Source organism: Passer montanus, unplaced genomic scaffold (assembly GCF_014805655.1).
Source record: "Passer montanus isolate IOZ18808 unplaced genomic scaffold, ASM1480565v1 scaffold60, whole genome shotgun sequence".
Taxonomy (NCBI): domain Eukaryota; kingdom Metazoa; phylum Chordata; class Aves; order Passeriformes; family Passeridae; genus Passer; species Passer montanus.
The window spans coordinates 1193122-1335073 of NW_024371038.1; the positions used below are offsets into that span (position 1 = coordinate 1193122).

Below are 141952 nucleotides of genomic sequence, written 5' to 3' on the forward strand. Positions count from 1 at the left end.
AACAAGTGACTCCTCAAAATAAAGGTCAAACAACATTCCTCAAAGTAAGGGTCTTCACTGGGAGTGTGCAGGCTGCACCCAGCTGCAAGGGCAGGGTCTCCTCAAAACCACCAGCACTGCAGACTGGGATTGCAGAATCCTGTCCCCATCCCACCCCATCCATCCCTTTGGGCAGCAGATGCTGCATCCCTGGTCATCCCAGCCATGCTGCTGCCACTGGGATATCTGCTCTTCTGCTTCAGCACCTAAACCTGCTGGCAAGGGCTTTGTCTCTAGTGACTTCTCTATGAAACTGAAACCTCTCCTTTTCTAGGTCACTTCTTCAGTACCTCAAGAACAATTTCAGCTCCCAGTCTTTGCTCCCATGCACTCACAGCCCTTTTACACTAGTGTTACTCAGAAGGATAGAACCTGAATGAAAAAGAGAGAGGAAAAAAAGCGCCCCCAAACTAAGAAAATGGTGAGGGAGACAAACAGTTTTGCTGGGCCCATTTCCCTCGAGCTCCCAGCTCCCTCCACAGTGGCAGGGGGCGAGAGGAGCAGAGGCTGCCCGAGGGCTCTCCAAGGCCCTCCTGAGGGGACACCTACACCCACCTGGCCTGCAGTCCCACAGGTGCTCTGGCTGCCCTGGGGGATGCTCACCCCGGGTCTCCTGCCAGGGATGCTCACCCAGGGTCCAGCACACCTGGGTGCTGAGGCTGTTAGAAAACAATTCCCCCAAAACTCTGCTCCAGCCCTGGCATGCTGGGAAGAGCAGAACCCTATGGGCTGCCCCATCTGGAGCTGGAAGTTTGTGCCAGCACTGCCCACAGGGGCCACATAAAGCCCTGGGTTCGGCTGAGTTCAGCCTGAGGTGACCTGAAAAGTCTGTGCTTTCCATCACTGCTCTGTGTGAGCTCCAGGCAAGCAGCAAAGCCACCAGCTCATGGCTTTGCTGCTGCTGCCAGCTCCCCATCATTCTGCAGTGCAGGTTACCATGGCAGCATCTAAACTGCATAGAATGGTATATTTAGACCTTTCAAACATAGTTCTTTTGGGGCTAAGGACTTTACCTTTATGAACTATAAAACTGATATCCAAACAAGAAAATTCAGGTATGTGCATTTATTGAAGGTGCAAAAGCTGCTGGGGAGAGCAAAACAACACAATTTTTACAGAATGTCCTCAAGTGTTTTCAAAATCCCATTCATCCAGTGTGCATACTCAGCCTGCAAACACAGCAAGCAGAAAACACCTTCCAGATCTGCTGGAATCCTTTGGGCTCCACTGCTCAGGGCAGATAAGCAATTGCAACACAGCTCACTGCCCAGCTCATCCCTGGCCATGGCCACACAGACCTGTGGTGGGGCAGGAGCAGAGCCCACCTGGGGGTGGTTGCAGTGGTGACTCTTGCTGGGCACAGAGGTTGGGACATCTCCCCCAAAGTGCAGAGGTCTGGCTCAGCTTCAGAGCCTTTGGCAGGTGCTGTGCTTGATGTGCCTGGTGTGCTTGGTGTGCCCCACCTGTCCTGCTCAAAGACACCAATTCACAGTAGCTTCTGCATGGGGTGCACCAGAAATTTAACGTGCTCTTGGCTCCCTCAGAGCAGCCTTGCCCAGGGACACGAGGCTCAGGTTCATTCCCTGAGCCTCTGCTCCCTGCAGCAGCACTGGCCCATCACAGAGCTCTGGCCAATTGCCACAGCTGCATGGCTGCTGCAGAGGGTGCAGCATCACACCCAGGTGAGCAGCTCCGCTGCAGGATCCCAGCACCAGGGGAAGCTGCAGGAGTAGTACCACAGCTGCCCAACCCAATTCCCAGTGTAACCCTGGTGCACAGATCTCAAGAAGTCTGTGAAATGGGGGATAAAACCTATGCAGAACTCCTCTTTCCACCACCAGTGAAATAAGGAAGCCTTCACCATTTTTTCCATGCATATATTTATTATGAAATCAGATATTTATGGACAATCATAACAGTTTCTACAATAATGAAGTTTAATACTTTAAATTACTTGGAAAGATTCCACATACAAGATCCTTGAATACTTAATTTAGTATCTATTATTCCTTAAGACAAGGTTTTTTACACCATACAATAAAAACATGAAAGTTTTATGTTTTCTCCTATGCTGCAAAGGTACAGCTTCATGAGCTGCAGTTTATATCCTCACAAGAACATGCTATGTGTGCATCAACAGTGTCCTGCATATCCTCTGACTTCTGGTCAAACTTTGTCTGCTTTTCTGTCAGGCTGGTGGCTGAATCTGATGGGGAACAAGAAATGAAAATTAAAGAGCTTACTTCACAAGTAGTTCTGCAAGCTACAACATTTACCATGCACTAGTTATTAATTACAGCAGGCTTGGCTGTTCCTCACTGTTTTACATATTTATATTTGTCTAAATCACACAAAGATCTTCCAGGAAACCCACTTCATTAATAAGCCAGTTCTACCTTGAAAGCTACTACTTCCATGCAGAATTTTATTAACACATTTAGGAAAGGGTATAATGATGTTTAAGAAAAAAAGCCTTGTAAAACAGATACAACTCTATGCTCTATATAATCTATATCTACTTTATTTAATCTCTTATAATATACATGTATACAAAATAAATCTCATATCACTCGACCTGTGTGTAAGAATCCTGTCCACACTTACCCTTCTAGTACCTAAATCAGCTCAGTGAAGTAGGATCACTCCCAAAGGCAGAAATATATAAAAAATGCAGGGCAAGGATCCCCGATTTGGGGTGCTGCACTTGGTCCTGTATGGCTCAGGCTGCACGGGCTGCAGTCCACAGCTTTTCAGCTGAATCACAATGCTGACTGCTGTTGTCCTGCCCTTACTTTGTTAGTCCTAAGCACCCCAAAGGAGGATTCAGTTTAGATTTTAAATCCCAGTACAATGAAAACAATTAAATGTGCAATAGAGAACCATCTCCCTCACTGAAGGAATGTTTGCCTATTAATAAAACAGGGAAAGAGCTTCAGCAAATAGGTCAGTAAGTCCATGCCTACCTATGGCTATGTTATTCACGTTTTTAAGCGGAATAACCGAGTGAAGCGGCAATGCATTTACACCTTGCTGAGCCCCTGCCCCGTGGGGTTTCTGTCTTACCGGCAGGGAGGCAGTGGAAGCCCACGGTGACGGGGGCGGTGCGGGTCGGGGCGCAGCCCTTGGTGCAGCGCAGCACGGGCTCCGTGGAGTAGCAGCGGGACTCCACGCCGGCCAGCTGCACCGGCCTCTCCAGCTTCACCAGCGAGTGCCGCAGCTTGCAGGCTGCAAAGGAACCCCACGGCTCGGTGCTTGCACGCCAGAGCCCCAGACCCCCCCAAGGACCCATCTGCCACTCTGCACGCTTCCCTCTGTGAAAACTGTGCTTTGATCATGAGTGGAGAAGCTTTACTGACTGATCAATCTTGCAAATCAGCTTGTTAGATATGGAAAGCTAACTTCAAATGCTGCTGCTCTGCTTCTAGATCAGGATATAGAAACTTAGTACTTTCTAATAAACATTTTTCAAGGTAAACTGGCTTACTGAATAGCTGTCAAACCATTTTGAAATGCTGAATATTCAGCAGTGGAGCTAAAGGGGAGATTTCTGACCAAATAAAATTAATCACTAAAGAATTGCATTGTTACCAATGTCATTCAGACACAGAACTGGTCACAGAGAGAGCATCAGTCATTGCTGCCAACAAGTAATATCGCTCTCATTTTGGACTGCCAGGACAAACAGTTACAAGTGAGGAGCTAAACAGACCACAATTTATTCTTAGATATAAATTTTATGTCTTCAAATTTCAGCAGTTTCCACCATATGTTAAATGGAAACAGAATGTGGTCGCCACCAGCCACAGGAATATTACTGTGGATGTGCACGTGGACTCCATACCATCTAAAGTGAGTTTGTTGTCCAGAATTTGTGACAAAAACATGGAAGGATAACAGCTGATGCTGAGCTAAACATGTACAAGCCATCTCCAGGGGCTGAGGATGCCCTTCCCACAGGGCAAGTCTCTACAGATGCAACGTGCCTGCTCTCCTCAAGCACTGTGGTGTGATGTTGCATCATAACCCCAGCTGAGAGCTGCTCACCATAAGATCCTAATCTACTGAAGGACTTAAAATACAGCTTTTTTATGTCAACCATGTAATTACAGTCCCTGGAACTGCTCATCTACTCTGTACATACAAAACATGAATGCTTTGTTTGACAGGTTGCACTGGTTCAAAAACCAGGTGGTCAGCCCTGGTAATAACTACTAATCCTCATCTGATTTTTTGATGGACTAATTGCTGAAAATTGATGTCCAGAAAATGTGGTTGTGCTTAAATAAAAGCATTCTGTGTGAATGTTATCGTCTTTCTGATCCTCATCTAAAATACTTCAAAACTGAAACAAAGATTTTGATTCATCTTATTTTTTGAACTTCAATCAAGCTGTATATTTTGGCTTGTTTAACTTATGATTTCTTGTTTCTTTCTCAATTTGCAAGTAATTTTAAAACTTAATCTACAACTTCATAATGAATCTTCTAATATGCTTTTTATTTCTGATATATACATGGATGCTAAATTTTCTGAATAGATTCCACATTTCCTGAACAACTGCAGTAATATTATATTAAATTTGTTAGAGCTTGCATACCTCCTCTACAAGGCCTTTCTTCCAAAATCCAAGAGTGCCCAAAGCTCACTGCATCTTTAGCTATGTATCCGTTTGGCATCCGATATTCCTGCTCACGTTCTGCATCATATTTTCCACACAGTCCACACATTTTCCCTGCCATCCATAAAGCAACTTGGATCTTGGAGGAAAAAGAAGCAAGAAGTATTTCAAGTTTAAAAAAAAAAGGTAATATTTGTGGAGCACATTTTTGCTATGCAGGTCCCTTCCAGTGTAAGTTAATGCACAAATATTTAAAATCTCCTTGATAAGAATTCAAAAGGGTCTGACAGATGCCAAACTCCCATGGGGCTGCAGAATCTATGACTGATACAGTCTCTACCAACGACTGTGCCAGTCCAGGATGTTAAGTTATTCATGCTCTATACTATTGCTACATGCTCCAGACTATTAATAGGCTGAAGCTTTCTTCTGGTGGTTGTTTTGGTAGTACAAGAGACAGACATGAAACAGTTTACCAGCCCCTTACATTCCAGCTCCATGTTAATTTCAGTGCAGACTTTAAGCCACTCATTCGTCTAACAAGAATGGCTGCATTTTTGCTGTTTTGAAGTATTATACAGCTGTAAGAGCAGTGTCAGGAGCTGAAAACTCATTTTTCTTGCAAAGGCAGTGCTGACTCAGCATGTGTACACTGACAGACTCACTTCCCAACAGACATCTGTACTGCAAGAACAGAATACTTTTCTTGATCAAAGATTCTCATTTCTCACACTCAGAAATAAAGAGCAGGACTTAATGAAGTGCAATCCTGTAGCATCATCTTCCCTTTGGGGCTTTTTGTGCCCTGCACATATTTGCCTTTGCCACTGTACACCCTTGCCCTCATACATACAGATTTAAGGGAATCCTATGGAAATTTCTTAACACCCAATATTAGGAAGGGGAAAAATGATACCCTGAATGTGTATCCATCAAAGTACAGTTTATCAATGCCATAGGCTGGGGCCAGGAGTACAAGCCCTTGATTTTCACTGTGGATCCACAGAGAAGCACCTAGAAGAGAAAAAAACAAAATAAAACCAGACCAAACCTAGTTTCTTTAAGAGAGAAAAAAAGCAACTGTCATGTTTCTAAAATGTTCTTTTCTTCAAAATTCCTCAGTTACCCCATTCAAGAAACAAAAATACAGAAGAAAGCAATGTAGAAATGGGCATACATAGAAAATGGGTGTTTGCAAAAGGATGGAAGAGAATGTTAATGGTCACAGACTTACTAATTTTTTGGGTGTTATTAACATAATCACATTTATGTCTATAAAGTGTTACTGAGCTGTCTATAGTATCTCTGTATTTGTGCAGATCAAGTCTCTGAGTGCACTGTATGGAATATGGAAATATGAGGAACACCATGGCTGCCACTGGAGCCATTTCTAGCAGAATTACCACTTCCCAAGAACATAACAAATAGAACAGAGCTCAGCACTGGTACATGCTAACCCAATTTCAGCAAGATTTAGCCCAATTCATATGTTGCAGCTCTTCAGTCAGAATACCCACACTGTATATAGCCCCTGACTACACAGCACAGGATGAAACAAAGTCTTCCTGTACTTTTCAGAGAATCTATTCCTGTTTTGGGAGAATCAAGCAGGTTGTTTCACCAGCTCTCCATACCTATCCCTGGCAGAATGCAAGCCAAATGTATACCTACAAATCAAATCAGGAAAAACATCATTATACAAGTCATGTGTAGTGGATTTTAGAAAAGCTCTACTTCAAAAAGTTTTAATCAAGCAAAATTTGATAGCATAACCAAAACCCTTCTCAAATTTGGAACTACAACAGGACCTGCAACGATGTACAAAAAGGTGGGCTCTTTATGTTAATTATATGTTGCTTATTTAGGCTACTTCAAGAGCTTCACACTCTAATCAATGTTTCTAAGTGCCCCTCTGCAAGTAAGTAAAGTACATATTCTTAAATATTACCTTAAAACCCAAGAAACACTGATTGAATACAAACTGGTCAAATCTCCTCCACAGATTCCCTCTTTCCTCCTTTCTCCCAAAACATATGTGAAAATTGAGCAGCAGAGGCTGCATGCCTTACCAGCAGATGTCAGTGACACATTTGTTGGGCTCTCAGCCCCATCCACCAGCAGCTTCACCCGTCCACTGGCAGGGCGCATGTCGATCTCACTGCAAGGACAAGAGAGCTCACACCCTGCCCGTGCCACCTTCACACACTCACAGTGACAGAGGCATTTTCCTGCTCGCTAAATATCACTGCTCAGAGCACAAGCTCATTTCAAACCCTTAAATTACATCAGGGGTACTCTTGTCACCTAAGACGCAGGAGAAGAGCACCAGTGTCACATTCAATATGCATGGAAAATAAACAAGGGGAGTGCTGAAAGCTCACGGGCTGCTAGCCATTGCAGGAAAGCTCAGATTGGAGCTCCTCTCATGCTAAATGTGGGCAATGAGGTCCCTCATGCTCCCAGCATCTGGCAGAAGTTACTTACTGATTGCCAAGCTTGATGTTGATTGCTTTCAGGTTCACAGCTTCTTCTGCATTCTTCATCATCACCAGGAACTTAAGGTCAGAGCTGCAGTCCTGAGCCAAGATGTGGTAGCAGTTTGCTGGCATTGTGTAGTTAAACCGAACTTCATTAAAAGTTGTGACCTTGTTGTAGGAAACTGAGCATTGAGCTGGTTTTAAAAAAAAATGCCAGTGAGTTTTTTCTTCTTCATGAGAGAAAGCTGTTAAGTTGTATGGTTTGTTTTTATTGCCATATTATTTTAGCTTTGTATTTTTTTCATTATGTGATATTTTGGTTCACAGGGATTTTTGGCTAGTAAGCACCCATAAATTCTTTAAAAGGCATATGAAATGTGTTTGTCTATCTAACAAAAAATAATTAACAGAAATTTAAAATTTTATCAATTCAGATAATTGGTATCTTGATCCCTGAAATGCTGATGATTTCTGTTCTACATGAACAGTATTTTCTCCCAGTTGAACCATCCTTATATTATTGCATAACATTTCCTAATTAACTGGAGATAAACAATGGCAGCAAAATTTACAAGGTGTCCAAATAAATTGTGAGACTGAAGTTGTCATGCTTCTGAACCCAGTTAGATCTGACCTTTCAAATTCTCAAGCACTGCAGAAGGGGCTTCAGCAAAGACATTCCAGGTGGGAGGCTGCACCTCTGACGTTGATATCTTTGGACCTACAGGAAGTGACAGGGGAAGCCTCATGGCTTTTTCATAGAGGGTAATCTGAAAAGGAATTCAAAAGCACATTCAAAATGCACCTGTGCCAGCAAACAGCTAGGATTTTTTTCCTATTTCTTCTACTTCCATTGCAAAGTTTTTATGTCAACATAACTCATCTGACTCATTGTCCATGAGGTTTTTGCTTTTGCTCAGTTTTCTCTCATGGTGTGAGAGAAGTCATTCAGGTATTGTTTGGGAGAGAATGAATTACTCCCTTTCAAAGGTGATGAGATGAACACTTGTGGAGATATTGCAGATGGAAACTCCTGTCATTATGAGTACCCACGTCTCTCTCCATTAAAAGAATCACTATGTAGGCATCCTTCTATGAAATATTACAATGATGGAAATATATAAAAGTAATTTTCATCATTTGCACCCAGACTGATGCTAACTTAATTTTTCTTTCTCAGAATTGACCCACTGCAATTAAACAGTTACATTTTTCTACTACGAATAAAATAGAAGAATGATAAAAATATTTCATAATTACATCAGGAAGCTTGACAACAACATCACATGTCCTTGGAGAAGTTAGAGCCACGATCACCCTGGCTTGTCGAGAAGGATTCTTCTCTGTTTTTTCAGAGAACCCCAGCATAAATGCAGCCCCAGGGACAAACTTGTAAAACCTTCAAAAGTTCAAATCAGAAAGATTTAGTGAGATGGAGGCAAAAAAGGCTGCACACATCCCAGCTAGATTGTCTCACACCTGTGTGTAAGTAGCATAATAATCTTCAGGACCCCTGGTTATGTCCTCACACTCACTCTCTGCTCTACTGTTCAAGTGTTCAGTGAAAGGAAGGATCTGTTCCTCAGTTTTCAGTAATTATGGCAAATATCAAGAGTTACTGTACATTAAAACAAGATGTAATCCCACTCAGCTTTTATGTCCAAAGGCAGTACTTGGACAGATCAGGGAATAAGGTATCAGCCAGTATTTTAGCCACTAGAACCTTGTGTGCAGATTTTTCCCAGTTGACCAGCATTGTTAACAAGTGTCACTGAAGACTCAATTCTCACCATTCTGCTACAGATCTGACACTGGAAGGAACTTTAGGCCACTCCAGTTTCACTTGTACAGCAGGGTGGGCAGCAAACTGCCCAGTTACCAGCTCAGATGAAACCTTGTAGTCCTGGCAATTGCGTCCCCATTTCAGGTAGGCCTGTGATGGAGGGACAATGGTCCATTTTTAGAGTCTGGAGCATTCTTGTGATGCATACAGAGCTATACAAGCCAGTTTTCAGCCTTACCTTTGCCTTGTGAGCATTGTGGACTGAAGCATCAGCACAGAGCTTCCACTTGCTTGAATCTGTGAGGTTTGACACAAACACCTGCATCCGGGGCCTGATGGAGTCAATATCAGCATACACCACGAGCTGGAGGCCTCCTACCTTCTTATCATCACGGATGCCATGCAGGAAAACTGCTAATACTGGTGTTTTAACATCTCCCAAAAACTTCGGCTAAGAGGAAGGGGGAGAAGGTATGCAAAACATATAATTATAGAAGAGTTACCATGGAACATTTTAGATGCAAGATCTAGATGGAGAAATGAAAAAATAAACAACCGAACCACAAATATATAGCAGCATATGTATGGCACATATATACATGCCTATAAAACCTCATGCATATGTGTTTAATGTGCACGTGCCTCTGCATGCCAGATGGCTTTTATCACTGTTTTTGTGAGCCAAAATTTGTGCCATTTCCTGAGCTACAGCTGATACCATGGAAATACTCACATAATTAAAACACAGTAATGACTATATGATTTGGGCTTCATTGTTAGTACCCAGCCTGTGAATAAAAGAAAGTGGCTCAGTTTGAACATCAGCTGTCAGTTTATGCGTCACTCGTTCCCACAGCAGAAACATCCCCCAGCTCATCTCCTCCTGTTTATCTGTCTGGGTCTTGTACTGGCTTTCTCCTCACACTTTAGCTGTGAGTTCTGTGGGCCAGTCAGGTTTTGTGTTTGCACAGCAACTCAGCACAGAATATAATCCAGGACATTTTCTCCAACATCAAGAACCCCTTCCCTTAAGTGCATCATGCCATTCAATATCTTCACTCCATCATTCTCAAGCCTGCACTCATCTGCTGGGTGGTGAGGAGCCCAGGTGCTCCATGCCCTCTCTGGAACATGACTTTTGCTACCACCAATGTCTTCACACTGGCACTGCAGCACCTCAGTCTCCCTCCTGGCTGCAGAGTCACAAAATGAGTCTCTGCAGGCATCTGTTGGGTGGGATTTCCATGAGGGAATGGTTGTGATGCAAGTAAGAAGGATCCTCACTGCTGAGGAAAGTGCATGTGGGAACTATGGTGCATTGTCTTGACTGATACCTGAGACTCAAGAGGTTGGCATTTCTCCCTTCCCATGATTATTATAATTATTTTTATATACAATTAATGTCAGTGCACAGCCACTCTGACATTACTCCAAGCTGTCAAAACCCCCTGAAAATGATGCAACTAACCCATGAAGCTCGAGATGTGGCATGACTGGATCTAGCAGAGGAATGTGAGCTGCTGATTTGGTCATCTGCGAGTTTTCTTTTTGGGAACTGAAAAAAAAAAAAAAAATAAAACCACAATAGCCTTAAGAGGGTAACTTTAAAGCATGCTTGAAGAAATTGCATGAGGCAGTAATGAACAATACTCTCTCTCATGGGACTTGGCTTTGTCCTGCTTACTACGTAGGATCCAAGTCTGAAAAGTCTTGTTTCCCCAAACATATTTGACTCTTCAGAGTCCATGAGGACCATACCTAGATGAGAACTCCCAGTGGACCAAAGCAAGTCAGATTTAATTAGCTTCTCACTTCAATATGAAATACCAGAAATTCTGCACAGGCCTGATGAACTGGAAGCTGAACTGAACAGACCAACTGAATGGAAAGGAGCATCTGAGTGGACATACACTGCTCAAATGTTACTTTTTGAGTATCAAACACTGCTCTGGCTGGCCCATACCCTAGTAAGAATCTGCTCAACCAAAATAAGGAATAAAATAAAGAATCTTCCAACATTTGTCCACATCCTTATGTACAAACACAAGAAACCAGGTGATCAAAGCAAATCAAATGAATTGAGCTTCTGATGGTTCCTCCAAAGTGTGCAGCTCCAGTCTGTTTTATTGCTTTGGAAGAGTCTTTGCAGTTCCTTTGCAGAGCCACAAGTGGCTTCATGTGCACAGCACAAAAGGCAACACAGCTCTTTGTCTTTACCCATCTCAGAAGAACCACCATGGTTCTAATGTTATCAGTACTATAATTTTCCTCAACAAAGAGAACAAGTTGCCATTAAAGTCTCCATTTGACTCTTGACAGATTCCATACTTCTTTTAGTGAGGAAAGAAAAACTCACCTCTTGTTTGCGTGCTGATTTAAAGCGGTACTGATAAATCTCATGAGCTTCCTTTGAAAATGACAAAAACAAGAAGATTAGACATCTCAGAAGAAAAGAAATGCTGCAATTATATGAAAATCTAAGAACTGGAAATTAAATAAGAAATTTACTGATTATCATTCATACATATGTCTGCATGCTTAGTCACAAGAACATAATGCAAGATCAATTCATTTATATAAAGCATTAATGTTTCTACCACAAAATTAAGACAGAAATATGCCATATTTATGGACAACATATTGTCAATAAAACCTATTTCCTGACAGTAACAAAATTTTCAACAAACTTGTGAAAACTTTTGGGATGAAGCAGACATCTGTGCCAATGATTGCAGGTGTGTTTGTAGAATAAACATTTCAATTTTATGTTGCTAAAACCTACTGGTCAACTCCTAATGTCCTTATTTGTCATGCAAAGCCAGCCGCCATCAGGAGTGTGATTAGTAGCATCAGTCAATTTACTGACAAAAATTACCCATATTTTGGAATATGCACTGCTGCTGCCACCTTCCAGATGTTTGGAATGATGTTCATGGCTATGGTGGCTCAGTGACTCGCTGCTGCTGCTGCTGCTGTCATTCACATGCCTTGAGTGATGCCCATGACTATGATGGCTTGATGACTTGCTGCTGCTGCTACTGCTGCTTTTGCTGCTGCTACTGCTGCTTTTGCTGCTGCTACTGCTCTTACTACTGCTGTCACTGCTGCTGCTGCTGCTACTGCTCTTGCTACTTCTGCTGCTACTGCTCTTGCTACTGCTGCTGCTACTGCTGCTGCTCTTGCTACTTCTGTCACTGCTGCTGCTGCTGCTCTTGCTACTTCTGCTGCTGCTGCTCTTGCTACTGCTGCTGCTACTACTACTGCTCTTGCTACTGCTGCTACTACTACTACTGCTCTTGCTACTGCTGCTCTTGCTACTTCTGTCACTGCTGCTACTGCTACTGCTCTTGCTACTTCTGTCACTGCTACTACTGCTACTGCTCTTGCTGCTTCTGCTGCTACTGCTGCTACTCTTGCTGCTTTTACCACTGCTGCTGCTGCTGCTCTTGCTGCCTTTACCACTGCTACTGCTCTTGCTACTTCTGTCACTGCTGCTGCTGCTACTCTTGCTGCTCCTGCCACTACTGCTGCTGCTCTTGCTGCTTGCATCTTTTTTTCTGGCTTGGTCTTCGTCCTTATTCTCATCTTCATCACCAGCCTCTTTACGACGAGGAGATACAGCAGATGATGAGGAAGAGGAGACAGCTGAGGAGGCAGAAGATGAGCTGGAGGGATGTTTTCTATCGGGGTCTGCCCCAAGCTCTGTAAGCACAGTATTTTCTTTCTTTGAAGGTTGCTTCTTCTGGTGTCGTGTTTTATTTGCGATCTGCAAACACAGTACAAGAGGTAAAAAAGAGAGAATACATCTGGTCCTGTTTTTACAAAGTAAAACTTCTGTGGGTGTCAGACAAAGCTGGGTTCTCACACCAGCTTTTCAAGGAAAAACCACCTCCCTGCCTCTCTCACAGCAGAAGCTGCAGAATTCCCTCAGATCCACTCCATCCAGCTGAAATCCAGCCCAGCCCACCTTGCTGGATGCACCCCAAAGGAGCAATACCTCAGCATGGGGCACTGGCACCTTTCAAAACAGCCCCAGCCTTTATCTGCCACGCCAGCTTTCCACACTGCACTTCTAATTCTTGCCCTCATTTAGGGGAAAATGTTCCCCACTGCCATACTCAAAGTCACTTGCCTTGAAGACACTTTCAATGCCTAGAATCTTCTTCAGTTTAGCTTGAATGTCCTCATACAGAGTTGATTCACCCTCTTCCTCCGACTCTGAGTTTACTTCATTAATTATTTTGGAAGCTGCTTTGGATCCTGCCTGAATCTCCAGCTGGATTTTGTCAAGATCAGCATCTGTTTCAACTACACACCAATTGCACACATTACAAAGTTATACTGCTTCAAATAGCACTGACGAGCCTAAGATGCTCAGTATTTTTTTACCTGGGATCAAGACAATTTTAGCTTCGTGTTCTCCAATGAGCCTGTGCAAATAGGTGTTTTTCAGGAAGCTGGCATCTCGCGACCTTCTGGAAAAGCAGAGCTGACAGCCAAGGTGCTGCAGCTTGACACAAATGTCTCGTTTATGAGCTTTTTTTGCCGTGACATGGCGAAGATCCTCTTGAGAGCTGTAGGCATGTTTCCTTGACGTGCTGTCAGCTTCCGGCTGCGTTAGAGATCAGGATGTGAATACCACTGGGAGTGTGTCACAGGCAAGAGTGAAACTACAGACATCCATTGCAGAGTGGGTAAATATTACTACATAAGCCAAAAAAATAGGTTACCTTTGTGAAATCTTCACTGGAAGCTCTACCTGATGGTTTGAAAGGTTCTTCGACAATATTTGATGAAGCATCTCCTGGGAGAATTGGAGTTCTCTTTTCAACACCTAGCTCTCCTAAATTCCTTGATACAGCAAAAGCCTTATGTCTGTTAAGAGATATGCAAAAAACAGTGAGTTATTCCAACCCCTTGTCTTTGGATTAATATATCCTTGTAAGTATCATGTGACAGCACAGAGGTAAGATATTTGAACACAGGGATTAGATAAGAATTTAGAACTATAAATATTATTGAAAACAAAAAAAGAGTTCATGGCAAATATAATTTTCTTATCTTGCAGGAAGTTTTCAAAGTCTGGATAAATTTCAACAAAATTTCCAAAACATCAAAAATATTCCTCGAAACACGTAAATCAAAATCTTAAAGATAATAAAATAATAAAAAATAAGAAGAACACAAAATAATAAACAATTTAATATAAAATTACTCTGTTAAACAATTCAGGTATCTTCTGATTTTTACTTACTGTATTTTTCTTCTTTGTGCTTTATCCTAAAGGTTCTGCTACACACTGAAGAGTCACTCTGCCTATTTTAAGACCTCTGTGGGAGGTCATTTAATAGTGAACTTTATCAGGCTTCAGCAACACAAAATATTCTGAAATAATGCTACTGTACCTTCCAACCACTATCTCAGTTTCCTCACGGCATGGATTTGTTTCAATCTTAATATTTTTCTGCTTCAGGTCTATCTTGGCTTCAAACTTTATTGGCACTCTTGTCAGGACCTTGCCTTGAATTTCCACAGCTTGTTGGAAGTATTCTGTGTTGACACCCATTGTTGCAAATTTCTGTATGTATAAGCTGAAACAGAGGGCAGCAGTCAGGTGCAAGAAAGTTGCTCTTTTCACTCATGTGGTTCTGCCTTCCCTTAAAAACCTCCTTCATATGGAAAGACTTAGAAACCTGTCATACCTGGGGTTTATGTCAGAACGAATCTGCACAGTGGATTCGAGCAACTGTGAAGGTCTAAAATCTCCAGGTAAAGGGGGAGCTATCTTTCCATCAACTGAAATGCAAGAATAATATTTAAACATTGTAAAAATGAAAGAAATTAATTGAACACAAGTAGTTTTCAGTAGGAGGTAGTGTTTTGTTAGTGCAGCAAATAGGGCTGGAAAACAAGAGAGACTTTGCGGTACATGAGACCTTACATGATTCTGAAGAATACTGAAAATATGGAGGAAGCTTGTTATGTAGGTGAAGGTTCTGATGCAACATATTGAAAATGGAAATAAAAATATACAAAGAAAATGAAGAGCTGACCCAAATTGAAAATTTGATAATTAGTGTAACATTAAAATTTCAGAAACATGGGGAGTCAGAAGACAGAGTGAATGCAGAGAACAAGGCTAAACAACCTCTGCTGTCCAATCTTTCCTCACATCAAGCATGAACATCTTGTACTGTGGACCCAAAACTGAACAGATAGTCCAGATATAGCTGTAAATGTGCTAAATAGAGAAGGAAATCATTGTCACACTGGCTCTGCTCTTGTATGTGCAGCCCTTGACACAGCTGGCCTTCATCACCACATGAGCACACTGCTGATTTATTGTACCAGGTTGTCCTGCCCTTCCTGCATAACTGCTCTCTATCTGGGTGATGCCCAGCCTATACACTTGCATGGGTTACTCCACTCCAGGTGAAGCACTTTGCATTGCCCGTGTCAAATTTCACTCCACTTCTGTCAGGCCATCCTCCCCAGCCTGCTAAGATGTCTGTCAGTGACAGCCTGACCCCCCCAGTGCAGCAACTGCTCCCACCAACTCAATGTTAACATCAACACAGAAATCCTGAGGGTGCCTTCTTTTACAAAGTTCAAATTTTAAAAGAAGACAATGAACAAGTACCAATGGCAGAGAAAGGTTTCTCCTAACACATCACCAATTATATTTTCAGCTGTTGACTACCCCTGGAGACCAGCAGTCCAGACAACATTCACTCATTTTGCAGCCCATCCATCCAATCCATACCTCCCCAACTTGGCTATAAGGTTGTTATTAAAAAACAAACAAACGAACACACAGAAGACACACAGAAGGGACAGAGCTGCCAAGATGTTACTAAAGCAAACTAACAAAACAAAAACCAGCAAAGAGTGGGTATGTGGGAGAACACAAGCACAAGTTCATCACCCTTCATTGCTTACATGGTGTCAGCAGATATTACAGTCAGTCTTGCCTAATTTAAGTCTTCTGCACAGCTCACAGTGTGATCACTGAATTAACTTCTTGATGAGGATTAGCGCTTGCATATTTATTTTTTTTAAGGAGAACTCCAGTCTCTTTTCAAAGGCCCTATTCTCTTCCTCCTTCTTAATGTTCCTAACAGTGCTCTTTTGTTTGTTTTGTATTTTCCTCTCTTTTTAAATCAACATTGAATCCTCCTTAGCTTGTGTGTGCACCTCTCAGGAACCCCCCGCTCTACCCACATCTGCATCAGCTCCCCAGGCAGCTCTTGTGGGTTTTTTGGCCTTGAATGTTGTGGCTTCTCTCACTCTGGTTTCCCAGGCTCTCATCTCACCACTTCTAACTTCAATCCATTCAAAGACAATGCACAAAACAGCGCATCCAGCTTCTCCTCAGACATTTTCACTGCCTCACTCTCCAGTTCCAAAGCTAGTTATTTTTCTAACCTCCTGGCTCCCCACTCCTTTCTCCAGCCTCCCTGAGCCCTGTCCCTGCCCTCCCTGCAGGCAGCCTGCCCAGGTGCTCTGAGCTCCCAGCTCACCGCTGAGTGCGGCGCGGGCCAGGGCGGTGCTGTAGGAGCTGTACTCCAGGGGCAGCCCGGTGCAGGAGGGGACGATGTAGCGCAGCTCTCCCAGCCACAGCGGCTGTGTCCAGTGCGCCGCGGTGCCGCTGCGCAGCTGCCCGGCCAGCTTCTTCAGCACCGCGCTCCTGTCGGCCGGCTCCAGGACAGCCTGCAAGAAACAGGGATCCAGCGGGTTGGGATGGGAAGGGTAGAGCTGTCCAGTATTGCAAAGAAAGTAGGTAGGGCCCTACCTTCACAGCCTGTTGTAGGACTTCCTTATTGACATTGATGTAGGCCAGCTCTTGGCCAAAGAGTTTAAAGTAGGCTGAGATCAAGGGGGTTTCTGTTGGCAGCTCCTTCCATCCCAGCAGCTGGGTAACAGATAAAGAAACAAGAAAAGTTTCTTAATGGAACACTTCATAAATGATAATTCATCCTAAACCACCCATAACTAAACCCATCACTGGCCAAGCTGCCCTTTTCCTTTGTAAGATTTCCAACTGTAGATAGCATGGTGGCACTAATTCAGGCTTTCTTCCACCATTGAGATGCCCACAAATGTTTGGTATCCCAATACAATAACATTCATACACAGGGTCTGAGTCATTAGTACCACTAAACCCAATTCAAAAGTACTGCAAAAAAAAAAAAGTCTTTTCTCTTGGAGACAAAGGCATATTCTTGTAAACTAAGTGAGGTAGATGAAGGGAGGGAGTAGGAAGCCTGCCAGGCATGTGTGCACTATGCTGCAGTGCCTGCTACTCCCTTCCCTCCTGTGCTCCTCCTGCAGCCGTCTCTGAGGTGGGGAGGAGGCAGAGCCAGAGCAAAAACTGGTAGGAGCTATTGCAGCCAAGGCAGATGTCTCCTGCAGTCCCCACTGCACACCTCTCCTTCACAGAAATACTTGACCTGACTCCTTTAACCTCCTGACACAGGGCTTAGCTAGAGTGAGAAGCATCACCAATGCCCCTTCACATAACTCACACGTTATATTACTGAAAATACCTACAGCTTTTCCAATCTCCTTTATCTTTTTGTATGTGGAATATTCAGCAAATGGGATATTTCGTTTCACGATGACATCTGTGAGCCCTTCCACGCGGACACCAGCCTACCAAAACAGCACGAGAAGGAGCAGTCTGAAACATGCTTAGAGAGGAAACTTTGTGAGCAGTTTTAATTTTAATTTGATTTGTTATTGACTTAGGTAAATATTTACCTCCACCAAATCAGCCACTGACCCTGCAGAATATGCCATCAGCTTGGAAATTATTGCTGATGGGAACATCGTTCCTGGGCTGTTTATAATGAGGACATCTCCAGCAGCACCAACTTTATAGTTTTCTATGGCAGAAGAAAACAAGAGACATCTTTTTTCTAACCATTCTGTTTACCATTCAAGATGATATTTCTGCAGCTTTTTCCACTGCCAACTTTAAGATATATTATCGCATGAACTCTAACTGTTTAGGCAGAAATTATTGAATTACTACTCTAAACATATGAGTCTCACATTTAATTTAATTTCTCACTGAAACAAAGAATGCCATATTTCTCCATAGGACGAAATATTTTAAGAATAGATTTCTGAAGTGAAAGTTTCCTGGTCACTGAAGCACTTACTCACCGAAGTAACCACCGATGCGTATGACCTTGCTGTAGCGATAGCTCAGCCTGTCCAATTTGGGGGCCAGCAGCTTAAGGGCAATATTGCAAGCTGAAGATCTAAACAAAATGAGAAAGGTAATAGCATCCAGAAACAAGCTCCTGTCAGTAAATAAACAGACTTCAGCTGTCAGCACCTGCAGAAGACCATCATTTGCTGAAGAACGCCTGCTTTGTTCCTGTCGCTACTCACATGTTGTATGTGTATGGCAACCTGCTCTTGGACAAAGCCTTCATGTGGGAATACACAAAACTGGCCACTTGCAAATTGCTCTCCTTCATGGCCACGTTGGCAATGGTTGTTATCAAGGGAAGGGCAGGCCTTGTCTCAAAGATAACAGCACAAGCCATCATCCGCACTTCGGGGGAAAGCGACTCGTCAGCGAGGATCTGGATGAGATATCCCTGCACCTGCAGAGGCAAAAGAGGGTCTGGAATTACCAATAACTGAAACCATTTGGCAAACTGGATCCACACCTAACCCACAGAAAATATGGGAGAGGGGATCATTATCCCTGCAGAAAGGTTTCCTGATCTTTTTTACTGCAGAGTTCCACATAACTTAATAAAATAACTGAAGGGGCCGTGGTGGAACAGCCCCATGAAACCACTGAAACTGAAATAAATGTGCATCTATCAATGTATTGAGTCAACCCATGACAATCCAAAGGCATCAGCATTGCTTTGTGACATTCAAATATCAGTGAACATCTTTGGAAGAAAAAAAATGTAGATAATAAGATTCATTGTTTGAAGTAACTCCACAGACTCAGTGAGCATGCTTCACTACTTAAAACCAGTTTTAAAGGGTTCTGCAGTTCATCAAAGACAGTCTGAGTGAATGATTTCTCATATAGTTCCTATATCTAAACCATCTGAAAGTCTTGCCTATGCTTTCTGTGACAGCAACCTCAGTGTGGGGTCAGTGATGGCTCACCCAGCCTCAAGGGAAGGGTCTAAAAGAGGCAAAGCAATGCTGACATTTGGCCTAGGAGTTTAACAGAAAGTCTCTCCTCCTGATTAGAGAGACAATTTAAATTATATGTCTGACTTTTAGGAGGCTAAGTGTCCATTATCTGTAACTAGCACAGGACTTAGTTGGTTATGACAGGTGATAAAATCAACACTACTGATATCCTTCTGGAAGATTCTCACTGACTAATTATCACTACAACTTAGCAGAAAACATCAGCTGAATGTAAAACTGTATAGTATTGTTCTTAAAAATAATCTTTTTTTGAAAAAATGGAATCCATACACGATACCATTAAAATAATTATGCTAATGGTACATATTCTAATTCATTAAGTAAAGAAAATCTACCAGATCCTACATACTGTTTTGCAGTCCTTCCAAGCAATTTTTCTCAAGGCCATTATGGCATCAATCTGAATGTGGATGGGGATATCAGAAGCACTGGATGAAAATATGGGAAGGAACTTGAGGATGCGCTTGATGCTGGCTGGTTCTCCCATGTTGCCAATGCACTTCAGAGCTAATTTCATTTTGTCCTCACGGCCCCTGCTGATTGCTTCATCTGCCAGGTCATGGATGGGCTGTAAACAAAGCACAGTTCAATCTTCTCACTCTAATCTATAGACTGTCCACAGTGTCCCCCTTACCCAATGAAAAGCCTACCACAATAAAGCAACTGTCTTTGATAAAAATCACTTAATCGTGGTTTCTCTCAGGATTTTACCCTTGCAATGTGAAAACTGTGTTTTCAATGATGAAGCAAATTACTACATTGACAAAATTATTTGATGCCTTTTTTCTGAGGAAAACCTACAAAATGTGTGTTTATATTTCCAGTCACCCTTTTTATATTGTATCTTAAAAGAATTAAGCTAATATAAGGAACAATACTAAGCTATTAAAAAATAAAAAATCTTGGCAAAAAGCCACCTACCTGGAGAGCTTCTTTAGGACAAGCTGAAGTCTGAGAACAGTATCTATTCACCACAGAACTGTATCCCAAGCTGGCAAGTTGTTGAAGCACAGGATTTTTCTGGATTCGAGAACTTGTCACTAAATCCTGTTAAGAAGAAAAAAATTAATTTGTCATTTAATACAGTGCTTCACAAAACTTTCAGAGCAGGAAAACCATCAGCTCTTATTTTAAGGGATCAGCTTCAGAATGATTACTGTTCTCATCCAAACAAATCAGAGTAGGTTGTAGACATTATATTTGGAAGCTTTACTTAGGAGCTTAATTCCCCACTAGTTTATACACATATAAGGTTACATAGCTACATTTTGGTATTCATCAACTGAACCCTGAAAACATTAAGATTACGGATAAACATTAATGTGTAAATGGAATGCCTCTAGGAAAATGTGCAACTCTGTTATACTGATGATGCATTTTCACATAATTTCTGCTTTTCCTGTTTAAAAATATTGGCTAGAGATGGCAAAAATCCTGTTCAGAATAAATGGTTCATTATTGTGTCAACACATTTGATGTTGCACTAATACTTTTCCTGCAGCATTTTCCACTTCATGGACTAGTTTGCAATTAAAAGAGCTGCTCAAATGACATAACATCAATCGTTTGTTTCAGAAGTAAGAGATTAAAGGGACAAAGTTTTGCCATGTGAAGGCATGCCATGTGTGTTTGCTGGTAACTACAATGGGATTTATTCCCAGAAGCTCTTATAAGAAAAGGGCTTTACATCAATACAGTGAAATGAAGACATAGAACTATCCTCTAATAAGTGCTATGCCAAAACAAATTCACGGGTCAACACTTCCACAAAATTAGTGTACACAAGAGGAGAATCCATCCTCTAATGTACTTAATCACAGGTTTTTGATTGTCATTTCTTTCATTGTGAGACAGGAAAGATTCACATGGCTTTACTCACTGCTGCTATTGGAACAGTGTGTTCATCAGCTTTCGTTAGATGGAGAGCAAAGGGAACACTCAGAAGAGCCTGAAGGTAGCTAAGGTCATCACTGCGGATTCGGCTCTTAATGAATTTCAGAGCTTCTGCGGTGCCCGTCGCAGAGACTGCGCTCAGCAGCCATCGTCTGAAAACAGATTTTAAAAAATCCTTCATTTCAGCTCCTGGTTGTCACAAAACCAGAGGAGTTTCTTACAGGTTGATACAATGAAATACCTGTAGCGGGGTTTATCTGAACATTGCCTCCAGATGGACTCCAGGGTGTCAGCGCTTGCCGTGCGGCAGAGCTGGACGAGCTCCAGGAAACGGTATGGAAGATCATCATGGAAATCTTGCTGGTTGTTCAGGACTATGTGTTGCAGTGTTTCAATTATCTGTTACAAAACACAAGACAGAGGGCATGCAAAATTACAGTATTTGGAATTTGTGATCAGGTTGTTTTTTTTAAATTAGGAAAGCAATTTGGAAAAAGATACCCGTTGCTCAGGGTTTTTGGTCTTGATGAGCTGCACTGCCATCTGTGGCAGTACTGCTGGGAACTGGTAGCGAAGGCCTCCGTAGCTCTGCATGGAGATGTCTGGGGAGCTCCCCGATTCACTCTTCACCTCCAGCAAGGTGAGTTGTTGTCTGTCAAGAGACAAGAGTCACAGGAGAAAGGCATTATCTCTCTTCACCCATGTGCCAATTTTGTTTGCTTGTTCAGTGATACTGTGATGGTAACTGTCTTACTCTTTAAATTTTTCTCTTATGAAAAGAAAACTTTTTGCTGATGAATAAAGCCTTCTACCTAGAACAAAATAGCATTGGAGTTATTTACAATGAAATTGTTTCTGAGGAGAAGCAAAATTGCAGTCTGCTGAATGAGAGCTACCGACCTGGTGTAATGAATGGTCTTATTTCTACATACACTATCTTCCTCCTGACACTACAAATTAGCCCCTTTTCAGGACAAACAGAGCAGTAAAGTAGCATTCTTATGGTATAAGCAAACAAAACAGCTTTTCTCCTTTTCTTACATGTAATCATAATGCCAGATTGACCAGGGTACAAATAAAAAATGGTTTGCTGAACTTTTTGGACTGTGGAAACTCCAAGTGTGATTGCACACCTGCGTTCAGATGCTGTGGAGCTTAATTCTCACTTCACTTCAGCTGGGGGTGAAGGGAACTGATAGAACCTCTAATTACTCTCACTTTGTGAAGCAAGCCCACGTCCCACCTACTTTGCTTCCGTGACAGCGACGCCGGTGGGTTCACTGAAGGGTGAGATCTGATACACCTGCTGAGACACCACCTCTGTGATCAGGGTGCCACTGTCCGACTGCTTCAGCTTGTAGGAGAAAGCTGCAGTGCCCTTGATGATCCTCTCCTTCTGTAGGAGGACAGAGAGACCCAAAGAGTGAACAGATGGGAACACAGTGGCCATGTTTGGAATTAGGAACACCTTTTCACGTCTCACGTACCATTATGTCAACAGGGCAGGGATAGATGTAAGCCATTCCAAGACTTTTCACCACTTTTTCCTGGCAATTATTTTGGTCTACAGTTTTGGTAACAGAGACTCGGTTGTTCTTCTTGTCTTCCTGGATGACATACCTTGTATGGCAAACACCTCCAATCCCAGCCTGGCAGACGAATACAGAAAATGAGACCTCCAAGTTATATCAGGATTTCACTGTGTGAGAAGTTTTGCTTAATGGAAATTCTCAATGAATCTGTTACTATTACGTACAATCGTTCCTACTGAACTAAATAATAGGCACGTGAGCAATACTCAGTGAGGGGATGGAGTTTAAATTAAAAAGTAATCAATCAATACCAACAATTAGCAAATAAAATTGATCCAATAGCTGTATTATGGAAGCCATATAACAAATAAATTCATGGATAATAATTCTTTTTCTCCAAAGAACTGCATGTTAAGACTTAAAGACATATGTCTTAGAAAGAATTCAGCCCAGGTAATTTGTTGAACATGCATTTCTATATGTTGAACTTTTACTTCTATATTAATGAAAATCACCCTATTCTTACTACAAACACACAAAAGTAGATGCAAATAGACAGAAACCCAGAAGAAGACCAGCTAAAGAGAATAAACACATTATTTCAGCAAACTAGTTTTAAAATGGAAAGAAACATACCTCTTGCAATTCATACACATTCTGTGACTTCTTAATGGTTATCTGTATCAGGTTCAGTATTCCTCTCACTATGTTAATGCAAGTATCAGGGCAGTTTTCTGGGCCATAAATGTTTCCAACTCGTCCACTGCTGTATTCAAACTTGAAGGGCCGGGTAAGGCATGAGGAAACCATCTGGGTGATTTTGGAAGATCGAGTGAATGGGTCCTTGGGCCAGATGCCATTGTATTCCTCGAATTGTGGGGAGCGGATCTGGGAGGAAATCAAGATACTTAGGTGAATAAAACCCCTTTGGTACGAAGTATGCAAGCATATTGGAAGAAATTAATACATCCATTAGTGAGATACTCTTTTCTTCCAAATGTAGGCTTAGAAACTCATAGAGCAGTTTATTCTTTTGTCTTGTGCTTACACTATTGTTAAACCAGTGCAAATCCTGTTTGCTCGACAGTACTATTTTATCTTACAGAAGCAGTTAACATATCAAATAAAGTCTCCCTTTTTGTCAGCTTTAAAATAAATATTCTGCTTTAGATTTAGCATTTTAAAAGCTTATACCATTCTAAATGTAAAAAAAAAGTGCAGTTTTAGAATGTTTCATTTCAAGTTATTTCTGTACAACTTTTTTGGGCTAAACTAATTATTATATTTGCTTCATATTTGTCACTTATTTAAATCAACAAAATATTTTAACAATGAACAATATATTTATAAACACAATGTAAATAAGAAGCAATTTCAATAACTCTGGCAAAGTTACTGCCAGTTTAGGTGCCTCAGAGCACAGGCTGGTGCACACCATACAAGAATTTCAGGACAAAGTCTATGATGTGAAACGCAATCCCTAGACCCCAATTTTGAAAGATCTACAGTTCAATACAACTGGTGACAGCTGTCACTGAATTCAGTATTCCAAAAAGAAGCTCTGATTTGTAACTGAATTAAAGGGGTAAAAGTACATTTCTGAAGCATGTTCATTTTGAATTGAGTCAGGTTATCACTGCTGACATCAGCAGAGGCATGATTTCACACGTACAGATCTTTTACTACATGATTCAAACACTAAACATTATTACATACTCCTTTTTTATGACTTTCACTTTTTAATCTTACCTTTATCGTGTATCACTTTTTATTGTTAGCTTTTATCACTTTTTAAATCCATTTTTTTAGTTGCCTTTATGATAATGATTTTATACACAAGTCCTGGCTTCCCATAAGAATTAGAAATGTGTGCTAAGACTAGAATCAAATCTTAGAGCAGGTTTAAATGTCTTTAGTTAATTTTCCATTTTCTAGCAAGCCCCCAGCAATTGTATTTCCAATAGGAAGTCTTGAGGAACAGCTGCTACAAACAACTTCCACAACAAGCACAGGTAAGTGACTCATCGCCTCTGAAACAGCAGCTTGCCACTCACTCTCTGATACCTGCAGTGATAAGCCTCCAGTTGTGTTTCCTGCAGCTTTGCTACACCCCACATCAGCCAGATGCAATGGAAACTGTGATCTTATCTCTCTGTTGCACATTTAGGAGGTGCAGTACCTTGAGGAGGTAGGTGTTCTCCGACAGCCCGCTGATCTCTAGTTTGCAGCTCAGGCGCACGCCGGCTTTGGCCAAATTCTTTTCTTGAAGCCCATTCAACACCCAGCCTTCATAACTGTACAAGTAGCTCTTTTTGCTACTGAATCCAGGGTCTGAGGGAAATAAGCCATTTTCAAAATACTTGTAAGCACATTCTAATAAATAGAAATAACAGCAAATTCACCAAGGACAGGTTACAGAAGGAAATTTACTTACCAATGTCAAACTTTTGACTACCTACAAAAAGAGATGAAAAAACAGGTAAGTAATGTTCAATCTAGATCCAATCACTGCTACTGAACTGAAGGAAAATTTGGAAAAGAAATGTGAAGGAGGAATATGTAGCCTTACCTACAAGGGTGAGCACTAGTGCAAGTATGATCCCCCTCATAGTGAAGGTGAATGGGGCTGTGCCAGACATGGTGGGACTTTTATGGAAGAAAGCTCAGGAACACGTGGCTGTGTTCTGCTGAATTCTCAAGTTTTTTATCAGTTAATGTAAACACTTCCCTTTTTGCAATCATACTTTCTCTTCAGATGGAGTAACAGAAATCAAGTCATACCTTGGCATCTCACTGATTATCTCACAAGCCCTTTGCTGAATTGTTTAAAAGTTTCAACTTACCCTAATAAGTTTTTACTAGATCGCTTACAATAATTTTACAATAAACACATTACTTAATTTCCTAGGTTGTGTCACAGTTGGCTGATGATATTTGGTCCTGCCATAGATTAGGTTGATTTTGCCCAGGTTATGCTGACCTGGCACCTGACCCAAACTGTTATCTAGCTGATAGCAGCCCAATTAGCAGAGTCACTATCACACACTGACAGTGTTCCCCCTCTTCCCTCAGCACTGGTTCCAGCTGCCCCTGAAGGCAGCAGACAAAGACAGATATCCCCTTGCTATTATATTCCATGTGCACCAAAGCCCATTTAACAACCTAATGAAAACCTGTATATATGGCATATATGTATTTATTCAAATAAATCAGAGGATCAGTGTGTCCTTTCATCTCTGGTCACAATGACCAGGAATATTTTTTAAATGACCAAAGATTTCATAAGCCATCAGTAAATATTTTATCTTTCAAGGTAAATGACAGCCAAATCTGAACAATTAGAAGCCACAGAGACTCCTCCCAGCAAGGCAGGGGGAATGGGAGTGCAGGTCAGCTAGAACTTTTGCATTTCCTAAGGAGTCAATCCCAAAATGCAGCTGAATTACTTGAACAGATGTGGGCTTGCAGCCAGCTTCACCATGGATGTACAGTGGTGAGAGCCCAGGCACACATTCACACTGGTGCTCTCTTCTAGAAACCTCAGGGCCCTGGAGGCAAGTGGAGATGCACAAAACACACTTGGCCTGTCTGAGTATGGTGAGGGACTGGGGAATTGACCAGACCTGTTCCTCCCACAAGTGACAGTCTTCCAAAATGAGCTGGGTGGCATCTGGATCAGCAATAAAAGGCATTGAGTATGGTGAGGGACTGGGGGATTGACCAGACCCGTTCCTCCCACAAGTGACACAGTCTTCCAAAATGAGCTGGGTGGCATCTGGATCAGCAATAAAAGGCAAGAAAAATGCAAGGTGCTTCTGAGTTGAAGAATGTTTCTGAAGGAGCAACTTAAAGCCTACAGTTTATTGTGTTGCCTGAAGTCACAATAAAGCCATGAATCCCATTCAAATTCAAAATATATGACATACTGGTTAATCAGACACTATTTCTACTCCCACTACTCCTATAGGTACATGATTAACCACAGGAGCGTGCTTTGTGGCAAATGCTGATTCAACACCCACAAATGAACATTTATTTTCTATCTCACAGTTTCTACAGTCTTCCATTATTAAGTGCTGTTCCTGGGTTGTCAGTCCCACAGGTCTTGACTTTTTCAGATGCCATGTGGACTGTAAATCCACCTCAGGCTGTGTGAACAATTTTGGGAACTGCCACCCAGCTCACTGCAGAAGATAGTTGAGGGATGAAGGGTGGACACTTGCAAGAAACGTCTCATTTCTCATTATTATCTGTCTACCTATCTACCATGTTCAAGGGAACAGGCATGTTTTGTGTCTCAGGGAACAAGCTCTTTTATACAGTTGTAATTAATTTATTAGTAAATATTTCTTTAAAACAAACTTACCTGTTATGCATTCCAAATAGTTGTACTTATTGTACAACTCAAAATGCAAATAAAGAAACAAACACTGTCAGCATGAAAACTACAAAATATGTACCACGGGAGCTTAGGTTTTCATTACATTACAGCTTTGTAGGGCATAGTGAACATTAGATATCAGATGTATTTTCTGAAAGCAATAAATAAATCATTGGATAATCTGAACACTTCTTCTGAGGTCAGCTTTTTGACACAACTATGTCAACATTTCATATCTTCTCATTAACTTCTCTAGCAAATCAGAAAAAAAATCTAAAACCAAAATGTCTTATAAGGTTTCACAGACAAAAGCTTAGTGATAACTGCAAATTTAAAAAAAAAGCTGCACAATAACTATGCTAATTCAACATGCACAGTATTGCCACCATCCTGCATATTCTTCCATTTTCCTTTCAAGAATAATCACTTTGTATTGGCATTATCTACATGTATCAGTAATCTTGACCAGGCTGAAATGTATCTGAACACAGAACAAGCCCTAGAAAATAAGAGTATACTCTGATTTTTCTTTTGTCCTGTTACAAGTGATATTTCATATCTTCTCATGAACTGCTCTAGCAAATTAGAAAAAAATCTAACACCAAAATGTCTTATAAGGTTTCACAGACAAAAGCTTAGTGATAACTGCAAATTTAAAAAAAAAGCTGCACAATAACTATGCTAATTCAACATGCACAGTATTGCCACCATCCTGCATATTCTTCCATTTTCCTTTCAAGAATAATCGCTTTGTATTGGCATTATCTACATGTATCAGTAATCTTGACCAGGCTGAAATGTATCTGAACACAGAACAAGCCCTAGAAAATAAGAGTATAGTCTGATTTTTCTTTTGTCCTGTTACAAGTGAAGTAAAGCATGTCTGCAGAATCTGGTGGAAGCAGTTCTTCAAAGTAGGAAAACAGCTGTTTTGTATGGAGAAGGTTCTCTTAATTTTTCTTAAGAAAAATTTTCATTTATTTTTTTTTTGTTATATATTGTATAGGCCTCAGCCACCTGGGATGGAAGGGAAAAAAATTTAAAAGCTACAACATAATCCTGGAAAGTAATTACTCATACCTAGTCAGACTGATATTTATGGTAGAAGCACACTCATCACAGACTGAAAAAGCAGCAATGAAGATTGTATTTAAAGATCTTTGTAAAACACCACAGTTCAAGACAGCCACTCATCTTTTCAATATCATGCATGAGTAGCTAACAATAGCTGTACTGTCATCACTTGCTGAGTCTCTACTTCTTGTTCCTTGAGAAGAGCACTCACTATATTATCTCCAATACACACCTATGTGAAGTGACACACCTGTATCACATTCCTGCAGGAAGTCTCCCCCTTTGCTCTTCAAGTCTCCGAGTAAGAAAGATCCTGCACTTGTTTCCAAAGCTCTAAGTACCACAATGTCACCCTCTGCAGAATTCATACCATTACTAGCAGTAGTTTCAGATTTAAAATCTTCCCAGACACTGTATATAGAGAAATCCAAAAATTCTAGCTATGTTTTACTTCTTTACACAGACAGGACTGAATCTGTACTCCAGACTTACAGAACAAGTCTGAGGCCAGTTCAGGACTCAACTGCATACACCCTTCCAGCACAGTTAGTTCTTCCATGGAGACATCACACATATTTCCACTTCTGTAAGATGGGTTACAGAACTCTAAATCAAAAAATTAGTACAAAATGTTTATTAATTGCTAATCACCCAATAGACAGAAACAGGAGTTTAAAAGGTTAGTTATTTTGTTCTTCAAGGCATTATTATCCTAAATGTTACTTTAAAGTAAAGCAAACACAATTAACAGTCCCAGCAGAGCACCCAGGAGCACACAATGGAACAGCAGCAGCCCCTGGTGGCACCTGGATCCTGCCTCAGCCATGGAGATCTGCAGTCACTACTGGCTTGAAAATAATCCTGCTTGCAGAGTTCTGTTCTCCTTAATATATTAAATTCTCACTTAAGCTTTTTAAATGTGTATTTATTCTTCCACAAGTAAAATTCAGGCAAGAGCTGCCCAACAGCTGGCAAATGTGAAACCAAACAGGAACTGTACACTGCTAAAAAGCAGGAGTAACCTGGATTCTGAACACCCCTTTATTGGGCAAGAACAGGAGAAACAGAAATATGATGTCATCTTTCCAACCTGACTACCCATGCAGCAAAAAGCCCACCAAGACATTGGTAATGGCATTATCATTATATCCACTTCTGCTGCCTTACAGCTGCTACATGAAGACCACACAAGTATCATCCTCTGCAGTTTACATTGGCTACTACATCTCAAGCTGGAACTCAATGGACTGAATTCATCAGCAGAAACTGCAGCTTTTTACCTCAAATTATTTTCCTCCCTGTATTATCCTACTGCTATTTTTCCAGATAATCCAACCACTACACTCCATCCAATTCTGAAGTAAATGGGCAGAGCAGAAATGCATTTTCAGTAAAGGATTCTAATTTCCCACCTGTGACCCCAAGAAAGGCAGTTTAAGCTCAGACATCTTCCAAAAGGCCAATTACACAAGGATCAGAGCTATACAAGTGCAGAGATATATATGATCACGTATGCACAAAAACCCAGGAAGGGAAGATGGATTTTCTACTGGGAAAGGAAAAATCACACACACTTATTCAGTTGGAGACCTTGAAACATCTTACCTCTAACTTGGCTATTTTTATTACATTGTAAACAGAAGAGACTTCCCCAAGGCTACACAAAAAATAAAATTCTGGAGTCAATGAAAACAAAAAACAAACAAAATACAAAACCAGCACCAGATTTGTATACATTGTATATAGCCCTATAACCATAGTAGCTTAAAAGTTTACTGCACACAACGCATAGATCCAAGGTTCTTTAGAATAGAATTACACGTTTATTGTTCACATTTTAAATACTTTGGTTCCTGACTGAACCATTGAAAGTCCTAATGGATCTGTAAACTGAGTATCACTAGAAAACAATTTAAAATGACATGTAAAATAATATTTATGTATGTATGTGTTTCATTTCATGGTTTCTCAGCATAACCACTTGTTCTATTTACAAATATATAAAGATTTTGCACTTTAAATCATTGAGATATCAAAGAGGTATTTTCAAATCACACAATAAATATAGAACCTGTTTTGTTAAAAATCTACAGTATACTGTACATTCAAGTCGAGGCAAAAAAGGATTCAATGCCAGTTACACTTGAGACATAAATGAATGTTTCCAATAATTAAACAATTTCTAAAAGTGCTATCTCTGCCTGTGATGAAAGGTAACATTAGGATCCAGTATTTCATTACAGTCAAAGTTTCAGACCATTGCTTTATTCACAGAATTAGAGCTTCTGTTACTAGAAAAATATCAAAGCTTTTATATAGTCTTAAATTTTCTCTCAAGACTTGCAAGAAAGAGGCAAAAAATGGTCTAAAAAATAAAAGCCGTGTGCACACACACAGAAACACACCACAATTCAGATCACCACATAATCCTCCAGAAGAATGATCAAACTCACAGCATTCTGTTTCATTTAAAATTATAAGTTTATGAATAAGTCTCTAAGAAAAATCCCAGCAGGCAACCCTAGAAGTCTAAGGCAGCTGTTCCATGTGCAAGTTTCTACATAGAGTGCCAAGTCCAGAGTCTTCCCATGACTTTGTGCATTCTTCAGTTTCTTCTTTGCCATCACTTTCCACCCACAGATTTGGCAGGTAATTTGCAGCAGGTTTTTCTGATGCAACACTGGAAGCAGAAAAAGAAGTTACAATGAAAATAAATAATGCTTTGGATGGAAACAGTATTTTTTATGATATAATGTTAATATCCTTGGTTATATACCAGCCATAAGCTTTAGAATACCTTGTACTCTACACAAAGCTCAGCACACTACAGACCACCTACAACATTGTTTCACAAACCTGTTTTGTGTAATATACTGAGATATCTCCCAAGGTTCTGGGGAAACAGTAGGACTTGACACAGAGGGAGGTCTTCTTTGCTGAGATGCAGATCTCACTAAATGAATGTCTGCGTCAGAACCTGAGAGAGACACATCAGTTAAACTGCAGCTCACTGGAAATAAGCAAGTCCTTCAAGGTTTGTGTCCTCTGCTTTAAAGAAACAAAACAAAAAAATCACAAAGACCTTAAAGCAGAGCTATAATAAAACTGTCATTGATATAGACCTGGGATAAAATTTTTAAAGTATTTGTAATGCTATTGAATGAAGTTATGTTGAAATTAGGACTCTAAATTTGAAAATGCAGCATTTGCATATATAGCCACCCCTAAAAGTAGTCACACAAAGTTACTCAAGTGTAATTTCTCGCTTTACAATTAATAAAGCTTTTTTTATTCCTTAAGTAAAGGCTTCTCCAGCATGCACAGTCATAACACCAACATGAAAACCTGCAAACTTGTCAGAATTTAGAAAATAAAACCAAAATGAAGTTAGATGTCTTACTGCTAACATGAAACTGATCATCACTCAAGTCAATAGAAAGACATGGCAAACTCAGGAGGGCCAGATCAATCCCTTCTCACATTTATATTTCAAAGCTTTTATATGAAGTGGAAAACCAGAATGATTACATGTTCTTCAGTATTTATACAAGCACCCGAAAGTTACCTGCTGTGCTGTCAGGTATTTGATATTCACCAGACTGTTTCATAAATATAAATTGACTATGTAAGTAATTATCAGGAAGGGAGTTACAATTCCCCTTTTCAAAGGAAATTTTGAACCATCAGTGGCCCTGATATGTGGAGGCATACAGATACATGGTAAAACTTTTCTTGAGACCTTTTGGTTTTTTAATTGTTTTGTTCACACTTGTGACTTCTAGTTGAAAGGAAGAAAAAAACTGTGCAAGAACATAATTTGAACCAAATACTTGCTTCTTAAGAAGGCACTTGGAGTTGTCACATTTTCAGACTTGCAATCAGCAGTCATACTTAAGAACTGGTGCTTCAGCCATGCTCCTCTATCTTCTTCAAATGCCTTTCTCTAAGAAAAGAAATGACAGTTTACATTCATGACCACAGGAAAAAGCCTAGCCCACGTTAAATTGATGCTATTCCATTTCAGAAAGCCAAAGTTGTAACATGTCCATGTCACCAAGGAGAGGCAGCAGCTTAACACAGCAAATACTGTCTGTGAGCAAGCTTTTGAGCCCAACAGGACTGGCTGAGGAGGCACGCACAGCCAAGCCCCACAGTTTGTTCCACAGAGGTCAGAGCAATCCTGTCACATTACTGCTCTAGACTCCAGTGACACCATCTCCTGTGCTCCCCATGCTCCCAGGGCAGCACTACCTCTTGGAGCAGCATCATCCAAGGCAGCTACCAGCAACAATTACTACTTAAACCTTCTAAACAGGGAAAAATTACATTGAAAATAGCCATGATTGCTGCTGTCTAAAACTGGAGCAAGAAAAAAAAAAAAAAAAAAAAAAAAAGGTTTTTACTTTTCCCAGCCCCCCAAAGCAAAAAAAAAAAAAAAGCCTAACAGATAACCTCCAAGAGACCCAATGGCTCTGGAATCAAGCAACAAGCTCTTTCATCTCCAAAAATCATCAGTGAAACAGGATGCTCCTATTCTGTGTCAGTAGAAAAACAGAGGAAGCTGAACTCCAACGCAAACTTTCACAAACACCTACAAAGCTCACAGCATTGCTTCTCATTTCATACCTCAGCATTCTGACAAGCTGAAGCATGAGCAGTTATACTTATGCTGCAATGTACTCCTAAACATTTCCAGACAAACAATTATTGTGTATTATCACTCACGACTTTTACAGCTGAATTCAATGTGCAACATGAAATTAACTCACTAAAATGAAAATAAATTGTAGTTTGTGTTTGTTACCATGTGAACTACTGCTAACTTAGTAGCTTAAGTAAAATCTGGAGTATTTTATATTCTGGGTCAGACAGGTAGTTATAGTCTGTGTTTGTTACCATGTAAACTACCTAGTAGCTTAAGTAAAATCTGGAGTATTTTATATTCTGGGTCAGACAGGTTGGTGGCCAGTTAGCTCTGTATTCCTTTTCCAACAGTGGCCACAAGAGATGCTATTTATGAGCATGGTCACTTTCTGCAGTGCATTCCCTCACAGGTTCCGATTCCCAAAAGCCATTTGATTATAGATACTGAAAAGGCACCCCCTTGTGCCCCATTTTTATTATCTGCGAGTGTGCTGCCCATCAGCTCTGCTGATCAGTGTGTTGTTGCTCCTTGAACTTGATGGTATGCATTGCCTTTACAATCTCCTTCAAACAAAAATCCAGAAGTCAACTACCTAACGATAAAAAGCTACCTTTTTGGGTATGTTTTTGATTTAATTCCAAAATTAAGAGTTCCCACTAGTCCAAGTCTTGAGGGATTTGGTGAACAACAGCAGGGCTTTCGTCTGCTCAAACTGAATCCACAGCTTTATAAATTTTAAACACATCCCACTCCAACTTTCTGCTCTGCACATCAAAGCAAGCTGTTCTTTAAGCAATAAAGTCCATTTATTTTTTCCTGTCATATCAGTACCATCCTAATTTCACAATGACATCATCATGACCTTTCCCTGCCAAACTTGTAAGCCTCTTCACAATTTTGACCCAAACTATGGGCTAGACCAAAGGAGATGTGCTAGAGCTCATTCACAGACACATCTACCCTGACTGCCAGTATCTGTGCCTACTTAAACTGGCTTACTGGCCAGCTTAACAACAAAACTAGAACAGACAATGACCCTACTAAGGGAAGCATAGTAATTACTTGGTGTTTTAGCAAAAGTCACTGGTTTTCGCCAAAGTTTAGAAATCAAGTACCTTTGAGATTCAACCCTCAGGCCAAATTTGACTGAAATTTGCATAGGCCTTACTTTTGTAGGAAACCAAACTTTACAAGTATCCAAGGGATTTAGTTAATAAATTTTGGAAGCATTTAAGATATTTCAAAAGCTGAAACAAAAATGGTTTGGTTCCAGTTGCAGAAACTGTATTTTCCAATATACACAAAAACCTTGGCTTTTTCAATTGCCAAGAGAACGATCTTCCAGAACAACTAAAGATATGTTTTATACAATATAGCAATGATCTTTCTCTACAGACATCAGAAACAGATATTGCTGGATGGCTGCACTTTGGCACATATAAAAGAGTCTTGGAATTCACCTCCAATTCATAAGAACTCCCTTTCCAAATACCTCAAGTCCTAATCTAATAGCAGCTTCGGTAAAACTTTTTCGTTCTTTCTCAAAATTCTTTTTTTGCTCTCGAAATAGTCTCCACTCTTCCTGAAGACGCTCTCTTTCTTCCAACAAATAGCAGTCTTGTAGTAACAGAGTGGTGTCATCATCACATGTAAGCTGTTGCTGTAGATACAAAGCAACAAAAGACAAATGTTCATTTGGGAGTGTCTTGAGAGGTACAAAATTTCCACAGTTTCAGTTTTATCAGAAAAATTATTGAAGTCTAATGTGGAAACAATGCAGTAGATATCAAGCTGGTGGACAGTGGAGGCAGATTCCAGACAGCAATCAAAATCCCTGTTCAGACAGCCTCACCTTTGTTTAGCCCCCAAAATTACTCATACCAGGAGTATGGAAACAATGCAGTAGATATCAAGATGGTGGACAGTGGAGGCAGATTTCAGATAGCAATCAAAATGTCCCTGTTCAGACAGCCTCACCTTTGTTTAGCCTCCAAAATTACTCCTACCAGGAGTAAAAAGACCTTAAATTATTAAACAAGCCACTAGCACAGTTATACTCAGACCACCCACTAAGTTGTTTTATTTTAAAAGCGTGAACAAGGAATGGAGAACAGCTTAGAGGCAAGAAGAGTGGAATGTTAAATAAAATACACTTGGATTCAGTTGAGAAAAATAAGAAAAAATAAAGCCTACTACCTGTAAGAGCTGTTGCTGAGTTCTGATCATTTCTTTACATTGCTGAATCTCTAACTCTAGCTTCTCAGTTTCTAGCTCATGGTCTTCTCTTGAAATGACATCTTTTTCATTCAAAGCTCCTGAATGTCCACGTGACACTAAGGGAGAAAAAAAGCATCTTTAAAATAAGTTATAAAAACCCCAACACCTCATATCAGAGGTGCCTTGGGAGAGCAAAAGATTTTAGACTCTTAGTTTCAGCATGAAAGACAGACATGCTTTTGAGTGTGCTGTGTATCAGACACAAGAGCTCCAAAACTGGTGCTACACGAGTAATTATCCATCAAATCCGGTTTAAAAAAGAAAAAGCAATGAAAACATGGCTGTTTCACATTCCCCAAGGTAAATCAACCCTCTTCTCTGCAATAAGTGTTACAAAAGCCTCGCTTGTTTCAGCAGTCATTTAAAAGAAAACTCAAGACAACTAAAGATTTTTTTCACTGACATGCTGTTAAGCCCATTCTTCTGAGCCCATTTTGAAGGGCTTATGTGTTCATAAAAATATGACAGTAACTATATTTATCACAGATATAAAAAGAAAGCCTTTTCCTTCAAGTCCTGTGAAGGAGAAATGGAGCTAACAGACTGGATGCATGTTTTCATTCTAGTAAGGGAATGAATTACAGAAGTGGTTCTATTTTGTACAATTACACACTGGCTTATTTAGCTCAATGCATAGCTAAGCCACAATGATTGTAATAAGACAAGGTTTGGACCCCTAAAGCCAGTATTTGAACATCAATAGAATCCTAAAGGGCTATACTATGGTCATCCCTATAAGCTAAAAAAACCTAGTAGATTACTCCAAAAAAAGAGCAAACAATTGTAACATTTTTCCTGATGCTTATTTTTCAGTTAGTTACACCAAATAAAATATTACAAGCATTCTTGAAATCCTTTCTAGGGTGTAAGCATACTCTCAAATGCCATCTGCTGTTTTATTTGCAACTGCATGCATGACCTTCTCAATCTCACTCTTGACAGCAAACATCCCTGTGGTAGTGGCTGCATTAACTAGCATTGAAAAATAATACTAGGAAAGAATTTTATATATTTTTAGCTGTCTTAATGCTGTTTAACAGCTGGAAATGAGGAGAGTCCAGCACCATACCATCAGTTGGGTTGTTTTAGAATGCCACAAGAAGTCCCAGAGGATGTGGCAAGACTAGGCTCTTTAGAGGTAATTGTATATTTTACATCCAATTATTTCCAAGTGCCACATGTGCATTACTTTTTCTAAAATGTATTTCATATGTACACATAATGCAGTTAAACACCAACCTTGGTTATCCAGCTTTTCAACGTGATTTTTCAGCATTCGCCACTGCTTTCTAATGCTATTGGTAAGCTGCTCCCGCACAGTTTCACAAGATAATTCCCACATATTCTCTTTATTTAATTCTCCAATATCTTCCTCCTGGTCTGACAGCACCTGTAGAAGCAGAAATAAGAAGCCAATAAACCATTTCATCCCTCCAAATATGTGCATTTGTTTATATAAATATGTGCATAAATTCAATTTACTGAAGAGAAGGAAAACCCTCAAAAAGATTTTTTTCCATCCAGGGAAATTTGACACTGAGGGAGTTCAGCTCCCTGACAGCATCATGCTGAGGAGGCAAGTGAGCAGGCAGGCCCCAAAACCCCAGCACAGAGACCATGGGTCAGCTACCAAGACTCAGTCATTCACATCTGCAACCCAGAGAGGGTCAGACTGCTGAGTTCTGCTGTCAGAATTAGGCAGTGGCTGCCCCAGTATGGGGGCAAGTCATCCAGTCAAGAAGGATATTCACACCTTAAAAAGGAGGTGACAGAGAACCTACATGGCTGTTCTACACAGCCATGCCAATGAATTGTTCAATAAAAACATCCTGTGTAAAAGAAATAAAAAATACTTAATCGGGAAAGCAAAACCCCCCAGGCATCCAAAATCCAGTATTTTGCATTTATATACAGAATTACATACTAGTAGCTACTGTATTTACATTCATTCAAAGAACATTTTCAAGCTTTTAATTTACTTACTGGAAAGAATACACTGTATATTGTTCACGGAGAGCAGAATATTTATCTTTATATTGACTTTCACACAAAGCACATGATGTGCAATCCACTGCAACTACTCAGAGGAGGTTTACTTTCTTTTTAATAACTATCAAATTACTCCAGTACTATACCAAAACACTATGGAGATTTAATTTTAACTGAAGAATACTTACCAGCCCATCTTCAGATCTTTCTTTAGGTTTTTGTTTCTGTGGTGGGAGAAGTGAAATGATATCTTTCTTCATTTGCTGAAGAACTTTCTTTAGCTCAGTATTTTCCAGCAAAAGCTGTTTTTGGCGTTGTTCGTAATCACTTAACAGAACTTTGTACATTTCTTCTTCGTTTCTGGAAGAAATAATCTTACAGTAACAACATAACGGCCCTCATACACGCTTCAATTAAGGTTGTTCTAAGACAACTACCTGGCTTCTGTCTTATCAGTCCTCCATGCACCTCTCTTCCCATCAGCTCTACCAACATAATTTAGAACTTCCATAGCTACAAATGAAAAGGATATTTCAAAGTGTGAAACAATATGCAAATAGATAAAGATTTAGATGACATTGCATTTGTATGTAGTTATTATAAAAAGATCATATTACTCAAATATACCCCTCAAACTTCAGACTCATGAAATCACATGACCCTGCTTAAAGCAAAAATAACATAGTCAAAGGAAAAAGGGTAAGTTTTTGAGTTTTGAAACTCAGAAGGATATATTCTCATCCTGTCTTATCTTTTTAATGCATTTCTTAATGACACCTTCATCCCTACTTCAACTTTTAAAGCAATGTATCAAGTCTATGCTCATTCTGGCAATAATGTCAGTTTTATCCCCTGTTTAGGGTAAATAACTTAATGTTTCTTAAGGTATTCCTCAAAACTTCTTTGCCCACATTTGAATAAAAATCAAATCAGAAAACCCCAACCACACCACCAACAAAAACCCAAAGTCAATGTAAGGCTATTTTTACCTCACTGATATTTGAACTAGTACTAGCCACCAGAAGTCAAGAATGTTGAAGTTTTGCTGACCTCAGGGTGAAGTTTCTAGAGCTTACTGAAATGATATCTAAAGATTTTCTGCAGCCAAAATACGTGATCCTCCTACTGTGTCCTAACCTGGTTTGGTTTAAGTACAAGGACTTACAGAAAACTAAGAATGCAGAGAACCATCTTGGCAAAAATAGTAGTAGTTTTCTTCTGGTTTAGTGAACTAAGTGAGCTTACTAAAACATGGACGCTGGCAAAGCTGAGTTTGGGGGCAGCAGGGGGACAAGAGCAGGACTTCCCTTCCACTAGAGATACATTATATAAATACTTTAAGGCCAGATATATGAGCCAAAAGGTACATATTTACATACTTTTTTTTAGTACCTAACAACAATACCCATTTTCAGCCATTTTTCACAGAAAATGGTATTTATGGTAAATAGCACCGATGACTGTCTTGAACACAATTTTTGGGCACTATAACATACAAGTACTCATGATAAAGGAGATCTAGTTTCTCATTTCACAGAGTACAGGATCTGCCTTGTGTTGCTTCCTCTCAAACCTCTCATTACTTGTGCTAACCACAAGCAGAGTGTAGTATCTCCAGGGTGAAAGTGCAGTGCCTTCTTGATGGCAACTGCTTGGAACAATACAGTGTTTATGACATTATCCAAAATGTTGTGATAGCAACAGCAGCAAGAAAAGAGAAGAGATGGCTCTAGCATAGGCATTGATTCCTATGGAATTCTAGGAATAAATGTTCCCTAGTAGGGGAAAGAAAAACAAAAAAAAAATAACCCCAAAAACACAACCCCAGCTCATTAGGCAAAAGATCAGCATTTAGTTTATGCTTGGTAAGGGATCTTATGGAACACAATGTAGACAAGGCTTACACAGTCAGCTAACATGAAATATTGAATCTTTTCTTTAACATTCCAACATCAAAATAAAATCTGCAAGAGGGCCACATTGTCTTTAATGATAAAAATGCTTCAAATTGGCTCTGGTTAACATACAGAATATGCTAATTTTGCTGTGGTAAAACTCAAATAACTACTTACCTAGCTTTTTGTCTTTTTTATTCATGACTAACTGATGTAAGCGCTCCTTTAATTTGTTATATTCTCTCTCTTTCCTCTTCATATCATGATTGTATTGTGTAGCTCTACTTGAAATTACGTTCTGTAACTTCTGAACCTAAAAGCAATGCCACAAAAGGCTGTTTCTTCCACTAAAGTACCAACATAAATTTCTTCAGAAAACCAAAACACTTGAGGCGAAACAAAACTTCTATTAAACTGTTCTTCTGGTGAAAGGAAATGACAAAAGGAATCAGAAGAGCTCTCCCACCCCATGGATTCTGATCTCAGACTTGTCTCAGGAGAGGTAGTTTCTGTTCAGCAGAAACCCATATTCCCATATTATAAACAGCAGATTATAATACTATGATTCCTCTGAAGTACAACTGTACTAGTGTTCTGATAAGTCACATAACCTTTAATGCCTTTACTGAAAGAGCAGAGAAAGGTGTCTCTTTACTTTCAGTAATTCATGTTCAGGATCTAGGTTTACTCCAATCCTAAAGCAATCTTCTTAGGCTTAGACTAAAAAATAAACTCCTCTTCTTGGGGAGGTCTGTCTGAAAGACAGACTATTCTATTTGGTCTAAAAGAACATTAAAACATCATAAAGCAAATTTTTGGCATGTACTATCAATTCCTAGGGATGTATTGTTTGGGTTTTTTAAATTTCATGATTTAACCTTACAAACATACAGCACATTCAATATTTTAAGCTGGAACTGTAGGAAGTTCACCATGAACAGTTAGTACAGTTGGGTTATTCCCAATTGTATGAACATGTTTATGAACACAGAACATTCACAGAAACTTGGAGGACCCACATTCACACAAACATAGGAGCCATGTGAAGTACAATGCTAGGGAAGGAGCATAAAGGAAACAAATGCTAAACTAAGAAGTGTCATGAATGCCAAAGTGCTTTCTGATCTTAAATGTTTCAAGATATTTAAGTTTAATGAGATGGTGGTTTTGAGCTGGGTTTCCCCCCACCTCCCTTCTTATTGGTCTTTTGCTCCCCTCTATAATAAAACCCCAAAAGACTCTATACATAAATGTTTGAGTAAGTGACTGAATCCTGTTGCCCCTCCTACTTTTTTGATGTATCTGAACATTATAAGGAAAAGCTGTAGTGAAAATCCCAGAAAAGTGCACATCTGCATTTCTGCAGTGCTCTCTACTATTGTTGTAACTTGGACCTATCCCTTATAGAACCTATTTATCCATATGCAACATGCCAATCAAATTGAAAGACAACATTTACCAAACAAAAAACCACATTCAAAATGAGCAATTACAAGACTCCGTGCATAAAAAAAAAAATTGTGCAATATCTATATAATGACTTGTGTTAATGTACAAAACAACTCACTTCATCCTTTTCATTTTTAAGTAACTGGTGCAAATTTCTGTTCTTGCTTTGCAGTTGTCTGTCTCTTTCCTGAAGCCCAACTATTTCCCTTTTAGATAATTCCAACTGTTCCTAGAAAAAGTGTTGATAGTTCAGTATCAATAAGAATTAAAAGCATAAGATTTAAAAAACCCCAACCAACCAAAACAAACAAGCCATGTTAACCAAACTGCCAAACCACCTCACATGAGGTATGGCTTGGTATTTAACAGATATTATCTTTTACAGTTAGAACTTTTTCATTAAGTCAGGATTCTGTAAGTATATCTGTACTGTGAGAGTGAGGTGGATATTAAGCAACCTGTATGAATTTGGAACTACAATTTTACTGGGGCATTTCTGTTGAATAATCAAGGGTACAATTAACACAGACATACAGATTGTGACCATAACAATGCAAATGAAACATTTCACATATACACAGAAGGCTAGACAGATGAACTCATTACAACAGACAATGCAAAACTAGCATTTTAAAGTTTTGTCCATGAATGAGACTCAGACCTCAAATTGGCAGCTTAAATGACAAGTCAAATACAAACTTTTCCTTCATATGAGTACTGAGGTACAAATGGGTAGATATATTTAAGCAACAAGAACTTCTAAACACTGAAATACATTGAAATACAGGTAACACAATAGTGGAAGTCAAGAGGATTGCTGTATGGTAGCTGAAAGAATCTACACGAGGCACCTCACAAGCTGACAGCCAATTAGATGTCCTGGCAGCATTCATGTAGTACTAAGAAGATTTCCCTCTCTCCCCTTACAGCTATTCATCCAGGAAAAGCAACTGGAGCGTTCTAGAAACTAACATTTTACAGCATTTGTATAAAAATCAGTGCAGTTACAGATTACTTTTAATGTGTAATCAAAATCCTTCGACATGAATGACCAATCTCAGCAAGAGGGCTACTATGATTTTGAAAATCTACAGCAGTATTTTTCAAGGAGACAGTGCTGACCAGCCCAAGTGAAAAGCAAACCTAAAAAAGCACTGAATCATGCACTGAAATATTTTCTCTTTTTTTATATTTTATTTTCTTGACAGAATTAAGAGAAAGTCAAGTCTTTTCTAATATGACTGAACATACAAGTGCACCCAGGAACTTCCAATATATCAGCTACTCCTCAGGGACTGGCCTTGAGCATGTGTTTATCCTGTGATAAAATGAAGCTTAGTAACTTGTGGTTTGAAAACAGTTTCTGAGCAATTCTTAAAAAGAGACTTTGTAGTTGGATATTCAAGGCATCCAACAACAAAAAAAACACATAGAAAAAGCTAATGATATGGAAAAGGGCTAAAAACCCCCACACTAGAAGAGTTATATGTGCTTTTACTTGTTACAATTACATTGGGAATTTATCTTTAAGAGTTGGGCATACCCTTTTAAGCTATAATAAATTATAGGAACTGAAGTGTTTAATGTTTTTACCCGAAGTGTTCATTAACACTCCCAATTCAAACACAGTCTTCCCCCTTCCTAGATTAAGCAGGCTAAAATTCCAAATAATTAGAAGTTCTCTTGTTAGGTCATATTTCATTAACTTTAAGGCATTTTCATTCAGGGAAAAAAAAGACTTCCAAAATCCCCAAAATACACAAGAAAATACAACTGCAAATTAGTACAGGGTAGGAAAAAAAAAAAAAAGAAGAGCAAAAGAGCTGCATAATTCTAATGGAATGATCTTGTTTTCTACCTTCAACTTAGCATAGCAGTTCTGCAAGTGATCCATATCACTTCCCAGTTTCAGATGCTGTATTTCTATTTCTTCCTGAGCTCGAAGGTTCTTGTGCTGCAGTACAAGCAATTCATTTATACAATTTACCATAGCTACTAAATCTAATTCTTTTCCTTTGGACTCCGCATAAATAGAGGGAAACCCCAATGTTGTCAATTCCTGGTAAAAGACAAGGGAGAGGGGGGGAAATGAGATCAATAACTGGATCAATCTTTCACCATTCTCCAAAAGACAGAAACAGTATCAGGTGAAATGCTGTATGAAGGGGGAAAATGTGACTTCCTTCCCACCAACTTCAGCTTATGGGCACTGAGGAAGAAGCCTTCTTAATCCAGTCAATCTTTTTTACCACAATTGATTGCATGCAGGTGACAGTCTCCAATAAACAAAGATTTGCCTTACCCTGTCAATATAGGATATACTCTGTTCAATATTCTCTTCTGTGCAGAAGGCACTGAAAAAGCTGTGCATGTTTTTGGATGAAGGCAGTGACAAGCGTAGCACTTGTGAGCTCATGCTTGTAGGAGATGTCCTTTCTTCTGAGGTATATAGAAATGTATTTTTGCTATCTAAAAGTTAAACATTAAGAAGAAATCAGCTATTATTTTAACACATCACATACAATAAAACCCTTATGTATTCAAGTTATTATTTACAGAAATTTAGATCCTAGAACTGAGAATTTCATCTAAAATGACATTAAACAATTCACAATATATATAAAACAGAAACTTCCACTGAAGATTTAGACTCAATAACACTTTAAAGTGTTGTACCTTTCAAACTTTACTCATCCCCAAGAAAAAACTGAGCACACTTCCCTTTTATTGACTTACTACAACAGGTGCAAGAGACGCACATTCAGTAAAATTCTTACAGAATGTATGGTATTATTATACCTATTAAGAGTATGCTGTAATTTCCTCTTCCACTAGGCAGAAATAGGCAAAAAAAAAATCTACTCCTTTAACAAATTTGTAACCAATTTATGAAGCAAAAGAATATAGAACAAGTAAACAAATCTTTGAAAACACAAGATACATTGATAGGCATGATTATAAAAAATAAAATATGACTGCAAGTTCTTAACCTTTCCATACATGTGCAAGTACAGTGTTTTACATTAGCATTTCTGTAAGGACTCAATCCAAGACAAAGCACTGTTTGTATTATTTACCACGCTGTTTACTCAAGTATGTCATGCACAAAACTCCAGTCTCTCTCTTTAGCTGCTATAACGTCATTGGTAAAATCAGCAAATCAACTAAATTCAAAATATTCCCAGTTTACCTGATGACAGCACCGGCACAGTAATAGTCTTCCAATCTCCCATAGCAACAGAGACAGGCTGGGTACCTGAGCAACCGGTTCAGCAGCAAAGTATTCAGTACAATTGCTGGCAACGTGTGCTACGTAGGCATCTCCTAAAATAGCAAGAGCATTTCAGATTAACAAAAGCAGCTAATACAGCTAGAAGGTTAAAGAAGGCACAGGAGAGTGACTACTGAACTTGAACCATGTGAAATTTTTCTACTGCTTTACACTAAATCTGGAACACAGTAAGCACAGCAAATAGTATACTGTAAGAATGATGCATGTATCTATCTATCTATATTTAGCCTTAACTGTCTTGTAAACCATTAACTAAAACCAAAATGCCATTCACACATGAAAATTAAGACTCAGATAACTACTTGCTTCTGTTGATGTACATCAAAGAAAACCAAGCAAGACAAATATTTCTTCCTGCCATATATAACCAGGAAGCAATTTTATTACCATAAACTTATATGAAGTTTTAAAATATTTAAAATGGGACTGTTACTTAAAGAGATGCATTATAAAGGCACCAGAGAGGATATATTGGCAGAGGGCGAAGGAACTTTTATTAAACATTTAACTATTTAAATTAACTTACACATTTTGTAATATTGCCTTTCCCTAGCAAGTTGCTTGCTTCCTTGCAGAAACCCCAAAACTACTGAAGGAAACAAATAGGAGAAGGCTTACGCTGTTGGCAGAGGCTCAGTACAGCACTGTCCCTCTGGAAACCAAAGGGAAGCCACCCACTCAAAAGAAAGAACAAACTGATTGTCCCCTCACCCCACCTCCACCACACAGTAAGAAGGCACATAATAGCATTAGTTATCTCTCACTGCTGGAAACTTTAAATCCAGCTCGGATGCTAAAGATTTGGACAGCACAGCCCATCAGCTGTTAGGGGAACAATGATACTTCAGGGAAACAAACTTTCCACCTGACAGAAAAGAAGGCCCCTTTGTTTCAACCAACACTTTGGAAAAAAGTCTAAAGTCTGTTTTAGACGGATTCAGCATATTTTAGAGCACAGGGATGTTCTTCCCCATGCTAATGTTCCAATAAACACACTTTGGCTAAGCAACTTCTAAATTTCTGACACTAAAACCTTGTATTTTTATCACTCTGGAAAAAAATGTTGTTTGGGTGGGGAAAGAAGGGAAGGGACTGGGGGGAGTGTTTTGTTATCCCTAAGGTCTCTTGAGAACACAAAGACAGTAAAAATTCTTATCAAATGACAAAGCACAGAATACAGTGTCCAAAGAAACACCAAGTTTTCAAGAGATCATACGGGTGCACAGTCATTTTACAGAATGCTCAGCACTAAAAAAACCCCTCTAACTAATTATCCTGCTGGATGAACACTTTTCCCCAGGTTCATAAATGTACATGGGAAAAAAGGTAAACAGTTACTCCTCACGTGTTGTAATTTAGTAGCTCCTGAAAACTTTCAGATCAGAAAGTACACACAAGGCAGCAAGAAAACAGTCAGTGTAATGATCTAGTTGCTGTTCTTGTTAAAGCAATGGTTTGTGCTTTCTCTCTACACTTGATTTATGCATATTTTCCTCCCGTAAAAGCAAGATGTTCATAAATTAACTAAACAACAGTGCCTTTAAAACGGAATTCAAAGCCAGTAAGTATTAAGAGAACACACTTCTTACATGCTACTTTATTTCTGCTGCATCCATCAGACAGATAAATGCACAAACATAAGAGAAAAAGACAGCAAATTAAGGTACAAGTATGTTTTCATTACTGACATCACAACCCTGCAGTCTTGCAACATTTTTCAAAAGATTCTTAAGAACCTTAACATACAAATTCCATCAAGGACTGCTGGAAAGTCCACAAAAATACTTATCTCATTTTAGATATGCTGCTCCTTCCAAACAAACTGGCTTTCATTCTTTAATAGTCTGCACCCACACTCCCTGAACACACAGTATTCTCAACCCCCAGGTCTCTCTGCACTGGCAGTACTATTCTAACACAGCATCTGTCACCCTAAACAACGTCTGACTGGAAGCAGCACTAATCCAGGTGTGGGAATGCAATGATTCTCTAAATTTGCACCCTGCAAGTCACACACAGATTCACCCAGAGCAGATGCTTTAGTAAGACCAGCCTGTACACAGGGATCTGTCACAGGTAATTCTTACCAGGTTCAATGACTTGCCCAAAAACCTGTAACCACCCACTGCTTTCTGGAGGTAATTTCCCAAGCTTCCTCTCCCAAGCAAGGAATTCCTGGAGGCCAAGACACAGATGGACTGTGCAAAAATGAGCCTCCAGGACCCAACTGCAAAAGTGTGAATACAAGAGCAGAGCCATATCACTGAAAAAAGAAATCTTGTATCAAACAAAAAGACCCAACATACACCCCACTAAAATTACAGAGAGTTTGATTATACCAAGGAAGCAGTAATCAAACCAAGGCATTTAAGTGATAGTTGGAATAGGAGAAGTACAAAAAACCCAAGGAACATAAAAAAAAAGGAGCACTGTCATGGTAATAACATACCAGAACTTCTTTGAAAGCCATCTTGGGAAATTCTGCACAAAACCCCCACAAATATTTCCAGAAACTTCTAGATAATTCACTAAAAAATACATCTTTCTTTTCAAGAACAAGACTAAAGTTCAAAATCAGTATATTTCATAAGTTCAAAGAGCTGAAAGAACCTGCTCATAGGCCTGTGTTTTGGGGGACCAGAAAGGAACTGACAATAAATGTGCCAAGATTTAAGACAGAAATCTGATTAATTAAGCCTGAGTTCAGACTATATAAAAACTTGAAAATCATAAGCATGTAAATATCATGTTCAAACTTGAAAAGGAGCAGTTGTAACTGGGTTTGTAAAACACACTCAAGCATCCAGCAAAGAATTGCCACAGTGCAGTGCTGTGATCATATTGCACCATCTGGTCATCCCTAACCCAGACAGGGTGTGACACAAGTGGGAAATGCATTATCTGCTAACCTTCCACCCTCTCCTATCTGCTAAAGCTTCTCCCCACCAAGGTAGTGAGAATGTGGAAAGGCACCTCTGGAGAGGTGCAATGCCTCAGAAGAAAGTTTGAAGAGTCAGCATCAACCAGAAATAGTTTACCATTCCTTCTCTGTATATTTCAAATACTACAACTTGTGACATGCATGTGTTTCAACTTGTAAAACTGCGGGGGTACTTAGCATTTACTTGAAGACAAGCATGATTCTTTTCTACCAAAATAATACCCAAAGGGAGCTCTGGAGCTGCTTAAAGCTTTTACACTTGTCTAGTAATCCGCAGATGTCACACAGATGGCTTTTATCTGGATGGACAGAGACACAACTCTAGGTAAATTTAGGGGACACTCTAGGCATGACATTGAAGGTTTACAAAATATCCCTGATAATGTCATGACATATACTTGTTTTAATTCATGTAATTGCCACAAAAGTCCCTGCATTTCCTCCCTAGAGTTTTGACATTTGTCTCTCTATGCAATTCCTAATAACAGTTTATCATTAGCACTAATATATATATTATATCCAGTGATAATGGTACAGTAAAAGGAATACCTTTCTCTTCAAATCTATTAATTCTAGTGACCTTTATTTGAAACTGTCATTTTAATGATGGCTCTTGTAATTAAATCTGAGCCCAGATTTTTCTTCCCACACTTACAAAACTGTGGCAATTTAATCATTAACCTATTAGCTTCAAAATGAGGATGAAGAAATCCCCCAACTTATCCACATTCCATGGAAACTTTAAGTAATACCAGATTTTCAGCTGACTTTCCCAGTATTGTCAAAAGTAACATGAACAATCAAGTCAAACCACCTAGCCTTTGGGTATGAAGTCTCTGTTCATTCTGAATGTATCCTACTCAAAAATCCTAACTACATTCCTCCCCTCATTTTACTTAAAAAAAAAAAAAAAAAAAAAAACAAACCACCAAAACAAAACAAGAAAGCAAATTGACATTACCAAGGGTTTTAAGAAAATAAATATTCAATCTTCTCAACACATACAACAATTACACAAGAATATATTCTTGCATCTGCTAAAATCCAGTGTTCAATGACTGATCTGTGAGGGTCTTTACCTCAAATGCTCAGGTTACAAGGAATATAATCTGATGTACTACCTCAAGATTCACCTCTACACGCTATATACAGAGATGACTGAAATTCTGTTACTTCAATCACTGAAAAAATTGAAACACATGGAAACATTTTATCTGGCTCCCAAATTCCTACCCCATTTTGAACTAACATGATGGATTTCACATTAGCATTTTCCTATCACTAAACAATAACTCTGTTGTTAAGCTTCCAAACTGCATTTCTCCCTTTGCATTCACAAACCACTTACTATATGTAGCCAGAGCAGAACATTCTATTACCAAATCTCCCTATGTCACACACAAGAGAATCTCAGAAAACATCTTCTGCATGTCCTCCTCTTCTTCCTGAGGTCAGCTTTAGCCAAACTTTACAGCTTATTGTCTTTGCTAGCAGACAACTTTTTAAAGGAAAAGCAAACCGCTACCTTACTAGTTCCTAAAGTTGGTGAGAGATTTACTGGACAGAGCCAGAACCAATATTCCAAGTATCAGAAATTAGGAAACTTACATGTTTCAGTAGCATGTAACCTGAAAGCTAAATCAAGCATGGAATGCAAGAAGATAAGTACATAATTTCTCTAGAGATTACCAGGGAATTCAAGGAATAATTCTCCTGTAAATTCTAGGTTCCTGTTAATCAAAACATGTCACAGAAAAGACTTGACAAACAAACAAATGGGACTGGTGAAGTGTCAGCATACCTTCTGTGGAAGGAAGGAACACTAACCAGCCTGCCACAGTGCTCTTGAGGAAAGAGGCATCCAACACACCTGGGCAAGACATCATAAGTCAATTTTCAAAAAGGTTTCCACAATGTTCCCTCCAAAACCTCTTAAATTAAGATTTTAAGGAATTTGTTAATGACTGATTATAAACTGAAAAGGGCAAAATGTAGAAACAAATTAAAGATGGGTGAGCAAAGTGCAAGAAAGTGACAGAGAGACAAATTAGAGTCCCAAAGGCGTCTGTGCAGGCATCTCTCTATAACACATCATGTACTATATAGTACATACTCATGTACTATACAGAGTTAATCACAAAAATAAACACAGGTTGAATGACAAACTGCAGAAGGTTGTCCTCATACTGAGCACATGGATAATAAAAATCAGCAGCTGAAATTCCTTGTTCATAAACACAAACCAACACAACGAAAAAGACAACTCTGCCATGCACTTAAACCAACAGACTCTAGTTAGGCATTATCATGCAGGAAGAGATCCCAGTCCCTGTGATTAGTCTGGAAATAACAGCTCCCAGGCAGTTAACAGAACCCCAGAGCAGAGAACAGAAGAGACCACCATAATGTCTCCTGAAGAATACTAAGCTTATGCACCTTAAATATGTTACAGAGATAAAACCTTCCCTGTAAAAAAAGACAGAATATACTTAAATATGGTGCAAGAAAGGTCAAGCAATGCTTTCATGCAAGAAACTAACAAGCTGTGACTTTTCAACTAGAAGAGGAAACAGCTGGAGAAACAGGACCAACATACAGAAAACCAGTATTCTTTGCTTCTTTTAACATAGCAGTTATAAAGAACGCAATGAAACATTCAGTGCAAAAGCTAGGAAATAAGGGCATTTTTTCCACATAAAACACAAACTGTGGACTTGCATCACCATGCGTTGCTGTGAATACTCAATACATAAACTGCTTCCAATTTTTGAAAAACACCCATCAGCATCTATTACATTTTAAAAGACAGATGCAGCCTCTGCTCAGAAATCCTTCTAGTCCAGACTGCAGCATCTTGGGAGGACACACAGATAAAAGCATTGCTGTACAACCAAACTATACTTAACATCTTTCCCTCAGCATCTGCTGCCAGCTTCAGAACCGAGATATTGAGCCCCATGAGCCTGGTGTTACCCTCTCTTATGATCTTTCTGGTCCAAATTATAACTGATATTAGTATCACAGCTTTCTCCCCCCCCCCAAAAAAAAAAACCCTAGAAACAACATCTTCTCCCATAAACACCTATAATGTGAAATCCCCATTCATTGTACCAAGCAATTTCTCTAGGTCTCCCTTCTAAGTTCAATACTAAAATTTACCTAATACGTTCACATTATACTGCGAATACCTCTTATTTTAAGTCATTGCCCTGAAATTCCTATCATACCTTGGCAGCTTATGGAGCTCTGCTTAACTATTTCACTCACCACCGCAAGCAGCAAGCGTTCTACATAATCCGGGGATGCGGGAACACTACAAACTAGTCTCGCATTGCGATTTGATCTTAAAATTCAAAGCAGCTTTGCTGAAAGTGAATAAAATTTTAAATAAGGGTTTTTTTTAAAAAAAAAGCCCAAGTCACTTACGAAACCTGTACTCTCACATCACGTGAGCCGCCAGCTCAGCCCGAGCAGTGACAAATTCCCTGAGTCAGTAGAAAGCTTTACGGCTCTCACCTCCGAGCATCTGCCGCTTGTAGCTCCACAGAGATGGCAAACGCCGGGCCCCACAGACCCGGCCCGCGCGGCTCCCCGCGGCTCAGCCGGAGCCTGGGAGAAGGCAGCACATGTCAGGACCCACACCCCGTCCGGGCCACGGCTCCTGCGCCCCCGCACGGGGCCCTCCCCCGGCCCGGGGCGAGCCCAGACCACGGCAGCGCCGCAACCCCGGGGCTGGGCAGCGCAGCCCGGCAGAGCAGCGCCGCTACCGCCGCTACCGCCGCTACCTCCGCCAGAAAAGAGACTTAGAATGCAGTAGACAGAATGACTATTGTGACTGAAAAGACACCACCACAGAGAGACAGCAGTGACTGGGATACAAAATATTTATTTTTAATAGATTTTTTAAATTCAGTTGTGGAGCCAAGATGGCAAATTTCACTGATTTTCTGAGCATTTTCAGTATAAGAAAGTGGTAACATAGGACACAAGTAGTACCATTAGCATTTTCACTGTTAGGATCTCCAGGTAGACAGAACAATGCTCTATGTGCAACAAGGGATGGAGCTGCATAAGAAAATGGTCCTGGTAGGTTTTTCTGCCACAAACACAGCCGTGATAAACCCCCAGATGTCTCTCACACACTGCTTGCCCTCTTCCAGATTCTCTTTCATTCATCATTTCTTGTTTTCAAAGGTTGGCTTAAGAATGAAAAAATGCTGAGCAAGGTCAAAATCAGCCTTTCCAAAGTAAAAAAAAATTAACTTCTGGGGGCAAAGTATATTCCTGCCATACATATTGGAAATAAAGCTATTTCTCCCATTTATGAGCAGACCATAACTACCTCTGCAGGCAGGTGAAAAAGAATGTGGGGCAAGTAAGCTGACTATTTCTTACTGTGTCAGATGCTCTATCAGCTTGCAGAAATACTGATCATTGTTTTGGCTTTTGGTACCTTTGCAAAAGCACTAAATTTTTTTTAATAACTGAATTTTTTTTTTTTTTAGTGTTATTTGGGTTATAGGAAATCATTCCTCACAGTGCAATAGGAAACTTCCATTTTATCACCCAGGTTAATGCAGAGACTTTGGATCTTTCTACTGCAGCTTTGCCACAGGTGCACCCCCAGGAGGAAGCAGAATATGTTAGTGGTAATGGCAAGTGGGACAACAGACCTTGTTCACAGGAAGGATTAAGCTCCTGGAGCTTTAAAACATAATACAGGCATGGGTGGTGCCGAATTCCCTTTGTCCATTTGATCTCAGCAGCTGTTCCTGAAGTTGATGCTATTCAAAGGAGAGCTCCCCAAGCACTCTGCTGTGCATCATGGATCAGGTTTGGTTTATGTTTTTTTAAAAGGCTGGCCAGGAAAGGAACAGTCTTTGTGGGATGCATTCAGGCAAAAGTGTCAGAAAATTTTACCATATGAAAAACTGTAGTCCACAATCCTTCACTGATAATGCACCAGTTTGGTATAACAATTAACATAGTCTTTGTAAACTGGAGTGAGAAGTGAAACACAGCTTTCTAAAGTGATTCTTAACAGGGTGACATAAGGAGGATTTTGGTACAGAGAAAGACTAGTACCTTTAGAAACTTGGGGTCCTAAGGGATACAATAAAGGATCAAAAATATCAAGTGCTTCCTATATTCTCTTGAGTAATATCACAAATATCCTGCAGTCGATGTCAGGTCTTTGACAGCAACCCAAATTTTTAGAGTAACTCCTTAAACAGTTTTTTCCTTCTTTACTTGGTCTTGCTTGAGTCTAATCAACTGAATTATCTGGAGTCTCCTTTTATTTTGCTTTATAATTCTGTATAAAAATAACCAAACAACTTGTGTTATTTCATAGCTGTTCCATTCTGTCATATAGACTGTTAGCCTAAAAATTTATTGTCGTTCAATTTCTTTTATAAACATACTTTATAGAATAAATTATTAGAGAAATCTTGAAGATGTATTTATAATTTCCTCTTTGTAATTATTTGCTAAAAATTTGGATTAAGAATTATAATGGAAAAAAATTAAAGAACCAGATGAAACTGCTTTATGAAGTGAAATGTACAAAATGCCTCTCAAAACTTAACTTCAAACTGGATTAAACCATAACATGAACAGTAAGACAATAGGCTCCTACAACTCAGAAAGCGAGGGGCTGATCCACAGTTTGTTTGCATTTCAATTCAAACTCATCTTCTTAAGTACATTCAGCAAGGCTGTTTGCTGGAGTGGTTTCTATAGCAGTGTCCTGCTTGATTACAAATCAGCAGGGCTGACGAGGCCTGGGCGAGCAGAAGCTCATTAGAATGTCTGATCCGGTTATGCAATAGGCCGGTGGCAGCCTGTGACTCCTTTATTGTCCCTTGCTGTAAGAACTTCGTCTCCACAAAGCCCAGCTCACAGGGCTTTCGTGTCTCTTTGTGGAGATGTGTAAAAATAACCTCATAAGCCAGTCTGTGGGTTGTGCTCTGCACTGGTAAGCGCTTTGAGGTCTGCTCTCAGTTCCAGCTCACACGTTAGAAGCTCCTGTCATGCAGTGGTCTTAATAGATGTCTCTGGAGCTCATTGGTGGCTCCAAAGGTGCAGAGACCTACAGCAGGTTACAGGAGTTTACATTCTTAAGCCCACCTGTGTGATCCATTCCCTCCTCTCCCTCAGTGTCCCACTACTTGAGAGTCACGTGGCTCAGTATTTAAAAGACATTCAGCTTCTTGCTGAAAGTTTCCTCTGCTCCTGCACTTGGACAGTGAAATTTCAGACTAATGCCTGTTAGGTTAAAAAAAATCAGAGAGAAAGATGCTTATCTTTCCCCAGAGTTTGACCAAGGACACCAGCAGTCACAAAAATATCCACAGAGGAGATGGTGCCCTTACCTGTCAGAGTAACAAGCCTTTGTGCCAAGCCAAAGCCACGGAAAACAAACTAAGCTTCGGGAATCCAAGTGGGTGTGACACAAAAAGGATGCTGACTCCACAGAAAAGAAACCACAGCCAAAACCTTTGAACAAAACTGCCTCAGGGTGAGTGACAAGATGCCAACTAAAACATGGACTGCCACTATTTCACTGCTCCTCCCCAAAATTTTCTACACAGTTATGATTTTGCACAGGCCCTGGTTTTTATTGCATTTTTTTTTGCTCATCTGAGTCAGTCCAGCTCATTAATTCTATTTATTTTTATTTTTTGGTTGGGCTAGAGTTCCAGCAGCTTAGCAAGTGAATTGGCTTACAGGTGTTCCAAATATGCTAGAGCAAGTACAAAACAATCTAGGACAGAAGAAAGAGAAAAGAAAGCACAGGGAGAGGAATGGGATTCCATAGTTTCAGTATCAATGAGGCATTAGATACTAATCACTTTCAGGGAACCACAACCACACGTTTCTCTCTCTGTAACTTTATTTCTGATTAAAGATGGGAGCAGATATTTCCCTCATTTAACTACCTCCACACATGATAAAGTTACCATAGGCACTCCATTTTTTTCTTCCATTTTGGGAGGCAGGCATCAGGTAAGTTTTCACTGAATTTACCCCAAGAATTTCAGAGAGTAGTTCAAGGGACCTCTTCCATGAAGTAAGGAGCAGCACAGACAATGCCATTTAGTTGAACTGTTTTGAAGAGTTTCAGCGATGCAGATATTTCATGACAAATTTTGATGTTAGTAGCTATAGCAACTCATGCCATGAAACAGCTGTTCTCCTTCCCACCCTATCCTGTACTACACATACATCATCTTTGGAGAATATGTGCAATATTTTGCATGTCTGCTCCAATCTCCATTTGAAAAAGCTTCACAAAAATTTGTTCAGCATCTCACACTTGTGAAATATCACTATAGACAGGGCCAAATGTCACTGAATCTTGTGCATCTGACTGCTCTCCTTCATTAGACCAGCTGCTGAAATAGTTGTGTAAATGCCATTACCAACTCTAAGGCACTCAAAAGTGTTTGAAAATATTGTAGTGTACTTGAAAAGGAGGAAGAGCCAAAGGTAGCACCAGGGAAATGAAGAGAAGCTCCCACAGCTTGTGAAAAGCAGTAAAATAGCATTTCAGAGAAAACAATAAATGAAGGGCATTAGTTTGGTGCCTGCAGAAACAGTATGTGGTTTATCTGATCTCTCACCAGCCATAAAAACAAGACCTTTTTTACTGTCAGCAAATAAACAAATCTATGTCATAATTCAGCACCCCAAAATAAACACACAACCCCAAACTCTGAAGAATTATCAGAGAAAAGGGAGCAGGAATGGTTTTAATTTTAAACATGGGAAATTAAGCACCAAAGTATTAAGTGCATCTTTAGGAAAACCCATTCCATAACCAAGGGCTGCAATTTATTTTCTTAGTTCCAATTTCAGACCATTAGAACATTAAATTTCAATAAAAATATGTCCTGACACACTCAGCTGAGTTTACCATTCATTTTTCAGTCCAATGAAGCAGCACAGGCCTCAGAGCTACCAGGACACTGCACGTAAATACAAATATTCTCCTTCCTTGAGAAAATTTACTGTAGATAATTTGTTGACTGTAAAAACAAGAATTAAAAGCTTTCCATATGGTGAAATATTTAAGAAAATAAAATTTCTGTAACCATATTTCACCACAGTACTGTCCTTTCAGTCTGATGCCCGCAAAGCAACACAAAGGGTTAGAAAAGCAGCATAATGTAATAATTTCAACCCTGTCTCTCTTTAGCTGATCTCTGATTAGCTTGCAGAGCCATTAAACTGTAGCTGTCCATACAGAACACAGCTGATACTCCAGTTTTAAAGCATTCTCAGCTGCAGCTAGTTTTGAACAATGCCTCTCCCAAGAGAGGTTCTTCAGGTCACTCCACTGAGTGTGTGAGCTAGGGTGAGTTAAAGACACTTAAATCAAAATCCTTTTGTTTTTCTTTCAGGATGAGCTCAGCAAAAAGTTAGGAAACAATTGTGTATGTGATTCCCTGTCACTCTTCAGTCTGGCGAGTGCTGATGCTCAGGTGCCTATGAACAGCTTTAACTTCACGTGCACAAGTGCCATCACCTTCACTAGGGAAAAAAAGGAAATTTCAAGAGAGATTAAAGGCTTTTTAACTATTTGGAAAAAATGCAATATTCAAGTTAATATCTTAAAAATATAATCAAACCCTTATGGTTTAAAATAAATTTGAGGGACAGCAGTATGGTGTGAGCAGTGTCTCTCAGATATCTTTGCCCAGACATGCTGTCTCTGCTGAGAGCTCTGCCTCTTGCATGCTGTGCCCGCAGCAGAAATGCAAAGGCCAAAAACTGAAGAAAATATTTTTAAATCTACATGTTTAAAGATAATAAGAAAATCTTGGTAATGCGAGTTGTTTTCTTCTTAATTCTTGATCTGAAGCCTGCACAAAGAAACTTCTCATTCACCAGCACATGCAGTCTAAACATGATAAATACAGCTGGTACAATAACTCTGTCTAGAGCTGGAAAGACAATTATGAGTAACTTGTTCTTACCAATCTCTAAGGTAATATTTTAAGAAAAGTTTTCTGTTATTTGAAGAAATAAAGTGAACTGCTTAAAAAAAACCCAAAAAACAAAACCAAAAAACCAAACCAGATTGAGGCCAACAAATGGATGTTTAAAAATGTCGTTGAGTGAAATAATTTTTGCAAAATTGTTATCAGGAATTGCATTCCAGGAAACACCTGAATATTCCACTCCATAAGCTTAGGTTATTTCTTTGACTATCTGCAGAAACAACATCTAATCTAGTATGCTGTGGGCATGGTAACAAGTCTCTTATGCACTTCTGCAGTCAGTGTCCAGGCTGTGATGTGCTCTAGAACATGTAGATGATGATGATGATTGATTGTTATTATTATTATATCAGGTTCCTTTTCAGCTGAAATCTGGTGTTCTGCATTGTAAAGTTGGATTTACAAAAATTTAAACAGTGCCCTTTTGAAATGAAACCAAATAAATCTTTTTAAACATCTGCATTGGAGCATAAAAGGAATCCACAATGAATAAAAAGGACATTTTTTCGAATAAAACTGAAGGATGGTAGGGAAGGTTTGTTGTCATATTGAAATCACTTGAACTGCTGAAAACTGCAAAAGAAAAAAAATCATGGTGATTTGTTTTAGGTTCAATCATAAATTATGCTGTTATTTCTAGCTCCATATCCACCTAGCTGGCACTTATCTTTCCCTGGTGACTCAAGTACACTTGCTGGATTTTGAAAGGCAGTTGAAAAATTAGGTGAGGGATTCCTCAGCAAGAATAAAGCAATCTTGATTTTAATTTCCAACATCCAGTATGGTGTGTGTGTGTGAAATTGCCAATACAAGAAATGTGTATGGGTTTCATGAGGAAAAAAACTCCTGTATTTACCTCTTATACAATCTGGAGGAAAGGAAGGAAAGGGAAAAACTTCTTTTTAGTTGTTACAGTGAGGTGCCAGCATATAACATAGTTCCCTGATTTAGTGCAATGTTTTAGAGCAGAGGATTTAAGACATTACTACCTGCAGTTGTTTTCTTCACCTCTTGCGGGAGGTGACTGCCTCTGGAATATCAAGCAGAGCAGTTAAGAGAAGAATGTCTATTCCTTCCTGACAGAGTTATCTCCTGGAAATGAGAAAAATCTACACCATGGCTCCATGGCACAGACAGTGAGGGATTAATGGCTGGTGTGTGGAGAACTCGCACGGGAAAATGACTGAGGAAAAGCTGGCAGCAGAGGGGCTCACAAGCAGCATTGCTGCTCACACTCTCTGTTACTAGAACAAGGCTCAGTGCCAGCTCCAAGTGGGAATTTAATCATGGAAAACATCAGCCTGAGACAGTGCACAGGTTCAGTGTCGTGGGATGCAAGCGTGGGGCAGCGCTACACCCTGTGTTTATCTCAAGGGTGAAAGGAAAGCCCTTTCAGGGGCAAGGCTGCAGAGCAGTCATGGCAACTCCTCAGCACTGCTCCTTGTCCTGAGAGCCACAGGGCTTCCCTGTGGGCTTCCAGAGGTCACACATCTTGACAAGCTGCACACACAGACCTGAGGATGGTAAGAAATACAGCAATCCATGTTGCGTGACTCTGCAGACAGGCAGAACTGGTCTGGCTTCAAATACATATATATACAGTTTAAAATGTTAAAAACAGTACAGAGATTTTAAAAGCAAGATAACCCAGGCCCATTCATGTAGAGAAAAATTTCACAATGTTGTGACATTGTTGTCTTCTAACCCTAATGTCTCTGTGACATCCAACACTGAGCTTATCATGGACAGAGGCTGGGGACCACAGTACCACGACCATCTCCCCAGTTCAGGTCTGAATTTTTGGACACTAATGTTAGGTCATTCATCTCTTCCTCTTTTCCTGAATAATGCCTTAATATTCTGCATGATGAGTGTGGATTTGGGATTGCTTCTCTTCAGTCAAAACCTGGAGGTAGTCTGCCAGGGCCTTCAAAGGGAGAGGCTGGTGCTGTGATTCCTGCAGGGAAAGGGCTCTGAGCCCAGAGAAAAACCAAATTTCTAAACACATTGAAAGGCATTAATAATTTCAAATCTAATTGCTTGTTTTCTACAGAAAATTGCACATACCAGTGCTATTTGAATTCTCCTCTTTGGGATAGTAAGCCAGTCAGAATATGACAACACTGCACTGCAATTCAGTGGAACAATAGTGGCATCCAGTGGTCAGTCAGCAAATTCAAAGTCCTGCTTCTCCAGGGTTTCACTGGGATACTGTGATCTGCTCATGCACCTTATAGTCTGTCCTTGATTGCTTTTTTTTTTATTTTAATGGTGGTAGATAGTTCTTTTCCTTGAAAAAGGAGTGTATTTGCATTGCTGTAGAAAGAGTGAAATACATTTTCTAAAGTCCAATAGTTAAAATGTGAATTCTCCAAGGCCCTATTGCAGTTGGCAAGTAACTGTAGGGAGGGCAGAGTTGGCCTTGGTGCAAACACATTTGCTCTAAAGGCCCTGTTCCTGAGAGGAATGAGGTCAAACAAACAGTGATACATCACTGCAGCTGTCTTCTGTGTTTGGTTCCTCTGACTGTCTGGAGGAAGATCTGTGTTCAGTTTTATAAATCACCAGAAGTAATACTTAGGTTGGTATAAATCCTTGGAAACTCATTTTGTCATGTCACTGAAGTCAGTTGCATCATGTCTCCTTACTAGCCATTTCACTATTAGGAAAATATGTTGTGTAGCTTTATACCATTTCTTCCTAGACTATATTTTAAGATAATATGATTTGCCCTATTTGGTTTTAGAGCTTTACCTTTAAACTGTGGGTGGAGAGCTTCCATTCACACCAGGCTGATCATTTAATGCCCATTGCCTCTGTTCCTGCACCAAAAGAAAGGGGGTATTCTCTCCACCAGAGCTCCAAGTAGCCCATTTACATCCATCTTCTGTTTACTCCATTTAGATTTCAGCTAAAGCAATGAACCTAGCCCTGACTCAGTAATGACAAAATATTTGGCTGCAGTCTCAGTCCTGTAGGAAACAAAATGCTGTAAATGAGATCCTGTGATACCTAGGGGAAAACGCAATAAAATTTCTCTAACATCTTGTAACAAGCATGATATTTTTTCCCATAAGATATAATCCTGACAAAGATTCAAACAAGGAACTTGGTTTTAAATTATGTAACTTGATAGTCATCATATATTTTGCACATCAACCAAGGGGAAAACAAAATACTTAAAAACCTGGATTCAGATATCTGCAATGTAGATATTGATATAGATATATTGATATATGACCCTCACAAGTAATTGTGAATGTTCTGAACAGTACATATTTCCAATTTCCACCTTAAAAACTAAATACAGTTTTTACTTCAATTGAAAATAATATAAAATATGTTGAAGCTTTCCATCTGCCTGTGTTGATAGCATTCATGTCTCTCCTCAATATGTCAAATAGAAGTTCTATAATGTTTACCCATTTCAGATTTATACATTGCATTTGTACTACTTGACAAATACAGAAATACAATTAATTATAATTAGGTGGTGTGACATCTGATAGAGAAAAACTGAGTTATCTTCTTTGAGAAGTTCAGAAAAGTTTACTATCCCATAATTTAATTATATGGCTGTCATGTGTTAGGAGGGGCATTGTATGGAGGCAAGGGGAGAAATCTTCAGTTGTGGTCAGTAGATGCTTTCTGCCCAACAAAAGGATGTCTTCTATCTCAAATGTTTCGTGCATTTTATTTAGGCTTATGAAATTCCCAATTCTGATTGTGTTCAGGTCTGCCTATCCCCTTCTTTTTCCCTCCCTGCCTTCAAATGTGTAAAGTCCCAACTCAGTCCCCACTGAAGTGATTGTAGACTCCCACTGACTGCAGTGGGAATTGGATTAAATCTCTAAAACAACAATTACATGCCTAATTGCTTTTTATTGCTCACTTAAAAATGCATTCTTTGAAACACTACCGATATTTGTAAGGGCTGAGGGCTTAATGTGCCAAACTATTTAGGTTATTTGGAGACCTATTTTCTACCAGTGCCTGGGGATTTAAATAAATGCTATAAAAGAGTGTTATTTACATTATGCATTTATAACAGAAGTGTTTATGTTGCATCATTATTCTTCATATTGATTTTCCTCTAAATGCCAAGACTTTGCTGCTTTGAAGTCAGTGGGAGATCTGCCCCTGACTTCATCCAAACTGCAACTGGGAGCTAATGTGAGGAAAAGAGGATGCAGTTTTCAGATCATTCGGAAAGATAGACAAATTTTGTGAAATAGTCTTCCTAGAAATCTGTGCTGTCTCTTCTGGAGATCACCCTTGTCCTGTGGACAGGCACTCCATATGTCCTGAGCATCAAGAGGCCATGTGTTAGTTTGGCAGGAGCTTTAAACAGTATTTGAAGAGACTGTGCTGATTGGAGAGTGGCTCAGAGAACTTCCTCTTCTGCAAGTGGCAGCCTGCACCAGCTCAGCTCTCCCTGTCACAATCCTAATTCCAGAATATGAACCCCGTACAATAATGGGTGTGAGATGGTTATGCAGAAACTAATTAATCACCAGAGATCTTATACTTAACCTCTGAGCTTCTGAAAAAAAGAAGTAGTCACTGAAGGAAAACAGAGCAATCCTCTTCCTCTAAATTCTACTTGAAAGAAACAATATAATTAAAACAACCCCAAATCTCACAAGCATGGCCTAGAGGAAGATTGTAAGATCTGAATTTGGCTGCATGCCTAATGACTTTTACTGCAGAAGTGTTAGCTTCCTTCATCGCAAGACTCCACTCTGAATGTGCAAACCCCATCTCTGCCACAGAGCTCTTCTGACTACAATAGACCAAGTTCAGGCATCTTTCTAAACAGATACAGCAGGAACACTCTGCATAGGCTTGGAAATACTGCTGAGTGCTGTTAGGCACCATAAGGAGGCAAGTCAGATTTGGGAAAATGGATTGAAATGGTTACAAAATTTTCTCTTTAATTTGACAGAGGATTGGCAAAGGACATGTTGAAAGCAAATAGCCTGGAATGTCATGAATCTACCCACAAATCAGCTGATCAGTAAGTAAAAATGAGCATGCCACAAATTAAGGTGGAGAGTATATACATACTCTTAATTTCAGCAGTATTTCAATGTATGGTGATTGCAGATCAAGGGAGTGGGATTTTTCCAGAAATTAAAAGTGTATACCTCAATTTGCTACAATATGCTCAAGACTCAGATTTAAAATAATTTCGAAATCCTATCTTGATATGCTATAGTAATAATAAAAAAATGCTAGTTTCTGGTGGACAATGCCATTTCTCTAGAGTGAATATTCAAGTAAAAAATTGTCCTTGTGCTAATTCAATAACTTGAAAGCAACCTATTAAAATATCTCAAGATTAAGGCTGGCATATAAGCACTTTGTTTTTGCAGGACTCTTGTAAATGTAGAAGGTTTTTCCACAAAACCATAGGCTGAGAAGATGGCTTCTAGATCTTACTTTCTTTGTTTGCAGCCCTGCATTTCACCCTGTGACTACAGGAACAATTTTTCTCTAAAAGCTTTAAATGTTTTTACAGTTTAAATTCTCATGGTCAAGTTTATCTGCATAACAAAACTTTCCTTGCCAGTATTGTTTGATTAGTAAGATGTTACTATGATGCTAGAGGCAAACATTTCCAGTACAATTAAGAACACTGTGAAACTAGGGCAAAGCTGAAGATTGCTGAACACAGCAAAGGGAAAGCACATTAATGTGGGACATAACACTATTGAACTTTATCATATATTGTAATGGCAGTGGATCAAGCAAACACTTCTGGACTAATGGAAAATGGTTGTGCAACAGGACAGACATGATAAAAGAAAAGGTCAGTTGTGTCCATATGCCTGGTTAGTTAAAACAAACAATTCTCCTTCTCAGTTCCATTTTCTTAGTGATGCTCTCCCTGTTGCTGGGTCTGAATGGCATCTGACTGCTGCAGCACTGTGGTCAGTCAGTGCAATGCAAAGGGGAGGGTTGTACTTGACCAGATAATTTAAATACAAACATAAACGTAACCTCGAACGTAACCTCCTACAAAACCAACAAAGACCAATGTTGCACAAGCTGATACATTATTAGTATTGCTACTACTACCTAAGGTCCCCCCAGCACTTTTTCAATATAAGGAGTGATGATTTTAGAGTCCATTACCTGGCTTTCTGTGAGCTCAGGTCCATTTCCATGGCAACATGAGATGCAGCTGTCTGAAAAGTTGTCTTGCAGAAGGCTGTAATGTTTGGCTCGTGTGCAGTGCATGGCTGATGACAATCCATACAGCTGTAGGAATTAGTCTCCACTGCAGGCTTTTAAGTAAATGAAATAGAAAAAGAAATATTCTATTAATTGACTGGGGTGTGTATTATTGTACAATTTAGCTTTTTAAAAATTCAGTAAAAGAAGTCTTTGTAGTAGTGTTTATTGTCTAAAAAGTTCAAATACATGGACTTTAGTTATAGCCCAAGCCTGTGCAGGAGAAAGTTGACCTGATTCTTCTTTATTTCTTTGGTTGGTTTGTTTGATTGTTTGTTTCTTTTTTTTAAGTGCTTTTTCTGTTTCCATTCAGTTCTGACTCGTTCACAGCCTTTGGCAGGGGATGACACATTACCTGGCTTTCTGTGAGCTCACGTCCATTTCCATGGCAACATGAGATGCAGCTGTCTGAAAAGTTGTCTTGCAGAAGGCTGTAATGTTTGGCTCGTGTGCAGTGCATGGCTGATGACAATCCATACAGCTGTAGGAATTAGTCTCCACTGCAGGCTTTTAAATAAATGAAATAGAAAAAGAAATATTCTATTAATTGACTGGGGGTGTGTATTATTGTACAATTTAGCTTTTTAAAAATTCAGTAAAAGAAGTCTTTGTAGTAGTGTTTATTGTCTAAAAAGTTCAAATACATGGACTTTAGTTATAGCCCAAGCCTGTGCAGGAGAAAGTTGACCTGATTCTTCTTTATTTCTTTGGTTGGTTTGTTTGATTGTTTGTTTGTTTGTTTAAAGTGCTTTTTCTGTTTCTATTCAGCTCTGACTCGTTCACAGCCTTTGGCAGGGGATGACAGCCCATGTAACACTCTGCACACCAAGTGCCAGGGATAGTTGTTTGGCCAGGTGTATAAACTGGAATGCAGTGACTGACAGTAGATGGAGTAGACTGTGGATGTGATGGGACAAATGGTCTCAGGAAGAATTTGTGCAATTTAATAAAGTTTGTATGAGAAAAATACTCAAACCTCTGGAAGATTCTTAAGTGTTCAACTAGTGGAAAAGCCAGTACAGCCTTGTGAAAGGTACATGTCCTGCACACACTCTTTGCAGGCTGAACAGCAGCTGGATGTAGCTGTGGCCCTTGGAGCCATTCCAGATTCAGGGGAATGTCCTGCCCTTCCTGGAAGCCAAACAGCTGCCCTAGCTGACTGCCCTGCATATTAACACAAGAGGAAACCTGCCAAGCTCCAGTTTAACACACCAAGCTGTAAGATAGGTGGCTCGGTGGAGCTGAACATTCCCTCCACCACATCTCCCACCGAAGCATCGTCCATGGCAGGGCCAGGCAGTCACCAGGGGCTGTGGCTGCAGCACTCTGAGTGCTGGCATTGCTCTTTGCCAGAACACTTCTGGCACCCTCACACCTTCCCCAGCTGCTGTGGCAGAGCAGTGATTGATGGTGCTGAGCATGCAACAAGCAATCCATGGGTTAGGCAGCTTTATTCTCCTAACAGGATTTGCTGCTCGCACTAGTTCCTGAAACACAGCACAGCCTGCCTCTACTTTGAGCATATTGAATTGTAAGGAACTAACCAGACACGTACATGGAGTGTGGCATAATACTGTGCAACATATGGCTGTTCTGGTCTGCCATGCCCAAATTCTGTCTAGCATAAATAGGCTCATTTCCCACTGACATCAAGAGTTGCTGTCTTAGATGATTCCATACTGAAATCTAAAAGTGGATCTTGATCATCTCCCACATTATCAAATACAAACTAGTTGTCCAAAACCAGGCAAAATTCTCATAACAGCTTTAGCATATGCCACCACTCCTTCCCTGACAAGTGATTTTCTTCTCATTGCACTGACTGTCCTCTGATTCAGCAGATTACTAGCAGGGCAATATGGAGAATGGGCCTCTTCCAAATGCACACAGCAAGAAATAACTCAGTTCTGGCTTGCAGCTTGGCTGAAATGGTGCCAGAGCTGCCTCCCACCCTGACCAGCTCTGTTCCAGGTGTGACAGAAGAAAAATTATTCATAAGGGGGGGCTGAAACTTGACTCCTGATTTAATCCCAAGCCCCCTGCTCTCCAAGAGCAGCCATGGTAGGATGCAGGTCATGATAGACATCCACCATCTCCAGCAGACAGCTGTGTGTGTTGTTGCTGACCCACAAGCACATTTTAGGGAACACAAAGCCATGATGACCCCCATTATGTGATCAGCAGTTCCTCCAGCTATTTGTCTTCTGCTTTCAGATAAGAGACCATCCTGGCTCCTCCTGCATGGGGGTCTCCCCAGGTGTGAGGCTGGGGAGACACAAGACTGGTTGGCCCCAGGATGCTCTGCCACACAGCCCAGCTGTAGCACAGAGCCTTGTAAGCTCTGCTTTGCCATCAGACTGCAGCACCACATGAACACCCTTGCCTTTTCATGGCAAAAGGAAGTTTCTCCAGGAAAGGACACACTCGGACATTCTCATTGCTTTTCCTGCAGCTGTTGTGGTGCAGTAAGAGAGAAGCCACATCAGTGAGATGACCTTTGGACTGATATTTTTCAAGTGGTCTGCTGTGTTGAATCTCTAATTGCACTAATGGACCTAATGAACCAAACCTCTTGGAGGAAGCAGAGAACATCACAGTGAGAGGGGCATTTAATATTAAATCTGATCAAGTGCTTGTGAATATACTGCCAGGAACAGTTCTGCCTCAGAGCTGGTGCTGGTTCATAGGTCCTACTCACCCTCCACCTGTTTCAGTCTCCAAGAGCAGTTGCATTCCCCTTGGTTGGCAAAACCAGACCCACCTCACCCATGATTGTGGAGAGCAGCAGGAAGACAGCTCTGCACCACCTGAGCCCCAGCCTCATTGTTCTGCTGGGCAGGAAGGGATTCCTGCCCTAGTACCCTCTCCTTCCAGAATGTTATGTGTAAATCCATTCCATTGCACCCCATCTCACCCACCTACAAGGTGCTGGTAAAGGAGCAGGATGCTCCAGGGTTCACCACTTCCAGTTCTGGTTCTGAGAAGATGTCCTTAACAACTCTGCCTTTGCTTTTTCCATGGGATTTGCTACTGGCAGTCATGAACCTCTGCTGATCTCCCATCTCAGCCTTCCACCAGCAGCTCATTCAGCCCTGAAGAGGAGAGGCTCATGAACTATGTTATTTCTTTATCCCCCCAAAAGTGCAAATAAACAGGCAAACCTCTTATTTCCTAATGTTCCCTGATGTGCCTAATGTACCCCGTGGTTACTAACCGGATGTCTGCAGCACGTTCAGACCTGGAGAGGAGAGGGTCATGAAGTGTGTTGTTTCTTTATGCCAAAAGAAATGCAAGTAAACAGGCAAACCTCTAATGTACCCTAATGTGCCTAATGTACCCTATGATTATTAACTGGATGTCTGCTGCTTTTAGTTTTAAGCTGTTTTCTGTAATTGTTTGGTCTGAAATGGGAGTGTGTAGGGCACAGCTTGGTTCGTGGTTCTAAGATCATTTTTAATTACTGAGTGGCCTAACACTCAGATGCTCAGAGCTGTCTTTTACTAATAAAATAGTTTATTTCTGTATCTGTCCTGCTGTAACTGCCTGGTATATAACATCCTTTATTTTATTTTTATTTTCTTAAACTGGGCAAAGAAAGAAGCAGGACCCAGCTCCTGCAGACTTGTGCTTTGGCTAAAACACCAGAAGCTATCAAGATTCCGTGACCATCCTGTGTTCTGGTGCTGGTCAAAGTAGCTGAGCAGAAGGCCATGTGGGGTTTGTTATGCTGTGGTTGCCATAGAATTATTTAAAAGTATTTCATTGCAGGACAGCAAACTTCAAAAAACAACAGTAACAACATGAGCCTTTCACATTTTTCTTCAGTTACCCTTGCTCCTGTTTGTAAGTGCAAATATTTATATATGAGCCAGCATAGTTTATCCCTCCTGCCGCCTTAACAGCAACATAATATTACTTAGCAGATCTTTAGTTCCACTCACATAGAGACCTCAGCCCAGTTCAGGAAAGAGTTTAGCTGTTAACCCCTTCAAGAAGTCCAGGGATTGTAAGATTATTACCTGCAGATAATGCTGCTCAGGACCAGCAGTGGAACAAGTAGTGGAATCTGGGAGCTGTGGTTGTGAGGTCTTGTGCTGTGGCTGCCAGCCTGCCTTCCTCCCACTCCATCCTGCAAAACAAGAAGGGTGAAAATTTTAAAAACCCACTTCAGCATCTGCAATAACACAGGAAGATCCCCGAACACAGTACTGGGTGAAACCTAAGGTTCTGTTTAAGATGCACCTAACCACACCTGAGGCTCCAACATGCACACTCACCTCTTTTTGAAGCACTCATTAATGATGCTTATCCTCTCTAATGAGAAAGGTCTAGTATCCAGCTCAATTATTTCGGACTTTCCTCACTGGTTATATTTTCTACAACTGCCAGGTTTGTTGCTGTCTGCTGGACACCTCTCAATTTGTCCAGAATGTTCAGCCCCGTGTCCTGGATGTGACCTGCCACTGTCAAGCTCCCATGCTGCTGGTGCAATCATCCCACTCACAAATTTCAGAATAAATCTTGGTTTTTTTCCCTACTTACAACACTGCAGCATTAATGACATATCCAGTTTGTGACCCAGTATGTTTCAATTATTTATTTTTGGGATAGCCCTTACTATTTTTGCACCTGATTCTTTCTCTGGGTTTTTGGTTTTTTTGTTCATCCATTTGGGCATCTTCTTTCCTTTTTGCTTTATTTTCTTTGTAAATTGAAATGCAACTGCAGTCAGCTTTCCCCAGGGAAAGCCAAATGCAACAACAGCAGTGCTTGGAAGCTGTGGCCATAATCTCACACAGAAGGTTCCTCTCTTAAGGAGCACTCAAGAGAAACTCATAGCTAGTTCAAGGCTTGTGTGCATCACAGAGCACTTTAAAGTTTTCTTATGAGTTTTGTGCAATGTTAAATGCACTTTGATAGGCTGTGTACAAATGCTGTTGCTTGATGCATCCCCCACTTCTCACACACGTAGACAAAGCATGTGGCAGACGATCACCAACCTTCTCCAAGTCTGCTGTGATGCACTCCTTTCACCCTTGACTTGAAACCCTTAGGCATCATTTTCTCCCCCATGCTTAACAATCTCAAAACTCATTCACCATCCCAGATTTCACCTCTTCCCCATGACTGACAGCACTGTGAACCATCCCTTGTTACTGAAAAGAATTAGCTGGGGTGACAGCTCTGCAGGCTTTGCAGCAAAGGCGAATCAAAATCAGATGCACAGACAGTAAGGGGGTTCTTAAAGGGTTGCTCAATGAAATGGGGAAAAAGAATTGGAAGGCAAAATAAAATTCATTTTCCTTGGTCAGCAATGCCGTGAACTCTGAAAGGAGCTGGTAGATATTTAGACTCCAACAAGGAAAGGACTAAAAGAGCATCAGCAATCAGAGGAAAGGACCATTTAGCAAACATTGGTGGATTCATTTTCTTCTGGTTTAGCTTCAGCCTTCTGCTTACAGGATTCAGGCTTTGAAGTGCCACATTAATTGTACCAAAGAATTGTACTTGCAGATTGATGGCAAAACTCACACAGACTCTTAGCTCAAAACATCCAGCAGACCTCCAAAGCCAGCATTTTTACACTAACTAGCAGTAATGTCGGGATTTCACTGCAAGCCCTCTGCAGGAACCCACAGTAGCTACTGTTTCTTTTCCAAGGACACATTCACTTGTAGGCACGTATGGTACCATTCAAATACTGAATTAGATAAGACAATCCTGATAAGATATAGTTTTATATAGGTTACAGTTTTCTAATTAGAAACCAGCCCTTTTATTTTTACTTTCCCTTCAACATTACAAAAACCTCCCTGCTCCCAGTCATTAGCTACTATGTTTTATCTAAATATATCCAATGTTTTTAAATAGAGAACTAAACTCACTTTAGGCAGGCCCGTGAATGCCTCTAAAGCTCTGTCTGTGGCCTGGGACATGGCTCAAGGCAGCAGAGAGCAGAGCACCGGGCTGGATGTGCCTGCTCGGAGCGATGTTTTTCTTCCCTGCCCTTTCAATTCCACCTCCTTGGGACAGGCACGGGCGGTGGCTGTGACTTGGCCCGTGTCACAGCTGACTCGGGGGCAGAGCTGAGGGGCAGCAGAGCCACCCTTGGCATTCGCAGGGTGCACAGTCCCCTCCTGAGCCGGGGCACAGCCCGCTGCGGGCGAAGGGCGCAGCAGGAGGAGGAGAGGGGCCTGCTCACCAGCCAGACGTCAGTGCCACGGTAGCCATGGCTGGGGGGACAAAGGCAGCCCGAACCTGCAGCTGCCTGCCCTCACCAAGAGCTTAATCATTTTAAATTCGGAGAATGAATGCCACGACCTGCAATTATTCATCTTTTGTGTTGCTAGCTACAGCTCCGTGCGCTGTGCCAAATCACACGGCTCCAGACCGGTTTGGTGGCTGGAGCCTTATCAACAGCCCCATCTTGACCCTCCTCTGCCCGCCCTGTCCCCAAGGCACCCGTCACCCCCTGCCCAGTCCCTGCTGAGGGGCTCCCAAGATCTGGGCAGGATCTCTGTGCAAGGTCCCCAGGGTGGGGAGGGAGCCCTTGGGGTGGCACATGGCCAGCAGGCACCGCACAGCGATGCCACCGAGGTGCTGGGCTGTCCTGGCAGGCTCCAGGCAACGGGGAGGAGGGGACCAGGAGTGCCTGTACCTAGCAGGGAACGTGCCGTGCCACCTCCCAGAGTGGCTCCTGCTGGATGCCCCATGGCAGCACCCAGGGTGCACTGTCAGGGAAAAAAGCAGCTACACCAAAAGCACACCTTACCTGACAGATTGCAGATACAGTGTTGTCACCAGGAAGAGCCTGGGCCCCAGCACAGCTGCGTTCCATTTCTGGTTTTAGCCCTAAAACATGCATTTCTCCTATGTGCTTTTCAGACATCCACAGTCGTGAGCAGGGAGATGCTGGGAAAGCTGCCGGTGCTGCTGCTGTGTCCTTCAGCTCTCAGGGAATGTGCAGCAGCCATCGGGCACCACTCACCTCTATGACTACTTGTGGGGGCAGACCAAACCCCAAGAGCAGTTGGTGGCCATTATATCATCAGTCCTGTCCCTCCTGGGGTATGACTGGAAGAGCTCTCAGTTTTCCAGGAGGGCTGAAGGACCAGCAGGTGCTGAGCCCATGGGGACAGAGGTGTAAGAGCAGCCAGGAGCAGGAGCAGGGTACCCAGGCCTCCTGCAGACACGCAGCTTGTCTGTGTGCAGCATCATGGAGCTGTAGTGTTGCAGAATTCTTTGGTTGTTTCCATGTGCCTGGTCAAGACTGTGAGGCTTCTGAAGGAACTGCAGTCCATTAGGCAATGCTATTAACGGGACACCTATCCTTAAGGAGTCTTCAGATCCACTCAATTAGCATAAACAAGGTTAATTTGTTGCTCCAATTATCGTTCATATTTAAATGCACTATTCACTACAGAATTGTAATTTTATATTTCTAAGTGATACACAGGACTTGGTTCAGGGCATCTCGTGCTTCATGAGCTATGCTTATAATGAGACTTTTGATTTGTCACGAAGTCATGGAGGTTACCCAGATGAGACATGGGTTTGGCCCAAGTGGTCCTTTTTTTTTATCCTATGTGAACTCCCAGAGTTGGGAAGTAACCAAACAGAACACTACAGGCAGATATAACAGAGAGTTATATATTTGTACATGGGTTATAAAAAATAACACAACATTGTTTAAATGAGGAATAAGCAAATAATTGTACTTAAAATAATAGATTAGTACAACCTCCCTCCCATCAAAATTTAAATTCCAGAGGTGCCCTAAGTAGTAACATTTCTAAAATCAGACCCAAAGAAAACTTTATGATAATAAAACTTGGCTTATCTTCAGTGGTATCAGGTTTTACTACTTTTTGAAGATGCCTAAATAGACCTTTGACAGCTGCTACTGTTGTGGTATTTGTGCTGCTGGGGCCATGGCATCTAACAGATGGAAAAGCAGATAATGCAATAACAGCATTCATGAGTAATGTTTCAGTAGTAGGAGTCATGGTCTTTAAATAAAACTGGGCAAAGCAGAACTGAGTCAACTTCACTCCTAGATCAAAGAAAGCTCCAGTTGCCTCAACTTTGACAGTGTCAAAAATGTTCCTTAAAAATTAAAGGGCAAAAATTTAAACCTCATACCTGGAAAGATGCCTGAGTGCCTGTGGGCTCTCTGAGGACAGCAGTCACAAGGAACCTGCGAAGAGCTCACGTGCAGGTGGGAGCCACCTACTGCAGGTGGGCTGACCAGGACCACCAGGACTCCTTCAGCAGGGCCACACGGGCTCTCCTCACTGCTTCCAAAATGTGGCAGGAACTGTAGGAGCTCCCAGCTGCATTTGGTGGGCAAGCAGTCCCAGCCACTGTGGCTACTCCAGAAGCCCTCAGTCCTTATTCTCACAGTGACATCTCCCACTAGAGCCCATGCAGAAGGGAGGTGCACAGAAATCAAGTGAGCAGAACACAGCAGTGCCACCCTCTCACAGAGAATGTTTCCAGTATACTGTTCATGGAAACAACACATCCAAAGAGCGTTGCTTGTCTCCCAGCCAAACATGGAGACCAAATAAAACATTAGCAAAACCCCACTTTGCTGGGCTGGGTGAGGCACTGGTTGTGTCATCTCTGGCGTGTTGATACAAATACATGCTGGATCCAGCTTGCCTTTCGAAATAATAGCTCACTCAATCTTCATTGTGGGATTAAATGAATCAACAGCCCTTCAGGACAGCTCCTGATGGAGCCTGTTACTACCATTTGTACTGAATCAGTGGTTATCAGTGCACAGGAAATTATTGTAGCAAGTCAAAATATTCAGTCTGACTGCCTCAGGGGAGGATGAACTGCTCATACCAAATCCGAGTGTTATCCCATCTCTGGCACCTCTGCTAATCAACTTTTGGCTTGACTGGCCAAAAGGTTTTGTACTTCAGCTCTGAATCTTGTACTGCTGTTGTAAAGGGTGAAAAAGGACAGAAGGCAAGACAAGAGGGAAGAGAGAGAGAAGGGAATTGTCATCCGCCAGGGATTCCTTTCTAGAAACCCTCAGTGAGCCATTTGGGCTTAAATCTCTTGAAATACTGAGGTGTCACCTCCTAATATTCCTTTCAGCTTTCTACCCTTGTGTCAGGGCACTGAACACCAGCACCTGATCCTGCTACCCCTGAGCAACTCATCTAAGCCTTTGAACACCCACAGCTCCAGGATGATCCAATCCCATCCAGACAAAAACCACCACAACTTACAACCACAGCTGGTACACGAACAGAGCAATGAAGGGTCAGTAGCATCAGATTTCATTTCCCTCTGCACTGGGCATCTCCTGTGACCATCTGCATCCCCTGAGGAACCCTCATGTGGTTCAGGTTCATTTGAACCACTTCCACCAAATGTAAGGTCTCAGAACTCACACAGAGGTAAATCCTCAAGTCACTTTGCAAAACCTCTGAACCTCAGGCATCACACAGTAAGCACATCATACACAAGGTGAGTGACCATAGAAGTCTGATTTTCCTTCACATACAGCTCTGTGTTTACAGATGGACTCACAGCTCCTTGCAAGTCATGCAGCTACCTTTTGGAGAAGCCATATTCATCCTCCTGCAGAGAGAAGCCAAGACTATTTCACCTCAATAATTTTGTAACAATTTTGCTTACTACAAAATGGATAAAGATGGCAGACTGGTGTTCTCCTGACTGAGTCTGACTGCGTGCAAAGATTAGAGACACAGCAGTGAAGGGTTGTCAGGGTGCTGGGGATTTGCTGGGAAGCCACTTTGAGGATGGCCTTCATCGTTTTCCTGCAAGCCCTCACCTATGCACAGGCAAGCATAAAATTCCATCCATAAAACACTTTTATCCTGATTTCTGAATGGAATGAGGCATGGGCAGTGTGCCACTTTTTGCCTGACTAGTCCCTGAAATTTTTGAAATCATCACTGGCTTTCAATAAAACTTGGCTGAGTGGCAAAGATTTAAAGGTGTTGCCTTACCAACAGGTTTTGGGGAAATGAGCAGTTGGGCAGAGATTCTGTGCCAGAGAGGCAAGGACCATGGAGCATTCTCAGCCACCACTGGGGACAGGAGGCACAAGCACCTAACAGAAGGTCCCCAGCCAGAGCTCACACTGTATTCTGCAGAAGTTCCTTCATCCTTGGCCTTGGTGCTGTTTCTGTAGGTCAGCAAGGCTCCCGGAGCCCATGGAGACAGAAACATGGGCTTGGGTGGGAGAAGGTGTTCAGGAGATCTCCCTCCTGCCTGGATCCCCTCGTGCTGGGAAGGAGCTGGATGCACGTGGCAGCTTCTATCCAGTTCAGAGAAACCAATCAGAAAACAGAGTTCTTTGCTTCTGTTGCCCAGAAAACTCACAAATTAAAAGTTTAGAACTTCCAACTCACATTTTAACTGCAAAAATTGCCATAAGCTCAGGGTTTCCTTTTCTTTTGACAAAGTATTTTTCTCCAAAATCTTTAACTAATACATGCAAGCATAACTATTTTTGTTATTTTTGGTATTCTGACCTTGCAAAAACTCAAGACTAAAGTCTCTGCTCAACCATCTTTATTTCTTTTTGTGGCTCTCTGGTCTGTGAAATTGAAGGGTTGCTATAGGATCCAATACTGCTGGAATTTATCTGTTTAGAGAGAAGTGTGGTTTAATCTGTGCTTTGAAGAGCAAAGCAGAACACACAAAAATTACATGGACTGTGCAAAGTTGATTATAAAGGAGAAAACAAGACAAACAATGTAGGTCAAATTTGGGACCTGATCCAATATTGTAAATGTGTGGGTATGAGCACAAACGTCCCCTCTTTCAAATCAGTAATGGTGTGTGGGAGGGGCTGGTGTGTTTGTCAGCCAGCCTCTTGCTATAGGGACAGTTTCCCATACAGCAGGGACTTTCCATCTAAACCACACCATCGAATTCTTCACCTACAACTGCCGACACCCACAGGGCTCCTTTCCAGGAAAGGGGCCACTGGCAGCAGTGGCCCTGAGTTAAAGCATGGGGGTGAGCAACTGCAAGTTCACCATTCACCGGCCTTTTACCCCTACAGGCACAAACCCTTACATTTCTAATCAAATTCACTCTTTTATACCTGTGGGAAAATCCCAGCCCAGCAGCACAGAGTGCACTGCACAAGCCAATACATAACATTCATAACAACTGATGTGTTAACTGGGATTTAAATAGAGTCATTTAAGCATTAATAACATTTCCATCTCTGGAGATCAAGCCTTTTCACTTCCATGCATTTTGACATCTTTTAGCAACTGAGCATATTGCTAACAGAAATCTAAGTAAAGCAAACACACCAAGCACTTGTTTGCATAAATACAAATGGAACCTGGGGACAAAATTAGTGCTTCAGAACTGTGAGAGTTTTTAGCACGAGCAAAAGAATCTTAACATTTAGGGACAATATGGTAGATGCATATTCTTACCAATTACACACATTAAATGCAATAATGGGTGAGACAACACTGCTCCCAGGCCAGTATCCCACGTTTATCCCACCACCTTCCACAGAAGCTTCAGGAGGAAAGCTAAAGAATCTGTCTAGATAAGAAACACATCTTCAGGAGTTCACATACCAAACCCCTAAGCAGTTACTTGTGCTCAGAAACAAGAATTCCTTATTTTCATATAGAGCAAGTCAGGGAAACTAAAGGGATGGTAAGTGTGCTGACTTAATCCTGGCCTACAGAAATGCATAATCTTGGGTTTGGTGTGGGGTTTTTTTGTTTGCTATAGCCTTTTTAATGGGAGTTTTTGTTTATTTCTTTTGGGTTTTCTAGAGAAGTTAGACCATATCTATGATTTCAATGAAATTAACATTTAAGTTTAAATACAGCTACTGTTGAGAACAGATTAACAAGTGATTCGTGCTTTTCTTATTCTGCATGTTGACTTTCTTACAGGGCCATGTATCAGAATCTGAAGTGCACAACTGGGATTTTAGTAAAGGCTAGTTCAGAAAAAAAAAGCTGTTCCTATCACGGTTGTCTGTGGCAAGTAGAGCAGAGGGTAGTTTAAACATTGATTCACTTCAGCTCACACAGGAGGAGATGCATGGGTGCACGTACGAGACAATTCACAATAGCATACCTGTGAGCTGCACAGTAGCACTTCTAAGTGGGTTGGAAGAAAACAGATGCTTCTGCCTGCTGCAATGAAAAAACACTCTCAATACTATAAAGATGTGTACAAAAGAAGCCAGGGACCAAATGGTACTTGAAAGATAAGCAGGATGTTTTGAATAATGGCTGAAAGCAAATGAGTCTAAATTCCCTGTCTTCCAAAAGACCTTGTGGGTGGGGAGAAAATATCATGACCTAATTCCTCATTTCCAGATGGATTTATTTTTCCCTGATAGAAGCATGCCTAGTCACTGCAAAGTATAGCATTTAAAGGAGACTGTGTTTCGCAAAGATTCCTAGGAAAAAAATAATCTCTGTGACGCCACATAGCAAGAAGAGGAAATAACGCAGCTGCTGGCTCATGACAAATAAAAAAATCTTCTGTAGTTAGTAGCAAAATGTGACATGCAGGGTTATTTTTCAGACCTACTACAGTTCACAATATGATCTCACAAATGGCTGCACCAGCATAAGTAGGAGTGAGAGCAAGGGGGAAAATGGGATCGTTTCTTCCAAGTGATTTAATTAGAATTATAGGCTGGGATAAAAAACAGAAGGTTCCTGCCTTCTTCTTTTTAACATTTCCATATATTTTCTTTTTTTTGGCTCTAGTCTTGCAAGTAGCCATTGTTTTGGGCAGGACCAAAGGATGGTCCTGCCCTGTATCTGCTTGGATGGTGACCTGTAGCTACAACCATAGGGAAAAAGCATAAGAAATATGTCAAGCTTAAAAGGACCCTTCCTCTGTAATCTTCCATTAACCAGTAGTTTAGAATCTTCATGCAGAGCTCACTAAAACTGTGAAAGAATCATATCAGAAGTATTGCTCCTATAGCTCACTGCTACTTGGAAGAGAGTTTTAAGTTTAAAACTCTTCAAGAGAAAATATATTTGTTAAATATAAAGAAGTATAAAGATCTAATCAGAGAGAGGCACCATCATACAGCTGCAGTAATTATTGCAGTTCAAATACATGCACAAGCTGTCATATGCACAAATGCTGATGTATTTCACCAATCTGTAGGAATCACTTAAAATAAAAGCTCACAAAAAACCTATACAGAGGGGAAAACAGTCATGGTAGAGCAGCCCCAAAGTAGTGGAAGTGTCATGCTCTAGAGGCAGTCAAGCTTTAGCAATCTGGCTGCTGTCCCAGAGGGACTCATCACCCACACCACCCAGGTCAAACTGACAGCACAGATATCAGGGAAACTTCTCTCCCACGCACACAGCTATTAAACAATGATCAGTCTAGCTGCTTATCCAGAAAGATCCAAAAGATCTATCATGTAAAATAAAACCTCATTGTTCCCAGCTTTTAATAACAGCTCTCTGAAAAGCATCTCTAATGATTGTGACCACACAGGCTTTATGGGAGAGCAAATCACAGAGGACAGACCATACATCTTTGTCCTGGGAAAAGCCATGGAGCGTTTCTTCCTGGACCCTATGATCAACTGGAAAAGCAACTTTGGTTTGGGAGCAGCTGGAGAGAGAAGAGATGAGGAGAATATCACAAAGGTTTTCAAACCATAATTGCTATGAAAGTGTTGTCTTAGAAGAATCTGCTTGCTACTTCCTGCAATACAGCAGCTCTCAAATGCATAAAGAGCTCCAGCACCACCAGGAACATGCAGAATCTCGTAACTATCTGGCTTAATGGTAATTCTTCCCTTTCCTTCCTCTGCCTCCTATGAACTAATGTCCTGGGGTTTCTGTGAGTGTTCCCCCTAAAGCCTTCTCCAGCAGAATGTACTTATACAAATAGGAGCAGGCACATGCAAAGTGATACAGATATTTTGGGGTATTAGTGAAAAGGGGAAAAAGGGAACCCTGCAGAACTTGCCTTCACCAACTGCCCTTCGTTCTTTTAATTATTTTTTTCCCTACTCAACTGTAAATAATGCTTTAATGGTTTCCTTGAGACAAACTATTCTGACAAATGTTTATGGAGTTAATAAGGAATTCCCTGCTCTGTGAGTAGGTAGATGTTTAGACAGTTTGATATTGGAAACATTACACAGCCTGTGCTGTAGCAGTTCATAGGAAAGTTTGATGCAACATCAGTTTCCTTTTCCAGTCATGTCACATTGCAATTAATAGCAGTAGACCATGAGGTAGCAGCTCCAAGGAAAGCATTCTGCAGCAACAAAGGGCATGTCACTGCAAATAGTACCATTCTCCAAGTACCAGTTTGCAGGCTTTTGAGGGTATTTTTCTTTTTTTTTTATTTAATTAAACAACAGAAAGGATAAGAGACCTCAAACTCTCCCACTTACTTGTAGCAGAATAGACCTTAGACCTTAACTCAGATCAGGAGTCCACTGGATGAAGTGCTGTAAAAAAACCCAAACTAAGTCCTTTACCTTCGCAGATGTCACCTTTTCCTGCTTACCTTGAAATATCATCCACAGGTAGTTATTTTGCATCCTAAATCCCCAGCTCTGCAAGAGAGATCTAATGTTTTTTCCCCTGCTGCAGATGCTCAAGATCTTCATCCAAGCTCTCTTCAGGGCCTGATTCAACCAAGCAATACACTGGCCAGTACTGCTAGTAAATAGGAAAAATTTATTAGAGCAACCCCAAGCCCCACCCTGGAGCCACAGTAACATGAAACAACATTTCCCCGTCGTTGTTCAATCGCCATTCAAACAGGAGGCAAAACAAGACTTTCATTTTGAAGTACCATTTTATTTTCTGTTAGGTTTGCATACAGAGCTCCAGGCTAGCTCAGACCAACTGAGTGTAGCTGCAGGGACAGGGTGCCTGCGTGCTGGGCACCCAGCAAGGCCCCTGGGCTGGGTTTGCAGGGCAAGGTTTCCATAGCGGCGTGGGAAACAGGGGCGGCTTCTGTGAGAAGACACCAGACACTTCCCAGTGTCTGACAGAGCCAATGCCAGCTGGCTCCAGGACAGACCCACCCCTGTCTAAAGCTGAGTCCATCAGCAACAGTGGAAGCAGATCTGGGATAACGTACCTAAGTTGGGTGAAAAAAACCTGTGCAACTGCAGCTGGAGAGGAGAGTGAGAATTTGTGAGAGAAACAACTGTGCCAACACCAAGGTGGGCAGGAGGTGCCCCACGCAGCAGAGCTGAGCTTCCCCTGCAGCCCATGGAGGCCCATGTGGAGCAAAGATCTACCTGCAGCCTGTGGAGGATCCCATGCAGGAGAAGAGGAATGCCCAGAGGGGGCTGTGAGCACATGGAAAGCTCGTGCTGGAGCAGGTTTGCTGGCTAGTGACTCCATGGGGGAACCCTGCTGTTGGAGAAATTTGAGGAGAACTGTCTCCTGTGGGAGGGACCCCATAAAGGAAGAGTTTGAGGAAACCTCATCATGAGGAGGGAGTGACAACAACTGATGAACGAACCACATTCCCTGTCCCCCTGCACCACTGTGGAATGGAAATAGAGAAAATCAGGAGTATAACTAAGGCCAAGAAAAACAGAGGATGGGAGGAAAGTATTAAGATCTGGGTTTATTTCCCATTATCCTAGCCTGATGTGATTGGTAATAACTTAATTTTAATCCAAGTCAAGTCTATAATTGGTAATCAGTCTCTCCCTGTCCTTATCTTGACCCATGAGCCTTTTATTTTCTCTCCCCTGTCCAGCTGAGGAGAGGAGTGATGGAGCAGCTTTGGTGGGCACCTGGTCTCCAGCCAGGCACAACCCACCACACCACCGCCTCTACAGAGCACCACTTTACACGCTTCTCAGAACACCAAGCAGTGAAGTAGTATTTGCACAAGAAATTGCATTATAATAGCAAAACATGTGTAAACATTTCTAGCGTTGCTCAAACACAGCATCTACCTTGAATACTGGGCCACATCCCTACAAGATGGGATAGGATGAGCATGTTATGGGAGAGCTCTCTGAACAGGGCCTTACTGTGTTTGCAAGAAATGCTAAAGGCTGCTGTGAAGTCCCCCAGTGCATTCTGCAAATCTCCTGCTCAGCCTTTGAGCCAAGGGCTGGTTCTGTTTTGACCAACACAGTCCAGTTATCCATATGCAAGTGGCACCACAGGAAGAATTTGTCCAATCCACAGCTGAACTTTATCTTTCAGCTTCATAAAATATGTCCTTGGTGTTGGCTCTTCATGTTGTTCTCTGATAATTCCAAGTGGCCAAAACTTCCAAAACTTTTCAAAGTGACCTCTGGTTGTGGTAACCTGCTTTGATACGAGGGATCAGACTTTCTCTAGGAGACAACACTGGAAACTCCTCGTGAAGTTAAAATGGCAACAGGGAGTTCACTGCTGTTGAAACCAGACAGCATGAACCAGCCTTTTAGAGTACTGAGAAACCTACAATATAGTTTTTAATTTAAAAGTTTAAATAGAAGAAGTTTACCGTAGAGCTTGGCGTTGCTGCGCCCTCTGTTAGAGAATAGTCCATAAGTCAAACTCCAGCTGTTTGGGTTGTGGCTGCATCAGCCCTAGATTTGATCAGTCACAATGCTGAAAGCCCTCCATGGCTCGCTGTTTCATGGCCCCTTCCCCAGGTACCTGTTCCAGTTAGATCTGTTTGCAAATCAGAGGTTAAATGTGCTCCAGACAAGGCCTGACAATCAATGCATTCTGTACTAGGGTAGGGGATTAAATTGATTTCAGGCTTTTTTTGCCTGTAAATTAATTTCTGTTTTAAATATGGGTATTTAAACTTCCCTTTAAAGTTCCTTGTAAACCAGAGTTTTGGATCTCATTTCTCTCAGTGGCACAGCAGGTAAAGAGGAGCAAGCACACACATATTTGATGTTATCTAGGGAAGTAAGAAATGAGCATAATGAACACAGCCTCGCTGCTTTTCTGTTAATCCTCCCTCAATGCCTGCCTACACAACAGCAGCAGAGAGTGCACTGTCTTTGCCTGCAGCACTCACCCCACTGTAGAAGAAATAATGGCTTTTGTGCTTTCTGTACTCTCAATCCTGACAGTCTGTGGTCAGACACTCACACACACTGATGCCTGGTCTGGCTGTCCCATCACAGCCAGGTTTCTGGCATAGCTTTAATAAACTATCAAACTACCTATTTTGAAAGCAAGATAAGGAGGAGGAAGAGAAGAGGAAAGCATTAACTATTTCATGAAATTCACAAACCAAGAAAACAGGTCACAATTCTGTCCAACCAAGCCTGCAATCCTCCTCAAGATGCACAAAAACTATTCATAGCATAAATACTCAATGAATGCCAAACCTGCACTGTCAGGCAGGCTTCTTCTCTCTGTAGGAGCTTAAGGAGGGTCTCTTCACATTGCTGACATTTTGTTTCCATGCACAAGAAGTCTCTGAGAGGTATTTATTCCATTCACATGAAAAAACAATTTCATGTACTTGAAAGACAAAAAGGATGGCAGTACAGAAAGTTTTCTTCATTACAAAGTGTTTTTCCATCAGGCAATTATTTATAAGAACTTTTGTTAACACTGGAGTTGAGGCTCTGGAACAAAGTGGATATATTGTTTACTAGCTTTGCCAGTCGATCTCCTCTTACAAAACCTCTCCCTTCCCCCTCTCCTTTTCCAGCCAAGCCAGTCCCTTGCATAGCTCAGGAGTTTCCTTTGTCACCAAGATCTCCTTTTCCACAAATTGTCCCTTGAATGATGCCATCCTCAATGTAGTGGCCTGAGATATCCGTGCTCCTGCAGAGAACTGTCGAGGGGATGCGAGACGAGCGTCTCTCCTGGCTCTTATCCTCAGAGGAGCAGCAAATCATCCTTTTCATGGTAGCCCACATCTCATCATCTTTGTATGAATAAATTATTGGATTCATGACAGAGTTCAGCAGGGCCAGGAGAAGAAACCACCTTTTAACATGCTGAATCCCACAGTCAGTACAGTTCAGTCCGTCCAGCAATAAGACAACCAGGCCAGGGGTCCAGCAGACAACAAAGGCACCTAGAAATAGAGCAGACAATAAAAAGAAAAACAAATCTGACTTCACACTTCTAGGGTTTTGGAGTGTTTAATGTCTTACAAGATTATTAAGTTTGTCAAAATTCTACACAAAAATTAGAAAAGCAGGAGAGGACAAAATTCTAATGACAGTAGCAAGATTATATCTGCTACAGCTTCTGTGCCAAGCCCTGAGCAGGAGGAAGGGCAGCTCTCAGAAGACTGCAGGGAACAAAAATCTGAGGTGCTGACAGCATCAGCTCAAACACACATGGAAAAAGGTCATCACAATAATGATTTATCCATGCTGATAAATAAACAAGAGCTCTGGAGCATTTAAAAGCAGAGAACTGGCCCTGGAGCACATTTCCTCTGTTCATCTCTTTCATGCACTGGAGGAGAAGATATCACTTGGTTCACTTCCACCACTGCCATAATATGATCTAAAGAGACAAGACTCCTGCCACCCCATAGCTGGCTCTGCAGTGCCAATTAATAAGACAGGTGTCACATAATTTACACACGTCCTGGGAGGAAACCCACAGCTAATGTAGGATGTGCCACTCCCTACAACACACAAGCACTGTGGGCTCCCTGCTCAGAGCTGAGCTCACCTCCTTCCACTGCTCCCTCCCAGGCTCTGCATGCTGAGACACAGTAATTCAGCTGCAGGAAAAAAATTAGTTACACAGGAAAAGAGAGGAGGAAACAAATAGACAAATTGGTGAAGGTAAAGTGAAGGATGTAGCAGTTAGGGCAAGGAAATGAAGGGGTGGGGAAAAAAAAATACCAAAAGCAAAACAGAAAAAGTATGAGGAAGTAAGCACATAGTGGTGGGAAGAGACAACTCTGCAAGAGAGGCAAAAAAAAAAAATTAAAGGGAGAATGAGGTAGAAGAGATCTTAGACTGAACACAGCACAAAGAAAGCATTAAAACCACAGCTTAGAAAGCAGCTCAATATTGCATTTGCACCTTCCCAAGTTCCTGCACACCCACACCGTAAGTGAGGGTGAGCAGGGGTAACACTTCTACCAAATGCAGCCTCAGCCACAAGCTGGAGAGGGGCCCTGGGCTGCCCCATCTGGCCCTTGGTGTCCCCGCTGCACTGCACCCCGTGATCCCTCACCCAGAGCCCAGGCAAGGAGTAGCCATGTGCATGATAATACTAACTTAGCACAAGCCACAATTGCTGTCTGACATACAGAAATAGAAAATTACAACTCTGCCCAGCAGTCACAGTTTGAACAATGTACCAAGGAAATTCCAACCACTTATCACAGCAGAGTTTCCCCATTTTGGAGATTAGAAAAAAAGTAATTCAACAAATAATATCATCTACATGCCTACAAAGCTCTCTGGGGATGTGGATATCTGTTCAACAATTTTGGTAGAACAAGCAAGTCCACCTCATCTTTTCAAAGCTGCTGATAGTCCCATATCCAAGCTGTGGAAGCCAGCAGGGGGAGGGAGCCTGGCCCGCAGCAGGAGGCAGGCAGTGCCAGAGGCAGTGCCCAGCACACCCAGGCACCCTCCAGCAGCGCTGCACACTCGGGCTGGGGCCAGCAGCACCAACACCTCCCCAGCGAGGGCTGGAGAGGACACTGCCCATTGACAGGCAGGCCATCCTGGTATGTTAACGGGATTGGTGTGATTCAGCAAGCACTAGCATTGCTGAAAAATGTATCCAGGACAAGGTATTTTGCATCTTGCTGCAACCTTTTGCCGCTGGACTACAGACAAAATTTAGCTGATATACTCTGTTCTAGGCAATACTGGACAGAAAGGCAAGACACCACTTTCTTCAGAAACTGAATTTTCTGCTCTGCTGTACCAAGATTTTTGTGATGCTAAGTGCTAATTTCATGGTGTTAGTTCTGAGATACTGGTTAGCATCAGTAACATTCCTCCATTGCCCACTGGCATTGGGAGCTGCATGCTGCTACCACAACACTTGTTTTCCCTGGTCAGTCTCTGTACTACACACTGGTTTGGCTCCTGCATGCTGAGTAAGCAGTTGTGAGCTGGGCACCAGCTCTCTCTTATCATCTGCAATGGACAAAACACTGCACAGAATTGCTGTCCTGGGGCTCACCAGCAAATCCCATCAGTTATAACAAGTGCTGTAACCCAACCACCCAGACAATACTGCGCCTGGTTAAGTGTCTCAACAAGTGCTCAGACACAGAGCTTTCACTAACAAGGATTGCTGGCAAAGCTGCCAATCCACCAGATCCATGCAGAATCTGAGATGGTAACAAACCTTCCTTGGAACAGACACTGAAAGCATTTTGACCACTTGTACCATAAAGAGTGCAAGTGCAACCACTCTTTTATGGAAGTCAGCAGGAGAGGAAAGAGACCCCAAAAGGCACATTTAACAAAAGGCACAGAAATCTCTCCTTCAAGCAGAACCCCAGATTGCAAGCAGGAGCAGTCCACAAACTCATAGGATGTATCCCTGTCTATCTATACAAGCACAATCCTAAAAGGTTTCAAAAATAAGGGAAGATAAAAGACACCTGCAGGCATGTCTCCACACATTTCCCATGGCTGAAAACAAGGACAGGGCAATGCAGTGACAGTGTCCAAGTTACTGGATAATGCCTTCTTGGGACTGCTGCTTTGACTCCATCAAAAACACATTTTGCTCTTAGCACCACAGAGATGAAAGTGAAGCACATCTCAGACTTGCAGCCTTGCTCAGATTTTGTTATTTTTACCACCAAGCTTTCAGAGGGAGCCATGGTTAAGCATAAAAATATAGCTTAGTCTCAGCCCTTCAGCAATTTTCTTGTTTGCAGAATATTTATCCCATAGGAGCTCCCCTCCCAGATGAAGTGACACACTCCAAAAGTAATTTAACTTCTGGGACTCATTAAAATTCACAAAAGTGACATGAAATACAGCCTGACTGCCACATAGATTAGAACAACTTGGAGTCTCTTCACCAGATTATGGGAGATCACAGTGCCTCAAGGTTAGTTTGAGGAATTTCCATTAGATTTAACCATGGGATTTCTTGTAGGTTACATCATCTCTGTTTAAAAATTAATTCCTGTGGATCTGGAAGCACTACTGTTGCTTCAACAGCATCATTTCATAAACTCCTGCACATCAAGGCTGTCCCTGAGCATGCCAACACTGAGAGAAAAAAACTGCAGTAGGTTCCAGATGCCAACGCCACATGTGCGACCAAGTTAAAACAGCAAGTTACCAATTAAACTATAAATTCACTGAAACTGAAAATCATCCCCTCCAAAGCTGCTATTTCAGCAGGATTCTCACTGCCAGGTTCAGAGGAGCTACCACATACACAACCACCTGAAAATCACATACCCACACACCTGCAGCCACTCTTCTTCAAAGCTACAGTCACAGGCTGAGCTGGGATTATGACACAAGGTCAGCCCAGGAGGATTTTAGCCCTTTTTCCTTGGTTTCACATCTTCCAGTTTCAACTAGATAACACCTTGTGGTTCAGCATGCCAAAGGGAAAGCCTTACTCCTGTGCCACGATAGACTAATTTAGGGCTTATGGCAGGAATGTACAGATGACAGAGGTGTGACTCCCAGCCTCTGGAAGGGACCCTCCAAGCCTAAATGATGGTGCAAAAAGCCTACACAAGCTGTGGTCACCAGGAATCCATGAAATGACCCTAAAAATCTCAATAGAAAGCCTTACTCCTGTGCCATGATGGACTATTTTAGGGCAGGAATGTGCAGATGACAGCGGTGTGACTCTCAGCCTCTGGAAGGGACCCTCCAAGCCCAAATGATGGTGCAAAAAGCCTCCACAAGCTGTGGTCACCAGGAATCCATGAAATGACCCTAAAAATCTCAATTCCCCCAACTCTCAACTGTAGGGCCACAGGAGGAGAACACCAAGAGAGGACAGGGATGTTGTGCTGGAAGGGCAGCCAGCCCAGGAAGCTGGGAGGAGCAGCACACCAGCAGTACCCAGCTACACAGCCTCCTTCCACACAGCAGCAGAGGAGAGGGACTTTGTCCTGAATCTCCCATGAAAGCACTAGAGTACATAAACAAGAATGCTGGGGATTATTATGCATTATACAGCACAGCATCTTGGAATGGGCTTTTAAGATGGTATGAGGTGTGTACTCCAAAGCATTTTCAGATGTTTCAGAAAAAAAACATATAAAATAACTGCTTTGGGCAAAACCCACGTGCTGCATACAGCTCTAGGCTATTCCATCAGTGGTTATAAGCAGAATTTTGGAAGAATCACTTTGGTCACTTGGTGACTCCTAGTAATTGGAAAGTCCAGAAAACAAGCTATTTGGTTTTTAATGCATTTTTCACACAGTGCTTGAATGATTTGGCCAGGAGAGCACATTTCAAACTGTTTGAAAAAAATAAGTTCTCATTCTTGGAAATAAATGGTTATAAATAGCCCCTCAGAGTCAAAATTTGGAGAACTGATATGAAGGAACATGCCAAGATGCTTCTCCTCTGACCCATGACCTTGAAGTAGAATGTACACCCAGCAGCACCAGCACTAATTTAACTTCTTTGGAAGCAGGCTGTGTTTCAGTTTTGTTTCTGACTGACAAAGTGAATATACCAAATTAGGATCTCTAAAGCAGCACTGAAGCTAAGTTAAATTTGCCTGGTCCAGCACACAATAACATTAAATGTTCTGCTTGAATTATAGTTCCATTTCATGGCTGAAAAGCCATATGCTGTGAGTAAGAGGAAGCTAATGCTGAACTTCAAATCAACCCATAGTCCTAAGGCCCACTCTCTAGGAAAAAATACCAAGTTCAAAAGGAGATTTTAAGAGGTAGTTATTTCCATACAGCAGCATGGTCACAGAGAACACTGAAGGCTTGCCTCAGGCTGAAGGACCTTGAGGGATGAGGGAATGGCAGCCACCATCCCTGTCCCTCCAGCCCCCACACCAGCTGCAGGGTGCAGTCCTGCCTTCAACAGAAGTGCTCAGAGAACTGCTTTTCAAAAGTGCTCTGTTTTCTGTCTCTTTCCAGTGCAGCAGTTAACTGCAGTCTACTTATCCCTATGCATTAGGGCAGGATCATATTTGGAGCAATTTGAGTTTTTCTGCAGGGATTTTCTCCTTGCAGGTGGATGGTTTAGGTTTCACTGCACAGGAGCTTAGGTGGGGCAAAAGATCAAATCTTGCTCCTGCAAGTCAAGGGCAGAGGGACAGGAACAACCAGCAAACTGACTCCCAAAAAAGAACACTTGGGGGATGATTTAGAAGGAAAAGGCCCTGGAAGCAGACAAGACAGCTCCAGAAGACACAGAAGTGAGAACCTTGTACATGCTTGAACTACCAGTCCACTTTCTTTTACAAGGTCAGGCACTGTGAAGTTTAATGGATTTCAGCTTCTGAAGCTCTTTGAGACATCATTTGGTAGACAAAGGTGTTATGCAGCACAGCACTATTATTTTAGAAAAAAAAACCAATAAAATCAGATACCAGACTGTGCAAACAGCACCCAAAATATGCAAGGGCAAGAAAGTGTCCTCAACTTGAACTTCCTACCCTGGCAAGACCTGTCTCCATGAAAATTACACTTTTCTCCCAGAGCTCTCTAATACTACCCTCTGCAGTATGACACACCTGTGCCCCAGGTATACATGACCACCAGCTTTCCCAAAAGCTCCAGCTCTGCTGCATTGGCTCATCCAACCTCAGAACAGCTGTTAGAGCAGTAAAGCCATATTTGTGGGTTTAGAGTCCACCACCACCTGAGCCCAGCTTCACAAATGTCTCAATGTACCCCCAGTTCCACCTGGAGCCCTGCTGACATGACATTTGGTTTCCAGGACACATCTTGTTCAGATTCAAGTAAGTCTGGAGAAAATTTACTGCTACAGCTGGTATTTGTTCTAAGGATCTGTCACCTGGTCTGTTCATCTCTAATTTAATGTGCACTACATCACAATTCCCTGATGAAGTGATCTGAGCTGCTCAAGTATCAACAGTGTCTTTAGGCTAGGACCCAGGGCAAATCTCATGTTATGATTTAGAGATCTAAGGCTAGAATGTACCATCATTATCTAAAAGTATTTTGCACCATGCAATATCCACAGAATGAAGGTGAATCCTTCCTTGAAAAGCAAACCTCTATCAAAGTCACAGACCCACCAGCCATGCTCTCCTTTCCCCAGGGAAGGTGCATCTCCAGGGGGAAGAATTTTTCATGCCCAGGAAACAGCCAAGAGGAAGATGTGCAAAGAAAACTACTGACACCCAACATTAGTGCTCATGGCCTTGTGCAAATATTAAAAAACATGATTTTGAAAATGTTCTGCTAAGTAACTATAAACTTTCACAAGCTTTTCTCCAAAGTGATTTTGGATCTTTCTGCTAAAAAAAAGGAAAGAAACCAGCCAAAAACCTTTACCTTCAAAATTTGTGTTTTGTAACAAGGCCACCTACACTTTTCAACTATGTGTTGACCAGTTCTCTATCTCATGTTTCTGCACTGTGCAACAGCTCCTTCAGTGTCTAAAGCACACAGAAGTCTAGATGCCTCCAGCACTTAAAAGTTCAGTCAGGTTTCTTTGTGTTAGGAGGGCTGAGCATTTTTTGTGTAGTTTTTTGTTGGTTTGTTTCAAATAAAAACTAAAAAAAACCAACACAAACCAATTCACTGGCACTGCCAGCTTGCCCAGCATGGTTTGTAGTCTCTTACCTAGGACAGTCATGACAGTCTTCATGAGCTTCACCGGGGTTCTCCTCCGGCTGATGGACCCGCTAGTGTGTGAGGACAGGACGTTGGTTTTCCTCTGGACGTACATGTAGATTCTTATGTAAACCACCACCATGATGAAGAAGACAACCAGGTTTAAGACACTCCAGAACACCAGGTAGCTTCTGCTGTAAATGGGTGCCAGGGAGGAGCAGACAGTAATGTCACAGAGGCAGTTCCAGCCCAGGGTTGGGACAGCACCCATGAAAATAGCAATGGCCCAAATGGATATAATCAAGAAGGTGACTCTCTTCTTGGTGAGGTTGCTGTGGATCTTCATGCGCATGATGGACATGTGGCGCTCCACGGCGATGACCAGCAGGTTCACCAGGGACGCCGTCAGGCTGGTGTCCAGCAGCCCCTGGCGCAGAAACCAGCGGTTCACCGTCAGCGTCTTGGACACCGGGCCCGTGTTGAACATCAGGAACACGTAGGCGATTCCAGCAAAAAAGTCTGCAGCTGCTAAGTTGGCCAGAAGATAGTAAAAGGGAAAATGAAACCTCTTGTTCTTCACCACAGCTGCTATGACCAATGAATTTGAAATAAAAATGAAGAGGCAGAAAAAGGTGCCAAAGCATAGAACACCGATGAGCTGCGGTCCTGTCCACTCATCCGCCGTGTCCGTCTTTGTCCTGTTGTAGAAAAAGTCCATGCGCTTGTCATAGTAGCATTCGTTCATCCTGGATCAAAGCCCCTGCATCCTAGGGAGGGTGGCAGGCGAAAAGAAGGAAGATTAACAATCAGCAAATAGTCCTTGCTTCAATCAATACCTTCCTTTTTGTGGACCAGGGATTGTGACAAGGGCACGAGAGGGTGCATACTTGGAGGCCTTAAGTAAAAACTCTAACTGTACACGGTCGGCACAGAAGATACTCTGGAGGACCACAGTGCATGATGCTTGAATGAATCAGGAATTTAAAAATATTTTCCTACTTAAAAAATTCCAGCACAGCTCTTTTGCACTCGCAGTCATACTGTACAAGCAACAAAGTGGAAATTTAAAAAATTACTTTCTGGAGATCATGGAGAAAATCTGAGCAACAGCCAAGCCATTCTTGCTGTGAAATCCCATGTTTGAGCCACAGCCCCATCATTATTTCCATTTCTCAGTGTAGCCAGTTGGGATAGGGAAGCATAAATCATAACCCTTCCACTTTACTGACTAAGCAATAAAAGGCCCATTACAGAGAAAAATAGATTTTGGTTTTTCAATTATATATTAATAAATGTAAAAATGTATGTCTATAAGATACTACCGGCATATATATTCTGAGTGCATATCTGTTATTTACTATTAGAGGACTTCAGTAAATGTGCTGAAAAGGGAAAAATATTTTCTAGATATTTGACTATTCTTATTTTACTGGGCTCTCAAGCACCACACAGTCCAGTTATCTCTAAAACCAAAATCCAGGTTCCCTAGGTAGGGTTCCCTACCCAACCACAGGTTAAAGCAAGCCCCAGGAATAGCAGTAGTGCTGGGGTTTATTTCTCATACCCACTCAGCACTACTTTGGACACAGGGCTATTAAACCTGATGATGGAGAGGGAGTCCAAGTTCTAGATTACATCACACTTCTGCTACTCTGGGGAGGTCAATGCCAGCTGCTTTGGCAATTTTACTGTCTTTTTTATGAACCAAACTGAACCTGGACTAATTTACAGAGGAGATCTGACAGCAGTTACTCATGGCTGCTGGACCCCATGCAGGGTCTCAGAGCACAGAAGGGAGAGTTTGTGTCTGATCATCACCAGCCCTCACATTCACTGTCAGTGTCTGAAGAAGGGTTTTAACAGTTCATTAAGAGATATTGTACAGTTTTAGCAAAACCCAGGAACACAGCCACAGCACAAGATCCTAATCACACCAGATATTATACAGAGTGGCAACCAACAAAAAACCTAGAAGAGGTGGTTATTGCAGGCAGAAAGAATTTAAAAAACATAGGCTTTCCATCTCTGCAGCTAAAATTGTTGACTGATAATCATCAGCTTCATTTAGTCTATTATTACCCTGTGGTTATTTTACAGTTAAATCTCATCCCCCCAGGGACTGAGAAGTAAATTAAACAATCCCCAGCAAGCTGGTTAATGCACCACATTAAAGGTTCCTTCCAAGCTTTGAAATAAAAAGGTCCATCTTTTGTCATTTGTGTTATGCTACCTGTGTTATTTCATGCAATATTTACAGTAATTTTAAATCAAATTACACTATTCCATAATTATATTTCCAAGAAGTTTATCTTTTTTAATATTCCATTTTTCTGAACTAGCTCCTTAGCCTTTTTTCCTTGATTTTTGTTAATTCTCACCTAGTAGTCAACATGAAAGCACACCACTTGACATTGTTGTCCATTTTATTACCCTCAAGAACCTGGCCTGGCCAGCCACTTTTTTCTTACAAAAGACTATGTTACTTAAAGCATCAAATTTAAACACATAGTCAGAACTAAGAACAGCTACTTAAGGACAAGAAGTGGAAGGAAACAAGGAAATCATCCCTTGTGCTGAAATATTACAGAGCATCCCTGCATCTAAAAATAAAAAAGCCTCAGCAATGCAGATCCGCTGCAATGAGTCAACAGGAATTCAACGCCCACTGCTCCCTGTTCACAGGAACAAGGGGGAGCTGGGCAGTCAGCACACTCCCCATTCTCACCTAGGAGCTACTCAAAAATCAGATTCAGTCTGCAAGTGACCAGAAGTCCCTGAGGAGCTGCAGACTACAGCTGCTCGAGTAGCCCGGTGCTGGGAACCCTGCCAGCAGAGAGGCCTCTGCTCTAACACACCAAGGCAGAAAAGGACTCACTGAGCTTGACATTAGGCTTTTATAGAACAGCCCAAATGCCTGCAAATAGAAGCAGCATTTTGGGCAAGAATGGAAGAAAAAAAAAAAGCCAAAACTGTGAAAATTACAGGGAAGGTTTTCTCAACATGTTGTATCTTACTGTGTAATCATCTCAGCAGATGAACCTCTTGCTTGCAGTGACAGGAGAGTAAAGAAATCTACAGATGCTTTTTACATCTCATCTGCTTAAAAACTTAAAGAAATCCAAAATATCAACTATGAATTTATTCTCAATACTTCAGTTTTATGAGGTCCCATCCTTATTTGAAGTAGTAACCAAAGAAAAAAACATTAATTCACACACCCATAATTCTCCACTGAAATAATTACATTACGAACACTTACTGTCACACAGCAGAGCTCAAACAACAAATGATTTTGAAAGAGATGTCTTGAGGTATTGAGGTAAGATGAGAAGAAGTATAAAAGCATCCAGCTGAGGTCTCAGAGTCACAGGGCAGACTCTGGAGATTTCCAAATGGAAGCTGCACCAAAGCAGAAGCTGAACTGGAGCAAGTTCACATCCCAGTCCCTCGAAGTGGAGATGCAGCACTTGGCTGCCTGTGTGCAAAAAAAGCACTTGCAACACCAGGGGCCTTGCAGACAGGGCAAGGTTTCTTCACACCTTTCTCTGAAGTCCTCCCAGCAGAACGAGCCTGCTGTCAGGGGAGCTGTGCAGCCCTGACACAGCTATGCAGCTGAACCCTCAGTGCTCCTGCCCCAGTCCACAGCAGGCACGAGACGTGGGATAGCATATCCCATAGTTCCTGGCATGTGACACGTCCTGGCAGCACTTTCTCCTCCAGGTCTTCTATTCTGCAGCCAAATCAGAGATGTTTATCTTAATCGGGGCAGGTTTAACCTTAAGAAGAAAAAAATAAACCTTAAATATAACCCTTTATTAAAAATAATCCTTAAATATTACATATTTCAGGTCTGTTTACTAAGTACACAAGAATTCGAGTATTCAGGCAAAATACTGATCAAATTTAGTAGAGAAACAGCTACACTGATCAGTCCAGACTTTAAAAGGCAAGAGAGTCACCCAGAGACTGCAGCAGAGAGTTCCCCTGCTGTGCTACTTACTTAAAGAAGAATTGCCTTATTTTGCTTTGAAATTGGCTCTCCCAAGCTTGATAGTTCTTGGGTTTTTTATGAGAAAAGACAGCAGACAATCTCTATTCACCTGTTCTACACCATCATGCAGGTTTCCAGCAGTTATCACATACTGCATATTCTACAGGTGAGTTGAGCTAACAGATTGCTCTTTTCCTTGCAGGCAAATACATCAAAACTTGTCAAGTGCCAAAAACATACCCTTGTCTAAAAGGTTCTTTCCCTCATTTCAACTTATTTAATTACCTCATTTCAACCAATAGTAGCCACAAAGATCACAAAGTGATGGACTATGAACTGCATTTTCCTCTACCACTCTTGAGTAAACATTCAAGCTTTTTCTCTTTTTTGAGTGGGAAAAATCCTCTGTTCCAAAAAATCTCAAAGGATTTGGGATTTTATCTAAACTTCAAACTTAAAAGCACAGTTTAAGAATTCTTCCCAATATATAACATCTTGAACATTATTTGTCTCAATGACAGATGTATATTTTAATTGTTTATAAATTCCTCTATGACAGTATAACTCCTACCAAGTCAGAATATGTTCTTCACTGTTGTTTAAATAAAAGCCAAGAATTTGCATGAGTATGTAGGAATTACATTATTACACTAGCTACTAGAATAAACAGTTAGTGAAATAAAACATCACCTAGATAATATTTTCGACAAAAGGTTTGGCTAGTTGCAAGCTAGCATGCTTTAATGGTTGTTATTCAGTTGAAATCTTGTTTGCTTCAATGAATTCACTGAAAATCTGTATATCTATAATGAAATTTAATATCAGTTATTTAAGTCAAGGATTTTGCTGATTGAAACTGTGATTAAAATTAGCTTTAAGTAATTTTGATTAAAAATTAAATTTTGCCTGTAAATCAGCTCTGAGTTACTCATAATTAATGCAAACATTTCTGAAGGAAAACACAAATAGTATTTTAATGATAAAGTCATTATAAAATTTAGCCTTCTATCCATAATGTAATTCAAGGCGCACTCCCATGGTTTTCTTCCCTGTCCATTAAAAACCAAGACGTTTCAATACATTGGCTACAACTTTATTGAAGGGCTGGCATCATCTGGGGGACTTTGATGGCTTCTGCCCTGTTTCTGTATAAATGCAAGAGGGAGGGAGCAGACAGGCCTGGGGTGGCACAGAAAGCCACAGTGAGAGGATTCAAGCCAGCTTTAGAGATGGACTGAAAGGTCCTGAGAGCAAACCTGAGCCTGCAGGGAGGACAATAGTGGTGAAGCCCTTGGGCAGGGCAGAAAGCCATCTCAGGGGAGAGGGAGGGTGTGTGCCCAGGCACAGCACCAGCCGGGTTTGCTGAGCTGGCACAGGAATTTCTGTGCAGAATTTCAGGGTGGCTCAACCCCCAAATGGATGCACTGTGGAACAGGAGAGGTCACAGAGCCAGTGCAGTCCGGGCAGGACTGTGAGATGGCGCAGAGGAGCGAGCTGTGCCCAGGCTCAGCCTGCAAAGCAGGCAGCCTGCCAGCTCTGCCTGAGCACTTGGCCTCCTGGCTCCCCTCCCCATTAGCAAAGACCAGGTATTAAACACAGATCTCTAAGAGATTTTGAGACTTATTACAGAAGTTGCTCTGCAGAAAGCTGAGTTTATCACAATGACCACAGGCACAGGTGGCATACTGTGAAATACTCTCTTCACATTCAGACTGTCACTGCAGAGAAATATCAGCTGCAATTGCCTACTTGCACATATTCCTTCAGCTTTTTTGACCTACCCTACAAGCTGCAGATGGCTCTTGTAGAGCACCACAAAAGGAGTGTCTGGAGGCTTGCAGCCCCTGCCAGGGCTCCCCACAGCACATTTGTCTGCCCGCACCCTGTGCCACAGGCAGACACAGACACCCCCTGTCCCATCCTCTTCTGGATAAACCACCCCTGCTGCTTTTGCTTTTCTCATTGCTGAAAAGCTCTCGCTCACCTTATTGCCCAGAGGAAGGCACAGGCAGAAGGAAGGCAGGGTGCTGGGCAGCCAGAGCTGTACACAGCAGCAGTACCAGTTCAGAATGGGAATTGGTTCCTTGTTCCCCTCCACACCCTGCTACATGTATGGCCACGGAGGAAAACACAACCCAGTGATTGCACAGTAACCCAAGAAACCCATCCAGGTTACCTCCGTTTAGAAAGAAATACCAGTGCAGAAAAGGGCGTGTAACACAGCAGAAGCCAAAAATGTTAATATGTAACTGTAAGGAAGAGTTTTGTGAGCTAAGTGCTCTGGTCCACTTTTAATTGTCTTTAATAGTTTATTGATATTATAACCAAAATCAATTTAGAGAAACAAACTGAATGGAAGCACATAGAGAACACAACATTATGCATACAAATTTATCTAAACTAAAGCTTTTTTTTAAATCTGGTACTACTAGAGGATGCAATTGAAGCCAACATTCATTTAGCAGGTCTTACAGAGACAAATTATCTCAGAAATGCAACTGTTTTACATTTTGTTTATTACAGAAATTGTGCAGGCACTGCCTGTACTTGAAACAGCATGGTACATGGTACACTTCAAGGACCTGAGAATGTAATTTTTCAAAAACATTTTTTAAAATGTAGATTTACAAATTGAAAAAAAAAGTTATGACTAAAAAACCATGAGGCCAAATGAATAAGTTTTTTAACCAGAGAACTTCCTTATTAGTAAGGGAATCTACTTGTGGTCTTGTTTGGTTCTAATTTTTTTTTTCTTTAACTGTAGTATCTCCAAGTTCAGATAACGTGCTGAACTCAAATCAATCACTCCCAAGCAGCATTATTCCACTACCTTGGTCTTGGTCTCTACCCTTTAGACTAAGGAGAGCAAAGTGCCACATCCATTTTCTCTCCAAGCCTGTTTCACTGACATAATGTTAACTTATGGAAAGTACAGCAGCACTCCTACTTCCGCCATGGTTCTGGATATTTCCAGTAATAGTCCATTTCTGTGGTGTCATCTTTTGGACTGGGGCAAAAGGAATGAAGAGGATTCTTTGGTAACTCTTAAGCATCTGTGGTAGAAACATTTAAGGTTTTACTTATACATCCTGCATAAAAGACCAATGCTATATGGTACAAATAGAGAGCCTCAAGAAAAGTATTAAACCTACCAAAAATGTAAAACCTCAAGACTAAATATTTAAAGTTGCAGAGAGAGCAAGTAGTACCACCAGCCACGAACCACAGTGCTCTGCACACACAGTCAGATAAGAGGCTTAATAATCACTGTCAGGGCACACAAGAGTCACCCTGTGCCTGTAAGTGACAGTGCTGCTCCTCTGCAAACTGCTGCAGGCTGACACTGGCACCTGAACTGTGACACAGAGATACAGGGGCACCTGCACCCTGCACCGAGGCATTGCAAAGCTCAGGCTCCAGCTCCTGAAATCCCTTTTGTACAAAGCTGCTCTAATGCCCTAAATTGTCTGAAAGCTCTGACACACTGCAGAAATTTGTCAGGGACAGATAGCAAGTAACTCACTAAGTTACCACAAGTTTAGACTTCAGACTTTGGTAATTTAAGACCTTCTGAAATTATGGTTTACTAGATCTATATATGGAGTTCAAACTAAAAACTTTGCTGCAAAGCCTTCATTTAGTCTCCTTTAAGTGTGGTTCTGGAAGGAGCTGGCAGGTCATCCTATAATGCGGAAACAGACACAGCATTTAAAGTATTTAAAAGTCATTCAAACAGCCTATACATTGTGAAACATGCCTAGAAGAAAATACCTGTTCTGCTTCTAAAGTAAGTTTCCCATTTCTGCAGAACTTCCAGGTCCTCTCACTGATCACTACCAGCTCAGTTTTACCATTCAACAAATCAGTTTTCTTTCACAAAACCTACAGAATGCAGATACAGACTATTCCAGCACAGTCCCAAACAAGTCAACTTTTATTGTTTATTTTCAGGAGATACTGATGAGGACCTAAATCACATCACTGCTGATTAAAACAAGTCACTTGACTGCATCTGATCTGTTAAGAGATTCAGAGCCTGGGTTCACAAGCAAAGGTGTCAGTGGAGCTGTTAGAAATGGCACACTCCAAGATGTATTTGCTCAAGACATAGAAGTTGGTCTAATGGCATAATAGTAGAATTCAGGTATGTCAGTCTTGAAGACTAATACCCAAAGAAAATACATTCTCTACAGCATCAAATCATATACTTCAGAGATTTTATTTCATTATCTGATAGCATAAAGCCTATGCCAGAAGACATTCCTAAAAGGAATAGCACAAGAGGATAAGGACACAGCCAATCTAACTTGTCTGAAACTTTCACCTAGCATTCTGAAAAAAAACCTAAATACATCTCTCAGCTTTGCATGGTGGTAGGAACTGCTGCTTCTTTACTGATGATGCAGATTTGGTTTGTGGGGCTGCTGGATTTGTTTGCTTTTATTTTAATTTTCAGCACAGAGATGAGCTTAGTGAAACCAGATTTTTCACCATACAACTGGATTTGAGTTGTACTTTCTACCGCACTTTTTAGAAGACCATAAGAACATGCAAGAAACCACACACAGAGCATAGCCTAAAGAACAAAGCTACAGCAATGCAGCTTACCAGTCTGCAACAAGAAATGTCTTTTTTCTAGACTCATATCACAGGTAGGAGAACAGACCTAAGTACAATATCACAGATAGAAGTTTTGTGCCCTTGTGTTTCCAGAGACCATGTTCTTAGGTCTGTTCTCCTTCCTCTCCCATTCCTCCCGGCCCCGACTTTGTTTCCTTAAGGGAAAGAATGCAAAATAACGCAGTGTATTTTTTCGGTGTACTGCACAGATTAAGAAAACACCGTATCAAAAAACCACTTAAGACCCTTTGCCGGCGCCCGCACCCGGTACGAGCTGCCCGCGCCCCGGCAGGGCAGGGTCCCGGGGCACCCCGGGGTGCGCAAAGGGGGTCTCGAACGCTCGGAAACTCACGTGTGTGTTCTGAACGCGTGTGTGTCCGTGTCCGCACGCACCGCGACGTCTGTCCGGGACGGAGCGGCTGCCCGCCGGGCTCGGGCTGGCTCCGGGCGCTGCCCCGCCGGGCTCGGGCTGGCTCCGGGCGCTGCCCCGCCGGGCTCCGGGCGCTGCCCGCTCCGCTCACCAGCACGGCCCGGGGCTCCGCTACACCGCGGAGAGTTTTACAGCACTGAAGAAGTGTTGCCAGCCCGACTCCTGGAGCGAAGGCGCATTCCTGGCGGAGCCCGGCCAGCCGGCAGCAACAGCGCTCGCACCGCTGGCCCCGCACGGCCCCGGCCCTGCTCTCGGCGGCAGGGCTGAGCCCGGCAGCCCCGGAGCGCACGGAGCAGCGCCAGCGCCGCCGCCAGAACGGGCCCGCCCCGCCGGCCTCAACCCGCCCGGCCCCGCCCGCACCTGGCCCGGGACAGCTCGCCAGGACGTGATTTCCTCCCCGCGGCCAAGGTTTGGCTCTGCCCCGGCACGGGTGGCTGTGGAGAACACTAGCGAGACCCCCGAGCTGCAGAGCTCTAAAGGGCTGAAGCCCATCAGAAGGTCCATCATCATTCACACATCAGGAAACGAATGCAAAACCCAGATAAAACCGCAATAACTTCTGTGAGTAGATCCGGGCAGTACAGACAGGTGGAGCCCACACGTAGCTCTTCTTTGAAACGGTGTAAAAAGCAAAAAAAGCATTTCACACCCATGTAATACAGAAACTTGGTGGCTCATGCCACCTCCAAGGGGCCAGAGTGAGCACAGGCAGCTTTGTAATCAAAGACAAGTCAAACTCAAAAGTAGACAGCCGTACAAATTCAAATTTATCTGGAGCCTGTTATCAAATGGATCTGACCCATTGCTGCCTCTATCACTTACTGAGGGCAGGCATATGTCCACATAGTGCAGACCCAGGCACAGGTCAGCTCAGAGCTGAACTGACTAAACAAAATCTCAGCAGAAGATCTCTGTCCCACTTCTCAGAAATCCTGGTAACAATTACAGCGTGAAACTGAGGTGTTAAAGCTTAGGTACAGCCTTGCACGTGAGCATTATCTATGAAATGCCAAACAGACTCCATTCAATTTTTTTTCTGTTTTAAACAAAAAAAAAAAAAAAAAAAAAAAAACCACACCTCCTCAGTATAAGAGCCCAATATCTTATTGACCTTGTTCCCCTCACATGAATGCTCACCTTGAAGATGGCTCAGGAAATTTTCTTCTCTTCACTCCTGTCCATCTCTAATACAAGCTTCTCATTGTCTCATCCATTTCTATCCTTTTGTTAAGTCCTATAAGCAATTAGCAAAAGCTTCCTATTCCCAAAGAACAAGACTATGAAAGGCAACAGCCCTTTTTCAGAGCACTTTGCAAAACTTTATGTTCCAGTTCTGCTTCCATTACTGCACATTACCTCCTTAGCAGCTGGAGTGGGACCACCTATCAGCCAGCAACTGTGTTCAAATCTGTATTAATGTGCAGAATTCAGAGCCAACACATGCCAGATTTCCTGTTAAGTTTCACCTCTGGAACAGAGACACAGTAATAGCCTCCAGCAAGTGTGTCTTATCTTCCTTTTCAAGAGGAAAAAAAAACCAGAACACCAGATGGTGAAGATAAAAATTGGTTTCTACAGCACATTTAGTGACCTGCTCTAATATGGTAGGGCTGAAGCAGCAGTCTAGCTAGCAAGCATTTCATATGATTCAAACCATAAAAAAAAAAAAAAAATCAATACTGGACAAGAAAGCCTTCTGATTCCATTACAGAAATTAAGTCTTAAAAAACCAGTTAAGAATTATTAAGTATTCTCTGCATTTCTTTTGTTGATAATGCTTTCCCTCATTCCCAGAGGGGTTCTGTCACAAACTGAGCAGTGGTTTTGGCAGGTCACATTAACAAAGAGTTGGAGGTTGAGTGAGGAGCCACAGCTCTGCACCATGGCTCAGTGTCAGGGGCAAGGGAGGCACCAGGCCCCTGGAGGTGATGAGCCTGCACATTGTTCACACATTACACATTACCACTAATTATCCACACTCATGCTTTGCTCTCTGCTCCTGCAGAACCTAGAGGTTCCAGTCTCTAACCCAAGATTTCTGCAGGTACTGGCAGGGGGCAGAGCAGTAAGGGAAACTCAGTTAATTCTCAGACATGATGGAACTGTTTGATTTAGAAAGAGGCACTCCAGAAAGCTAACCAGGAAAATAGCAACAAATTCAGAAAATATCAGCACCTTGTACATAACCAAGTAGACTGCACATTGTAAGGGACAGGGGGACCTTGGCAGTCAGTTAATTGTGACCCTCCTGCAGTCTGCAGAAGAGTTTTTGGGTTATCCAGGGCCCCAGAACACACACCAAAAGACTAACATCGTCCCAAACAAGTTCTGCAAATAAACACCAGGAGAAAAGTTGACTCTTCTGTCAACAGTGGAAGACAGTATGCTCTGTTCTAGATCACTCAATTTATAAAAAGACAGTTACAGAAAATCTTTGCTAAGAGCACAGTGTCTTGGTTACTGCTAGCAATTTCAGCTATAGCCACAAGTTGTAGTGAGATTAGGCCACAGCAACACATTGCACCGCTGGGATGGGAAGAAAATTCACATTTCAGCAACAGAAGCATTAAAATGTGCAGAACCTGAATGCATCAAATTCCTGACACCAAAAAATCTGTTCTTGACACCTAGCTGCAGCCAAAGCAAGGCAAAATGGCATTCACTTTCTACAACCACAGTAAAAGTATAATTGTTACAAAGGTAAACACTAGGAAGGAGATTAAAATAAACAAAAAAGGGGGGAAAAAAAAGCTGCCACTCATATCAGAGCAGCATTTTGAATTGCCTTTGCCATTTGAAACACTGACAAGCCAGAACCTGCAGAGAACACTGTCAGTAGTTCAGAACACAGAGCAAATCCTTGCCCACACTGCCATCACCTACTAAAGAGTGGCTTTTTTAGAGCGTCAGTAGTTCAGAACACAGAGCAAGGCTGAATCCTTGCCCACACTGCCATCACCTACTAAAGAGTGGCTTTTTTAGAGAGCAAATAGTGGGGAGACAAAAGTGGGGCATCTCATATAATAATACACCCACCCCTGGAAGTGTCAGCATCCCTGGAAGTTTCCAGAAATACCTGATTAACATTTATGCACTACTGTCCTGGAAGGGCTTTTAAGTTCCCCAAAGTCCTCTGTTCTCATTGAATAAAGTTTATAAAGAGGCAAGAGAAAAGTGCAGTCTTTATAGCTGAACACCCCAAAGACAGCTAGAAAGTCACCTGAACAAACAAATTGCTAGGCTTAGTTGCTACATATTTTCTTCCAATTAACATGTGCTTGAAATAGAAGTAAAATTCCATGGCACTGGTTTTGCCTGAATTTGTCCTCTGGATTACGACAAATACTCACACACACAAAAAAAAACAAAAAAAAAAATCTTTCCAGGAGCCTTCAGATAATGCTTACCATGAAAGTTTTCAACCCTGTAAAGAAGTATTCAATTATAGCTAATGCAGTAAGTTGAATTTGGACACAGTATAAATCAATATCGTGGGTATAATAGAAAAGACAGCCAAAAAAGATAAAAGGATAACAAACTGCTTTTTAGTGAAGCTGTTAAAGAAAAGACTGTGACTTATAAGTAGTTTCTGTTAAAATGATATACAAGAGGGAAAACAACAGTTACTTTCCACTTTTGTGCAGCTTTTTTGTCTTACATAAATTTAATTCAAATAAATTAAATGTGCCAGGTAGAAATGACAGGCTGAATGCATCAAGTTAAATGATGAACTCCTCCCTTCATGACTTCTTTTTATTTAATACTTTTAAACACAGGATTTTTAAATTATTTTTGTATAATTATTTTTCTTACTAACAACAGTTGATTCAAGGCCATTTTCCTTTCTCCTCAATGTCATTAGCAAACAGAGCTTCCACAGACAATGCTCAAGGATCAGTCTTCTCTAACATGACAAAATTTGAGGCAAGAATACAGAATTCTTCACAGCTCTTCTCCAGACACAGCTTCTGGTTCTCTTGTTGGTCAGCCAGCTGCTGTCACATCAATACCTTTCTTCCCCCAAAACCTTAATTAGCTAAGACAAGTCTGTTCATGAGCAGATCCAGATGGCAGGTTCCACTGCAATTTGGAGAATTATCCTTCTCCATACCACTATGCTTTCTTTGCATATACCAGTAGTGAATTTCAATGTGCAGTCATCAATTAATAAGTATCAAGTTGTCATCACTCTGTTGTCTGCAAAGAAAAAAATTCACAATTCTCCAATCAGCAAGAAATGCAAGAGGAAGCATCTACCCATACGAGCTCAGTTTTGATCCTTCATCTTTGCTCTCCCATTTCCACACACAACTCTAACCCCTGCACTGGACAGCGATGTAAAACCTGCTACAGTAGCAAAAGCTCTAGATCTTCACTCCAACCACCAGCCTTGTGCCCTCAGTACTGCACAGCATAGCATGGTGCATATTTGTTATGCTCAATAATAATTTTGCTCACACAAATCTCTTATTCTGCACAGTGATTTGCAGGTGAACATGAAGCTGGGCCTGGCTGGAATTCTTGTTAACTAGTTGGTTTTCATGTGCCCCAGCAGCCACTGGGATACCTGCCCATCATCATCATCTCACATGTTCCTTTTTTGGCTATGGGGTCCCCTTTTGCCAGGGTACACCAAAAGTATAAAAATGTACTTCACAAAAGCATCAGTATATAAGCAGACAACTATCCTCCTGCTAAAAGGGGATTTGTTACACCAGTTGTGATTACGTGTCCACATTTTAATCTGCTCGTTCTCCCACAGCCTGGCTTCCTTGCACAGTGCCCACAACCATTCTGTGCACAGGAATGGATCATCCTGGACTGTCTAGGGACAGTGACAAGGTCCCTCCTGTCTTACAGGGCTTCAGAGGTGTTATGCTGCCTCAGAAACAGAATTCAAAGCAGACCAGCAAGCACCAGATGAGACATTTGTCTCTCACCCCCACCTTAAAAAGGACCACTGCCACAATGCCCACAAGAAGACATTTACCAGTGTGTTTCCAATATTCTGGCAGATGGTATTCAAACAGCTTGCCTCAGACACAACATAGTTTTGGGATTAAGCACCAACCTCTGGCTGAATCACCCTCTCACTTTCTGCTACTACTGCAAGCTTAGTAGCAAAGCTTTTTAGAAACAGACAGCTTGAAGCAGAACCCTTGGTAGTTTCCTGCTGTACTCCACAGTCCTCTCATCAGTTTTTGCACAGCAGTTTTCATGAGAGTCTAACAGTTAAAACAAGTTTAAGCTGAGAACTGCTGCCTTTGCATCATCATTTGACTAAAGATCTAACGTGAAGTAAAGTACAGGAGGAAAAACAGCATCCAAATATCAACAGGCTGAATTCTGGATACTCCAGCATTCGTGGAGCAGCATTTTGCAGTGAGAGGGGAGCTGTTGTACTTCTCAAGAAAACACTCATTAAAAAACACCCTACTGACCTCCTGCAGCAGCAGAGGAGTGGAAAAGAAGTTCTGTCTTTTCTGTAGCCAGCACTGCTATGGTCTTTTAGAAATTCATGTAAATCTGTCGCTGGAAAACCACTTTGTTGGTATTTCTGAAAGAAAAAGCATTTCATTTACAACACATGAGAAGATGCTGGGCATGAAACATTCTAAAATTTCCTCTAGAGTGTGGCAGTTAAACCAGATTATTTGGTTCAATAATTCAATATTGCTGTAGGAAGGAAAGACAATATTCCCATCCTAGAAACACTACATTGCTTGCTTTGTTCCAATATAAGTGACAGAAAATTCACATTGTTCACAGATTCTCTTATGTTTTGTTTGCTGCCCATAAGGCCAAGCAAGTGATCTCAGGCCATAATGGTATTGATTCTCCCTCGTTCAGTGAGCTGCTGTGCTCACTGCAAGTGCCCTGGGCTCCTTTTCCGTAAAACCTCTAATTCTGGATGTGAAGAGTTCAGTGTGTCTATTCAATATTGCCATGATCAAGAAATGCTATGAAAAAAACAAGTTCAGCATACTGAAACAGCTCCCAATTGATCCATATAAAATGCTCAGAGGGAAGAGTCACTAAAACACCATTTTTTTGCAGATCAGACCATCCAGTAGACTAAGAAGCACAGACAATTAAGCTATATTTCGAGGTGCTTCAAAAGCAAAACTCTTGCTTGGTCTGGAAGTTGTAGCTCATGTCAGACCAGCCTTATTTTGCTGGCCTGTACGTGACGCCAAGACAAGAGATGAGAGCTGAAGGGTGTGATCCACATTGCCCTCCCACTGGTCACTGAGGCTACCAGCAGCACAGAGGGCAGAGAGCATTTGAGATGAAGAACAGAAGGTAATTACTGAAAACTGAGGTTCACTTTCAGACAGTCCATACTGGAAATGGATTGCACAATTCTAACTTGAATGAGAAGTAGTGCACCTCTCAGAAGACATTTCCTTTTAACCACACATTTCTAAGCAGCACATTAAAGAGGCCTGGACACCTAAATGACTTTAGAGTTATCTGCTTGAACCTTTCCAAACTCCTGCCAAAGGCATGTCTCTGAGACATCAGCAAGCCCAGCCATCCATCCAATTTTGGCACAAACTAAACTAAAATATTTCAATAACCTCATCACACATCAGCAGCAAAGGTAGATGCTATGGTGTTGAGCAATTAACAAGAATGAATACAAAACTGAATAGAAGTGCAACAGAAAACAAATGCTTTACCTTTATGGTGTCATAGGAGTCAGTAATGAGTGCAATAAAGAGGCTGAGGATCATGTATATAAACAGACTAATGAAGGAGTACAGATATAATCGGCTGAACATCCACACCAGGGAACTCTTCTGTTGGATTTGAGCAAATGTGGCAAACATATCATCACCATTGACCAAAGAAAACAGACATTCAGCCACTGTGTTCAGATCTTCAAACTAGAAAATGAGTACAAATTATTAGCAGAATATGAAGATCAATCAAGACTCAAAGATTGAGTTTTACTCAAAGCAGACATAAAAGCCAACTCAGGCAATTAAATGCTACCACACTTCCCTGTACATTCAGGCCAAAATATGCATCAGTAATAGAAACTATTATGTAGTTTATGTAAATAGTATGTAGAAATATCATCTTGACTAAGCATGATGTGTTGAGATCAGACATAAGACTATTTATTATCAAATAAAACTTGTGACGTTCAACAGGCAGAACAGTAAATAACTGACCAGCACAGAAAGCTACTGAATTATAAGCAATTCTGGACCTGCAGAAAAGTATCATTCCATTTCCCAAAGCACAGCTGAAGTGATTTCACAGAATCTACACAGTGGTAGTATGCTGGGAACACCATCCACATTCTCTGGCTTCCCAGCTCTGCAGCATTACTGGAGTATGGGTAATCAATCAATACTGTGTTAAGGGGCTAGAGTGAGCACATAGCCCTCAGAACTCAAATGGTCCAAACTGAATTAACAATCTGTCACTCTATGAGCTGTAAATACAAGCTATAGTTGTATTATGAAGCTACTGGAGCACAGCCTGTACAAAAATCATGGCTTAATTTCAAGGACAGTCTCTTAAACTCCAAACTCCATTTCCCCAAACTGGAATGTGTCCTGAAGCTACCAGGTAAGCCCACTTCCCATTTTGCTCTGTCCTTCCAAGTAACTGGATTTCTTAACTACAATTTATTGGACAATATGAATTAACAGCCACATTAAAATATTGTGTATTATCAATGAACTAACACTATTGTGGCCCCACAATGAAACAAGATGTCAAGAGGTATATGCTTGTAAGGAGAATATATTGGTGCACAGGAACAGCAGGTCTGGTTTACACCTATGGCTTTTTTTATTATTCTTTTTGAATTTAATTTTAAAGCGTGAAACTCAGCAGTACATTATCCAGGAAGAAAAGAGGCGTGGCACAGGTAATTTTTGAGCAACTCAAGTTTGATGCATTGACACAGAGAGAGACCTAAGGACTTCTCACCTGGAAGCCCCTGGACTGACATAGCACAAAATTACTCCGACTGTAGTAGAGGGTGTATTTCTATATTTTTGAGCATAAGGAGCTCTCCAGTGTTTCTGCACATCAGGGAAGACTCTTCCCATCTCTTCCAGGATGGCTCAGTGGCTGGAGAGCCCCTGGGAGCCAGCCCTGGGCTGCCTTGCACAGTGCCACATCGCCTTCCTGTGGGACACCGGGGAACGGGCAGGAACGGGAATCCTCCCCATCTCCAGCTGCTTTCCTTGACATTCATACACGATATTTAGGCAAGAAGTAACACTGTCACAGATAAGCATGTTGACTGCCCTTCCTATGGCTCAGATAACATACTTGTGGCAGGGGAGTTACAACAATAATTATGCTGTGCCTTATAATGTTATAAACAACTGAGCCTCTAGTGTGGCAAAAGATCCCACTGCATCCAGCATTCCCCAGAGAAATGCACTGTCATCAGCTGGGAATGTGCAGGCTGAATCCTTGCATTGCCCAAAGGGGAGAACCCCAGTAAGCCGGAGCAATGCAAGCTCTGCAAAAGCACTGCAGCACGTCTGTCACACACACTGTGTGCACCCAGAGACCGAGAATGAGAAATCAGGCATTTGTTAGTCATTAATGGACATTTAGAATTTGCCACGACAGGAATCTGCTCTGTTCAAACTGTCACACAGAGCATCTGCCAAGAGGAAAAGCAAACAAGCTTTAGGGCTGTTTTGGCATGTGTTCTAGAATATACAAAGCCTTGCTCCTGCACCCAGGTTTCAGACAAGACATACCAGGAACACACTTTGATACAAACCTTAAGAAAACAAACAAACAAATCCACAACACACCCCCACACAGGAAGGGAAGCAAACAAGACAAGCATTCATCCATCCCTTTATGAGTCTCCATCCCTTTATGAGTCACAATTTAGGAGCTGAAGTTACATAGCATGGGGAAGATTTGGAAAAACAAGGCCAGAGCCAAGGCGATTTTTTTTTTAAAGTTCCAGCGAACTATTTAGTGCCTCTTTAACCCAGCTGAAGTGGGATTGCCAGAAGAGGGCAGAAGAGACAGACCAATGCACATGGCCTGGGCAAACCATCCCCTCACCACAAGCAGCCTGGTGCTGGAGATCACCCTGACTTCGAGCACACAGTAAAAGCAAGAGTAGTTATTTTGTTATAAGGAGCAGGTAGAAGGAGCTACAGATGGAATGAGAAACACGCCCATGTTCACGTTACAGCTTTTAAACAGACATTTTCATTTAAGACATATTTCTCTTGGCTTGGCTAGGAGCTACACACACACACAGATGTTCCCATCATTACACCACAAAAAGAGGGATACTGCTGATGTACCTTCTCATGATAAGGTCCCAGGACAATCCAACCACAGAAAGTGTAGCCAAGATAGATCATCCCAGCACAACAACAAAACCGCAGCACTTTCGGCAACGATGCCTGCATAGTCAAAATGAGCACCTAAGTCAGAGCAGAGCAAAGAAGGGGGGAAAAAAATCAAAACAGAATTAGAGAGAGAGCTGGAAAAAAGTGGCATGTATATATACATATATATATATATATATATAAAGGTATGCTTTAATTTTTAGACATTTGATTCTCTCCTTACATTGTAGGTTTGAAAATATCCCAGGTATCGGATGACTCCAACCCAGACAAACAAAGTTGATGTTCCAAGTAAAATGCTGCAGACATCATAACTTGTGAGGTTCTGAGGGATGCAAACAGAGCAGGTGGTCAAATCACAAAGCAGTAGATATGTCTGCTTGACTGCTATTCAAGTTCCAGCAGTTCAAACAAACAAAGCAGGGCAGCCTCATACTGAAAGCTGTTGCTACATCACAAAAATCAGATCAATGTGAACTGCAGTTATTTACTGAGATCATTCAAACACAACAGTGCTGCAAATGGAAGTACACCTATGCTGATATTCTTGAAATTTTGCATGAAGAAAAAAAGCCCTTAGTTTGGTTACAACACAGTTTCAAAATTCGATTGGATAACTCAAAATTTACTATTTGCTGCTAGGCAAAGAAGCTCTCGTGCACTATTTAAAAAACGTGAGCCATCATTTACACAAAAAGTGACCCTTGGAACTACAGCCCTTTCCATGCTTACATGCATTTACATCTCTGAACAGGTTCTCTGCCAGCAGATCAGAACCTGACCATCGTTTCATTACAGTTTTTACCACAACCAAATCTACTTGCACCTTACTTTAGAAGGCTAGAACAGGTTGCAGTAAGCACATGAGAGCCATCTAGCTCAAGTTTTCCTACTCTCAATCCCCTCCTCAACCTGCAGCCAGTGATTCCCAAGTGCTTCCCCTGAAGGCCACTCTGGGATCTGCCCTTTGAGCCTCAGTACACATGAAGCAGGAGCAGCACACCACCTACTCTGTTTTCCCAGAATACAAAGTTTTGTGAACCCATGAATTGTTGACACACATCTATTGAAGATTAAAAAAAAAAAAAATAGAAAAAACCAAAAAACCAACCCCAAAAGCTCCTGAAGAGCTGCCAGCTGGACAAAGCACATTGATTTCAGCAAGCTCAGGTAGGGAGGTCAAGGATGAGCAGGTCACACTGTCTGTGCCTCTGCTTGCCAGGAAAGCAAGCTGTGACAATCCCTCAAGCCATCAAGAGCCCCATTTCATTCAAGGGGAGGACTCGTGGTTTCCCAGTCCTGCACATGCTGCTCCTTACTGAACGAACAACTCAAATTGCTGGGTCTTTCTGTTAGGACCTGTCTACCCACTGGTCCCATACCAGGAATTAGGGGTCTTAGCACTGTGGAAATAAGATGTTTAAATGGCTTACATGGTCTCACTGAAAGACTTTGGGTAAGAGTGACCAAAAGTAGTTATTAGATAAACTAGAAAATGGACTGAAATAAGCAAACAGATGACTATTGACTATTATAGCTCACTTCCACCTGCCCCCAGATTAAAGCATGTTTGTAGCAAGATTAGTATTTTAGCTAAGTATGGAATTCTTACCTTGGCTTTTATTTCCATTTTTAGGATTGACCCAATGATTGTCATCACATCACTGATAATTACCAGGACATACCACCCGTTCAGGAACTCCAGGCGATCAGCATAGCAGACACGGCGCTTGTATTTCTCCAGGAAGAAATTCACAAATCTCTGTTGACAAGCATTTAGATGTTTAGTTACAGGTCGCCTTGCATGAAAAACGTGACAATGTTCAAGTTCCACACAACAGTATTCACTGGAATAGTAGTTTAAAACTTATTCTCAATAGCAACAGAACTAAATAGGGAAAAAATTAAGATGGATTTAGGCCAGTGAAAATGAACTTTCCACAGAACACTTGATTTCATAACCTATTCCCACTAACCTGACCATCGCCTGTTAACCCCTTTACCATAGGTGCTATCCTCCTCTAACAGAGCAAGGCCCCCAACTAAAGAAGTGAAAAAGAACTCAAATGCAGCTACAGGGCAAGAGCTCTCATTTCCCATAGAGCAAACAATATCACCTCTATGCCCAGCACAGCCCATCTGCTTTCACTTGCTCTTTTTGCTCAGAATAAATGTGAAGTGCCTATTCCTGAGAGCAGTTTGACAATGCCTCTAGAATCACATCCTCTTGACTTTTGGTCTTGTTTCCAAGCTACAAAAAGGACATATTGAGCTAGATAAACAAGTGTTTGTGTTTTCATATCCTACCTACCATGGACTCTAACTCTCATCAGCCACATGCTTACAAAAAAAAAACCAGCCAGAGTTAGATTATGTGCTGTGCTTTACATTTTCTCCAGTTAGAGCTGGCTTTGAGGGATCTTCATTAAGGCATTAATTTATGACTAGACCTCTATGGGAATTCCACTCTGAAGCCAGGGAAGAAAGATTTGTGGTTTGGAGGTGCAGGACACTTTGCAGCACAAAGACTCAGTCATTCTGTCTAAAATCCTGGGGAGGGTGGGGGGGAGAAGTCTCCTTCTTTTGCCCATTGAGAGATACAACAAAATACTTCAAATTCCAGCACTACACAAATGAAATCCATTCACAGTTAGCAATTGTCCACCAAGACACCTACACATCCTTTCTACAGGTAACAGTAAGAGGGACATCTTACAACAGGTTTACCCACTTTAATGCTCCATGTTTCAAAAGGTCCCCTCCAGAGGACCAGCAGCCAAGAAGGCAGAGACCAAGCAAGCATCAAGGCCACGAGCACCGTGCTCACCTTTTGCAGCCTCCAGGCAAGAACGATGGAGCGTGTGCAGAGGATGAGAGAAGCCAAGCAGCTTAATATGACAAACCCATCAAAGACTAGAATGTACTGAGTGTTTTTCTGGAGAACTGTGAAGAGCCACAGAAATAAAGTAAGGTTAGACTTTTCATAACTTTTTTTATGCAAGTTATGTGACATTTTGTAACAATTCATGCTCAAATACTCTCACCCCATAAGCAGATGGTTACAAGCTGCATTCTTCCTGCAAGCATATCTTGAACACAGCTCAGCAGATAATTACATCAAGACAGTCATGGGGACTGGGCCACAAGAATGAAAAATATGTTCAAGTTCTTCAAAATAAACCCAAAAATGGGTACCTTAATACCTTACCTATCCAAATGTGCTTCCACAGTGTTACAACCACACGAGGCAAAAGAAATGCAGATTTGGCCTCTATCAATGCCATTAAATTTTAAAAAAATTCCCACCTCAGTCCGCAATAAGAGACTGGTTGGACTTTCTGTACTGTTTTCTTTTCATCCACAAATTTAAAAGCCATCATGTGAACACAAATTAGGTGTCTTCCTTTCTTCCTTACATCAACAATCCCTATCTTTTCCATAACATACATTTTTAACTATATGAAAGAGGCCAACACTCAATTTTAATTGTTGCAATATCCCTTCCGCTCACCTTTAGTACTGAATTATGCATGGTCCCTCAGCTGGTAATTAGACACAAAATAAACTACTCAGGAACAGATAGTTGAAAGAAATTACAGAGATGGAAGCCAAGGCACTTTGAGGTTATTCAGAATATTCTATAAATTACCACTTTAATATCAGTACAACACGGCATTATCAGAGAAAAGCTGTCTTTGCTGAAGCAAAAAGCAGCCCACTTGACATATTTATTAATCAAGATACTGTATAGCACACTCAAAAATATTGTTCCATCACAGTCCTTTGCAGCAAGTCACCACATGGGAGAAGCAGTTGCAAAGCCTGTCACAGCTGCTGTTTCTTTAAGGGTCCTTTAGTGCACATTCCTGAGCTGTCAGACCAAGCCTTAACACTGCAAATACATGGCAGATGCCAGCCTTTGTTCATACTTTTTGCCAGCAGTGGCAAAAAAAGCCAACACAAAAACCAAACTTTCAGAAATAGCACGCGTCAATCAGGTAGAAGAAAAATAAACTGAAAGCTGTAGAAGGCTTCAGTTGGAAATTTATCCAGTGTTAGTGGATTAAATTGAGTTATCTCAGAGAAGCACAACAATTAAAATCTATGGAAGGAACATTCACCCTCCTTGCAGGTGGAGCTCACTGCTAACACACACTGGCATGCGGAGATGATCACGTCATCTCACAACACCCTCACAACAGGAATTATTTCCTAGCTCTTGATTAGCAAGAGGTAATGAATTGCTTTAGGCAAGTTGCATTGTTTTACAGGCAGGGGGATGAACAGGCTGGGGATGAACAGGCTGGGCAGACTGCTACAGACCAGGGAAAGCAAAGGGAGACCCATAGCTGCTGCTCTGCAAACACACGTCCACCACACTTACCTGAGTTAAATATGTGCCAGTCTTTGCATTCCTGAATGTCGGTGTCACTATCAAAATAGACCTTGATTTTTCCACTGTGGGCTCTATTATTGAAAGTTATCTGAAAATACAGAGCTACATCAGAAACAGGAGTAAGACTGCATTCCAGAAAAAGTAATCCTGCTGAGTGCCTTGGACACAGCATGCATTAACACTGTTGATCAGATAGGCTTTAAGAAAGTTGCCCCCATAAATGATAGTGCAGGCATAATTTGAGTAGATCACATGTATTGCCTAATGAGCAGTATTCCAAGAGGCCAGACTTCACACTCAGTCTTTAGATGAAGAACAATTCCTTATCCCTCTCTCAGGTTATGAGGTTACCAACTGGAATATGTTACAAAGCAACATTGTCTGGTGGCAGCAGCATTTCAGCAGCCTTTGGGAAGGAGGGGTGAGGGCCAGCACATGCTCAGCTGTGCTTCTCCTGCAGGCCAGGTGTGAGGATGACACCTACACCTTAGCCTGAGCTCTCCTTACATATACAGGGTTGGAAGTGCCACAGCCCATTTTCACTTACAGTGTTTTGAAATGCATAGCAGTCAGGCAGTTCACGGGCATGGATTGTCTGAAGAGCAATGCCTTTCAGCTTGAAGGAGATTTCAACCTGTATCAGCCTGGATATTTGAAAAATTGCACAAAGATATTTAAATATCACAGAAATATACACAAACGGCACAAATCAGAATCCACCATATTAATATGAGAGAACAAGTTGGAATAATTTTTTAAAAGCCCCATAACTTTACCTGTAAAATTCAAGATTGAAAAAAGAAGAGTTCAGCTTCAGTTCAGCCTTCTTACCAGTTAGTTCATTTGGCTTTAAAAGGATACATTCTGGAAAGTCAAGAGAAAAATATGTTATCATAAAAACTTCACATTGAAAGCAGCATTAAACTAAGATGATCAGTGTGTTATAGCAAGTCCTGATCAGGCAAAACATTAATTTTGAGCAAAGCTATTCAGAAGCCCAGCTAGTGGGGTCAGAAGGAGGTTTGTGTACCAACTTGTGAGCAGCCAGGACTCAGCTCTGAGAGGCAGGAAGGGCACCCACCCATGGAAGGTGCAGACTGACCAGCACCCAGAATTCCCTGTTTGAACCTCCTGCACAGAGGGGGAACAGGTGTGTTTAAGAAAAAGAACAGCAAAACACCACCTCAGCATCAACTGCAGATTTGTAGGTGGTTGAAGAGAGCCTCTTATAATCACAGCTGTCTTTCCTAGACAGGTGCTAAAAACCAAGAGGGAAATAGGCAAAAAGCATGGCAATGTTCCTGTGATTGTCACACAAAAAGCTACTGGTTTTAAGCTTTAGAACTAGGATTCAAGTACTCCACAGCACAATATTTTAAGTGCAACAGTACAGTACCTGTTTCAGTAGAAACATCTATGTTCAGTGTATCATTGGAAGGAAGCGTGCCTCTCTTGTACTGCTGTTTACAGATTTTTAGACCTGATTCTTCATGTTCATAACCAAGGGTCCCCAGGGATATGTTCTTTAAGTGCCTGTACTAGTTTAAAAATAAAAACGGAAGTAGAACTTAGAGAAAGTAATTGTTTTTTTGCATTAGAAAGCAAATTGAAACCTCAACGTTACAGGTATCAATACAGGCTTTTAAATGAAAAACCTTTCACATAAAAGCTTCCCTGTCAATTTACAGACAGGAGGGCTGCTGGCCGCTAATTAGCAGTGATCAGCATCCTGGTGACACAGCGGCCAGGAGCCCTGTGCCTGCTGGGCTGGCTGCAGATGATGACACACTGTCAGAGAGCTGCTCATTAGACCTCAGGGCAGTATTGCTGCTAGCCACACACCCCCAGGGACAGCTTCACCTCATGAAGGGGACAGTTTTCACACCACCTGAAACTCAGTTGTTGTACACATGGTCCAAGTCATGGTTCCTAGCAAATCCATGCCAAGAACAAACCCAAAGCATCTCCCTGTGTGACTACAGAAGAGGGAAGCCATGCATTCACTGCATCACCAGCAACCAGGGAACAGAGCTTGAGCAGCTCCAAAAGTAACTTAACCTGCCAGCTTTACACAAGCACAGACACAGCTGAAAACATGCCTGTGAGAAAGGTATTTTCTTTTTCCACTTATTCCAAAATATAGCACAAGTTACCTTCTTCATTTGCAAGATACTCTTGAAAACAAGGACTAACAGTGAAAGCAAATGAAGCTGTGCCAAACCAAGCATTGTTCAAACATGGATCAGCCCTGAGCAACACCAAGAACTACATTCCAGCCCAGTCCTCTCCAGGCTTGCTTTCCACACAGCCTTGGTGCCTACTGGAAGCAAGATGCACCCTGTGATCCCTGGAGTCACACCTTCCACTCCTGTGGAAGTGAGGCAAGCCCCCAGGGCACAGCCTTTCTGGTGGCCCTTGGCTCCTCAACAGCTGATCAATGACTAACCATGAAGGAGAGGAGATCAATGGACCAGCCATGAGGAACAGGAGATCAATGACTAACCATGAAGGACAGGAGATCAATGGACCAGCCATGAAGGAGAGGAGATCAATGACTAACCATGAAGGCAGCTGCCTGCCAGCTCAGTTTCCCAAGAGCTAACACTGTCCAAGACAAGCCAGACAGAACCATGGCTTTTTGGGAAGAAGGCAGGAACACACAGCAATTCCTTAGTTTTTATCATTACCTGACCCAGCAAAAGAGCTCAGGTCAGTGTACAGCAGTGGTCTGCTCTCAAGAAAGCATTTAACTTTCTTGAAGGCCTCAAGTAAATAAACATGGGAAATCAGGCAAGATTTCTCATTACTTAAAAATTTGTTCAAGTGGCTTTGACAAAGATTAGTCCCTTTTCCCGTTTAACACGGATTTCTTTATCATGCATCATTCATTGTCATCCTATTTCCCCCTTCCTATGGGCATTGTGGCCACCAGCCCATCTCATCAGTGACATCCCAGCAGGCACTAACCACCACACACTGCATGCCCAGGAGTGGAACTGCAACAGGAGCTGCCACACTTGTATGCAAAGCTCTGCCTTGCAGTGCCACTTTGAGTGCACAGCTCAGACAGCCCAGGAGCAAAGCATGGCCTCTCACCCTGCCAGTATCCGAGCTCAGAGCAAGCCAAGGAAGCCACATCTGACTAAGGCAGGTCAAGTGAGTGGAAACAGCAGTTAGTCACAGCTCCTCATCCCCCTGAGGGCATCTCCAGATCACTGCCTGCAGCAGCTGCTGCCCCAGCCACGTGTGCTCTCAGGCTCTGCCCTGCTGACAGACAGCACGAGGTGCTGGGCTACCCACACACCACCCCAAACAACACCAGGAAACAACAAAAGCAACATTCCTGCTTATAAATTCCCAAACAGCCTCAGAGCAGGCAGCAGAATATCCTGGTCTTACACAGGGCAGAGCACATGAGTAACAACTTCACACAGCTTTGTGTGAAGCAAATAGCTGAAATTGCTATTACACTTTTTTATAATAATATAAATTTTAAATTTGTATTAGAAATTTTGTAATAGAAACTTCAGTTTGAACCCGGTAGAGAGGCAAGGGAAACCTGTGTATTCTTCCAAGTGTAAATGTATGTTTGGGCTTTTATGTTGGTGGTCTGTTTGGGGTTTTTTTCCAAAGAGTTAGAATATCCCCAGTGGTATATTACACAAAGGTTAAAACTCAGTTTTTACAACTCCAGCTTTGCTGTGCACAATTACTGTTTTCTGTAATGTCATTTCCTTCTGCTTCACCCACCCAACCATGCATTTCAAAAACACAAACCAGAACACCAAATCCCATGTCCTCTAGCTGCCCATCTCAAAATAAAATTTAAAAAAAAAGAAAAAAAAGCTTTGCTTTTAGCTTGGGAGTCATCTAGATTGGCTCTTCCCACAAGGCACCCTCTAAAGACAGACCAAAAAAAAGGCAACAGTAGTCAATGTTCACCTGAAAGCATGCTTTTTGAATTCTTACATGTGATATAAAAGTCTCAGGAATGGCACAGGACACTAAAGAACCCAGATGTCACAATTTAAATCTCCTTAAAGGATATGACTATATTTATTCCACACAGACATTGTATGAAGAGACCTTTTTCTGATGCCTGGCTCATTCTTGAGGATATAAAGCTATTATTTCTCTACTGTCTTGTATCTGGAATTCACCTCAGCCTTAGTGCCTACAAAAGAAGGAAAGTGAAACAAAGCAAGCAAGGAAGAAAAATAAATAAAAAAGAAAGCATGGTTTATTGCAGAAACAGTAGCAATATGGAGAGTTCAAAGAAAGATAGAGAAAACTACTTCACCATTCATTTCAAATGGCAGTACTGAGAGTCTTAGGTCTTGTCCAGCACTTTTGATCTGCTGCTGGATCTGCTGCAGCTTACAGGAGAGGCCAGGAGAGCAGCAAGCCCCCACAAGGGGATGATTGAGAGAGGTTTGGTCCTTCACAGCCCTGAAACTCTCAGATGCTGCTGGGCACAGCTGCAGTGGCAACACTGCTTTAATCCAGGTGCCAGAGCTCATGTGCCAAGGGCAGTGAAAATGAAAGGTGGTTTAAAGCCACTTTTTATTCATCCTGTGTTAGTAATTTCTGGGTTTATCATCATTCCCAACACAAGACACATTTCATATCCCAGAGTCTTTCATCTTGTGACATCCAAATATATTAATACTAAATACAAAAACTTTTACAGAATTTTCATCCTAGATTTACTCACTTTTCTCTGACAATTATAAAGGAACTGTCTTTAAAATATCATCCTTAATCAGAGTGAATGCCTCTACACTCCTAAGTACCATGTTCCCCATTTTGAGGCCTCAAGCCCTCACCACGAAGCTGCAATTCAGGAGAGCTGTTAAGGACACATATTTTGAAGCATGCATAAGCATATTCAGGCTCATAGGGCTCCAAAGTAAGACCTAAACCAAGGTTCCAGTTCATGCAAGATGAGCAATTTTCAATTTTCTGGATTTTGGTATTAAGAACTACCTGAGTAAAATTCTGGTTTGGATTCATCTCCAAGAGATGAAAACTCAGCTACAACACAAACTTGAGGACATCCCCTTTTCACTGCTTCAGTGAAACACCAAACTGAAATCCAAACATTGAAATAGAAAATCAGAAGCTTAGCAGAAGTTTATAGCTGTAGCTTCAGCTTTAACACAGTTATCAACACACACTCACACCTACCTGATTAATAACATAAAAAATGCTATCATAAGCATCCTGTTGTGTGTATATACTGCAGCTGTAGTCATCTTCATCAGTTCCAGAATAGCCTTTCAGGAATAGGTGTTTAAAAGCATCAATGTTTTCCTCTTTGAATGAGACCACCAGCTGGTTACTCAAACCAAAAAAAACAAGCTGAGAAAAAAAAAAAAAAATTGCCAAGAAAAAAAAAAAAAAATTGCCAAGAAAAAAAAAAAAAGAAATTATTTGAATTTTGAACAGTGGTCAAGCAGCAGCATTTTGGAAACAGCTTTAAATTACAATAAATACAAACCAGACAAGTGCCTGCTGCTGTAACTCTGGCAGGAGCAGAGCACCCTTTAACCAGTGGCATAAGATTACCAAAGCCAAGGGTATCACATGCAGGGCAGGTGAAACAGAATCTAACTGCAGCAACTGAACAGACAGCTCCACCACTTGCAGCTTTTACACATCATGGACCAACAACTCCAACTGGGATTTGCAGATGCAAATGGCAGACAGGCTAACTTAACAATACAACCTGCTGCCCCTGAAATGCTCTGCTTTGCCATGGACAAATCCCTGCACCTTTCCTACCTCGGGCATGGCACAGGATTAGAGCAATAAAAAGCCTCACCTGCCTGACCCAGGTGCTGCTTAAGGAGGATATAACAAGCAGGAACAGCAAACAGCAAGGTTACTACTGAAGACTTGGAAATGGATGGCCCTATTTCCACCACCACCACCAATGAAAACATAAACAGAGCCTAGAAACTGCTCGGTTTTCCACAAGAGCTTCTTCACAGGCACAGTAGCAGGAGGATATCCCCCAGCCCCAGCCATGTGCCTGACATCTGAACAAAACCAAGGGCTAACAAGAAAATTTTCAAGCAGCAGTCCAGAAAAATCTTGTGGCCTTTGAAAACCAAGCAGCAGAGCACCCCTGCTCACAAAGGACAGAGACTGGGGCAGCAGACAGAAAAATCACATGTTCAGTGATACCCCCAAAAATGGAAGCCAGTGGGTTAGGACAGATGGCAGTACTGAACCTCTTCAGAGACATGTAAAGTTGAGACATGTGAAGTCTTCGAAGGAAGAGGAACAACCCAGCATGTATATTCAGCTGCTCTTGCAAACTGTCAGACGTCAGTCTTGCATTTCAAAGGTTCAGAAAAAGTAACTTCTACCTATGTGTGTGCCCCATTTTGCTTCCCTCCACATGCAGTCACTGTTAGAGGATTGTACCACAACCAAATGCACTGAGACACCAGTGCAGTTCATAAACACCCTCTTCTTTGCCTCCACGTAGTATCTCAAACAATACAAACAGACTTTTCAAATGCCTTTCAAATGCATTGTCTGATGACAGAAGCAAGAGGCACATCCAGTTCCTGCAGCCCAGCCATCCCATCATCATCAGAAACCACAGCATCTTCACACTGAATGTGCACCTTAATTTTCTGATTAGACATCAGGAAATAGCACTTTTGAAATAGTCCAGTGAAACTGTAATCTAAGAATGCCACAGTACTGTGACAAGCCTGAAGATAGTGCTGAATTTCATGGGAAGAGTAACTTGCTTTAAAGTATGTCAAAAATGGCAAAATTTTGACATAACACTTTAAAGCAATGACTGCCCTAAAAATCTCCAGGAGGCTTTCATAATTTACGTTATTCTTCCCCCTTGAAACACCTTTCACAGTATTTTTTTCTTTATGGACTGAAGTGGGAGGTTCAAGCCAGTAACAAGTGCCCAGGGATGGCAAAGGCCCAGAAGCACAGAGCTGCTTCTCTTGCACATCATTGCTACTCTAAGAGTAAAACCAGAGGATTACCTGTGTCGTAACCATAAGTATCTTCAAAATCTGCAAAGCCAATTTCCATGGTATCTGACGTCTTGCTCTGTATTTTTCACATGGGTTCATGAAGTAAAACTTCAAATCCTCTTTCAAAGCAGTCTCTTTTAGATCCAAATCTGACTGAGTCATCATATTTCTGCCACAAAAAACATATTAATTAGAAACCAACAGAACATTTTGGCAGACAATTTCCTCATTGCAGTATCACCTCAGATCACCACATGACATAAAAGGTCCAAAATAGTTTTTGGGTTATCTTATGGAAATGCAAAAATATTTTCCTGTGATCACATCACTAAAATTCCTTCAAACACATCTGATCATTAAAACACACCATTTAGACAAATAATTAATAGGCATTAAATAAGAGGGTCTGTAATAGAAAGAAATGTAGACTTGCTATTACTCTCTTAAAAATCAACTTGAAACAAAGAGGGACCACTGTTAACATATTTGTTAATTCTAGCAGAAGAAAAAGGTGTCTTAAAGATTAAACCAGAGCAGGCTTTACACACACTTCTCTTATGAACATGCAGCTTCAAGGGCTAAATTCATAGGCATTTACTTATTTAAATACCTGGGCATTTAAAAATCAGAGGACTAAGTACATTGGACTGTTGTGTTTTAAATCAGCTTAAGTTTCTCCTTTTCAACTGAATGGGACATGGAAAGAACTTTACCCATCTCCTAATAATTTTAACCCTGTTTTCCAGTGTCATAAATTTTCAGAACTTTCCTACTTCACACGCAGATCAGAACACAACTTGTAATTCTTTTCCTCTCTTTACAGGTTAAGAGTATCATATCTGACACCAGCTGATTATCAGTCCCATTGACCATTCAGAATGTTGTTCCCAGTGTTCTGAATTTTATAAAGGATAACATTTTGTCTGAGGCTCAAAACCAAAAGCATCAATTCCAAGTCTTCAGATGCTTGGAATACTTTTTCATTTTTACTTTTTGTGTCCTCACCTGTCAGAAGTGCACAGATATTTAAGCTCAAACTGTAGATCACAAAGGACATTTGATTTGTTAGAACCAGCTGTCCCACAAGAAGAGACATTTCAGTTAAAGAAGCACAGTAAAGCTGACACTGTGGTGTTTCCTCAGAAGAGGAAGTGAAAACAACAAAAAATCTATTTTAATATTAAAAGCTCAAAAGTTATCTTTCCTACCCAGCCTTAAATCAATCTTTCATGAAGATGATGAGAGGCAGGATGATTTTGGTTTTTGAAGCAGAAAAACATGGGAAGTTTCCAAGAAAAAGAAACTGCGGGCAGCATCCCTATTTAAACATATAATAAAAACATACTGGACCAGCTTTAGTAACATCTAAGATGCAAGAACTCTGAAAGATGCAAACACACCTGGCAGAAGAGCATGTGATAGTTACAGCTGTGAGCACTGGTTAAGGACACAGGGACACACATGCTCCAGTCCTGCACTGACACCAGAGACACCACTGCTCCTCTCAGCCTCTCTCCAGCAGGCAGAGCGTGGGTACACAGAGAGCAGAGCTAACCCACAGTGAAAGGGACAGCAGGAGGTGGGGAAGAAAGAGGAAACAGGGTTAAGCCAAATCTGGTCACATTTTAAAGCATGAAGGCATGACACAAGAACCACTCCAAGACTTCAGCAAAAGCCTTCCCTAAGCTTCCAGTAAAAGCATATCAGAAGTGACAAATCTTTAAAAATAAAATAAAAATTTAAAAAAAACCAAACAAACACAAGCCAAAACCTCACAAATCAAATAGCAAACTTTCTAATAAGTGGGTTTTTAAAATATTCAAATACATAGCATAAAAACCATAATGGTTTATTCCAAAGATGTGTGTCAAGACCTTGCAGATATTCCAAAAACTTGATGTTGACTAATAACAGCACTTTCATCTTTGCACAACCCTCATTTGTGGCTAGGGATTATTTTCATTGATGTCTTAACCTCCCTTTATTAATTAACTGTAGAAATTATGAGCAGAAAACTTGTTCAGCAAAAAGCAGCACTTTTTGTTTTTTTGCTTAAGAGAGATCAAAGATTCAAGCCTGTATCACTGTTGGACTTTGTCTTCCAATTAAAAAACAGACATTCTCTGGTGTAGTATTTAAGAAATAATTCATTTTTAAACAGGTGAAACAGGTAACAGGACAACAGGTGAAATAGATCAACTGGTTTTGAATTCATTCCTTTCTAGGATAGATTAAAAATTACATCCAAATAGACCACATGAAATCAGCAGAACTAGAACCTCCAACCAAAGCACTGAAGAAGTTTAGAAGCCACAAGAGACTACCAGTGATTTACCATATTTAAAACAAACCATCTAATTCTACCACACTGTCATTAGCCTAATAATCTAAACCTAATTGAAGCAAAGTACCCAGCGCAGGACAGAGCAATGAAGCAATTAAGGTCTGACACGGTGGTGTAATTAACACCACTTAATCGGTTTCCACAGCGTTTTGTGAAGCACTGACACAATCCAATTTTCGGTGAATGAAGACTAACTGCACAACGCATGCTGAGGTGCACATCCAGCTGTCATGTGTCATATATTACAACGGGTACTAACTCAGCTCCAGCAGCTGCACTGCTGTCACCCACACTTCACTGCTGTACCTGGCAGCACAGTCTGTTGTTCAGCTGTTCTGTAGCGAGGCATTTTGGAGCTCAACATTCCACTCAAGAAAGAGGTTTCAACAATTTACAGCTACCTACTCATGAAAAGACTTGTAGTAGTTAGCTCTTCACCCAGCAGAAAAAGCACCATTGAACCAAGTGGCTAAAGTGCGCTTAGCTAGTGAGCACAGTCACCTTCTTTAATGAGTAACTCACTGGGGTAGCGACACTAACAGCGCCCATCAGAGCTCCGTATCAGCAACATTTATCTGCTTGAGCTCTGTATCTTGGAGAGGTATTAACGAGAACCCTGGGGTCCTAAGGAAGCAAGAAGGAGGGAAAAAAATAGGAAAAAAGCCATCCTTGAGCTGAGTTCTACGAGTCAGTCTGGGGAAGCCCAGCTTCACCTTCCCGATCTGTACTAAGCTCAGCACGCTGCCAGAGGACGGCACCGCTTCGCTCTTCTCAGAAACGTCGGGCAAAGCCCTCCCGTGCAGGGCTCCCAGCGTCACCCCGCCCGGCTGCCGCGGGAGGAGCGGCCGCGGCCGGGCCCGCACGGAGCGCTGCGCTGCGGGCGGAGCGCGGGACCCACCTGTGCGGCAGCCCGAGGGACACGCGTGTGCCACGAGAGCCCGGGAGGGACACGCGTGTGCCACGAGAGCCCGGGAGGGACACGCGTGTGCCACGAGAGCCCGGGAGGGACACGCGTGTGCCACGAGAGCCCCGGAGGGACACGCGTGTGCCACGAGAGCCCGGGAGGGACACGCGTGTGCCGGCCCGCTGCCCACCTGTGCCCAGCGCCGTCCCGCCCGGCTCAGCCCGGCCCGCTTCCCTCACCCGCTGGCGGCGGCCCGCCCGCCGGGGAGGGACTTGAGGGGGATCTCCATGGGCCGCGGGGCTCGGCCGCTGCCCGGGCGGGGCAGGACTCGGCGGAGCAGCCCCGGCCCCGCAGCCTTTATGGCCCGGCGGAGGAGGGCGCCCGCCCCACGTGCCCCGCCGCCCCTGCCCCGAGCCTCGCTGCTCTCGGGCACAGGCGCGACTCTCGGCCATGTCCCGTGCGGGGCTGGCTGGTGTGACACTTGGGGATGTCCTGTGCAGGGCTGGGAGTTGGACTGGATCAGCCTGGTGGGTCCCCTCCAACTCAGCATAATCTCTGATTCTGCCATAACAGGAGTTATCTTACTGCCAACTAGCAGTTGTAGACACGGTGATAGCACGCAGGCAAGACTGCAGGTGAGATTAACTACTACAGAGTTGGTTGTCTTGCAGGTCAAGAGGTATTTAGTTCCTTCAAGAATATGGTTTAATGCAGTTACTCCAAACTTAACTTATGAGTCTAGAATGTAGACTCATAAGAGGCATCATTGCAGCAACTGAGCTCTCTACCTGCCCACACAGTGGACATGGGCAGCACAGCATTCTTACATAATGCTCTCAGATGATGCTGTGTTTGGTTGTGATCACATTGTAAGGGAAAAGAAGGAACAAAGCCCAAACATCCATATGCAGTTTCTCAACATTAGCTGCAAGAGCATTGTGTCAGCTCATGCATGAAAGTTTTCTTAAAGCTTCCTCTGGCATTAGCTACTGTTTGAGGCAGGAAGATTCTCCTCACAGGTGCAGCCACAGGTTTTGTTTCTTACAGCAGTGTCTGTGTGTTGTCCTACTTCTTGTTTCTGTTCCTGTCCCCCCATCTGCCAGATAAATTATGCCCTTATATATTTTAATACTGGATAGGTATGAGCACATCCAAATTTCATTTCTTACTCTTTTGTATATGCACTGTTTATCTTCTCTTGAGAATGTGCTTCAATCCAACATGGAAACTGGTACTTAGAAACAAGTAAGCCTGCCACCTCTTCCTCTCAGTGTAACTTCATTATGTTAAAAGATCTGGTCTGTGCTGAAAACAAGAAATTCTCCCTAACTGTATATGCAAAACATTGGCATTGAAATGAGCCTTGGTAGGAAAACAGCGGCTGCCCAATACAGCACTCTGCAACTTATTTTCATGAGGAAGTGCTGACTATTGGTATTTTCAGGTGACTTTCCAGAGCCCAGTGAGAATCAGAACAAAGAAAATCTCTTACCCCTCCACAGTTTCTTGGTCAGGGCTGAAAGCCCTGTTTCCCTTAAGAGGGCATATTTAAGCATGAGTTTATCAGATGCTTTATCTGCTTCCTTGTTCTCCCCAGCTGCATTTTACAGTTCTATCTGTGCCTGCTTGATTGTATCAGCATAAAGATACCAATGTCTCTAGGATGCAGCTTTACATGTGCTACCAGCATTGCTAATGCTGAGATTCTTGGGAGGTCACAAGGGTTTTTTAGAATAGGATCATTGTCACACATCCTGGCTCTGCAAGGCCATAACCAGCACATTGTATGTTGATAAGATTAAAAAGCCTCACCACACACACAACAGATCTGGCAGAGCTGTACTTCATCTCAAAAGCAGCCAGCAGGCTAGAAAACACAGCATTGACTGGTTGGCTTCTTCTCAGGCGGGCAAAACAGGCAGATGAAGATCAAGCAATAGAAACCAATCTTCACTGGAAGATGTTGCCACGTGTATTAGGAATAGAAAGACTCTATATACAATGTATTTTCCTACTTTGTGGTCACCTGTTGTAGATTACCATGCCTTATGCTCATACTGCAGGCTTCTATTAACATGCTTTCTCTCTGCTATTTTAAAACTCTGTAAGAATTTGACACTTTAGAACTCTGTCAAATTTTGTGGAAACTTGCTGCCAATTTAATAAGTTGACAGTGACAAAGCACATGTTCTACCCCGTTTCTAAATGAAATTAGACCATTTCTTGCCTTATAACTGTATTGGCAAAAAGAGCATTCCATGGCTCTTTACAAAATGTACCTGTATTTTAAGTGAATTATTAATCTTAGCTTTCTCTTAGCTCTGTATGAAAAAGCCATCTAAGTCTGCCTTCTGCATTTCATTGATCTTAAAAGTGCGTGCCACCCTTGCCAGAGTTCCTTACATAAATTATTGTACACAATGTGATGTGCACATTATATTTTGTGTGTTGTCAAAGATCCATAAGGAGTTAATTTTGTCAAGAGAAAACATGGTCACTTAATATTTTTTGAGGCAAGACTGCCTTGCATCTTCTTCAAAAGTTTCAAAAGTCTTCAGTCTTAGATGAGTGTTGAAAGAGAAGGACCTCAGTATACAAAACTTTCAGATGCTGTGCATAATCTGTTCTGCCTATGCCTTGTACTTGGTTTGCCTTTGCTGAATTTGAGAAGTGTTTTTAGTGTAAGGTTAAATACTTGAATATTTGTTTCTATGGCAAATTCTGAAACACTGTTAAACATCAGCTGGAAACAGGTCCTCACCAGGGTCCATGGGAACTAGCATGGCTACAGGGAATCCAAGTTCACACACTCCATTTCATGCCAGAAATTGCATAGCATTATTAAAAAACAAAGCTCCTGTAGTAACCTGGCAACATAGTAACTCTAAAGATGAATACTGACACACCCATATTTACTGCAGCTGTTTATTGTGGCACATTTACAATGTGTAAGCATCCAGACAGAACAGTGTCCTCTACAGCATTATACATTGTCACACACAGCTACAGCAATGTTGCTCACAAATGCAAGTTCTCTAAAATATGCTTCCCTTTAGTTTTCTATTCTGCTCCCAGAGTGAATAGACTATAGAAAATAAGGCATCCATTAAATAGTATCACAATCAACAAAGAATATAAACTAAGTTGTCAAAACTGAACTTTTATAAGAGCTAATGTTTCATCCAGCCACTGACAGTAGCAGGTTATTAGGTTGCTAGGAAACATCCAGTTTCTAAAGCGTGGAGAGATTAGAGTCACAGAGACATATCTCCTGTGTCCTTAACTCAGTTTAGACTTCAGGTTTACAGACCTGTATGCCAGAGGAAGATTTCAAATTTTAAAAAATAGGTTTTTTGTCTGATTTTTCCCTTAAAAACATAAGATCCAAACACTGTTAAGCTGAAGACTGTAACTGACTCTGCCCAGTGCTTGATACATGAGAACATTTCTCCATTCAACTCATCCCTGAAACTTCAGTTCAGCCTGGCATATCCCAGCCTCTCTGAGAATAGATTGCCACTTACATCCAGTGGTACTTGTGTTTAAAGAAATATTTATTTTATGCTTTCAGCTATATTTGAGTGGTTTGTGTATCAACTCAGGTAATGACTCCAGAAATAAATTATACCAAATTTCATAGTATTTATTTTTACTGTGAGTGCAAATAAACAAAAAATGCTGAGGGATCTAGTGAGTTTTCATTCCTTCAGTAGCAGGTCAGCCACAGACAGATAATGCCTGCAGTACTGAGGGCTAGTGTTTGGTGTTCAAAGCTGAAGTTGTCCAGCACTAGTTCTACTTATAGTTGAAAGTTACTACATTTATCTTCTACTCTTATAATCTAGCCAAGTCTCTGAACACAGACAGGTTTTTATGCCCTTTGCATTCTAGCACAATTTAACTAAGGAATCAAATAGAATAAAACTACTAAAAACCATCCCCAAAGCCCCTGAACTAGCAGTGAATGTCCAAACAAAAGTCTATAAGTTTAGCATAAACTTCTGCCATAGGCTTACACTGTTTTTTGAGAAAAGCAAATTAAGTCTTCAGAAATAGGGTTTTCCACCAGCTCCACTGTCAAGTTCTTGCAATGTGTGCTGCTTCAAAGCCTCCATGATACACTCCCAGAATCCATTAAATATGTCCACTACAACCTGTGCAAGAGAGGAGTGGGAAGTTGTCAGGTACCTGCATCAAAATAATAGTTTCACTGCACAAGGAGCCTTAAAAATGCAACTGAACTATTAATAATTTAATATCCATTGACAAGAAACTGCTATGAACCACCAGAAAACATTCTGAATACAAGACTGCTCTCCTAGATGCCTGATCCCCACTGCACAGTCAGTAGGAAAATTATTACACCCCCACCCTGACCCATCCTATGCTGGCTTTCTTGTCTGGTTAAACTGAGAGGTGTATGCAGAAAAGGAAATGTCAATGTGTCCATGTCCTTTACCCAGGAGCAAGATGCCCTGCTCTGCTTCATCCCACACTTTTATCTCCAGTAAAACACTCGGTCAGAACAGAGGCTGGTTCACAGCAGGCTCTGTCATCTCCTTACTCCAAAATACATCCCCATCTCCTCTCTCTCATAAATACATTCTATCAGGCATATAACAACACAGCCTGCCAGGACAGCCCAATACCAAGGAGTTGCACCTTTGATCTTTTTAATCAAGAGGCAAATATTTTTCAGCTCCCCCACCGAAAGGCTCTTCAGCAAGGAAGACTCAGACTTGCTGCCAGCCAGGTTAAATATAAACCATGTATCCTGAAATCAGTATTCCTGAAGAAACACAGCTTCAAATAACTGAAGTGTTTTCCCTTCATAATGGAAGTTAGGCAATGCTTTCCAAGTGCTGTGGTAGTATCTTAAACTGCATGCTGTCTTAAAACCTTGACAAGCTGATTTTCTCCCCAAGTTTCAGGCCTGTTAACTGCACAAGGTGTGATTAAAAAGTGCATAAGAGAACACTGAAGGAGTTCTCTAAGTCCTGCCTGTTGCAGTGAGTACAGGAAATCTTAATGCTTGCATATTACACATATGGGGTTCCAATGTTACTGTATATATTATCTTACTTTCTGTGTAATTTTTCACTTTAAGTGAGTCTTAATTTGGAAGTCCCCTCACATATTCTAAGAAAATTGTTGGCTGTAGACATTTTGCTGAAGTGCTCTGTTCATATCTTGGGATTTTTGTGTGGGTTTCCGCACACAACCTCCCCCAGAATTTTAGTATTTTTCATAAACATTGTACCAGGGACATTTCTTAGCATGTTACTTTCATATATACCTTAATAGATAATTTTAATATAGATACATACCATTACAACAACAGAAGAGAGATGAAGAACTTTCCTCCTCTAACCTGTACCTCCCAGAGGTTGGTGAGTCTTTGCACTGTGATATAAATTTCTTAAGTTCTGTCTCTGGAAAGCCATCTTGCTGGTAGTGCTAAAAATTGATACTTAATTAAACCTTTAACAAGGCTAAAACCTACAATAACCCAAATTCTCCCCAGACCACTTTTGAGACACTGCTCAAAAATAGAAGATTCATAGGACCTAATGTGAAAATACTGCTTTTTAGTAGATATTTAGCTTCCATTGGAGCAGAAAAACAGACAGTTTTTTTAAGAAAAACAAAGTAGAGAGGGATTAAAAACCCTCCTGTCATCAATTTGCACCCTCAAAAGTAATCATTGTATTTATTATTTAGATTGGCATGCACTGCAAGTTAAAATATTGAGGGAGATGACAGTTTTGATAGCACCAATCTTGCCCTGTTATTCCAATTGAATAGTCTGTGCTTACCTTGACTGTTTCATATGTATCTGTAATGAGTGCAATGAAGAGACTCAGCACCATATAGATGAACAGACTGATGAAGGAGTAGAGGTAGATCCTACTGAATAACCAAACCAAGTAACTTTTCTGCTGCATTTGTGCAAAGGTGGCAAACATGTCATCTCCATTGATCAATGAAAAAAGGCACTCAGAAACCATGTTCAGAGTGCGAAACTAGAGAGGAGGGAAGATGACAAGGACATGTCACTGCTTTATTTGGACACAAAGACTGTACATAACATGAAGAACAAACACTGAGATGACTGGCTGCCTCAGATCTCTTCCTACACCCCGGGGATGACAAGGTGCAAACAGTAAAACATCTGAGGAACAGTTTGTCACCTCCTATATGCATGCACATTCAATTCAGATAAGCAAATTTCTCTTTTAAGAGGGATAAGCACAATGTCTCTGAAGTTTTAGTCTGATACCAGTGTTCTGCAAAATGGAAATTATTTCTTAAAATATCAGCATGTGATTGGGAGTCACAGGAGCTTCCACTTCTGACTTGGAGCTTTCATAACTTGAGGAAAGTCTGATTGAGTCATGGAAGTCAGACTCCTCAAACAGAGCAGCATCATGTTGAAGATGCACTATTTTTCTATTTTTACATTAAGGGAAGCCTTGACATGGAGAACTAGAAAACAGCAGTAGTAATCTCTCATTCTATTATTCAAGTTATCTTTTTTCATGGTCAGAACATTACCTTCACGTGGTATGGCCCCAGTACAATCCATCCACAGAAACAATAGCCCAGGTAGATCATAGCAGCACAACAGCAGAACCTCATTACATTGGGTAATGCTGCTCGCAGTGTTAGGATGAGAAGCTGCACAAGGCAATGCAAACAGTTAGAATTTAACCAGAAACTTCTTCCAGTCCTCTTATAGCAACAAACAGAATAAATACCAACAATATGAAGATCCCAGGAGATCCTTACATTATACTTCTGAAAGAAACCTAGGTAGCGAATGACTCCAAGCCACACAAGCATAGTAGATATTCCTAAGAGTATGCTGCAGACATCATAACTTGTCAGACTCTGAAAAAAAAAAAAAACAAACAAGAGAAGAAGCAAAAAAATAATAAAGGAAAAAATTAAATATTGTAACAACTGACAGATTCTAAATTATGCCTCTCATAATTACAAAGATTTGTTTAGAAACACTTTTCCTTCAGCAAACTTTCCCAATCAGAAATTAGTTTGAGGCAATATACATTATTAGAGAGAGGTCCCTTGAAAGAGCAGGGGCACTTTGAAGTGCAACTGATTTTATGAGTTGCTCATGCCTTTACACATGGCTGTTTGTAAATCAGATTCTAACAAGATGAGCTTTATTTGCAAGTCCAAGAGTGCAGGTGCATGGCAGAAGCAGAGACACCTCCTCGGTACCCAAATCACCAAGATCTGCAGTGGCACTGCAAACATTTTTATGCTGCTTCTCGACTTGCAGCAACTCCTTCTGGAAACTGAACTGACAGATTCCTCAGAGCATCTTAGGAATCTCTGCACTGCATCCCAATGACAGTGTAAACATGACACAGAACAAATAAGTTCTTCCACTAGTTAGGAAAAACTCTTTGTAAAAATTAGCATGACTTGTCAGCATTGCTCAGATAAATACTCAGGAGGATCTTGTTATGTAGTTGGGAACTATGAACTATATAAAGCTATCAAGGAGAAGACTAATTAGCTTCTAATGAATTCTATGTGGAACTTATATCTATTGGCACTTTGCTGGTTTTTCCACCTATAGATACTGGCCTGTTTTCATCCAAATTAGCATGTACTCTGTTCCTGAACTGCAGCTCTACTCTGGCATGGATCGTGACAGCTTATTTGAAAAGAAGTTTTCATTCATTTCTGTTTCTATTCTCCTAAGAATAAAACATAAATAATAGATATTGGCAATATATATTGGCTAATCCTTCCTATCAGCATAATTCATTTAGAGCTTGACAAGAAACAATTTTAGGATACTTTAATGTGAACTTGTTATTCAACCACTTTCATACAGTAACATGGAACAGGATCTTGTTTTGCAAGTACACAAAGCTCGCAAAATGGACCAAAATGTACCTGTAGAGAGGAGTTTTAGTAAAATAAATTTAGTAAAATTTAGCAAAATATATAAATAGAGGTATGCATAATATAAGATACAGGAATCCCAAATGCAAGGTCTTATTCCAATCTTGTTCTCTTCTTTGCTTTTCCCAAAGCAGGATGGAGCTATCTCTTGTCTTAGCCAGCTTCCTCACAGCTTCTTTCTACTCTCAGTGAGTTTATAGGTCCTGTGGTGAGACAGGGCAATTTGCACAGGGTGTTTGTGATAGTCAAGCTGTCAGCAGATGGATTTCAGACCCATCCTCTCAGCACTAGTGTCCAAAGTTCACTATGTTGCAATGTCACACTTCAAAGTCTGCTACAGATTTTGTGAAGAATAATATTATCTGAATATCAGAGTGCTTCAGGATAACATATTCTAATAATTTTTTCTCCCCTAATTCTGTCAAACATAATGTTTTACATATTTTGAGTTTTGTCCATATCAAGTTTGTTTTAGGAAGTGAAAGCCCAGACCCTGCTGTGGCTGACTGTTAGGTGCATGCTGGAAAACAGAAGCTGGGAAAGCAGCAAAGTGACATTTAAGTGGAGAGACTCTGTTAAACACTTGTAAACAGAGTTCCAAAAGTTAAATTCTAGATTTGAAGAAATTAATCAAATGAGTAAATATAAGTAAAGAAGGGAGGAAGTCAATAGTCAAACTTTCAGAGATAAAGTGCATTTTATTCCTCAGACTCACAGGGTGCAAAGATAATCAGCACTATGATATAGAGTGATATTTGGAGTTTTTAAATCTTGCTATTAGAAACAACATGCATGAGTTGCAATTCTGGAGGAGAAGATAGAGTTTTAAAATGTCATGCCACTCAGAAGCAAGTACAGCCAGCCTAAAGTCCTCTGAGAGATTTAAACCTGGGTTAGACAGAAACAGTTTTGCTTCCATCTGACAGTGTGAAAAGCCTACCTTAGCTTGTATCTCCATCTTTAGAGTTGATCCAACAATAGTTAGGACATCACTAACTATAATCAGGATGTACCATCCATTGACAAATTCCATTTGATCACTGAAAGATACTTCTTTCTTATAATAATATAGGAAAAAGCTTACAAATTCCTAGGGGAAAGGAGGAAAGAAAACAGTTAATCAGTCTCACACAAGACAAGGCTTTCCAAAGAAGGAGCTACACCCACCCTTTGGAGCCAAATTCCTTTAATCACTGATCGTGTGCAGAGGATCAATGAAGCCAGACAAGTCAATATGACAAAAGCATCGAAGATCATCATGTAATGAGTGTTCTTCTGTACTGCAAGAACAAAAATGTACATGTTTATAGTGCATTTATTCTTCTTGACCATCACTGAAGTAAAAATCAAATTCTGATGTTAACTATATTTATACAACTGAATTAAGAAAAATCTTAGCATTTCTTCCCACAAAAGTTTATCTGACACATTTTGTGAGAGACACAAGTGCATCTGCACTACAGATACCACTTTGATAAATTTAGGAGGGTTGATACCATATCACAGATAAACCAAAGCGTGAGTGCTTCTTACAGCCCTGCAGGATTATAGGTGAGAGTTAATCATTTTACAGGGACTGGAATGGCCTTTGGAGTCATAGAGCTTTTCAGAAATATTTTTTTTTAAATCCTAGGAACATTATCATATGTATCTTCTCTCTCAGATCAGTATTTGATAATCAGTTTTTCTGTCCTAGGGCAGTGCAAATAACTCGTACTATTGCTCAGCTAGTCAAGATCAGCATGGAATTAGACATGAGTTCTCCATCTCTTATGTTACTAAAATTCACATTCTTGGTCATCTTACGTTAAACATTGCACCAAATATTTTTGTTGTTTGTTTTTATACCTACCATACAGCTGAAAATAGGTGAGACAGTAGAAAGATCTGATTTTTAATGCTGAAAGGATGGTGGTTTGAGAAAAAAAAAAATCAAACAAGTAAATGCTAAATTTGCAAGGACACACACCAATTCTACAAAATGAGCTGCTGAGATTCCAGCTGACTTCACGAACTGCACTACTCAGAAAAAGCCCACCCAGTACTTCCTTGTTACACTGCTGCCATTTAAGTTGGTTTTGCCATGCAGTGCAGAACAGCAGTAGGTTGTTACTGTGCAGCTGCAGCTGCTCCCTGCCCACCCCTCCCTGGGTTTCAGAGGGGCTCCAGGAGCTGCCTTTGTGCTTGAGGGACCCTCGGGCACCCAAGACGGACCGCGGGGCACTGCTGGCACGGCGGCCGCGAACCAGGGCACCGCGGCTGAGCTCCGGGACGCGCCTCCTTCGGCCCCCAGTAATCCACTGCAGCCTGGATCTTCACAAAAACACCACTTAGCCTCTTCCACCACCAGCCCTTCATTCCCTAACACAGGCATAGCCACAGAGAAAGTGGCAAAGTAGAAAGAAAGACCTGGTTCATCCTATTGCATAGTGGAATCTAAAAGTCCTGGAAAGCTTCTGACTACCAAAGAGATTATTTTTGCTAATGAAAAAAGATTATGTTTTGACCAGGCCAAATAGAGGTGGCTCATTCTTGTGAGTGACTATATAAGAAATTTAACTATCCTGTTATAGCCAAATACACAGTAAAAGGCATTTAAGCAACAATAAGAAGTATTTCTAGCCATTCCACTCCAGCAAGCTTTACCAACAATGCTTCCTTATCTTTCCTGGTGCTAGGTGCTGAAATAGGAGTAAATCAGCTTCAACTTTCCACCACTATCATGTGTCCTGTTGCCTGGTGCTAGAACATTTCACAACTCAGCCTTAAGAAATCAGCAGCATGTTCAGTAGCAAAAGAGAGAAGGGTGCATAGTGAGGCTCTGAAAAAGTTTGGTTTGATGTTACCAGTGATGCAAGCCTTGAGAACTGCTACAGAAAGTATTGGTGTGAATGGATTCCCAGGTTTTCAGATCAGGGGTTGAAGAACAACAAATTCTTAGAAAATCAGATTTAGAGTGCACATACTAGAGATTGTATGTCAATGGTGCCTCACCTTTTCATAAAGAAAAAGGTTAACAAATTGTGCTAGTGGACAAAATTTCAGCATGAAAATTTAACACATTTATGTCACTTACTTGATCCAGAAACATGCCAATCTTTACATTCCCTGATTGCTATGTCATTGTCTAGACTTATTTTAATTCTTCCACTGTGTGCTTTATTATCGAACACGATCTGTATTAAAAAACAACAAATTAAAAAAAGATGCATGTCTTTATAAAGTTAAGCAATTACATATGTAGCCCACTGTATTGCTAAGCCTGCATAATGATTCAGAATAATTGTACTAGGGGAGAAGTTACAAAACTTTTCTAAGCTTAAACTAATTCAAGTATCTTCAAATAAATGCTGTGAAAAGGAAAGAAAAATCTGCTGAACCATGTATTTGACACAAATTTTTTGAACAACTAGTCACTAGGTGAAATTTTTTGAAACTATGTTCTCATTGCTCCATGATCTGAAAACAACCTTTCCCAGAAGCATCTCTAAAGAGAAGAGATTTACACTTCCATTGTACTTCAGATGGATTAGAGCACAAGTGGCTGTGAGCCAAGCAAGTACTTCAGGACCACATCAGGAGCACTCTAAGCTTAACAGTGACAACTGCTGGTTATTTACAGGTACACTAAGCCATAACAGAGTAATCCAGGCACCACTGACCCAGTGGTACTCAACACCTGTGCTGACTGTGTGCAGTAAACCAGCAAGTCACTTTCTGGTTTTGAACAGAAAGACACGTGGCAGGCTTCCACGTACCCGCAGAGTGAAATCGTAACAGTCGGGGAGCTCGTGGTGACGGACGGTCTGGAGGTTGATTGCCTTCAGATTGAAGGTGAGCTGCACTGCCACCAGCCTGCAACAGAGCTCCAGGTTAGCCCTGCACAGGGACAATGAACCAAAACCCCAACACAGGAGGTGTCATTCGCCCTCACCTGGGGAAATCCAGAGTGAAATTCAAATTGTGCTTTCCCATTGTTGTGTTGTTGTCTAGTGAAGTCGTTGGCTCAATGTACAAGCAGTCTGGAATGGATAAGGACTCACAACAATATCTCATGGATTATCAGGTTCTTTAACCGTAATCTGCCTGTCCCACTCCCGAGGCTGTTATGGGCTGTTGGCTACACCAGACAAGATAGCACACTTGAGTGAGGAGTCATCTGAGAAGCCAACTGACACTGGCTTCCTGGAACACCAGCCAAGTCACTCATCATGAGTTCACAGGGATCGCTCCTGAAAATTAGCCCCAAACACTTGTATTAGATGGTCACCAGTGCTAAAGGCCAATCACTTCTTTGTGGCATTTAGACATTGGAGGTGAGGGCTAGGGGTTAGTTACACAGAACTTTTCTTACCAGTTTTGGCTACTAGTAAGTTCAATACAGATTATGTGATAAGACTATACCATACTGTAAAGTTTTTAAAAGAATTTATCAAAAGTGTAGGTCCCATCCTCCCAAAGAACAGATAAAATAGATTAGGTTCATCACCAGTCACAATCTCTGGGTCTATATCAAAGGTGTCGTTTCCAGGACAGATGATTCCTCGCTTGTAGAACTGCTGACAAACAGCCAGAGGTGTCACTTCTGCTCCCCTCTTCTCATAAGCATGATTGCCAACAGAGATGTTGGGCAGCTGGAGGTACTGAAGTTCAAAACAAACAAACCAACTTAAATAGCAACAAAACTGCTAGTCTCTGAGAAAAAGAAACAAAACAAAGCAAAACAAAACAATGAAACAAAGCAAACCAGAAGTGTTTGGATTGGTTATAACCATCTCTTTTATTTAAAACATCACTTAAAGAACTGTGAAACCTAAACCACACAACAGCTGAGTCCTCAAATATCTTAAGGTATTTGACAAAAACATGAAGTACAGGATTTGGATCTAAATACCTTTTTGCTTATTATGTTTTTCTCCTTGCAATCCTTACTAGAAAGCCTAATTTGTTATTTGGAAAGGATTCTGGCTAAAATCCAAGGAGTGCTTTTAGTGTAGAACCTGTACACTGATTAGCTTTAAGGATGTTATAACACTATAGTGCTCTAGCAATGACAGCAAACCTAAATGAGTTGATGTTTTAGTCTTAAGCAACTGACACAGAAGTTCAATTCAAAAAAAGGTATCCAGGCAAAGATCATATATATTTAAAATATTGCAACAACAATTCCTACCTGGTTTATTGCAAAGAATATCTGGTCATAGACATCTGTTTGTGTGTATACAGCATAGGTATCATCCATTCTGTCCATGTATCCTTTCAAGAACAGGTGTTTGAATGCAACAGTGTTCTCTTCTTTGAAGGCAACCACCATTTGGTTGCTCAATCCAAAAACCACCAGCTGAAAAAGACATTTATATTTCCTGTTCAAAGACAAGGTTGGCTTCTAGATTAACATATGAACCCTGTTCTAGGAACAGTCAGTCTTTTGCTCACTGGTAGACACAGCAATTACATGCAGGCTGCTCCATTCCTCAGCTGGTCAAATGAAAGCTTGACTTTAGGGAAACAGTGAGTTTCACAATGTGTCTTTAACATGTTTACAGCATCTTGGCCAAGGACTTGAACTTTTACAAAGAAAATGATACCAACTCAGGTTCGAGCTCCCTATATACTGTTACACTGCTTTGTTAGTTGGCCTGGCATCAATTGACTTGCCCTGGGGGAATATCATTACTCCTCAGCCAAAAAGGCAGGACCAGACTTAACAAGACCCCACTTTGAAGTCCTAACTCCAGTGCACAAAAGGGAAATTGAGGACAACTCAGGAAAACAAACATCTCTCAACCAAGTTTCAGTGCAAAGAGCTTTGAGAATAACTCACCAAAGCTGTGCTTGTAACAGGATAAAACATGAAGCTGGTAAAAAATATGTATTGCAACCATTCACGAAAAGTGAGCACAAAACTCTGTTAGCTACTATCCAGACTGGAAAAGGTTTCCAGTAGTACATGATGTATTATTTCTGGGAGCTCACAATTCTCTTGACTGTTGTTTCAAATCTGGTGTCAGGTGCATTGTGAAGAAACTCATCAGAGATAAGTCTGAATCATTAGTCTACAGATTTATGGCCATGGTGCAAACTGGCTATGCAGGTTTTGATAAGGGTATCTCAGTTACAGAGACACTAAAATGCTCTGTAGGGAGGCTCAGCCCACAGGAATACACCAGCAAACCAATACTGCACAGACTGAATTACCACAAGGCAGATTTTATCTGAAAATACGAAATCAGCATTAGTTTCTTTCTCATTTGGATTCTTCCATCATCAAATTTTACTTTTAGTTGCAAAATGGGAGAGATGGCAATCAGAGAATGATGACACATTTAAAAATGAAACAGTAAGGGACACAAACATGCTGCCAGATGCACAGCAGAAGAGCTTTTTCTGCAGTTTGTGCCATCATTCATGCAAATGGAAAGAAAACATTCTTTTCTATACATGTATTGCCATAGCACTGGCATGACCATAAAGGGAAATCACATGTGGGCAACTCTGAAGGATCATCTGAGGACTGAGAAAGGTTTTGTGAAAACTTTCTTCTGCCTTAAGCACAGAACTTTGAGACAAAGAATTGTGTTTTGAGCAGTAGATAAATGTGTTATATGAAATCTTTGGTGCAAGGCTGGGTGAGAGGAAGAGTGAGGAAGAATTTCTGAGTTTTTTTTCAATGCAAGAGTTTGTATGTCACCAATTTCAGTTCTTATCACTGTGATATTGAAACAGAAATTACTTTTCCTTCCCTCAAACACGACAGTGAAGCGGGTATTGGGGTAACAGATGTGTAGGGATGCCATCCTTTGTGGGGGAAAATGGCAAAGAAAAAAAAAGTAAAGTAAAAGGTCAAGTTGAGCCCTTAAACACAGTTCCTTTCATCTGCATTGGAAGGCTATTTTTTTCATTCTATAGTTTTATGAGAAAATTAGGCCACCTGAGATCTTAGCTACACATATGCAAATAAGATAATTTTGCAATCTATCCTTCCCTTTCTCTGCACCACCCTATAAATAGCATGTCACCTGCATTCATTTGACTTCCCATAAGCTGAGTCCCTGCTCCCATAGGTACTCACCTGGACTGTAACCATTACAATTTTCAGTAATTGAATCCCAAGTTTCCAAGGCTTTCTGCCCCGAGCCCAAAATTTCTCACATGGGTTCATGAAGAAAAATTTTAACTTCCTTCTAAGCTGGTCTTCCAAAAGCCCCTCCTGTGATACTGATGAGTGTCGTTTGTAGCTGCAAAGGTTTTCATCATCATGCGGACTGCAGCTGCTCACAGCCACTTCAGGATTTTCCATTTCTGAAAAGAAAAGCCGTCCTTGTCTGGTGAAAAACCTGCAAGCATCAATATAGTAGTAGCAGATCAGTCTGCACTAACAACCTGGACTCCAGAGGTGCTCATCTTCTGTGAAAGGCATTTACACTGCACACTGAATTTCAGACCTTTCACATATTATTGCACACGTTCTGCAGAACTCCAAGAAAAATATGGCCAAGTTCTTAAATTTACAGCTAGGCTGCCAGGACACTTATTTAATAATGGAATTTCTGTCCATTTGGACTTACAGGATCACTTCCTAAAAGCTTCTTCCTCTCTCACTTGAAAACAACAGCCTATGTGCAAAACACCCTGACACAAGAGGAGCACCAAAAGCCTCTCATGACCATTCATTCTTCTGGAAAAATTATCTCCTGCTGTAGCTAGTATTTTCCCCCACACCTACAAGCCTATGTCCAGTCCCTGAAAGAAATGGAATTTTCAAGAGAGGCGGAGGTTTTCTTATACATTACTGTTAGCATGGTTTACTCTTGGAAATGGAGCATGACAAATTGCAATGCAGATAAATCACCTGAGGCCATTAACTTGTGATTTGGCAGGATTGTGTCTTTTTCTTTTGCCATAAAAGACCCAATGCAAACCACAAGTGATAATGAACCAAACAAAAAGACAAAGATGTAATTGAATCATGATTAGCCAAAGAGGCTCACATTTGAATTCAATATGAGGGGAAAAGATTAGATAAGAACCTTATAAACATGTTTTGAGACATTACTCTGCATAGTATTCAGCATGTTTATATTTTGATCTGTTACTAAATTCAACATTTTATAAATGTTTTATAAAGACTCCCAAACATTTTATAAATGCTTTATAAAATACTAAAGAACTAGCCAAGAATATTTTTTTTCAGATGACATTAAGAACAGGGAAGACAGCCTTGGCTGTGAATAAAGGTGTGCCTTATTAGACAGTTTATTTTTTATTCCCATAAGAATAATTTTGTATATAACTCAAACAAAAAATCATCATCAAGATTGATCAAAGACATTTTTACAAATGTCCAGTCACATCCAGTCTCCTCCAGCAGCCCCTGCACACAGAAGAACAACAGTCTGTTTTAGACATGACTCAAGACCTGCAATTTTGCCAGCTGTCAGGGAACGCAAGAAAAGTCTGGAGTCAGCAGTGTAACACTCAGGACAGGCCCATACAGAGGCCAAAAAAGTTCAGCTCCTGTTTTATCCGACTTCCATTGTCCTGCAGGACAGAGTGCAGTCTGCTGTGGTTTCCACTCACCTTTCTGACAGCTGAGCCAGCATTTCTAAAACTAACCCCTATTGTGACTGCAATACTCCTGTCAATATCAGCGCTAGATTTAAAACAATACAAAAACCCAAAAAAATAAAAAACCCCAAACACCACCAAACCCAAACCCACTTCGTCAATATCAGCGCTAGACTTAAAACAATAAAAAAACCCAAAAAATAAAAAACCCCAAACACCACCAAACCCAAACCCACTTCTGCCCACCCCCGGCGGGCCAGGCCCGTTCCCACCGGCGCAGCCCCGTGCTCCCCACAGCCCGGCCGGGGCGGTCACTGCGGGCCGGGCCGGGCCCTGCCCTCAGCCGCCCTCCCCGTGTCAGCCCTGCCGGCGGCTCCAGCGCCGCGGGATGCCGCAGCCCCGCGGAGGCACCGGCTCTGAGGGGGAGCCGCCCCGGCCAGGCCGGAGCGCGGCTAGGCTGGGCTCCGCGGGGCCGTGCCCACCGGCAGCCGCGGCCTCTGACACCTTGTGCCGCGCATCTCCCTCCTGCCGCACGTGACGGGCGGCTCTCCGCGCTGTAATACACTTCCTACAGGACGGTAACGCCGGCTCCCGATTTAGTGACAGGCTGCTCCACCAGGGGAAGTGATGGTGTTATAAATAGCTGTGTCGCACCCCTCATAAAAAAAAAATGCGAGCGATGCCCGAGCCCCGCGGCACGGGCAGCAGCCGGCAGGGCACAGCCGCTGGCGCCCAGCGCGCCGCTGCCCCGCGCGGCCGGGCCGCCTCCCCGCGGCACGGGCCTGAGGGGAGCTGGGGCTGCCAGCGCTGCAAACCCCCCAAACCCACACGGCATCTCGGCCAGCCAGCTCCCACAGCTCGGAGACGAGAGGGTTATTTCTCTTACCTCTGCTTAAACAAGTCTTATCTTATGTCAATTTCTACAATATGGCATTTCTGATTCAAAAGTAGCGACAGTGCAACATATGTTGCTGTTTGGTTCCTGGAAGGACCATGTTATGACAACTTCTATGTCATACTTAGTAACTTTCTAAGTACCAACCAAACTGTTACAATATTTTAGTAACATAGACAAGCAGTACTGGCTCTTACCAGAAGTTCTGTTCGAGTAAGATAATAGTAAACCATATTTCCACTCTTTCCTCCTTTTTTTTTTTTTTTTTTTTTTGATTTGTGGTTTAATTTCTACAGGCCTATGTATTATCATTATTTTTAGTAGCCCTCAATTTTTCATCTGTCAGTTTGCCCTGTTACATTCTGAAATTGTGTGCTTCTGGCAGCAGTCCTGTCCACGGGCAGTATATTTTCAAATGCACACACTTATTGTGCAATGAAAGCCTTGTGCAGTCCTGTTGTTTGTTCCCAGTTGTCTGTTCCACATCTGTAAGCTCATGCGATGCCAGCTTGATCTCGTGTTAGGACCATGAATCAGCATCTCCTGGTCACTTTCTCTGTGTCCCTTGTGATTTCACTGACTTCTATCATATCATTTTCAGGCTAAAAATATTCCTAGTTTATTCCCAGTGCAAAATATGTTCTATGTCTTCAATCATCCCTGTTATACCTTTTCCAATTTTAATCTATTTCTCTTCGAGTAAAAGAAAGGTGAGAACCAGAACACAGTATTAGCCAACATCCTAATGAAGTTTTCACTTTGTTCTCCTATGGCTTTATTATTAATTCTTAACCTAATTTTACACATATTGTACTTACCATCCCAGATACTGTAAGTACACCTACTGGTTTCTATCAAATAACAAAATCAACACCAGGTGCAAGTAAGCCTGACTTAAGGAAAAGTTGTAAATGTGAAACCAGGTACATTCAAACTGAACCATTTATATGCTGAAATGATTCAGTCATTGCCAAAACTTCAGCTTTACTCCCTACAACTTATACAGTAAAGTTGTGTCCACATATGCACATGTGTTATGAATATTTTTTAATAATTTTTAATTATTTGCTCTTTGTATAGAGCAAAATGGAATAAATGTAATTAAAGGCAACATTGCATGTGAAATTCTGGAGAGACAAAGTAATTTTCAAGATGGTATTTTTAACAAGTTCCTAAATGTTAACCAACAGAAATGAGTTTTTTAGCTTGCTAGTGATACAACAAATTAAGCAATTAGCACATGGTTTTAATCCTTTCCTTGTAGTGCTTTTGTAAAATGGACATGCATCCAATTCTTCTGTCATTCCAAATTATAGTAAATTACAGTCCTAAAATAGTAATGTACACAAATTTGACCTTAAATCATTCAATTAGGCAACTAATGAATCATTCTGTGTCCTCAAATCAGGTGACATCTTTTGCAGAACTGATAGCTAATTAGTTTTTTGCCTTTTGCAGAACCTAGCAACTTCACGGATTGGTTTTTAGCTGTAAATGTTTCAGTACATTAAATGATTAGGAGAACACTCTGATCTTATTTTTTCTCTTAAGCCTAATGTTCAAAATATTAGAGCCATCTGTAAACAAACTAGGCTATTAAATTTCAAACATAGTTGTCAAATATTTACCCAGATTTTAGCAATTACATAATGTAACACTGTGTTCTACTGGAAAAGTGCTGAAAAACTAGACTGAACATAATTAATGAAACCTAAATATTACTTACTTTCTAAAAATTAAATACATGGCAATATTTATGACAATTCTCAAAAGCTATAATTTTATATAGATTTCACACTCTTAAAATTTTCAAATTATGTTAATTTAAATGTTGTTTCTAACCTCTCCTCAATCATAGAATCATGAATTTTTATAAGCAAAATGGAAAGGCATAATACATTTGTGTGTACTTGACAAGTCCTTTTTAAATTAGCAGTATAGAAATACCCTAGAGAGAGAGAGAGAGAGTAGGAACTAAGCATGATTAAAAAATTAATCATTTTGGTCACATTTTCAGACAGTCCACTAAAATAGAATGATTTTTTCATGGCTTTCTTGATAGCATTTAGTATTTTGCATAAAAACTTAGGGTGAAAAAAAAGCAAATCCCCAAACTAAAAGGTAACTACTGAAAATAGTAGCTTTTGACTTCCATATTGGAACTTTTGTTCTATTATACTTTTTTGGAAGAGGTGAGGTACACAAGGCTTCTCCTCAATAGATATTTGAAAGTTTGGTGTGTGTGTTTCTTGAAGGCAACACCTAGAGGTTACCATATTCCTGGGTAAAAACCAGCTTTGCATCCAGGCTTTGTAAATGGCTGTGGGCCTGGTTATGCTTCCAGGGAAGTTTCTGGAAGCTTTCTCTGCAGGCCTTCCCTGTTTCCTGGCCACTGACCATCCCATGGCCACCCAGAGAAGTTTGTGGAAGCTCTGCCTTGGCTTTCTCTGCAGGCCTTCCCTGTTTCCTGGCCACTGACCATCCCATGGCCACGGGATGACGGAGGGGCAGGGTGATACCGTGCTGGGGATGTTGTAGGAGAGGATAAGCAGTCTGTAATTTTCTGTCTGCTTTCCGGCCAGGAGGCCCTGTGCACCCCAAGGGAAGCAGCAACAGCCCCAGTGACTGCTCTGTTCATCTGCAACCCCTAAACCCTTAAATCTGCACCTTTGTATCAACAATGCAGATACAGGCACCAGGCACTGACACCAGATTCCCCACCACGGCCCTTCTCTCTGTACTGCTGCAACCACCTCTGTAGCTCCTCCTTTCAGAGAAGGAGGAGGAACTGATTATTGGGACACCATTTTCAAGAGTTTTAACTGTTTATATAGGTAAAACATGCTTGAAATCCATTGAAAGGAAAGGGATGTTTTTATTTGTGAGTTCCTTTACTAAACATAGGATGTGACTTATGTCAGCCTTCTCAGTGTTTCCTCCATTCATGTGACTTAGAGATTAGGACACTCAGAGGAACTCACTCAAAATTTCCAAACTAGCTTTGTTGCAGTGCATAATTATGAAATGGTGAATTAAAACGTTGTGACTGGAATATATATGAGATGGTTTATATTGTGCTTCAACTAATTTCTACAACAGCTGCCCCCACCTCTTACCCTGGAGGGCTGTCTCTCTTACACAGAGGCATAAATGTTGGTTTCAAATTAGAATAGTCACAAAACCTATTTACAAAATGTTGCAATTTTTGTATGTAAAGTATGCAAGAAGATAGATAAGAAACAGCTTTGCACAGCTTTCCTTTATAAATAAGGAAAAATTAGTCTCTTTTGACCGTCTAAGTTATATGCACTCTCAGTGAGGTAGGTCAATAAGCTAAGCATACTGTATAGGCTCCTTTGAAAGATTATATATATATATATATCTATGAAAGTATATAATTATACATATATATATGAAAATATATTGGCTTACACAGAACTATGTTAACAGTGTTTCTACTCCTGTATTTGACAAAAAGACTGTGAGAATGAGGTCAGAAAAAATTGCCAACATTCTCCTTACATTCATTATATATAATTGGGGCATAGGGGTTAAAAACATCATCCCATGCATAGCAAAAGTTTCAGAATTCTGAAACATTAATTTTCTTTGCATTGATATCACCATTGCTTTTTGGCTGAAGCAAAAGATTAAATTGCTACTATTCTTCAGACAGATTAATGAAGGGGACTGCATTTGCCATAATCAAGAGAGATTAAAGAGAGATATGCACTAACTTGCCATGGATGCAGCCTGCCCCCTGTGATCTGCCAGATCCAGTATGATACAGGAAGGAGTCTGAGGATTTATAGAGTATATTTTTCTACACTGACTGGAGTGAAAAAGAAATATGTATAGCTGTTATAAGAGTGTCAGGCTGCTCACATTAAAGCCAACACCGAAATTTACCTTGAGTTCATGGGAGGCCAACATGTATCCCAAACCTCAGCTATTCCATCAGGCTATAATCCATGACCCATATTTTGCCATCAGTGGCCATCTCCATGCTAAAATTTAGATCAAAGGCTAAGATTATATTGCTTGCTTCTGGAGTATTTGAGAACTGTGTTACAAAACAGTAAACCACTGTTTCTCAGTCTGGGTATGCCGCAGAAATTGCAAATGCACAGGCCACAGCATGTTTGTTTTAGCACTCACTATTTTCAGACTGTTCATAAGGAAACCCTCAAGACAGAACATTTATTTTATAAACTCACCTTTTTAACTTAAGCATCTTGACAGTAAATGTGCTGTTCATGTGCACAGGCAGACAGGCTGTAGCTCCTGTAAGAGATCATAAGAAATATTTATGTCATACCAGCGTTCCTGAAGGTGCCATCTCTTTCTGTCCTATCTGCATCTATTTTCCTCTTGTTATTGGTAAAATTGTGATAGCACCCAAATACCATAGGTGCTCTCTAGACATTTAAAAAATGGTTCTTCTCCCAGTCAGTTTACAGTCTTAAAAGTGTGAACATGGAGAGGGAGGATACAAACAAAGTGAGAGTCCCATTGTCCTCACGCCATCTGAACACCTCTGGCTCTTCAATATTAACATCAAGCATTTTTAACACTGCTAAGAGAATTTGGGCCATCCCGGTTTAGTTGTTCCATCGGCTGCTATGTGAGCACCTCCCACATGGTGGTGCTGTCCAGCCTGAGCAGCGGGCAGGCTGAACTGCATTTCTTCTTGCCATGGCACTGAGTCTTTCCTGCCCTCCTGTACTAACCCTTTCTCCAGATATTGGGATGAAGGAGGGCAAATGAAACAGGAGCAGCCTTCTGTACAATAACATCTCCTGCTGTGTGGTTGCTACATTTAATCAGGCATACATCTTCTTCCCAAGCTTGTCCTCCACAGAGCTACACTGAAAAATAAACTGCAAATAGAAATGCTTTGTGCAGCTGGGCAATGGTTTACACTTACAAACACTGGGACAAACATTTATAACAGGTGAATTTTCACCCATGCTCTTCCCACTTTATCTCAGGTCCTTAGCTTTCAGTAAGGGAAACCTCTATCCTCATCTAACCTGCCATTATTTTGGACAGAGTCCATTTGTAAACT

The 141952-nt window shown here is 41.3% G+C and overlaps 5 protein-coding genes and 1 long non-coding RNA gene across 19 annotated transcripts; all 6 read right to left on the reverse strand.

The window, feature by feature from the left end:
• Positions 1–1951: 1951 nt before the first annotated feature.
• On the reverse strand, positions 1952–25145 carry LOC120510891 (vitellogenin-2-like). The gene is made up of 36 exons (XM_039727246.1): positions 25106–25145; positions 24971–24991; positions 24716–24867; positions 23173–23424; positions 22492–22653; positions 22252–22400; positions 21506–21656; positions 21246–21403; positions 20991–21156; positions 20033–20158; positions 19461–19679; positions 18317–18534; positions 18086–18183; positions 17678–17802; positions 17468–17569; positions 16710–16829; positions 16438–16627; positions 14620–14713; positions 14323–14508; positions 13648–13792; positions 13307–13529; positions 13050–13225; positions 12278–12683; positions 11793–12082; positions 11274–11324; positions 10386–10472; positions 9156–9368; positions 8925–9067; positions 8395–8533; positions 7769–7904; positions 7142–7328; positions 6727–6815; positions 5574–5671; positions 4637–4796; positions 3103–3264; positions 1952–2245 (listed from the first exon to the last, which is right to left on the reverse strand). The coding sequence occupies exons 1-36, from the start codon at positions 25143–25145 to the stop codon at positions 2127–2129; spliced, it is 5553 nt and encodes a 1850-aa protein (XP_039583180.1). The 3' UTR covers positions 1952–2126.
• A 4653-nt stretch (positions 25146–29798) lies between these two features.
• LOC120510883 (SSX family member 2 interacting protein) lies at positions 29799–50254 on the reverse strand. Of its 6 annotated transcripts, none has more exons than XM_039727218.1 (15): positions 49996–50254; positions 48281–48349; positions 43437–43570; positions 42549–42715; positions 42105–42305; positions 40365–40475; positions 38975–39110; positions 37340–37415; positions 37091–37262; positions 36153–36303; positions 34833–34969; positions 34129–34296; positions 31826–31934; positions 30848–30968; positions 29799–30671 (listed from the first exon to the last, which is right to left on the reverse strand). In XM_039727218.1, exons 3-15 carry the CDS (start codon positions 43477–43479, stop codon positions 30521–30523), a joined length of 1743 nt encoding a protein of 580 aa, XP_039583152.1. In that variant the 5' UTR covers positions 43480–43570; positions 48281–48349; positions 49996–50254; the 3' UTR covers positions 29799–30520. The 6 variants fall into 6 exon arrangements, with proteins under 6 accessions (XP_039583152.1, XP_039583155.1, XP_039583154.1 ...); XM_039727221.1 differs by lacking the exon at positions 49996–50254 and adding an exon at positions 49747–49942; XM_039727220.1 differs by lacking the exon at positions 49996–50254 and adding an exon at positions 49707–49728.
• Positions 50255–62190: 11936 nt separating this feature from the next.
• On the reverse strand, positions 62191–65869 carry LOC120510892. Its single transcript, XR_005629615.1, has 3 exons — positions 65741–65869; positions 64640–64813; positions 62191–62228 (listed from the first exon to the last, which is right to left on the reverse strand). It is a non-coding gene; the product is annotated as an uncharacterized LOC120510892 (long non-coding RNA).
• A 13277-nt stretch (positions 65870–79146) lies between these two features.
• Positions 79147–95964, reverse strand: LPAR3 (lysophosphatidic acid receptor 3). Its single transcript, XM_039727240.1, has 4 exons — positions 95393–95964; positions 89689–90205; positions 86439–87196; positions 79147–79760 (listed from the first exon to the last, which is right to left on the reverse strand). The coding sequence occupies exons 3-4, from the start codon at positions 87172–87174 to the stop codon at positions 79411–79413; spliced, it is 1086 nt and encodes a 361-aa protein (XP_039583174.1). The 5' UTR covers positions 87175–87196; positions 89689–90205; positions 95393–95964; the 3' UTR covers positions 79147–79410.
• A 3241-nt stretch (positions 95965–99205) lies between these two features.
• MCOLN2 (mucolipin TRP cation channel 2) lies at positions 99206–119853 on the reverse strand. Of its 6 annotated transcripts, none has more exons than XM_039727211.1 (14): positions 119723–119853; positions 116245–116404; positions 114410–114583; positions 110619–110760; positions 109999–110086; positions 109770–109866; positions 109211–109310; positions 107654–107769; positions 106439–106588; positions 105050–105151; positions 104779–104901; positions 102154–102360; positions 100912–101027; positions 99206–99667 (listed from the first exon to the last, which is right to left on the reverse strand). In XM_039727211.1, the coding sequence occupies exons 1-14, from the start codon at positions 119770–119772 to the stop codon at positions 99631–99633; spliced, it is 1662 nt and encodes a 553-aa protein (XP_039583145.1). In that variant the 5' UTR covers positions 119773–119853; the 3' UTR covers positions 99206–99630. The 6 variants fall into 6 exon arrangements, with proteins under 6 accessions (XP_039583145.1, XP_039583147.1, XP_039583150.1 ...); XM_039727213.1 differs by lacking the exon at positions 119723–119853 and adding an exon at positions 119674–119712; XM_039727216.1 differs by lacking the exon at positions 119723–119853 and adding an exon at positions 118985–119053.
• Positions 119854–122394: 2541 nt separating this feature from the next.
• On the reverse strand, positions 122395–141145 carry LOC120510849 (mucolipin-3-like). 4 transcript variants are annotated; one of them, XM_039727142.1, is made up of 14 exons: positions 141102–141145; positions 134494–134723; positions 132595–132762; positions 131911–132064; positions 131356–131443; positions 131180–131276; positions 130498–130597; positions 128589–128701; positions 128362–128511; positions 126273–126374; positions 126039–126161; positions 125300–125506; positions 124811–124940; positions 122395–123637 (listed from the first exon to the last, which is right to left on the reverse strand). In XM_039727142.1, the coding sequence occupies exons 2-14, from the start codon at positions 134719–134721 to the stop codon at positions 123618–123620; spliced, it is 1680 nt and encodes a 559-aa protein (XP_039583076.1). In that variant the 5' UTR covers positions 134722–134723; positions 141102–141145; the 3' UTR covers positions 122395–123617. The 4 variants fall into 4 exon arrangements, 3 of the variants coding, with proteins under 3 accessions (XP_039583076.1, XP_039583077.1, XP_039583078.1); XM_039727143.1 differs by lacking the exon at positions 141102–141145 and adding an exon at positions 136002–136020; XR_005629605.1 differs by lacking the exon at positions 141102–141145 and having other exon boundaries at positions 123605–123637; positions 126242–126374.
• Between the last annotated feature and the right edge of the window lie 807 nt (positions 141146–141952).

Excerpts from the sequence above, each read along its gene's own strand:
- LOC120510891 (XM_039727246.1), bottom strand. The coding sequence starts at position 25,145 with ATGAGGGGGATCATACTTGCACTAGTGCTCACCCTTGTAG. Across the intron at positions 9,369-10,385 it reads CCACATCTCGAGCTTCATGG|CCGAAGTTTTTGGGAGATGT; the intron begins GTTAGTTGCATC and ends CCTTCCTCTTAG. Across the intron at positions 8,534-8,924 it reads GTCAGATCTGTAGCAGAATG|GTTTTACAAGTTTGTCCCTG; the intron begins GTGAGAATTGAG and ends GAACTTTTGAAG.
- LOC120510883 (XM_039727223.1), bottom strand. The coding sequence starts at position 43,479 with ATGGGAGATTGGAAGACTATTACTGTGCCGGTGCTGTCATCAG. Across the intron at positions 42,716-43,436 it reads TGTGCCGGTGCTGTCATCAG|ATAGCAAAAATACATTTCTA; the intron begins GTAAACTGGGAA and ends TTTAACTTTTAG. Across the intron at positions 42,306-42,548 it reads GTATATCCTATATTGACAGG|GAATTGACAACATTGGGGTT; the intron begins GTAAGGCAAATC and ends GTCTTTTACCAG.
- LPAR3 (XM_039727240.1), bottom strand. The coding sequence starts at position 87,174 with ATGAACGAATGCTACTATGACAAGCGCATGGACTTTTTCTACAACAGG. Across the intron at positions 79,761-86,438 it reads GACTGTCATGACTGTCCTAG|GTGCCTTTGTTGTCTGCTGG; the intron begins GTAAGAGACTAC and ends CTCTATTTCTAG.
- MCOLN2 (XM_039727211.1), bottom strand. The coding sequence starts at position 119,772 with ATGGAGATCCCCCTCAAGTCCCTCCCCGGCGGGCGGGCCGCCGCCAGC. Across the intron at positions 109,867-109,998 it reads TTCAATCTTGAATTTTACAG|GCTGATACAGGTTGAAATCT; the intron begins GTAAAGTTATGG and ends TCAAATATCCAG. Across the intron at positions 104,902-105,049 it reads GATATTTTCAAACCTACAAT|GTGCTCATTTTGACTATGCA; the intron begins GTAAGGAGAGAA and ends GCTCTGACTTAG.
- LOC120510849 (XM_039727142.1), bottom strand. The coding sequence starts at position 134,721 with ATGGAAAATCCTGAAGTGGCTGTGAGCAGCTGCAGTCCGCATGATGAT. Across the intron at positions 126,375-128,361 it reads AGATGGAGATACAAGCTAAG|AGTCTGACAAGTTATGATGT; the intron begins GTAGGCTTTTCA and ends TTTTTTTTTCAG. Across the intron at positions 126,162-126,272 it reads GTTTCTTTCAGAAGTATAAT|CTTCTCATCCTAACACTGCG; the intron begins GTAAGGATCTCC and ends TGCCTTGTGCAG.